The sequence below is a fragment of the Telopea speciosissima genome, unplaced genomic scaffold (assembly GCF_018873765.1).
Source record: "Telopea speciosissima isolate NSW1024214 ecotype Mountain lineage unplaced genomic scaffold, Tspe_v1 Tspe_v1.0015, whole genome shotgun sequence".
Lineage (NCBI taxonomy): Eukaryota > Viridiplantae > Streptophyta > Magnoliopsida > Proteales > Proteaceae > Telopea > Telopea speciosissima.
Genome location: NW_025317351.1, coordinates 476,247 through 620,425, shown reverse-complemented (window position 1 = coordinate 620,425; position 144,179 = coordinate 476,247). Strand labels below are relative to the sequence as shown.

At 39.5% G+C, this 144,179-nt stretch overlaps 2 long non-coding RNA genes and 2 pseudogenes across 2 annotated transcripts; all 4 read right to left on the bottom strand.

The window, feature by feature from the left end:
* Nucleotides 1–49,883: 49,883 nt before the first annotated feature.
* On the bottom strand, nucleotides 49,884–101,265 carry LOC122647253 (annotated as a pseudogene).
* On the bottom strand, nucleotides 64,516–65,378 carry LOC122647263. The gene is made up of 3 exons (XR_006330835.1): nucleotides 65,331–65,378; nucleotides 64,858–64,909; nucleotides 64,516–64,622 (listed from the first exon to the last, which is right to left on the bottom strand). It is a non-coding gene; the product is annotated as an uncharacterized LOC122647263 (long non-coding RNA).
* LOC122647262 lies at nucleotides 66,113–66,485 on the bottom strand. Its single transcript, XR_006330834.1, has 2 exons — nucleotides 66,398–66,485; nucleotides 66,113–66,219 (listed from the first exon to the last, which is right to left on the bottom strand). It is a non-coding gene; the product is annotated as an uncharacterized LOC122647262 (long non-coding RNA).
* A 2,291-nt stretch (nucleotides 101,266–103,556) lies between the features above and the next one.
* On the bottom strand, nucleotides 103,557–109,936 carry LOC122647252 (annotated as a pseudogene).
* Between the last annotated feature and the right edge of the window lie 34,243 nt (nucleotides 109,937–144,179).

Sequence of the window (144,179 nt, the reverse complement as noted above, 5' to 3'; positions counted from 1 at the left end):
CGCTTATAGTCTGGGAAGATGTCGAAAGAAAAAGTCGGCCATTATTACATAACAGTGATCCCCTCTACAACCACCGGCGACATAACCGATTTCGCTGGTGTCGTCGCTGGAAGCCTGAGTGACATGTTCCTAAGATGTAATTCGTCGCTCTGAAATTCGTCTGGTCCTTCGTCAAAATTAAGAGCGTAACTCAACGTATCGTACCTGAAATCGGCCGAGTGTCTACGGCCTCCTCTTCCCTTCCGGGAGAGGAGATTCCGGCATTTTTCTTTGAATTCTGGAAACTCGTGAGCCCTCGATCTCAGCCACCCAGACAAAGATCTGACGAGCCTTGGCTTGTCTTCGTCTACGAGTTGTTCATGGTGACCTTGCCGAAGCAACACGAGAGACAAAGGGTTGGTCGGAACTTGTGCTTCCCGATGGAGAATGTGAATGATAATCACGTTCGTCTCCCATAGAGCGAGAGAAAGGAATAAAGAGGGAAATAGTAAAGTCGGCCATAGATCGGTGGAGTTGGAGAAGTATAACCGCTTAAAAATGGCGGAGGAGAGAAGAGAGGGAGAGAAGAGAGGGAAAACGAAAAGAAGGAATTTCAAGGGCCGAAAGCGGGGTTTCTTGAAGAGAAAGACAGAGATAGAACGAGAAAGAGAGGGAAAATATGGTTGGTTTGAACGACAGGGAAAGAAATAACGGTCGAGAAGGAGAAATATTTATTACGCAGGCATATAGTGGAGGTGGCGTCAAAGATACGCGCCAGCTGTAGATTTGCGTGAATTGTGTCAATTAAGGTAAGATATTTTTTTGGTAATATCAATTATGGTAAGGCGGTGATCAGTATTTCAGTTTAATGTTGCTGTCAGCCCACAACGGCTCCAAGACTCCATGTGGGTGCCCTCGGTCTGAACTGGAATCGGATCAGGATCGGACCAGCCTTCATAAATCATTTCCAGCTAACCCATGGGGTTTTAATGAGAGCAATCGAAATCTGGTTCGATTGATTCTAATCTGATCCTGGTCATGTATCGGTCAAATTTAAAAAACCAGGATAGGGTTGGTAGCATGGTTTGAGGTATTGGATCGGCTGATTTTGGCCGGATCGAATCTGTATCGGCCAAGACCGATTCCGATACCAATCCAATCTAGCTGTATGGATAAAGGTACAAATGTAAAACAATTAGCTTTTTAATAAGAAAACAGGGACAAAAGTGTCATATTTGCCCGAGTTTGGGTGATCCCGATCCGATCCAGTCGATACCAAGATCACGAACCATGGTTGGTAGAAGAAGATAGGAACTATTATTTGTGGGATTCTAATTAATTAAGGATACCATAAGAAGACTATGACCGAATGAATGATAAGATAATAGTTGGAATAGAGAGAGTGAGTGGGTCCTAAAAGTCCCAAAATTGGTAACCATATGCATTTTAACGTATGGATCCTAAACACCCTAGAAACGAAAAGCATTTGTATAATCAACATGTGTAATTTTATCGTATTTCTTGCCTAGCAAACCAGTGATTTTAAACTCCTAGTCAGGTGTCGAATCTATACTAGAAACCCTATAATTGACCCTTTAGATCCGAAAACCCAATGATTTGGTCCTAAAACTTGATAATCAACTGGATCGGTACATCCAGAATCAGGATCAATCACAGGTTCACAATTGATACCTATCTGAATTGGTCAACTCAATCAATCTGATCCCAATTTTTGAAACAATGTCATTGATCTTTGTCAGTTAGGTTTCATGGACGACGACAATTAGTTTGTGTGGAGCCTATTGCGTCAAGAAACTGTAGGATGGGTCCTCTGGGATGAAACTTACAAAGAGGAACAAACTAGCAGGGGAGAGCCGGTCTTGTCCAGTAGGGGACTCTCCGATCCCTAAGTCAAGTCTCTTTAGCAGCAGACAATTCAAGAGAACTTGAGAGAATAAGTTAGATGATTTACGTAATCCGTAGGCCTCCTATTTATATGTCAGACTAGGCAAATTAAGGTTGTGCTTCACTAGGAGCCGATGAGTCTTATGCTTCACGCTGAGCTTATCATGGCAAGAGTCCTATTAGGAGAGTGATGGCTGAGGAGTCCACCATTAATGGGCGTTCCTATGTTACTTATCAATGGGAGATCTTGTTTCCTTATAGGATACGTTTGTTGCCTTCTCTGTGGGGATCGTGTCCTCACGTGACTATGTTTCTTGATCTAGGTCGGTCGGGTACCGAACGGGTATAACCCGATGGGTTGCCAATCGCTCTACACTGTTGTGGCCTTGCCATGATCATGTTAGTATTGGTGAGGTTTATTTAGGTATATCAGAGCCAACAAATTTTTGATAGTTATAACTCAATATCTCAACTATGTATAAATTTTCAACCCAAACAAAGATCCTTTACTCACGTGTTAAGTGGTAAAAAGTAAAGCTTTGAAAATCTAGAACCTTTGAATAAAGTGTGTTGGTTAATAAATGATTGACTGTTTTGAGAGACTAAGTGAGAATATTTTAGTTTGAAATTTATTGTAGGGAAAAAGGTAGGTGAAACATGTAGCCGACCCAAACAAAGATCCTTCTTCTACTTCTTATTACTATTTTTCTGTTTCTACTGGGATCCATGTAGCCAACCCCATTTAGTTAGGATAAGGCTGAGTTGTTGTTGTAAAAAGGTGGGCTTGTGACCATGTACATGCCCCTTCATAAGTTCTTTCTACTCTTCCTAATTTAATGATGTGGGTCTCCTCTATAGTGCGGGAATCTTGCTGTGCATTGCAATGCAAGCATGAGAGCTCGACATATGGAGTAAGCTTCATCCAACAGTGCAAGCTCGATGCAAGACAGTTTTTTTTTCTCTCAAGCTCGGCATTGTTAGATGTTGCTTCTTCCACGTGTCGAGCTCTCATGCCCACACTGCAATGCACTGCAAGATTAGGGCATTGTAGAGAATTTTTTCCCCTCCTTATCTATGAATTGAAACCTGTCGAAAGTCATCTCTAAGCATATATGATGCCAATATAAGAGAGTGTCATAACTACTCACTCCCTTTGTTATTTGGTCAAACAATATCATTCCTTAAATAACTAAAGTTGGGATAGGACATGATTTACATTAGCCACATGGCAATTTTCAAAGCTCAATTCAATTACAAGTGAGTGTTATTTGCATGCAGAGCAATAGAATTCTCTCATGGATCTAGATAAGTTTTTTTTTTTTTTTTTTCATAAAGGGGCAATCTTGCATTGTTGGAGTGATCACAAAGTGAGCATTCCCACATGCTTGCATGCAATTAGTAGTTCCCTTCAATCATGTGCATCCATAATGTATTGGTGTTTTGTTTGTATTTTCAATCATTTATTTATTTAAAAAAATTCATTTTCTTTTTTTGTGAATTGCCATAGTTCCATTTTGGTTTGGAAGAAGTTTTCCTTCACATCGCATGAAAGAAAAAGATAGACATTAGTGATTGTCAATGTAATGCCCCAGAATTCTGAAAGCCTAAAAATGTTAATGATTAATTAATTATCTATAGCAGGGGTATTTTCATAATTTACACATCAGGGGTATTTATGTAAACTTCACACCTCAGGGGCAATTCTGGAAATTTTTAAATATTATTTTCTTATACCATTATGTGCAAAATTTAAATTTTAATTATTAACCTAATGCTGAGTGACAGTGTGATATTTATGAATTAAAGAGTGCCTTATTTCTTTATTTAAATTTGTTTTGCGGATTGAATAAGAAGATGGGCATTTATTCTGGTTGTTGAGTTATTAATTGATTAGGAGGTCTTGGGTTCAACTCTTAAAGGGTGGACATCATAGTTAAATTTCTTTTTTTTATTTCAGCCTGAGGCAGCCTGAGGCTGTGGATCCTTTCCTACCAAACAAACCGTGAGAAGGGGGGATTTCAGAATCGTGAAAGAAGTAAAATTCTTACCAAAAAGGGGAGTAGAGATAAAATAGGAAAGTAGGTAAAATATATATAAATGAATATATGATAATAAATAAGAGGAAACATGAAAGAGGGAGAGAGAGAGAGAATCGAACCAACTTTTGGTCTGTGGATTTTGGCTACAATCTGGACTGCAATTGGTGAAGGAAGGCTGCTAGACTTTATTTTCTATTGCTTTTCCATCCTGTGTTTGATCCACAACGTCAGGTGAGTAAAAAACTTGTATTATTTTCTGATTATTGAACCCTTGCTGTCAAGGTTTTATTGGGCAGATCGGTTCTGCAATAACTCTTGGACCTGATGTCCTTTTCTCAAGCCCTTTAGAGGGATTACTGAGCATCATTAAGGGCTCCTTCAATTTGAGTTTCAGCCCCGTATGGTACCTACTGCCAACGGTTGGTGACCCCCTTCCTATTAAGAGAAAAACTAAAACCTACATTCTGTCTATGTATTGCTCGATATGTTTTTGATCTCCAACAGATTATCTTTGTCCAGACCTACTTAATGTGTGATTCATATTACTCATGATGATTTTTTTGCTCGGTTTTAAGGATTAAACTCTGACTTTTCTCTTCTCTAATTTTAAAGTTAACTTCTAAATTTTGCTGCATTGGAACCTTCTCTGATTTTAAAGTCAACTTCTAATTTTTGCTGCATTGGAACCTTCTCTGATTTTAAAGTCAATTACTGAATTTTTTTCTGCATTAAAAATTAGACTGATTTAAAGCTAATTTTTGAATTTTTACTGCATTGAAACTTACACTGTTTTGAAGCTAATTCCTGATTTTTACAACATTGAAACGTATACTGTTTAAAGCTGATCTCCAATTTTTATTGCATTGAAAATCATTTTGTTTTAAGGTTAAATTTCTGGTTTTTCCTACGTTGAAAACCTATTTTGTTTTAGAATTTTGGGACTATATTTGGGACCCAAATTTGCATAACCCAATGTAGGTCAAATTAGGATTAGGTTTTGGGGTTTTGTTGGCCTACCAGGGGGAGAAACTCGATTCTGATTTGGACCCATTCTGAGGTTGCTTGTTGTTATGATTGAGAAACTTCCCTATTTTATTTTGGACCGTATTTTGACTCTTGAGGTAGTAGGATGTTGGTTTGATTTGTGAATTAAGGTGATTAATAAAGAACACCTTATAATTGTAGATAGGGATCTTTTGCAAACCGGAAACTCAGAGGATGGGGATAACACATTTGCAGACTAAGGTAAGTAGATTATAGTATGGGTACATCATAGGTGTGTAGTTTCGTTGTATGATGTGATGATTGATATGGTTGTATTAATGAGAAGTGATGACATGTGTTTATTTGAACTGTGTTTAAGTGTGTGCCATATGTTTATAGGAGATAATTGAAATTTGGAGCCATATGTTACTTCGAGATTTCACCTCTGTTTTCTTTTCGCATGTGTGTTTTATTTGGAGAGAGTGATTTTGAAAGGTGATATAAAAGGAGATTTTGAGGGTAAATAGACTGCCCCAGAACAGCTCTAGAGAGGTTGTTTGTTCTGTGGAGCAGCGGAAACATACCCACTACACACGTATGAGTTGTCGGTGAGATATGATATTAACAGGAGACAAATGAAGATAATTGGAGACAATTAGAGATTGGCCGTGTCCTCTCTCGTGTTATGGGCTGTGGCAGCTTGTTTCCCTTAGTGCCGGCTAAAGAATGATAAATGGAGATGACTTTGTTTTAAAATGATGATGTTTTATTAAAAATGTTATTTTCTTGGGAAAGTAATTTTTTTTTCTTTTTTTGTTTTAACTATTGATTCTTATTGATGGTTGTTCTGTGTTGTATTTCTACTATTTTTTGGCTTACTGGACTGTTGAGCTCATCCCATTAATTTTGATATTATAGAGGACTAGAGTGGAGGTACTGCTTGCAGCGCAGCTCAAAGGCAACCTAAAGTTTTATTTTCATTGGTTTCTTTTTTTTTTTTTTTTTTTATTTTAGTAGATGGATGTAGTAGGGAGCTACTTGTAAATTCTGATAGAGTGACTTGAAGTTTAAACTAAGGATATACCTTCGATTGCCACCAGTAGGTACATTTTGGGGATTTAAGAATTTGATTTAAGTTTTGTTGAGACTTGAATTTGGTGATGTGTTTTGAATGTTTCCGTTGTCGATCGTTTGATCAACGCCCATGAGGGCTGTATCTTTACCTGTATCTGTGTTTGGGTCGTTACAGTCAATGCATGCCCTCTATTTATGAATGGTAAAAAATATCCCTATTATTGTTGATACCCTACAGACGCCATTCGAATCCCCTTGGTTAAGAGAGAATCCCTTGACCATGGCTGAAGGAAAACTTTCTTAAGGTTATAGAAGGTTTTCACCCTACCCTTTTAAGGGATACAAAACATCTATACTTTTACTCTATTTGGTTATGATAAAGGTTTGCCCTTATTTTTACCCTGTAGGGCACACATGAAAATTCTCATTACCTAACAAATAAACAAGAAAATTAATAAAACATTATCAATCATAACGTTTTATGAATGGTAATTGGGTTGAATAAACTGGGCCATGTGTATAGTCCATGAGTCTTGGCCTCATGGGTTGATTGGAGGGGATGTATATGTGTTGGCCCTTTCGAATAATGTACATATATACATGGAGGAAAGTAATGTATACTTACAAAATCACCTTGATCTGTACCATTCCAAGTGTATAGACACCAACCTAAGCCATCTCCACCGGTTGTCATTATTCCTTCTCTATTGACCTCTACACAGTCCGACTCTTGTCTAAGAATCTTTCTCTCATACCTATCGCCCTAAGGAAAGGTACTCACTCATGTACTCATAAATCCCCTTTTACTCACCCTATTGCTTAGTTTGTTTGTCACATCTTCCTTCTTCCCTTCATACCTTTATCTTGACCTTGTTTGTGCACTTTGCTCTTGATGCTTATCAAGAGGTGGTGTTTCATCCTGGGTAGAAATCAGCTATGGATGTGGAAATGGATGTACTGCATTATCGCCAGACGTGAACTCTAGTTGATTTACTTTCAAGTAAGGGGCTTGTGAGGTATCGTTGGGTGTTTACCATTAATTATAACTTTGATGGCTCTATTGAGCAACTTAAAGTTCACTTGGTTGTTAAGGGATACACTTAGACATATGGGGTTTAATACTTTGAGACATTTCCTCCTGTGATCACACAGGGATAACTGTTGATTTCAATTTCTCATCATCCACAATGCCGTAGGAAATTACCAATAATTTAACGCAATAAAAGTATACATAATTGATGCTCAAAAAGATGAAAAATATCATCTTTGATAAATAGAGAGGCATAAGTTCTTCCTATCAACTAGAAATCATCATAAACAAACTAAAAATTGGGTATAAAGTAGCTACAAAGAATCAAAACGTTTTAGACATCCATTTCAAAGAAAACATAAGAGGAAATGGAATTAAAGAATGAAGAGTCGGTAATGACGTAATTAACAGAAAACCTGATTACAAACAATGGTAGGAAACCTAATTTCAAGTAATGGTTGGTTCAAGTTGATTACAGTTTTAAAAATAACAGATGCTCGAAGGAGAGAGAAATCAAAAGAAAATCAAGGGCTTCTTATGGGGAATTGCAGAGAAGGGCAAAAGGAGAAGCAAAAGCTTAATTAGGATAAAATCCCATGATAGGACATGTATGCTTCTCATTTTAGCGATTAGGGTTTCCCGTACCATTGCCGACGGCCGAGAGACCTCTGGGGATGAGTGTTTTGGCGAATGAAACGTTCAACTTTCTACCCACGGGTAAGACCCGACCCGAGGGTGTCAATAGTGAACCGGAATCAAAGATCGAAAGGGAAACCCTTTTTTTTTTTGGGGGGGGGGAAATTACAAGATTAGACAATATTGAGTTTCCTTTTACAAAACTAACCACCTGCTGATTAGTTCAACGGAATTAGACAAAGTTGAGTTTAGATTTACAAAACTAGTCAATATAGTGTTCTTCCATCAACGGTGAATGATTCTTGACGGTTTTGACCTTTTGATCATCATGGCTGGTGCCCCTCCCTTACAAGGCTGCAACCCCTTCCAACCCTACCCGTGCTACTACCCAACCACCGTACCCCCCGTCCTACTTCCCAGCCACCTGCGACCTGCAAACCCTAGCTCCCTCTCCCTTGTTTGTTCCAACTATGGGTGCAGAGCTTCAACATGTATCTGCGGAGGTGATACATAGTCGGGAATCAACAGTGATGTGAAAGGGTTGGGCTAGAGCTCTGTTGCAGAGCCAATGGAAGGGTTGGGAAAAATGGGTTGCAGAACTTTCGTATTGTGGGGATAGGTTCGGTTGCTTGCAAATGGCTGATTGATCACTGAGATGGAAGGTAACCAGCCATTATCCAAAGCTGTCCCGTCCACCATTATTCACTCAACTCTCACCGGGAAAACTCCAACATGTGGTAGACTTCATCATCCGTGGACTGCGAATAGATGGGAATTTCTATACTTGTACCACCACCGACGGAACCTCTGCGTAGTTTTAATTCGAACGTATGTATCTCGCTTCTCATCCTTCACCTACCTCTGCAAGCTCTGCTTTTATCTTTGTTTCATCGAAACTGAGGTTTCTCTTCTTGGGATCTTCTCAACCTTGGGTTTTGTTTTAGAACTCATGTTCGTCGACAAACCATCTTTGGTTGGAACTTTGAGTGTGATGTTAGGCAACTTCAGCCGTCTGAGGAGGTTTATTCTCATGTAGCCTTTTTCTTGGGTTAACCTTCAACGAACTAAAGCGGAAAGATACCTCCAAATTTCTCCGCCCTATCAACTGGAAGTGTATCTGCCTCCCTAAATCTGAAGGTGGCCTAGGTCTCCGCCGGATCTGTCACTCTGACACGACAGGCATCCTTAAGCTCATCTGGAAAATTTCCTCCAAACAGGACTCAATCTGGGCCACTTGGGTCCAATCTCACCTCCTAAAATCCAACTCCATCTGGACCGTCCCCATCCCGGCTGACTCCTCTTGGATTTGGCGCAAGATCCTCTCTCTTCCTCCTCTCGCCCTCCATGGGATCTCCTCTTCTATTGCTGATGGTAACTCCACCACCCTCTGGCTTGACCCCTGACACCCCCTCGGGATCCTCTATAACCTTCTTGGTCCCAGAGCCATCTACTCTTCTGGTCTCCTAAAAGACGCCCCTGTCTCCTCTCTCATCTACTCGGGCTCTTGGACCCCCCACCCTCATCTCAACCCTAACATCATCTCCCAAATTTGGGTAACCCTCCCCCCCCCCCCTTACAGCCTCCCCGCCCCTATCACGCGGACAAGGTTATCTGGCTCCCCTCTCCTAATGGTCTTTTCACAGCTTCCTCAGCTTGGAACCTCTCCAGAGAACCTAGCCCTCCTGTCCCTTGGCACAATTTAGTTTGGTTCACTAGCCACATCCCCCGTCATAGCCTCACTGTTTGGAGAGCCCTAAGACTTTGCCTACCCACCCAAGCCTTCCTCATTCATCGCACCATCCCCGCCCCCCCCTCTTGTATCCTCTGTTGGATCGGCCGAGAAGACACCCCTCACCTCTTCTTTGACTGCCCCTTCACCTCCTCCATCTGGATCAAGGCAATGTCATCCATCTGGCAGAAGGGTCCTGAGTTTTGACCGTGAATGGCTCTGGTTGCTCAAATTTTTTTCAGGGAATTCCATTTGTGACATTATTAGAAAAATAGTTTTTGGCGCTGCGATTCACCATATCTAGCTGGAAAGAAACCTCAGGAGATGAACTTCCAACTCTAGATCCTTTAACGTGATTTGGAAAGCCATCTCTTTCGATGTATCTTCCAAGCTCAGCTACATCAGGCAGAGACATTCCATAGACAACCTGAAGAACAGGCATATTGTAAATTTTTGGGGTCTTGACATTGTCCTTTTGTGGCCTGCCTCCTCTGCGTAGGCTGGTTAGCCGCTTGTCTGCTCCCCCCCCTCTCTCCTTCTCCCCTTCTTCCTTTTCTTCCGTGTATTTTGGTTCTCTTTCCGTGCCCCCTTTTGGGGTTCGGTAATATATTCATTTAACAAAAAAAAAAAAAACCAAAGCGAATCACAACTGACAAAAAGCTCAATGAGGCTCCCCTGGTTTTCTTTCATACGTTGCTGTGTTAATAACCGGTGAATCGACATGGATCAACAAGTCGATTTGAAAATTTTGGGTTCTCCCAGTGTGAAACAACTATGGCATAACTAGAGTGTCGTTGTTGCTTGGTACCCCTGCTTCTTTAGGCCTGATAAGGTTAGGGCTTTCATTGGTTTGTATTTTCCCCTTCATCTTTCTAGATTCACATCAAACTACAATAACTTTCGAATCAATCTATAGAAAGGACTAGGCCTTGGAATCACCATAAAAGAGCCCCGCTAAAGAACCCCAAATAGATTGTGCAATGGGAGAGGGTGAGAAGAAGAAGAAGAGTGACTAACATAGTGACTTGCATCTCAATCGCAAAGTTTTCTATTTCACCAGCTACATAATTTGATTACCTAGAATCATGTCCAATAAATGCATGCATAAATGGGGACAAGAGCTGTCTGTAATCAATCTTCAATAAAATACTAGATCGAAATCTTTTTGAGATTTTTCATTACAGAATTGAGTGGATCAAGTTGCAGGATGAAGAAGAAGAAGCGTGGGGCGGGAGGAAGAAATGACCGCCAGTCCCTTCACTGCCCTCAAGGGTAAATTTGTCCAAAATTAGGGAGGAACACTATACTGACTTATTTTGTAAATCTAAACTCAACTTTGTCTAATTCTGTTAAACTAAAGAGTAGGTGGTTAGTTTTGTAAAAGAAAACCCAATAATGTCTAATCTTGTAATTTCCCCTTTTTTTTTTTGTTGGTCACCCAGTAAAAATTATCTCCTCCAGTTCCCTGCCTGGCCCAGTTCCCTAGTTCCTCTAATATGGGGGTGGTGGACCCCACTAGGGCAGAGTGTTTGGGTAAGGGTAGGATGGTCATTCCAGCCCCCCATGTTAGAGGAACTGGGAAACTGGAGGAGATAAAGATCCGGTCGCCCAAAGACAAGATGGGACGGGATGACTAGCCCACTCCCATCTTTTTGTACCTAGTGACGATGATTTTTTGGTACTAAAGCTACCAATATATGTTATCTCCAATAACCATTAACCTTTTCATAAAAGACAAGATAATTTAGAGTTCTTAGAGATAAAAAATACAGGTTGTTGCAGTAAAAAACTAGATCTGTTTGACGTGGCACAACATTTGCTTGCAAATACAAGATGAGAGACACAAGAGAGGATTGGAGGGGGCTTGGGGGGAGGACTTTCTGATGTCTAAGTCAGTACCTCTAGCAACAATGATATGAAAAGGTAGAGCAATAGTGTCAAAAGCCAATGAGTAGTGAATTCGATTTATACCTATACAATTACTCATGTATTTATATCTTAAGTGGCGGTGGTGAGACTCCAATTAAAGTAGATATCTCCAGAAGGAAGCCAGATCCTCGTGAAAGACTGAAATGAAATGTAAATTGCAAGGGAGAGCCCCTACTGTGAGAGGTTTCTCTAAACTATCATGCCATGGATGGAAGATCTTTGTATGGGAAGTCCTAATAGAAGGAAAAATTAGATATAATGCGAGACTTCTGTGGATCAGAGGGAAAGGTTCCAATATAACAAGGTGACTTAGTGTATCTTGTGATTCGGGGATCATCTTTATCATGTGTCGTGTATTTATTGGAGGGTAATATTTATGTGTATCACAAGCCAAGAGATAAGCTGAGGTTCTAAGGCTTCATGAGTTCACACATATCGATCACATTGCGTTTGTGGTAAATCTGAAAAGTCTTAAAATTAAGACAATGCAACAACATCATACAGTTCATCAAGACTATGAAAGAGCAAAGCTGCCCTAGTTGACATTGTGGCGGTTCTTTCGAGATATATATTGTGGTTACTGTAGCCAAGGTATAATATCTCGCAATATATCGGTATCTCGGGCCTACTGAGATACTCGAAATATTGCATTTTTTTTGCAATATTTCGGGGGTCCATGGTATTTGGCCATATCTAGGCCTGAAACTTCATGGACACCCTTATTTAAGCTAAATAAACACATTTAAACCATAAAATTGCAAAAAAATGAATTCAAATTGGTGTTTTGGGCTTGCACCCTTGATTGACCTACGGTCGCCGACCCTAATGTATAAATAGTTAAATACACATTGATTAGGCAGTTAGACATAAAAGAAATGTAAACAAACTAATTAAAAGTTTAAAACTCATAAGACATAATTCATAAATCATATTCTCATAAACTCCATAATAGTCAATAACTCAAAACTCAATAGCTCAAATGCTTAAAGCCTTAAAGGCAATACACAAAGTGTCAAAGTCACAAACTCACAACTCACAAGTTCACAAATAAGTGAAATCATAACTTACAACTTACAACTTACAAGTGCTAATAATAGTTGCTATGCCTCCCTGGATCAATCCCACTCATGCCCCGCTGGAGTCGACGTCCATTGTTCTATGTTTGAAGGACATATATGGACCACGGTATAGAATCGGAGAAAAAACGAGTGTAGTCATCCACAAGTGTCATGTAAATGGAGTCATCAACATACTGTAGGTAACCTATCCTAGGATATATGCTAGGGTTACCAATCGATCCAGTCTGTGAAGAAGATGATCCAGTATGATATGATGTCGGCGTCGGCGGAAGAGGCGTTGGCACTGGCTGCATGTATGGCTAGTGAGGTTGGTAGCTAGGCCTGCTAGGGTATGCAAAGATGTCATCTACAAAAGATGATCCAGTATGTCCCTGGGACTGGGACTGGTAGTCATAGTCCCCTACCCCACTAAACTGCCCATATGATCCATATCCATATCCACCGTAAGGTTGTGGTGCACTATAATCCGATGACAATGGAGTGGTATGTGCGTCAAAAGATGGGCACGCCAATGCCTAGTCGGTCCTCCCTCCCTATCACCCATACTCAAACCGCCAATAGAGCTAGATAGGTCATCAATGTCCATGTAATCAAATTGCAACTGTGTTTGTTGACCCCTACGCTTCCTGCTGTATAGTTGTAGGGGGCGTCCTGAGGGTGGGGGTGCGGGGGCACGTGCTCCGTGGTCCGTATCTTGTGTGGCATGATCAAATTATGTCTCTCCAGTGAATCAGAGTGGCTCTACAGGCGCCGTATCCTCGCCTACCACATAACGCTCTTGCATGCCGTCAAAATCTTCACCACCACCACCACTGCCACCACCACCACCACCACTGCCACCACCACCACCACCACCAACACCACCACCACCACCACCACCACCACCACCACCACCATCACCATCACCATCACCATCACCACCACCAGCATCACCATCACCACCATCATCATCATCTGCTGACTTAGACCAGTCTTCATCATCAGCAACATTGCCACCAGTGGGCTAGAATGGTATGGGTGAGGCTTCTCGTGCATGTATCTGACCCTCGTCAGCCATATAATCATCCACATCAGTACCAATCTCAGAAGCTATCACGGGGTCGGGCCTACCTCCCTTCTGATCCAACACCGGCTTACCTCTATCCCTCACCCAGTCCACAATAGGGTCCTCATTGTCTGAGTCAACTTGAAAGATGCCGGCGTGGTCAATAGTGCCCCTCTGTCCCTCATGTCCCATGCGTATGTGTTGCAGTTTCAGCCTCAAGTTGTAGTGCACATACACCATGTCAGATAGACGTTCAGACCCTAATCTGTTGTGCCTCTTGGAGTGGATGAGTGCAAAGGTACTCCAGTTCCTCTCACAGCCAGATGCGGAATATGTTTGGGCAAGGACTTTGATTGCTATTCTTCTTAAGTTCTCAGCCGATTCCCCATACAACACCCACCATTCAGCTGCATTACAAGTTTACAACAAAAAAAGACATGTGTCAAATGTTGTTTCAACTTTCAACTTTCAATACATATGTAATTTAGAACTTAAAAGAATTACCAGCATCACCGCGTGCTCTGCCTTGTATCGCAGCATCAGTTCCAAAACTTCCCAATGCATCCCTAAATCTCTTGATCTATACCCATGTGGAAAATTAGTAAATACTTCTTCACTACTTGTTTGAAAGCATCAATAAGTTAAGTTTCCAAATGAATTGTAAGACTCACCTCATTGTTGCAAATTGCTTGTAGTGCACCATCTGGCTCCAACTTCTTCACTACTTGTTTCACAGCATCAATAAGTTGAGTTTCCAACCCAAGCCTATTGTTATATTACTTAGGGTTCAAGTAGTTTGCTGAAATTTGACATATAGAATAGAGATATTGTCAAATGCATAGGTAATTAATAAATAATAATACTATGAATTAATTACATAAAACAAATTTACTCACCAGCCTTATGCAGTGGATGCATAAGTTGATTCTCCCAGTGAGCATTGATGATATCCAAGAAGTGTTTGCTATTGCGAGGAGCCACATTGTAGACACTATCTTTCATCAAGTCCATTGCAGCATATAGGACTGGCATGGTTGGGCCCTTGAGAGCGGAGTCAGCAATATATAGAACTTTAACTACTGGCTCCAAAACTTTCACCACTTTGCTTAGTTTTGTCCAGAAGTCCTCAGATGACATGGTTGCTTGTGCTTCCCTCCCACTTGCAGTCTTGGAACCCTTCCATCCAAACCACTCCTCAGAAGCAAACATACTTCTCAGCCCGACCTTCTTTGTCTCAATGTTTTTTAGGGCAATGTAGTTGGTGGCAAATCTTGTGATGCCAGGCCTAACCAAGTCACCCCCACATTTTTCCCTCAATAGATTGAGTGCATAGGAGTGGTTGTATACAAAGTTGGTGACTTGTCTTGCACTTTCAACCACAGTCTTCACCAACTTTAACTTTCCCATATCCTTTAGCATTAAATCAATGCAATGGGCTGCACAAGGAGTCCAGAAGAGCCGGTACTTACTGTTGTTCATCATCTTCTCACCGGCCAACTTGAAGTTGCTTCCATTGTCCGTTACAATCTGGACAACATTCTCAATGCCCACATATTTTTCAACTACTTCCTTTAACAATCTGTAAATGTATTTCGCATCCTTTATCTCTTTAGATGCATCCACAGATTTGAGAAAAACTGTCCTCCCATCACAATAAACCATGAAATTGATTATGGACTTTCTTGTAGGCTCAGTCCATCCATCTGCCATTATAGTCACCCGATATGTCTCCCACATACTCCTCATCTCCCTAATATACTCATCAATCTCAGACTTTTGTTGAGGTAGATAAACATTCATTACCTCATATGGGGTGGGGCCCTTGAATCCTAGGCCAGCCTCTGCAATGGTATCTATCATGGTATCATAATGGGGGCCTTGTGCAGTGTTTGCTGGGATGGTATGATATAGCATCCACTTAGCTATTGATTCTTTAACCAATCCCTTCATCCCCTTTCATGCTCCTTTGATTCTTGGTTGACTGCTTCCTTTCTTCTTATGCAATTTAGGATCTGATGCTGATGGTGGTACTGGTACTGATAGAGGAGTTGGGGCTGCCCTCACACTTTGTGATCTTCTAAAAGGATTGAAAGATCTAGAACCTCCAGATGTGCCAGCTCCTCCACTACCCCCTACTCTCTGTCTCTGCTGATCATCTTGAAAACTAACTCTACTCCTTGAAACAGTCCGTCTAAAATCCCTAGCCTCCTCTGTTGTTTGTATGTCATTAGGTACTGCAATGTCCTCGTCATCATCATCAGAGGAGTCATCATCATGGTATCGTCTTCCTCCTCGCATTGAACTTTCATACTGTATCCTCAAGTTGTTCTCTTATCCTCTGCTTGTCAGCCTTCCTCCTCTTCTTTCCCCTCAAACTGTCACCAATTTCTCTAGCTACTTGAGTAGGCACCATATGACAACCTACAACATCTTTAGATCCTCCTGTCAGATGTTGTTTAAGTCTACTGGACCCACCTCACAAAAACTGCATGTGACAATAATTACATTGGGATTTTCTCTTATCCTCATCAATTGGAGTGCCATGTAACCATGCAATGTCACCCCTATGCTGGCTGGCTGGTCTCTCTTGTTCCCTCTATTCTCTTTGCTCCCTCTGCCCCCTCTGTTGACTACTTTCCCCCACATTTTGCTTGCCCTTCGCACGTTGTCTATCACGATCTGCCATAATAATACTTGTTTACTGCAATGTAAGTAAAACAAATAATTAAAAACTTAATGTAGATGCACTTCAATTAACATTTTTAGATTACTAATACACTTGTATAGCTATTTAATATTTTCCCCCTAACCCTTATATTTTTTACATAATTAAAAATAATTTTTTATATATAATGTTAATATAAATATTGACCTAACACAACAAAACTGAAAATTAGTAAACATAATATATATGTAATGCATTTCAAAACATGTAGAAATTACTTTCATAATTTTTCAAACTTAAAACTCATATTTTTCATTTTTTTTTTATTTAATAAATTTTTTTATATATTTTTCTTAATTTTCAAAAATTAAAATAATTATTTATGGGCAGAAAAATAAATTCGACCCCGTGAAGCCGTAGATCGGCCATTGGTGTCTAACATATATTTAATTCATTCCCATCTAAGTCATATTACCCCTAATTATTTCCTTTTTTAGTTATAGGAAAATCAATTTTTAAAGCCAAAAAATAAAAAAAAAATACATATGGAAAAAAAATTTCGACACCGTGAGGCAAGAGATCGGTCTCTGGTGTCTAACATATATTAATATCATCACCATCCAACAAAATTTATACGTAGTAATTTCAAAAAAATAGTTTTAGAGAAATAGGATTTACCTTAAATAGTGAAATAAGGCTTGGAGGATGAGCTTAGATGAGCCTCCGACGTGTTTCCGGCGATAATGCGTCGAAAACTATGAAGATAAATGCTTGGAGAGTGGAAGAAAATCAAGGAGAAGAGAAGAAATGAGGAGAGGAGGAGGAAAAATCACTTTTGTAGAGGTCTAGGTCAATACGAGATATGGTCTTTATGTAAGAGGTCACGTGACCTCTTAAGTGAAAAATCTGTTTTTTTACAAATTTCGCCGATATATCGGTTTTAGACTGAAATGTGTCGATATTTCACGAAATTTCGACCGAAATATTGTACTTTTCCATTTCGTTTGGGCATTTCGTCTCGGCCAGGTTAAAATTACCGAAATATGGCGAAATTTCGCCGATATATCGCGAGATTTGGTTCCATGACTGTAGCAACTAATTTCTTCTTATTTATTTATTTATTTATTTTTGGGGAAGGGGGAGAGGTAGAAAATAATTTATGTATGATGGATCCCTTCACCTTATTGAATTACTTCCAAGGGTGCCCATTAATTCTTATCCTTTTATATTTTTAATGAAATATCTATCTATACACTCTTAAAGAAAAAAGAAAATTGATGGACTATGGACCTTATAAGTCATTTTTTTTTTATTAATATTTTATTGGTAAAAGTTGTGCACAATGCCAGCTCAAAAATGAAATTGCACACCCCTTCACATATAGTTGTTCATGTGAGGGGGTGATATGTCATAAATGCCTTTCCCCTTTTGTCAGAGTTCAAAGGGGGTTCCCTCATTACTCCAAAACTATACTTGGGCAGTGTCAGGAACCCTATATTTTATGGGTTAAAAATTTCCATGACATCAGTTTTTTGCTGAAACTACATACCCCCACCCAAAACATTGTAACACTCCCTCTAAAGAGTCCTAAATACCTCCTATTGGACGATGTTTCCGTAACTACCCCTTATTCACCCAAAATTGCACACAAAAATCCTCCATTTACCAAAAAAAAAAAAAAACCTTCCCCATATTTTATACATCAACTTGATCACTCACCTTTTTTCCCCCTTGATAATTTTGTTTCCTGTTAAGAGAGAGAGAGAGAGAGAGAGAGAGAGAGAGAGAGAGAGAGAGAGAGAGAGAGAGGGATATGTAGTACTAACTAACAGACACGTACTATGACTTTATTATCAAAAAATAAAAATAAACAGACAATATGACTTTATCACCAATTAAAGTCCCCTAATAAAACTGAAACTACCAAAAAATGTTAAGGACTTGATAAGATAACCGCACATTTTGAATCCTAAGGAAACTGCCTAATCCTCAACCCAATAAAATCATTTTTCCATTGCTTCCTCTACCCTAACTCATCTCATATCCCACTGCAAATCTCATCTCAGTGCTCATCTTTCCAGCCAATTTATGTAATAGGATTCTGAACAGAAAACAAATCTCATTAGACATATATCTTTCATAACCAAGATTGAAGTACATATGGAGCCTTTAGTCATTGCTACATTCACTGGGGCTGTGATTGGACAGATTGGGTTCATCATCTTACGTGTCTTTAACTGTGTCCGTAAGCTGATTGAGTGCCTCCGACATCCACGTCCACCACCACCTCAGGCAGTCACTGCACAAAGGATTATTGATGCCATAGAAGAGCGGATCCTAGCTTGATTTTGGCAAACTAAAAATTTTCTGCAGTCAATGTAGAAAAAAAACTCTTGAAGCACCTCAGTTTAGAGTATTATCAATTATTTGTCATTGGTGGGTCAGGAACAACAACAAACAACAACAACCATAACCTTATCCCAACTAAATGGGGTCGGCTACATGAATCCAAAAGATGCTATGACAATAATGGAAGTAAGAGAATTAAAAGGAGTAAAAGGGAGTTAGAATAAAATAAGGAAAGGTAGAAGTCGAAGCAGTAGTCAAAGCAACATCCTGGGAATAATCCCCTACAAGGGATTGGCTACCCGGGTCTTTGTCCTCCAAACATATATAGTCTATGCTTAACGTAATATACTTAGAAAAATAGATTTTATTGACCTGCTGAAGGGCAAAATGCATGAGACATGCCTGCTGTAAGCCTGTGACTGCCACCCGTTCACATAAAATGCCATAGTACAATGATATTTAACTCACAAGTACCCTAATGCTAATTATCCCCTCCCCCTCTCCGTTAATCTGAAAGTTGTGTTTCAGGCAGTTTGGTTCAGTCATTTATCTGGTTGGCTTAGAGCTCTATCTAGTAGTTACCGGTTTGGTTTCGGTTTTTCATTATATTTTTTCCCCATTTTTATCGGCTTTTTGGGTTCAATTTGGTTTCCATTCCAGGTTGTCCATTCGGTCGGCCAATTCAACTCCTACCTGTTTCATAAAACCCCAAACGATAAAGGTTCGGTTTCATTCAGTTCCGATTGGTTTCAATTGATCCAACTAATTCGGATCGAAATTGATACCCTATCAAGAGAAGGGGAAGGGGGGAATACAATCATGCATACAACTATACAAGAGGGTAAGAGGGAGGCATATACATGCGAGGTGAAGGGGGATCAGATCATAGGACTGCACGTGCTCATATTAGTCACCACACTGGAGCATGGCTACACGACCAAACAACGATCTCTTGCCCTTAAACTTATATTTTCAAAGGGGGATCGATGCCAGGCTGCGTGGCCCATGCAGGTCGGAGCGTGTGGAGGCATCCAACAGGGAAGACAATTTTCATTTCACAAAGGGTGAGGCGGTCATTTATGTTAAGAATAGGAGTTTAAGGGTATTCTTGTACATAACCACATTATTTTATGTTTCTTCTGTTATTTGTATAAGGCCAGGGGCCCCTGTGTAATTAGTTATTCTTTTTCAATATAAGGAAGTTTGTCTCTAGTTTGAGACATATGAGACTAAACACAACCGTATGTGCTCTTCTCTTTCCCTCTCTTTTCCTTCTTCTCCTTCCTCCTAAAATTGAACATGGTATCAGAGCCTACTCTTCCTGGAGTTTGAAGGTGTTAGAAGGGTGTTTAGTGGGCCACGAGGTGGTTTCCTCTCTTGGTTGTTGCTGGAGTTTGAGCTCCAACGTGCGGTTCTTCACAGATCTGTTTTCTCTCTCGGTTCTCATCCAAATGGAGAGCAACCAAGTGCTCTAGTTTCGTTTGGAGGTTACCTTTCTTCCCATTGTGTCATCTCAAGCCAGTTGGGAGCATCCAAGGGATAGGAGTGAATCTCGGCCAGGACTGTTCGCCTGTTTTCCTCCGCCCAGTGTGGGATTGGCAATAGCTCTTCAATAGGGCTTTGTTTGGGAGCTTTTGGACTACCCACCGGCGTTTCTTGGTAAGGCAGACTTTTCTTTTCTACTCATTCTTTGTTCTTTGTTTGTGTGAGGCTCTACAAGCTTTTTCAAGCTTTTTGGTCTAGGTTACCTCTGTTTTTTGCTGCTGTTACTTGGGAATCTATTGTTCAGCTCCTCATTGTTAAGCTTGATAGTAACAATTACTTGGATTGGTCACGGTCAATGAAGCTTATCCTTCGAAGTAGGGGGAAGTTAGGATATATATCTGGGAGCTCTAAGGCCCCTTCCTCTGATGATCCAGGTTACTCTAAATGGGAAACCAAGAACTCCCTTGTGATGACTTGGCTCATTTTTTCAATGAAGCCGGAGATTGGAAGAAGGTTTATGAGCAAGGAGACAGCCAAAGATATTTGGGATAGTGTTGCTCGTATTTTTGATAGAGTGGGGGACTCTACAAATGTTTATCAACTTCTTCAACAGATTGTTAGCCTCGCGCAGGGTGACAAAAGTATCTCCGAGTACTATAGCCTTGTTGTGGGACTTTGGGAGGAGTATGATCACTCAGAGATCTCCAACTGTGTCCTGTTGATGAGCTTAAAGTGCATCAGTTGTTTGAGAAGGAGAGGGTCCTGTTCCTTCTTGGAGGTCTTAACTCTGAGTTTGAACCCATACGGGTACAGATACTTGGCCGACCAAGTCTTCCCTCCCTAGAGGAGGTGTGTGGTTATTTACAAAGTAAGGAGACTCGTAGAAGTGTTATGGAGACCACTCCCACTGTTGAGCGCTCTGCTCTTGTTTCATCTACTCCACATGACCGTCCTCCCTTCACTAAGGGGGCTGGTAGAGGCCGATTCTCCTGTGACTATTGTGGCAAGTCTGGGCATAAGAAGGAGTTTTGTTGGGATCTTCATGGGAAACCACCCTCTACTGCATCTGAAGGACAGAAAGGACCGAAGAAGAATGGGCCTAAAGCCCATGTTGGGGTTTATGAGTCTGATTCATCCTCCCTCTCCAAAGAAGACATAGCAGCTTTTCGTCGGATTGTAGCACACTTGGATGGATCCTCCTCTACTGCACCCACTACTTCCACTGCTCTATAGGTCTCTACTTCATTTGCCACCACACCCTGGGTCATTGACTCAGGGGCCATGGATCACATAACTGATAGGTCTCAGCTTTTTAACTCCTACTCAGTTTGTTCTGGAAAAGATAAGGTAAAAATTGCTGATGGTTCCCTTTCTTCCATCTCGGGTAAGGGAGATGTCCAAGTTACTCCACTTATCCCTCTGAAGTCTGTCTTTCATGTTCCCAACTTTGCCACTAATCTTCTTTCCATTAGCCAATTGACTAAATCTTTGAACTGCTTTGTCACCTTTTTTCCTACCCATTGTCTTTTTCAGGATTTGGTGATGAAGAGGGTGATTGGCAGTGGACGTGAGACTGATGGATTATATGTTCTGGATACTTGTGCTTCCCCTGTGACGACAGCTCAATCTTATGGGTGTGGGCAACATGGCGGGCATACGCAGGAGGACATTTTGCTTTGGCACCAGCGTTTGGGACATCCTTCCTTTTCTGTTATGAGAAAAATGTTGCCACATTTATTTACCTCTTTTCCTGTCAATCATGTTTTTCATTGTGAACCTTGTCTTTTTACAAAAAGTTGTAAGACAGTTTATCCATATTTTAGCAATAGATCTATTTCACCTTTTCACATTGTTCATACTGATGTTTGGGGCCCTTCCCCTGTTACTTCTTTACGTGGCTTCCACTACTTTGTCTCCTTTATTGATGACTTCTCTCGAGTTACTTGGGTTTATCGCTTGAAACAAAAGAGTGATGTCTATGTTGCGTTTAAAAACTTTTATGAGTTGGTTTACACTCAGTTTCAAACTCGTATTCAGATTGTCCGTTCTGATAAAGGTGGAGAGTATATGTATGGTGGTTTGGAGTCCTTTTTTTCTGACCATGGCATTATCCACCAGGTGACTTGTGTTGATACCCCTCAACAAAATGGGGTTGCTGAAAGAAAAAACTGCCACCTGCTGGAAGTAGCCCGGTCTCTTTGGTTTACAATGCATGTTCCAAAACCTTTTGGTCCGATGCCTTACTCATTGCAGTCTTTCTTATCAATCATATGCCCTCCAGTGTCTTGAACTTCAAAGTACCTCTTGAGGTCTTACCCTCACTTTCTTCTTCTTTTTCACTTCCCCCACGGGTCTTTGGTTGCATCTGCTATGTCCATCTTAGCAAATCTGCCCGCACTAAATTGGATCCTAAGTCCTTGAAGTGCATCTTTCTTGGGTATTCCTCTACCTCCAAAGGCTACACATGTTATCACCCTCCTACCCGTCGGTGGCTTCTCTCCAAAGATGTTTCTTTCTTTGAACATCTCTCGTATTTTCAGTCACCTCTTCAGGGGGAGTGTCGTGGTAGGGAGGTTGAAGAGGCTCCTGAGTTTCTATCCTTTCCTTCCCCCTCTCTCGTCCCTATTTCCCCATTTCAGATTGACAAGGGAAAGAAAAGGTCCGAGGATACTATTGTTGAGGGGGAGTCTCCGAGTGCAGAGGTGAACAGAGAACAGGGGGAGCTACTTGTGTATACAAAGGACAAGAGAAATCCTCCTTCATGGCTCCCTATAAAGAAGACCTGCCAAAATCCTCCTTCGTCTCCTCATCCTGAGCCTCCATCCATTGAGACAGGTATACCTTCCTCTACTCCTACACCCTCAGACTTAGATCTTCCTATTGCTCACCGCAAAGGAACTCGAGCTTGTACTAATCCCATTGCCAAGTTTGTCTCCTATGATTCTATTTCCCCTACAGGTATTGCCTTCACTGTGGCTATCTCCTCCATCTCTATTCCTAAGAATGTAGTAGAGGTCATGGCTGATCCAAAATGGAGAGAAGCAATGAATACCGAGATGGTGGCCCTTGAGAAGAACCACACTTGGGATCTTGTTGAACTCCCAAAGGGGAGAGTTCCTGTTGGATGCAGATGGGTATTTACAGTCAAGTTCAAGTCTGATGGTATTGTAGAGAGATATAAGGCAAGACTGGTTGCTAAGGGCTATACCCAGGTGTATGGCATTGATTATCAGGAAACCTTTGCTCCAGTGGCGAAGCATAACTCCATTCGGGTACTCCTCTCAATGGCTGCAAACCTTGATTGGCCATTATACCAGCTTGATGTAAAGAATGCTTTCTTACATGGTGACTTAGAAGAAGAAGTCTACATGCACTCTCCCCCTCGGTTCAAGCATCCTAGTGGCAATGGAAAAGTGTGTCGTCTCAGGAAAGCTCTTTATGGCCTTAAATAATCTCCTAAGGCTTGGTTTGAGAGGTTTAGGCAAGCTATTCTACAGAATGGATACACCCAAAGTCAAGCTGATCACACTTTGTTTATACAAAGGAAGGGCAACACTATTACAGCTCTTATTGTATATGTTGATGACATTGTGGTCACGGGGAACAGCGAGGCTGAAATCACAAAGCTTAAACTTTACTTGGCTCGACAGTTTGAGATCAAAGATCTTGGTCCATTAAAGTATTTTCTGGGGATTGAAGTTTCAAGATCCAAGCAAGGGATTAGTGTTTGTCAGAGGAAGTTTGTCCTTGATCTACTTACAGAGACAGGGTACTTAGGGTGTAAACCACCCTTCTCTCCTATTGATCAGAATCACAAACTAGGAGAAGATTGTGGTGAGCCCCTTGTAAATGCTGAAAAATATCAGAGATTAGTAGGCAAGCTAATCTATCTTTCCCTTACCTAACTGGACATAGCCTATGCTGTTGGCGTGGTAAGTCAGTTTATGCATGCACCCAAAATGGGACATCTTGATGCAGTATATAGGATCCTCAGATACTTAAAGTCATGCCCTGGAAAAGGTCTTCTCTTCTCTAGAAATGGTCACTTGAGGATCGAAGCATACACTGATGCTGACTGGGCTGGATCTATTTCTGATCGAAGATCCACTTCAGGATACTGTACTTTTGTTGGTGGGAATTTGGTTACTTAGAGAAGTAAGAAGCAACCTGTGGTGGCTAGGTCAAGTGCTGAGGCAGAATTTAGAGCTATGGCTCACGGAGTGTGTGAAGTCTTGTGGTTGAAGAGACTTGTTCAGGAATTGGGATTTGAGACTGTCAAACCTATGAGTTTATATTGAGACAACAAGGCAGCCATAAGTATTGCCCACAACCCAGTGCAACATGATAGGACCAAGCATGTTGAGGTTGATAGACATTTTATCAAGGAAAAGATTGAGTCAAAGACCATTTACACCCCTTTTGTGAAGACGAATGAACAAGTGGCCGATATCTTCACCAAAGGACTTAGCACTCATCACTTTGACTATTTATTGAACAAGCTGGGTATGTATGGCATATACCACCCAGCTTGAGGGGGAGTGTTAAGAATAGGAGTTTAAGGGTATTCTTGTACATAACCACATGTATTTTATGTTTCTTCTGTTATTTGTATAAGGCCAGGGGCCCCTGTGTAATTAGTTATTCTTTTTCAATATAAGGAAGTTTGTCTTTAGTTTGAGACATATGAGATTAAACACAACCGTATGTGCTCTTCTCTTTCCCTCTCTTTTCCTTCTTCTCCTTCCTCTCTAAAATTGAACAATTTAGCCTTTCCGTGTTTGGGCACATGAGCCACACAGTCTAGTAGTTTTTTTTTTCGCCTTATATTTTTCTCATGGATTCTTTGAGTTGGAAATCCATGTACTTCTTGAGAAATAGGAAAGCGGTGGTTCCATATCCCAATAATTAAAATGGCGCCAAAAGAAAAACAAAGAAAGTACATGTCAACAATTTTTAAAATATCCCAATAATTAAAAGGGAAATTTTCGGTGACACCCCCTCTGATGGACTGTGAAATTAATGCCACCCCACTAAGGGCCAAAATATCAATTTGGGCCCAAAAACTAACGGAAATAGCCTTGTAACAGTTAATTAGTGATGTCAGCATGTTAGTATTTTTGTAAAGACATTTTTGCCCTTCACATTACAACAACTAAACCTATCTTCTTCTTCCTTCTCATCTGTGCTGTTTTTTCCAACTGCGGCCGCCGCCGTCGCCGTCGCCACCACCCCCTCCAGCCCTCCTTCCCTAGCTCTTACTCTCCCTCCCCTTCAACCCCGCCACCACCCTCTCCAGTCTCCTCTGCCCCACCATGTTCTTAGCAATCCAACCCCATGCATAGGTGCACTTTCCCTTTCCCTTTTCTCCTATTCTCTCCTTTTGCTTCTTCTTCTTCTTCTTCTCCCTTTAGCATACCCTGAAACCTCCCCTAATTTGTTGATCTTGTACTTTATTGAAACAGATAAAATGATCCGACCAAGGCAAATACTACTTTTTAGCTGTTCTCTTGAAATAGGGTTTATTTCCTTTTGTAATGAAATAGAAAAGAAAAAAAAATAAAATAAAATTCTGATCTCACTGTTTTTGGAGTTGAATTCGAAAGGCTTACGAAGGGAATAGGAAGGGAAAAGAGCCAGATAGGAACTTACGGTCTGATTTCTTTCTTTATTGAAAGAAGTTGCTGGGAATTACAAACCCCCGGGTAAAGTTCAAAGTTTTGAACACCCACGGTTCTCCGGTTGCAGAGGTGAAAGAAATCAGACCTCACTCCGCAGGTCTAATCAAACCTAACTGCCCAGATCTGTGTGCGTAGGTCTTCTCTCTCTCCTCTAGCTTCTCTCTCACGTATCAGGTACTTTGTCCTATTCTTCCTCAACCCATCTTCTTTTCTTTTTCTTGATTTCTTTCTCTTCTACCGTATTATTACTCTGTTTGTTGCTATTCCTGCAACTGACAACCTATCTTATGGTAAAACAAAACTGCTTTGAACTCCTTGATAGAAATCGATTGGACTTGAAATTTTGGGGTTTGTATTACTACCCTAGGGAGAGCTGAAACTCGGAATCCTAAACCCAAGAGATATCTGCGCTGAGAGATAGAACTCAGAACTGGCCTGAACTTCTGCCGCCAAATTTCTCTTCATCCCGATTTTGCTCACATATGGTATGACCTTTGAGATAAGCCTAATGGTTTACTCCGGCACTGTTCGCACATCTCTCTCCCTTGACCTATATCTACTGTACCTGACCTAGAACCAAGACTTTGTTTGAAGTTAGTTTTTTTTTTTTTTATAAAAAAAAATTGGGTTGGGGCTGGGTTTTTTGTGTTTTAGTGTAGAGGGTATTTTAGTCATTTCTATTTCACACAGTTAACACCGTTACTTTTTGGGCCAGAACTGAAATTTTGGTGGTTAGTGGGGTGGCATTAATTTCACGGTCCATCAGAGGGGGTGTCGCCGAAAATTTCCCTAATTAAAATGGGGTAGCGGAAAGAAAGAACAGACATTTGCTTGAAGTTGCCTGGGCCCTCATGTTGCATATGCAGGTGCCCAAAAATCTTTGGTGTGATGCAATCTTTACTGCTTGTTTTTTGATTAACTGAATGCCTACGTCTTTGCAAATAAATCCCCGTTTTCTATTTTATTTCCTGACTTGCCTATTTTTTTCTTGACTCCTCGGGTTTTTGGGTGCGTCTGTTTTGTTCATAATCTTCAACCAAAGGATAAGTTGGATCCTGGGTCTACCAAATGCATTTTCCTTGGTTACTCTCAGACTCATAAAGGATATAGGTGTTATGATCCTCTGACCCGGAAGCACTTTGTTAGTGCTAATGTCACCTTCTTTAAAGGAACATCTTATTTTTCTAGTCAAACCACTTCGGTCGATGACCTTCTACCTGTGTCTGAGTCTCCTCCTATTCCGGCTGCTGTCCTTATTTCTACTTCTCTGATACAGGTGTATCGATGCAAGAGGAATGTTGAGCAGCTCTGATCCACCTGCATCACTTCCTGTACCATCATCCTCCTCTGGTGAAGATCTTAGCTTGCCTGTTCTCACTGACTTACCAGTTGATCCGGATCCTGATGACTTACCCATTGCCACTCGGAAAGGTAAGCGTTCATGTACCCAAAAATCCTTGGTTGCCTATAATATTGATAATTTTTTTTCTTTGTCTCACCTTCCCTCATGCCATCATAGTCTTGCTACTTCCCTGTCTACCTATACCATTCCTCGTATCCATACTGAGGCTCTATCTATCCCTGCTTGGAAGAAAACCATGGATGTGGAAATGGATGCCTTATTGACTCGACATACATGGGAGTTGGTGGATTTACCTCCTGGTAAGGTGTCGGTGGGTGTATACTATTAAGTACACTCCGATGGTTTTGTTGAGTGGCTTAAAGCCCGTTTGGTTGTTGAGGGATACACCCAGACTTATGGAGTTGATTATTTTGAGATTTTCTCTCCTGTGGCTAGATTGAACTTGGTTCATCTCACTATTTTTATGGCTTTAAATTTTGATTGGTCTTTTACTAGTTGGATATTAAAAATGCTTTCCTTTATGGAGATTTACTTGAGGAGGTCTATATGGAGCAACCTCCAGGGTATGTTGCTCAGGGAGAATGATGGACGTGTGTGCAGGCTTCATAAAGCCATTTATGGGGTGAAACAGTCTCCTCGGACATGGTTCGAGAAGTTCAGCTCCATTGTGATTGGTTATGGTTTCTCAGTGCTTCTTAGACCATTCTGTGTTTGTCCATCGCCAAGGAGAGAAATTGGTTGTTCTTGGCATCTATGCAGATGACATTATTGTGTCAGGAAATGATGAGGTTGGGATATAGGAAGTGAAAAATTACTTACAACAACACTTTCAGACTAAAGACTTGGGCACTACTTTCTTGGGATTGAGGTCATTAGAAGCAAAAAGGGAATTAGCCTGTCCCAAAGGAAGTATGTGTTAGATCTCTTGACCGAAACTAGTATGCTTGCTACAAAACCAGTAGATAGATCCCAATCAAAAGTTTGGCACTGATGATGGTGAGTGTCTCAAGGATGTTCATTCCTACAAAAGTTTAGTTGGAAAGCTGTTGTACCTGACTATTACTAGACTGGATATATCTTATGTCGTTGGAGTTCTCAGCCAGTTCATGCAATCCCCTTGTAAGTCTCATTGGGATGCTGCTATTCGGATCCTTCATTATTTAAAGGGTTCTCCTGGAAAGGGACTTAATTTTCGTCCAAATAGACATATGGAGCTTGTTGCCTACTCAGATGCGGATTGGGAAGGATCAGCTAGTGATCATAGGTCTACCACAAGGAATTGTACTTTTGTTGGAGGAAATCTGGTTACATGGTGAAGCAAAAAGCAGACCATTGTTGCCAGATCCAGTGCTGAAGCATAATACAGAGTATGACCCATATTACTGCTGAATTAATGTGGGTTAGATCTCTCCTACTTGAGATGGGTTTTTCAGTCCCAACTCCTATGAAGATGTTTTGTGACAACTAGGCAGCCATCTATATAGCCAGTAATCCGGTCTTTCATGAGAGGACCAAGTACATTGAGGTGGATTGTCACTTTGTTTGTAGCGCCGTCTTGGATAAACTGGTTGAGACACCGTTTGTCGCCTCTTTTGATCAGCTTGCTGATGTGTTCACTAAGTCCTTGTTTGCTCCTAGTTTTCAATCTTGTTGTAACAAGCTGAGCATAGGTGATATATATGCTCCAGCTTGAGGGGGAGTGTTGGAGTTTAAGTCTAGGGGCTGATATGACTTTTTAGATAGTTTACTTACATTTATTTCAGTCTTTAGTTCTATCGGTTTAGTGTAAGGGCATTCTTGTCCTTTGTAATTATTTCATCTCTTATTAATATTGAAGGAGCAGACCTGTATGTGAACATTCTGTTCTACCGCAGGTCTCCCTCTCTCTTGGGACTTGCATGACTCTTCTTCTGATCTGATTAAGAAGTTCTTGGTATTAAAACATGTCCTTTTAGAGCCTTTGCAAATTCTGCCCTAATCTCAATTTAGGGTTGGTTTTCAGACCATGCACCAGGAGAATTATCCAAAGTGAGCATTCTTCTTAGGTTCCAACTCATACTCCACAGATTTTGGTGAATCTTCTCTACACCATCTTCTTATTAAGAGTTTACTAATCCTCCACAAACAGGCTGGTAATTAGTAGTAAAAAATATCATGTAAAAATAATTGCCATTCAAAGAAACCAATAACAATTATTGGGGTTAGATAAGAATAAAACAGAAAGAAGGTAACAGATGAGGAATGAACCAGATGTTTCAAAAGCATGGTGTACCTAGAATAAGGAATACCCACACAAGCTTTGAAAGTATATAAAGCAACAGATAAATCAAACCCCCTCATGAGTCAAAAGTTCAGAAGATATATATCAGGGATATATTTTGAAGGGCAAAAAGAATATCTGAAACATATGGAACACTTTAATTGGTAATACTAACAATATATTTTTTGCAAGTAACATAAATTTTATTAAAAGAAAGATAATATGGTATAGCAGACCTCCAAAAAAAAAAAATGGTAGGTATTCCCATAAAAGAATCTCAAAAGTAAAACGCCTTGCTTGGCCAACTCATCAGCCATCTCATTGACCACTCTTGGCTGTCATTGGAAAGAGCAATGCAGGCTCGAGGCAAGATGAGGAATGCGTCCAACTAAATGTGCAAATTTCCAAGGTTTCCTGAGTATGATCAACCAAAAAAGAGCCATCTCCTTTGATGTGTCCTCTAAGCTCAGCTGCATCCGTCAGAGACCCTCCATGGATACCACTAGGAATAGGCATATTTTGGATTTTTGGGGCCTTGATTCTGCCCTTTTGCGGTCAGTCATCTCTGCGTAGGCAGGCTGCCCGCCTCCCTTCCCCCTTTTGGTTGGCTGGTTGTCGGTCTTGTGGGCTTCCTTGTTCTTGCCCCTTTCCCCTCTTTGTATATTGTTTCTTTGTTCTCTCTTCCCTGCCCCCTCCTGGGGTTCGGTAATTTATTCATTTACCAAAAAAAGATCAACCATACAAGTAACAACATTTACACGATCTCCTTATACAAACCTTCTAACATACCATCTTAGAATAACTAGCTCCAAGCCAGTTTTCAAGGACAACAGAGTGGAATCTCCTTCTCCAGTTGGTCCGGAATAGATTCCACCAACGGCCCACTAGCTAATCTAAGAGCCCCACCCACCCCCAAAAGGTCCTGGGTTATTAAGAAAGCATCCATCAAAGTTCAGCTGCACAATACCCAATGGGGGTGGCTGTTAAGAATAGTTGTATCAGGGGTATATATTTACATAACCCCTGTTTTATGTACTCTATGTGTCATTTGTATAAGGCTAAGGGCCTGAGTGTAATTATATATTCTTTTCAATATAAGCTTGTTAGTCTCTAATTTAGAGACACAACAGATTTACCCCAAAGAATCGTGTTTGAACTCTTGGCTCTCTTGGAGCCTTTTTCTTCCTTCTTCATCTACTCTAAAACCTAACATGGTATCAGAGCTGTTTGTTCTTGGAGTTTGAAGGTGTTTGAAGGTTACTTGGAAGGCTAGGTGTCACGGCCTTAGACCTTACTAAGCAACCGCGCCGGCACTTAGCACTCACTCTAGCACTAAGACAGCCTTTCACCAACTCTAGCAAGGGACTTGGGAAGAGAACTTAGAGAACACTAGAGAGACTTTGAAAGAATGCACTTGAATTGCTTGAAAGCTTTTAGTACAAGACTTGATAGCTTGCTTGCTTGATTGGGTGGTTGGTTGGTTGTGCCTTAGCCAAATGAGGCCACCTCTATTTATAGGCACCTCAACTTACAATGTATGGTTAGGATTTGTACAAGTGTTCTCCATCCAATGGTGGAGAACTTTCTAGCCTAAGGAACTAGAATTTTCCCACCTCCTTTGTGGAGGATTCTAGCTCTTTGGAGAACTCTAGAATTGTCCTCCTTCCTTAGATATTTACAAAGCTTTTCTAGAAGCTTCTCTAGAAACTTCCTTGACCATCTTTGTTTCTAGAGGTTCTAGAACATATCTAGATTCTCTTCTAGTGTAGAGAGTTCTAGGCCATGGACTAGGTCTTAGCCCAATGTCTAAGTCCATGGGCTTGCAAGTTAGGCCCGTGGGCCTTTGTTGGGCGGGCCGTGACACTCTCCCCGCCCAAGTTGGCGACGCCCTCGTCGCAACCTTCTTGGAGAACCTCGTATATGGCCTACATGAGCACTGTATAGCCTCCTCCCGTGTGAAGTAACAACGTCCATTGTGCCACAACTTGAGTCTTCCATGTCTCTCCTCGTATGGGCCGTGTGTTGGCGAGCCTTCTCCTTAGACACCTCCTTTAGGGACTTGTCGAGCACTAACTCCCCGTCTTTGAAGCTTGTCGGTCGCCTTCTTTTGCTAACCCTCCTCTTTCTCTTCTTCTTGGTCTTATCTTTGCAAGACCGGGCCACATCCACCTTCCCCTTAGGTGGTGATTGTTTGTGGATCCACGATGGCCTGATGTCCTTACATCCATCAAGAGTCTTCTTAGTAGGCCTTGCTTATGCATTTACAAGGCCGCCTTCCTTAGCTCCAACCGATACGTCGAGAGTGGAGTCTTGGAGCTTCTTTCCCTCTTTCTCGAGTCGAATCGCGGTCAAGAGCTTGGCACCCTCCTTAGTCCCGACACCGTGGGGACCATGCATGGAGCACCTTCCTCCATGATGCACACCGTGTTGATGAATGGCATGGGTATAGCCTTAACCCTTTTAAGAAAATCCATGCCAAGCACCACTAGATAGTCGTCCATGGGCACCACCGCAGATCCAAGGTGCCGCTCCACGTCCCCATCCGCATCTCGACCCCTCGAGCTATGCCTTGTATGGGACGAGCTTGGGAGTTAACCGCCTTAAGCCATCCTCCCTCCTTGGAGACCTTTAGTCCAAGCCTCTTTGCCTCCTCCGTTGAGACAAAGTTGTGGGTAGCACTGTGTGTCGACCATGACACGTGTAGGCTTCCCGTTCATCTGCGCCTCCACGTACATCAACCCCTTCGTGGAGTAGTGACCTTGACCTCCGTCTTGGCCTTGATAGCACCAAGCTGCATTAGGGAACCCATACGAATCGGCTCTTCTTGACTCTTCTCCTCGAGTAGAGCACTTAAGGCCTTCCTCTTTGGGCAGTCCCTAGCCCAATGTGGCCCATCACACAAGAAGCACTTGTCCTTGGGCTTGAACTTATCCTTCTTGTCAAGACGAGGCTTACCCTCCTTGCCTAAAGAGGGTTTGCTACTACCTTCCTTGGGGTGATGAGCATCATAACCTTGGTCTCCCCCACCATTCTCCCCATTGCTCTTCTTGGCCTTAGCAGTATCTTCTCTCCTGAACTCCACCAATGACTCCGCTGCTGCTATGGCCGAAGCAAGATCTTGCACGCCTCGGCGTTGTAGTTCTTGCGCGGCCCAACCTTGGAGACCATCCATGAAGTTGAAGAGAAGTTATTCATCGGTCATACTAGGGACCTCAAGCATAAGTGTTGAGAATTCCTTGACATAATCCCTAATAGACCCAGTATGTTTCAGCCTTTTAAGGCTCTTTCTAGCCAAGTAAGCAGCATTTCCTGGGTAGAATTGCTTCTTTAATTCCTTCTTGAACTCATCCCAGGTGTCTATGGTGCACGTACCTCTTTCTATGTCGGCATGCCTCCTTCGCCACCATAGAGTTGCTTGTGTCGGTGAGGTAAAGTGTTGCGGTCCGCACCTTAGTCGCCTCGTCCTCGAGTGCCATCGCCTCAAGTACCTCTCCATGTGCCACACAAAGTTGTCGACTTCCCGCGCATCTCTCTTCCCATCAAATGGCTTGGGCTTTGGTACCTCCACCCTAGGTACCTCACGCTAGGTAGTGGCTCCCCGGCCGCTGCCCTCCTACACATTGCCCAATCCGCTTGTACCTCATCGATGCGAGCATCCATCTTGGCCAATGCTTCCCATACTTGAGCCTTGAAGCGGCAAACTCTTCTGTTGGGCGTGCACTATGGTGTTGAGAGTGGTTTGTAGGGACTCCTTGAGCTCCCCATTTGGCTCACTAGCTCCTCCTTGAGCTCCATCATGTGGCCTTCGAGCTCCTCCCCACTTTGCTCTACAACATCGAGGCGCTCCTTCACCTCGGCCGTTGCTAGCTCCACCCGAGCTAGGCGTGGCTCCATAGCTCCACTAACGTCCTGAGACTTGTCCTTGCCTCTTCGCCTTTCCTTGGTGGGAATGGCCTCCCTCCCACGGGCTTGCTCGCTCACCATCATGTCTAGCACTTCCGATTCGTTAGCCATGATGTCGAATCTACAAGTATCTTCCCTCGCAACCGAAGCTCTGATACCACACTTGTCACGGCCTTAGACCTTACTAAGCAACCGCGCCGGCACTTAGCACTCACTCTAGCACTAAGTCAGCCTTTCACCAACTCTAGCAAGGGACTTGGGAAGAGAACTTAGAGAACACTAGAGAGACTTTGAAAGAATGCACTTGAATTGCTTGAAAGCTTTTAGTACAAGACTTGATAGCTTGCTTGCTTGATTGGGTGGTTGGTTGGTTGTGCCTTAGCCAAATGAGGCCACCTCTATTTATAGGCACCTCAACTTACAATGTATGGTTAGGATTTGTACAAGTGTTCTCCATCCAATGGTGGAGAACTTTCTAGCCTAAGGAACTAGAATTTTCCCACCTCCTTTGTGGAGGATTCTAGCTCTTTGGAGAACTCTAGAATTGTCCTCCTTCCTTAGATATTTACAAAGCTTTTCTAGAAGCTTCTCTAGAAACTTCCTTGACCATCTTTGTTTCTAGAGGTTCTAGAACATATCTAGATTCTCTTCTAGTGTAGAGAGTTCTAGGCCATGGACTAGGTCTTAGCCCAATGTCTAAGTCCATGGGCTTGCAAGTTAGGCCCGTGGGCCTTTGTTGGGCGGGCCGTGACATAGGGCTAGCTTTCATCTCTTGGTTCTTGCTGGTATTCGAAGGTAACCTTAGGGTATCTTCACAAAGCTGTTTCCCACTTGTTTGGCATCCAAATGGAGAGCAACCAGATGCTCTAGCTTCGTTTGGAAGTCATTTTTCTTCTCATTGGATCATCTCAAGCCTATTGGAAGCATCAAAGGGTAGAATCTGAATTTCGGCCAGACCTGTTCTGCACCTTTTTCCGCCAGCTTGGGTTCTTGAAGTGACAAAGCTCATCAGTTGAGCTTTGTTGGTTGTTTTTTCTGGGCCACTTTGCATTGTTTTTTTCTGAGGAAGGTTTGCCGTTGTCACTCCGCTGCTGTTTGGTGATTGTTTGAAGTTTTACAAGCTTTTTTCAGGTTTCTTGTCTCTGTTTGCCTTTGTTTTTGACTGCTGTGTTTGAGGAGAAGTTGTTGTGGTTGAGATGCTGTTGTTTGGACCTATCAAGTGTTTGATTTGAGGTCAAAATGGATGAAAAAAATGTTGAAACAGCCTTGCCTTTATCTGCAGACCCTACTGTTGCATCAACCCCAGTCCCCTCATATGAGAACCCAAATGTGCAGCTTTCCATTGTCAAGTTGGACAATACCAATTACCTGGATTGGTCCCGATCCATGAAATTGATTCTTCGGTGTAGGGGGAAGATGGGGTACATAAATGGCAGCATCAAAGCCCCCCTTCCTACCGAGCAAGGGTACTCCAAATGGGACATTGAGAATTCTCTTATGATGGCTTGGCTTCTTTTCTCAATGAAGCCTGAGATTGCCAGGAGGTTTATGGGCAAGGAGACTGCCAAAGACATTTTGGATAGTGTGGCCCGTATCTTTGATTGAGTTGGGGACTCTACAAAGGTGTACCAACTTCTCCAACAGATTGTTAGCCTGCGCTAGGGTGATAGAAGCATCTCTGACTACTATAGTCTTGTTGTGGGCCTGTGGGAGGATTATGATCACTATAGAGATCTTCAGTTGTGTCCTGAGGATGAGGTCAAGGTGCATCGGTTTGAGAAAGAGAGGGTCCTATTTCTTCTTGGTGGCCTTAACTCTGAATTTGAACCTTTTAGGGTACAAATCCTTGGCCGACCAAGTCTTCCCTCACTGGAGGAGGTGTGTGGATATCTACAGAGTGAGGAGACTCGTAGGGGTGCCATGGGGACTGCTCCCAACCCCACTGTTGAGCGTTCTGCTCTTGTTTCTTCCACCCCTCAGGACTCCTCTAAGGAAACTGATAAGGGGGCTATTAAGGGATCTACGAAGGGCCGATTCTTTTGTGACCATTGTGGCAAATCTGGGCATACGACGGATTTTTGTTGGGATCTCCATGGGAAGCCCCCTCCTGGTTCCGCCGGGGGATTGAAGGGACAGCGGAAGAAGAGGCCTAAGGCTCATGTTGGGGTCATTGAAGCTGATTCATCATCTCTTTCCAAAGAAGACATTGCTGCCTTTCGCCGGGTTATAGCCCACCTGGATGGGTCCTCTGGTACTCCTACTTCCATGGCACTGCAGGCCTCTTCCTCCTTCGGCACCACACCTTGGGTCATTGACTCGGGTGCCCCGAATCATATGATTGGTAAGTCTCAGCTGTATAATTCCTATTTTGTTTGTTATGGGAAAGATAAGGTAAAAATTGCTGATGGTTCCTTCTCCTCCATTTCTGGTAAGGGAGATGTCCAAGTTACCCCACTTTTACCCTTGAAGTCTGTCTTTCATGTTCCAACTTTGCTACTAACCTTCTTTCAGTTAACCAATTGACTAAATCTTTGAACTGCTTTGTCACCTTCTTCCCTACCCATTGTCTTTTTCAGGATTTGGTGTCGAGGAGGGTGATTGGCAGTGGTCGTGAAACTAATGGCTTATATGTTTTGGAGACTGGTGCTTCCCCTTTTGTGCAAGCTCAATCCTATGTTTGTGGGCAAGGAGGTGGACGTACTCAGGAGGATATTTTGCTTTGGCATCGTCGTTTGGGGCACCCTTCCTTTTATGTTATGAAGAAACTGTTGCCTCATTTATTTAATTCTTTTCTTGTCACTCATGTTTTTCATTGTGAGCTTTGTCTATTTACCAAAAGTTGTAAAACAGTTTATGCATCTAATGGTAATAGATCTACTTCACCTTTTCATCTTATCCATTCTGATGTTTGGGGGCCTTCCCTTGTTACTTCTTTGCGTGGCTTCCGCTACTTTGTTTCTTTCATTGATGACTATTCTCGGGTTACTTGGGTTTACCTGTTGAAACACAAGAGTGATGTCTATGTTGCATTTAAAAATTTTTATGAGTTAGTGTATATCCAATTTCAAACTCGGATCCAAATTGTCTGTTCTGACAAAGGTGGGGAGCATATGTATAGTAGTTTGGCAACCTTTTTTTCTGACCATGGCATTATTCATCAGGTGGCCTGTGTGGATACCCCACAACAAAATGGGGTGGCTGAACGCAAAAATCGCCATCTTCTTGAAGTGGCTAGATCCCTCTGGTTTACTATGCATATTCCAAAAACTTTTTGGTCTGATGCCATACTAATTGCTGTCTTTCTTATTAATCATATGCCGTCCAGTGTCTTGAACTTCAAAGTTCCCCTTGATGTCTTACCTCCCTGTTCTTCTTCCTTCTCTCTTCCACCAAGGGTGTTTGGTTGTATTTGCTATGTACATATTAGCAAATCTGCCCGCACTAAATTGGATCCTAAGGCTCTAAAGTGTGTCTTTCTTGGGTATTCCTCCACCTCCAAAGGTTATAAGTGCTATCATCCCTCTACTCGTCAGTGGCTTCTCTCCAAAGATGTCCATTTCTTCGAAACCATTCCATATTTTCAGTTACCTCTTCAGGGGGAGTGTTCATCTCTTGGTGGTGTTGAGGGTGAAGAGGTTCCAGAGTTTGTTTCAGTTCCTCTCTCTTCTCCTGTTTCTATTTCTCCTTTTCAGATTGACAAGGGAAAAGTTCTGTGGATACTGTTGTTGATGGGGTGCCTCCTGTGGATAACGTTGTTGAGGGGGAGCCTCCTAGTGCACAGGTGAATAGAGAACAGGGGGAGCTACTGGTGTATACGAAGGACAGGAGAAATCCCTCTTCATGGCTTCCTATAAAGAAGACCTGCCAAAACCCTTCTTTGTCTCCTCATCCTGAGCCTCCATCCATCGAGACAGGTATACCTTCGTCTACTTCTATATCCTCAGACTTAGACCTTCCTATTGCCCACCGCAAGGGAACTCGGGCATGTACTAATCCCATTGCCAAGTTTGTTTCCTATGATTCTATCTCCCTTATAGCTATAGCCTTTTCTGTGGCTATCTCTTCCATATCTATTCCCAAGAATGTAGCAGAGGCTATGGCAGATCCAAAATGGAGAGAAGCAATGAACACAGAGATGTTGGCTCTTGAGAAGAATCACACTTGGGACCTTGTTGGGCTCTCTAAAGGGAGAATCCCTGTTGGATGCAGATGGGTATTCACAGTCAAGTTCAAGTCTGATGGTACTGTGGAGAGGTATAAGGCAAGACTTGTCGCCAAGGGTTATACACAGGTGTATGGCATTGACTATCAGGAAGCCTTTGCTCCAGTGGCCAAGCACAACTCCATCCGTGTACTTCTCTTAATGGTTGCAAATCTTGATTGGCCATTGTACCAGTTTGATGTGAAGAATGCATTCTTACATGGTGACCTAGAAGAAGAGGTATATATGCATCATCCTCCTGGGTTCAAGCATACTGGTGACAATGGTAAAGTATTTCGTCTTAGGAAGGCTCTTTATGGACTCAAACAGTCTCCTAAGGCTTGGTTTGTGAGGTTTAGACAAGCCCTCCTACAAAATGGGTATACTCAAAGTCAAGCTGATCACACATTGTTTATACAAAGGAAGGGCAGCACTATTATAGCTCTCATTGTTTATGTTGATGACATTGTGGTCACGGGAAACAGTGAAGCTGAAATCTCAAAGCTTAAGATTTATTTGGCTCGGCAGTTTGAGATCAAAGATCTCGGTCCATTGAAGTATTTTCTGGGGATTGAAGTTTCAAGATCCAAGCAAGGGATCAATGTTTGCCAAAGGAAGTTTGTTCTTGATCTACTTACAGAGACAGGCTACTTAGGATGCAAACCGATCTCCTCCCCTATTGAGCAGAACCACAAACTAGGGGAAGATTGTGGTGAACCTCTTGTGGATGCTGAAAAATATCAGAGATTAGTAGGCAAGCTAATCTATCTCTCCCTCACCAGACCTGACATAACCTACGCTGTTGGAGCGGTGAGTCAATTTATGCATGCACCTAAGATGGGACATCTTGATGCAGTTTACAGGATCCTCAGGTATTTGAAGTCATGTCCTAGAAAGGGCCTTCTCTTCTCTAGGAATGGTCACTTGAAAATCGAAGTTTATACAGATGCAGAATTTCATGGCTTACCTTGGTACAACAGTGAGCAAAGATGAAGACAGCCCAAGTCTTGTGTAATAAAGTCTCCTATAGAGGTTCCCAAGCTTCAATTTCAATTACCAAACCAAAGCCCCAAGTATAGAGCTCCTTCTTTTCCTTCTCTTTTCTTCTTCTCTAAGGTTCCCAAGCTGAATCATTTTCTCTCCAAGTCTTTAGAGTTGTGAATAGTGATTTTTAAGAATGGGTTTTATATATATAGTGGATTATTTAAGGGCTGTTTGTTTAGTTAAGTTAAAAATCAGATTCTAAAATAGATTTTTAAAACAGATTTTAATTAGAATTTCGTACCTATAATCTTGTTCTAATTATATAACGATGTCATATGACATCAGGGATAATCCGAATACGGGTAAATGTTAGGAATAAGATTCCCTACTGGGGACGTGGGTTCCACAGAGGTAAATTGACCAAAATACCCCTATAACTCTAATTGGTCGTACATAACACTATAAAATACATTTAAATTATACTTGCATCGAATTTAATTAAGGGAGAGGTTCTGCATAGCCTCCAGGCAGCAAATCCGACACAGGTAACTGCGGTGCGGGGTTTCACAGGGGTCCTCTGACTCCAAAAGGGCAAGTTGGGAAGAATCCCTGGAATCCTCCATAGGAGTGTCGAGAGATTCATCTGTATCCTCGACCAATGCAACCCATAGCATCGATGCCACCATAGACTCAGAGCTGGAACCTGAAATCACACAAGTTCCAAAAAGTTCAAATTTATTGCGGATTTCACAGAAATTCTCTCTTATAGCATATATTTCAGAAGAAAATCCCCAAAATTTGATGAGTTATAGAATATAATAATTTATTGGTTGCAAAAGATGCAACCAACTTGGTTCCTCAAAATATCATTAGATCTAAGTGATAATTTGCTTATAAAATATTGTTCATAAGGACTCTTGTATGTAGAAAAATTCTATCCCTTCTTAATTGACCAGGACTGTAACCTAGCAGAACAAAATGGTCCAATACCCAGTTCAGTTAAAAAAAATATTGTTATCAAAGAAATTCATTTTGAATCAGCAGAAATGAACTCACCAAACTAAGATGAAAATTAAAAAGGTGATCAAATTCATACCCGCTGTGAATGCCAGGTCATAAAGAAATTACATGAGCCAGAATCAACAATGACCCAACAGCTGCCTTCGCAACAGAACCCATAGATGGAAGCTTCTCCAGTGTCATTGCCATCAAATCAAACAGTTGTCGAGCCTCACCAATCTAGAAGAAGCCAACTCAAAAATAGATTATTTGGCACAACAAAAACCCCAGAGAGAAAAATTAGGAGTACCCACAAAAACAACATGTAATGAATATGCAACACTTACTCCTTTAGCAATTTCCAATAAGCAGTCTTCAATGAAGGTCTGGAGTGAAATGTTCAAGTTTGACTCTTGCTGTCCTACCAATTCAACTGTTGCCTGAAGAGATTTCCTCAAATGACTGCATAGAGCACTGATAATCCCAATTTCAGAGATTACGACTCGTGATCTGAGTTGTCGAGCCAAAGCGTTAGCATTCTGAACAATATCAGATTTAATTTGCGGATCATGTGTAACATTTTTGTGATCCAGGTGTCGAATGACAGCAGCTAGAATCAACTGTTCATTTCCTGTATGTAAGCAACAACCAAAATTGTTTGGAGTAAAAATAAACAAATATTATGAGATTCAGATAAGAAAGAAATATTTGGAGGGGGAATAAGTCGGATACAGAGATGTATAAACATGAAATGTGAGAATTTCAAATGAGAATAAAGATGTGGTTAAACCAAAAACTCAATGGTTAGAAATTAAAATATAAGACTCACAAGGAACCAGACCAAATAGAACCAGGAAGCCTAATGCTCAGCCCTACTGTATGATCACCGGACAACAATAAAGATAAAAATAAATAAATAAATGAGGTAAAAAACATATAAGAAATGAACAGTAGGTAGATAATTATATATTTGGGCCACATTATTTGTAAGTAATTATAACTAATAAATAAAAGAGATGGTACAGAAGTTTGGATAGGATTGTTAAAACTGTCTCACATGAGCTGCTGAAACGGTAACTCAAATAAATGGAATGCCTCCGTGTGGCCAAAAGAAAACGTTGTGGCAGTGATGAGGTCCAAAAAATATCTACATAGTGGTTAATGACTTAAAGAAAAATTTTCCATAGCAATTAAAGAGAAGATTCAAAGTTACTTTATGTTTGCATAGCTTGTCTCTCTTCTAATAAAAATTTTTTTATTTATAAAAAAAAAAAAAAGAGAATGCAGGGGAGAGAAAGAGAGAAATAAAACATCAAATTGAAGGTTAATATTGTCAATAAGCAGCTTCCTGCAGATCGTGAAGAGTTTCATTATCAGAAGCCTAATTACAAATCATCTATAAAACTCCTACATCATCCAACTGGCAAAAAAAATCAATATCTCACACCAAGTATATTGAAAAAGAAGTTTTAGCATGAGAGAATACAAAAGGCAGCAAAATACCTACAGTGTCCATAAAGTAGCACATATCAGACAGAACGACCATAGCTAACCCCTGCCGAGGAACCCAGCGCTTCCCATTATCAAAGTAAGCGAATATTGGATCTTAAACCTGGTGCATTGTCGTACTCTCCTTGACCAATTTACTACTTTCTGGACACAAATTTGAGCTCATATTTTGGGATTTTCAATCTCTTCTCTGTTGTGCAAGTAAACCAATGTATTAACCACAATCCGCTACATTATTTTTATTTTATCTTTGAAGGAAAAGTTCCATCAGAAAAATGCATAATAAATCGAGAATATGATACTGAAGGACCTCATTTTTGGAGTTAAACATGTATGGTTGCTCATTATTACCGAGTCTATAGAGGGCAATCTTTTTTTTCTTATCTTGGCCTAAGGTAGCTCAGGCTCAGATCACTGCCAACACCCACACCACACCTTGCTCCACATCTAACAACTTCATCAACCCAATTGTGATCTGGCTCCCCCCTTTCACCATCATCTACAAGATTTATATTTGGTTCATAGTCATCCAGTGTGGCATGCACAATCTGCGCAAACTATAAATCCTTCAATCAAAAGAATGATTGAGGAACCCAATTAATTTAATATAGCCAAAATTTTGACATGTACAACCAGAATCTTAAATTGGAAGTATATTCACAAGTAGAGAGACTTGATTATCAGACACGCATATATAAATGATTGCGCATGCTTTAATCAAAACTTGCTAAGGGTTTACAAACTGTTGATTCTATGTAACTACCATTACATGTGTTAGCATTAGACGTGGATAATATTAGATGGATACATATCAAACTCAATGATCTCTTAGAACTAAATGCAGTCAGTCTGCAGACACACCCAAACTATGCCAAACGTGCATCAATATGAGTAAACATGTCAAAAATCTAACAAGAGTGGGAAGTCTTGGAATGCCACCCGAGACAAGATATGAGCAAGCATGCCCCCCCCCCAACACACTCATAAATTCTATCTTATAGCATACATTTCAAAAGAAAATCCCCAAAATTTGATGAGTTATAGAATATAATAATTTATTGGTTGCAAAAGATGCAACCAACTTGGTTCGTCAAAATATCATTAGATCTAAGAGATCATTTGCTTATATAATATTGTTCATAAGGGCTCATGTATGTTGCAAAATTCTACCCCTTCTTATTTGACCAGGACTGCAAACTACCAGAACAAAATGGTCCAGCACCCAGTTCAGTTTAAAATAATATTGTTACCAAAGAGAAATTCATTTTGAGTCAGCAGAAATGAAGCACACTGTTATAGCAAACACCAACAAAATCACGAAAAGAAACAAGAACAAAGCAAAAGAACACAGAGATATAACATGGTTCACACACCAGTATGGTGTGCTACATTCACGGGTGAAGACGAAGATGATTCACTATGCAAATCGGAGAAAAATTACAATGGAACTCTCAAGAACACCCAAATCGGTGCTTCTGCTCTCTCTCAGAAACCCTAGAACGAAAACCCCAAATCTTACTCCCATTTTACAATAAAGCGGGTAAGGAACATAAATACTCCTCCCTCTGCTACCATCACAGATCTCAGAAAAAGTTCCATTCGGATCGCCACAAAAAAATGTCGGAGTGGGTCATTCTTCGAAACGGGTCCAAGAATTCGAGACATACATAACAAATCTCCACCTTGGCTTGAATTCTCCTCTAACATGCAAACACATAGCTGAAATCTTCGTCCTCTCCAATAGCCCTTCCAAAAGGGCTCAACTCAAATGTGGCAAACTCCAATCAAGTTCAAGCAATGCTCGAACTTGGTAGCACATACTGGCTTTGTCAACATATCAGCTGGATTGTCTTCAGTACCAATCTTCAACACTTGAATATTGCCTTGAGCAACTATCTCTCTTACAAAATGATACCGAACATCAATGTGCTTTGTCCTCTCATGATACATCTAATCTCTAGTCAAGTGAATAGCACTCTGGCTATCACAGTGGACAACAGTCACATCATGATCCATGCTGAGCTCTCCCAACAAACCTCTAAGCCAACTAGCTTCTTTAATTGCCTCAGTCACTGCCATATACTCTGCTTCAGTAGTAGATAATGCAACTGTAGCCTGTAAAGTAGCTTTCCAACTAACCGCACATCCTCCAAGAGTAAATACATAACCTGTGAGTGATCTCCTCTTGTCAAATCACCTGCATAATCTGAATCAACATAACCAGATAAGCTGTCACCATTCCTTCCAAACTCCAAGCAAACACCAGAGGTCCCCTTCAAATATCTAAGTATCCATTTCACTGCTTCCCAGTGAGTTTTACCTGGACATGACAGGTACCTACTCACCACACTGACTGCCTGTGAAATGTCAGGACGTGTACAAACCATAGCATACATAATGGAACCAACTGCACTAGAGTATGGAACATGTGACATGTACTTCACCTCTTCATCTGTCTGAGGTGATAGAGCAGCTGAAAGTCTAAAATGAGATGCAATAGGAGTACTTACAGGTTTGGCATCTTTCATGCCAAAATGCTCCAATACCTTCTCAATGTATTTCTGTTGAGATAGCCACAGCTTCCCTGCTTTTCTATCCCTCTTAATTTCCATACCAAGAATCTTCCTTGCTGCCCCCAAATCCTTCATCTCAAATTCAGAATTTAACTGTTGCTTCAACCTATTAATCTCATTCATATGTTTAGCTGCAATCAACATATCATCAACATATAGTAGCAAATATATGAATGAGCCATCAAAGAGTTCTTTGAAATACACACAACAGTCAGGTTGGCACCTATTGTAACCAAAACTTGCCATAACAGAATCAAACCTCCTATACCACTGTCTAGGAGACTGCTTCAAACCATAAAGAGACTTCTTCAATAAGCATACATGGTCCAGTAGTAAAACCCTCAGGTTGATGCATATAAATCTGTTCTTCCAATTCACCATGCAAGAATGTTGTTTTCACATCGAGTTGCTCCAACTCCAAATCATGCATGGCAACTAAAGCAAGCAAAACACGAATAGAGCTATGCTTAACAGGTGAGAAAACATCATTAAAATCAACACCATATACCTGACTGTAGCCCTTTGAAACCAATCTTGCCTTGTACCTAGCACCTTCAACACTTGAGGTAGATTCCTTTCTTTTGAAAACCCATTTGCAGCCAACAATTTTCTTCCCTCTTGGTGGCTTGACAAGCTCCTAAGTCTGATTTTTATGAAGAGATTCAATCTCCTCATTCATGGCAATCAACCACTTTGTGGAATCAACTGAAGAAATAGCTTTTGAATATGTTGCAGGCTCACTATTTTCAATTGTGTCTGCAACAGACAATGCATAAGCAACAATTTCAGCATGCCCATATTTTTGTGGTGGTCTAGCATTCCTTCTTGGTCTATGCTTGGCAATGCTATACCGCTCTTCTTCTTGATCCCCTTGAGCTTCATCTTCTTTAGTGAAAGTAGGCGGCTGAACTGAAGTAGATTTTGCATTTTTTGAAGATGGACCATCAATTTCAAACTCCACCTTCTCCCCAGAATTTTTCTGGCTTTCATCACACTGAATGTGAGTTTCTTTCCTAGGATGCAACATGGCAGACTCATCAAAAGTAACATCTCTGCTAATAAGAAATTTAGGAGACTTTGGATCAGGGCACCACAACCTGAATCCCTTCACTCCAGATCCATACCCAAGAAAAATACATTTCTTGGCCCTAGGTTCCAACTTCCCATCATTCACATGTGCATAAGCAGGACATCCAAAAATCTTTAAATTTGAGTAGTCTCCAGGCTTACCTGACCAGACCTCCTCTGGAGTCTTGCACTCAATAGCTGTGCAAGGAGACCTATTCACCAACCAAGCTGCTGTGTTTACTGCTTCCGCCCAAAACTCCTTGCCCAATCCTGCATTTGACAACATACACCTTGCATTTTCTAACAAGGTTCTGTTCATACGTTCTGCAACTCCATTCTGCTGGGGTGTCTTCACAACTGTGTAGTGTCTTGCAATCCCCTCATTCTTGTAGAACTCATTGAAACCACCTTCACAGAATTCTAGGCCATTGTCGGTTCTCAACCTCTTAATTTGCTTCCTGGTCTATTTCTCAAGAAAAAATTTTCACTGCTTAAAAGGAACAAATACTTCGTTTTTGTGCTTCAAGAAATAGACCCAGACCTTCCTAGAAAAAATCATCAATGAAAGTGAGTAAGTATCTAGCACCGTTCCCCTTGGAGGGAACCTTGGAGGGTCCCCAAAGATCTGAATGAATGTAGTCCAAAGTTCCCTTGGTCCTGTGAATAGCTGTACTGAAGCTGACCCTCTTCTGCTTCCCAAACACAATGTTTACAGAGCTCCATTTTACCTGTACTCTGACCACATAATAGACCTCTTTTACTCAATGATGCCATCCCTCTTTCACTCATATGACCCAATCTCATGTGCCATAAATTTGTAGTATCAGACTCAGACATAGATGATGAAGCTGCTGCAACCGAACCAGTGACGGTAGTATCCTGCAACACATACAGACTACTAATCTTCACTCCTTTCATCAACAAGAGAGCACCCTTACTGATCCTCATGACTCCACCTTCAGCTGTATATTTGCACCCATTTAAATCTAGAGTGCCTAAACTGATGAGGTTCTTCTTTAAGTCAGGAACATGCCTAACATTAGACAAGGTTCTGATAATGCCATCATGCATCTTAATTCTAACTGTCCCCTTTCCAACTGTTTTACAAGAAGCATTGTTGTCCATCAACACAACTCCACCTTGAATTGATTCATATGTGGAGAACCATTCACGGTTAGGACACATATGGTAGGAACACCCAGAATTAAGAATCCATTCATCATGTGATCTGATTCTATCATCAGTCACCAAAAGTATCTCAGAGTCATTCTCATTTGTAGCAATACTAGCCTCTGCAGAGCTTTCTTTCTTCTGTTGGTTTTGGGCACCACCACTTGCCTTTTGCTTATTTAAAAGCTTGTAGCATTCAGATTTAATCTGCCCCTTCTTCTTGCAGTAATTGCAAGACAAATTCTTATGCCTAGATTTTGATCTAGCCTTCTTCTTGTCACTGTCTGAACCTCTTTTAGAAGTTCTCCCCTTAACCACCAAACCAACACCCTCTGATTTACTTGATGTCAACTCATCATCAATTTCCTGCTTGCTTAGCAGATTCGTTTTGACATCCTCAACAGAGATGGTCTCTCTACCATAAATCATGGTGTCCCTAAAACTCTTATATGATGGAGGCAAGGAACATAACAATAACAGAGCTAAATCTTCATCATCAATATTTACATCTACTGCTTTCAAATCAGTAACAATAGAATTGAAATCAGAAATATGGGATTTAAGTGAACTACCTTAACCCATACGAAGGGTATACAAACGTTGCTTTAATCTCAACCTATTGGTGAGGGATTTGGTGAGATACAGGTTCTCTAACATCGACCACAACTCGGCAGCCGTCTTCGCTGAGAGTACTTGCAAAACGTCATTTGAAAGACATAACTGGATAGCCGAAAGGGCTTTGATATCCATCTTGTTCCACTCCTCCTCAGACATAGTTGCAGGTTTCTTTGCCTTCCCAAGTAGGGCTTCCCTCAAGTCTTGTTGTGCAAGAACAGCCATCATCCGAACTTGCCATAAGCTGAAGCTAATGCTCCCATTGAACTTGTCAATATCAAATTTCGTTGATGTAGGAGCCATGGATGCAGTGATCGAAGCAACCAAGAGCTCTAATACCAGTTTGTTATAGCAAACACCAACAAAATCACGAAAAAAAACAAGAACAAAGCAAAAGAACACAGAGATATAACGTGGTTCATACACTAGTATGGTGTGCTACATCCACGGGCGAAGACGAAGATGATTCACTATGCAAATCGGAGAAGCGGATCATTCTTCGAAACGGGTCCAAGAATTCGAGACATACATAACACACACCTAATTAAGATGAAAATAAAAAAGGTGATCGAATTCATACCTGTTGTGAATGCAAGGTCACATATGTTAAAGAAATTACATAAGCCAGAATCAACAATGATCCAACAGTTGCCTTTGCAACAGAACCCATAGATGGAAGCTTCTCCAGTGTCATTGCCATCAAATCAAACAGTGGTCGAGCATCACCATTCTAGAAGAAGCCAACTCTTATGAGCACTTTTGTTTAAGATACTTGGCAATCTACAGCAAAGAAAAGGAAACCAAAATAACATCCAAGTAGAAGCCATTGATACACAAATAACTGCTTCATCAACCCAATTATGATCTGGCTCCCCCCTTTCACCATCATCTACAAGACTTATATCTGGTTTGTAGTTATCCAGTGTGGCATGCACAATCTGCGCAAAGTATAAATCCTTAAATCAAAAGAAATTCATGATTCAGGAACCCAATTAAACTTAATATAGCCAAAATTTTGAGCTGTACAAACAGAAGCTTAAATTGGAAGTATATTCACATGTAGAGAGACTTGATTATCAGACTCGCATATACAAATGAATGTGCATGCTTTAATCATAACTTGCTACGGGTTTACAAACTGTTGATCCTATGTAACTACCATTACATGTGTTAGCGTCAGACGTAGATAATGTTAGTTGGATACATATCTAACTCAATGATCTCTTAGAACTAAATGTAGTCTGCAGACACACCCACACTATGTCAAACGCGCATCAATATGAGTAAACATGTCAAAAATCTAACAAGAGTGTGAAGTCTTGGAATGCCGCCCGAGACACAAGATATGAGCAAGCATGCCCCCCCCAACACACGCATAAATTCTCTCTTATAGCAAACATTTCAAAAGAAAATCCCCAAAATTTGATGAGTTATAGAATATAATAATTTATTGGTTGCAAAAGATGCAACCAACTTGGTTCCTCAAAATATCATTAGATCTAAGAGATCATTTGCTTATATAATATTGTTCATAAGGACTCGTGTATGTTGCAAAATTCTACCCCTTCTTATTTGACCAGGACTGCAAACTACCAGAACAAAATGGTCCAGCACCGAGTTCAGTTTTAAAAAATATTGTTATCAAAGAGAAATTCATTTTGAGTCGGCAGAAATGAAGCACACCTAATTAAGATGAAAATAAAAAAGGTGATCGAATTCATACCTGTTGTGAATGCAAGGTCACAGATGTTAAAAAAATTACATGAGTTAGAATCAACAATGATCCAACAGTTGCCTTCGCAACAGAACCCATAGATGGAAGCTTCTCCAGTGTCATTGCCATCAAATCAAACAGTGGTCGAGCATCACCAATCTAGAAGAAGCCAACTCTTTTGAGCAACTTTGTTCAAGATACTTGGTAATCTACAGCAAAAAAAAGGAGACAAAAATAACCTCCAAGTAGAAGCCATTGATACGCAAATAACGAAGGAAGGTTATATTATATTGAAAGAAGGGAGTGCCTTTGGAATTCAGAGGGGGTTCTTGGCAGCATATTCACACAATTTAACAATTTTCTGTTCATTTCGAGCACCCATGTACAAAATTACACAGCAAGACATCATTATCCTGGATGTTAAAAAGATAAGTAGGACTACTCTGTTTTTATAACACGTAACACGAAGATGGATGAGTTTATCTAAAACAAGGATACAAGACATCCAACATGACAACCCTACAAACTAGATAGGAAAACACATCCTTTCTATATTGCTTCTGATGAACAAAGAAAGAGAGGGAGAAGAGAAAATAAAGTTGATTTGAAAGGGAGCAAACCGAAAACGGTCAATGGAAAATATTTATATAGAGGAGGTGACATCAAAGATACAAGCCTATTGTAGTTTAGTATGCCTCATGTACGTAAGCTGCATAATCACCACGCACAATTTTACATACATCTTGCCAGGCCAACTAAGGACTTTAATGTTGAATTGGTTCTAAAAACCCCATCAAGTTTCACACATATAACGAAATGCGTAAAGATTAGGTTACGATCTTCACTTCAAAATAGTGCAAATTAGAATGTGCATTGCGAGGGAATGACTAAAAAATTAAGAAGAGAAAAGAGGAAGAAAGAAGAAATTCAATTGTGGAGGCCATCAAAAAACCTGATTGTCTCACCCACCAAGGGGGGGGGGGGAGCAAAACTGCAAACCCAATTGGAAGTGCCAATACCTGTAAATCCAAAGCAAAAGTTCTCAATTAGAACGTTTTCCATGTGGGTTAACAATAGAATTGAGAATGATTTCTAGACCTCTTCTAATAACAATCTGTTATCCATGTAAAATAGGTGAACTTACAGGGACATGGGAGGCTCTAGTACTTCTCTTGGGATCAGTAGCAGAGAAAACAGTGTAGACAAGGACGAAGGTGCCAATTATTTGAGCTGCCAAACCCAAACCTTTTCTGTAGCCATCGGCGATCTCGTTCACCCCACCACCATACTGCACATAGTAAGACTTCTGGAAGGCCTTTACTAGCCCTACACCATACATTGCACCCAAGCATTCTGCCACGATGTACATCACAGCACAGATTAGTGACACTTTACGGGCTAAGAAAAGCCCAAACGTCATTGCTGGGTTAATATGCCCTCCTGTAAACACAAACACACACAACTGTTTATAATCAAATTGTAAACAACAGAAAATAGAGAAAGAAGCAAAAAAATGGATTACCAACCAGAGATGACGGTGCAGTAAACGAGGATGAAGATCATGAAACAAAACCAGATATCATAGTTATGTCCTGGATGATAAGAGAAAATTTGAGCAGCGGTCATGAGGTGCCAAGCATCAAGCAGGCAATAAAAAGAATACCAAAGAATTAAAAACAAATAAGAAAATAGAGATGAGTTCGAGTTACAGTGAAGCAGTCTTGAATGAAATGAAAATGGCGGTGGCTAGGCAAAATCTCATGTGGATGATTTAGCCAAACAAAGTTATCCATAGACAGCCCTGTATAGTGGTCCTCACCCCTTGATTTAGTGGTGGGTATACTTGCATGGTTTTACTATGGCCAACATGCCCCCCATCACATCTTTTAAAATTTTCTATGCTAGTACTTTTTTGGCTTCAATTAACAAAATCCTCCTATTCCCAATATGAGAAAATTTTACTTTAGGTGTATAAGGAATGTGTTACACCATGCTCCCTGTTAAGTTATAATTATAGTAAAGCCAACCAGGACAAGAAAACTTACATGATTAGAAACCACTGGCATAAGCAAATCATTAGGATCCAGAACATTATACATCTTTGCTGCAAACATCAACATTGCCGTTGCTAACACAAAAAGTGACCTCTGGCATGAAGGCAGCAATGTTCCTGCCAATTAGATCACAGAAAGAAGTCAAAGAACATGTAAATCCAACTCTTTCAAGTTCAAGAGGTCATTCTTTCGTGTTTTACGGATTTTTCAATTACAATACCATTACAAGGATCCAGAGATATATTTATGAGAGAAATTTGAAGCTGAAAGAATCCAACAATGTTTTGATTGTTGTTCTGCAACACCACAAGTTTAAGTAAGAAAACCTGGTATAGAGGAAAGTGCTCAGTTGTAGATACTTAGAAAACATTAGAATGCAATGCAATGGTTTTCATTACAGTAATGAGTACTGAGAAAATGAATTAATCTTGTTAAATACTTCAAGACAGATTTCAGCATACATGTCGAACTTCTACATTCTATAGAGCTCTCACCTTAAAGCATGAAGCAATAAGAGTTAAGCTGAAAGAACGAGCTATAGCTTCAAAATTTGAAGGCAAGTTATCAGGAATGTTGGCTTGTATCCATAAAGCAGAAAGCAACTGGGATGTTTGGTCCTCAGTTAGTTTAGCAATTTTTGGCTCCTGCGTATTAGAAAAGTGGAAAGATATAAAGGTTATTGCTTGATATGCAAGAAAACAAGTGTGCTACATTCCAACAATCACTATGCACTCCTTGAAATTATAATTAGAAAATGCATGAATTCCAGCACTTACTGCCTCTGTTAAGCAGGCTGGTCCAGTTGTCCTGTCAATTATAGAACAACTTATTTTGTAAAAGTTAGGCGAGTTTTTACGGGCCCAGCCCTGTTTCTCATCACCAGATTCTCTATCCTTAGAATCATCTTCAGTATTATTCCCAAGCTTTTCTACTATTGCATTGCCCTTCTCCTTGCGAAGCTTTTCAAGTAGAGCAGCACTGGACGCAAACGCCGATGCTGTTTTGGACTTCAACTTCCTTGGTTCATACAGACTCCCAGATCGTGAAGATGCCAAGTCATGTCGGGGATTGTTAGATGATGGAACAAGGATCATAGCAAATATCTGGTGTGCTCCAATACAAGCTTCAACATCTGGATGCATCATTGTTTTCAAAAATTGGAGGAAAAGTAGTTCTGGGAAGATCTATAGAAACAAAAAGAAAACTTAGGAAGAGTAGATTAGTACAGTAACCTAAATATTAATTTACTGAATCATGCAATGTTTTCACAGACTACGGGGCTGGACTGTTGATGCCAAACCAAGACAGGTCTGTACTAGTCCAAGGGAAATAGTACTTGAAAAGCAGTTGCCTACTCAACTGATTATCAAGCCCAAAAGATCAGATCGCGCAAACTGTTAGGAACAGTCAGAGGACCAGTCATAAGACTTTTACTGTCATAATCATTCCCATTAAGATATTTATTATAGTTGCTAAAGGAAAAAACTTGACACAGAACCACACAGTTTGCAAGCCAGCACAAAATTACCATGTAAAATGCTGCTGCAGTTTTGATAGAACCTTCCATTATAGGACCTCCTTATATGATATAACTAATAATCATGGTGGAAAGAAAACCAATAATGGAGTATTTTTTATGAGTAATGGCTACAAAATATTTCATACCATAAATTTCTTCCATGGAATATCCATTTTCTCAACTATTTTGGGTCACCCATTAAAGAAAAAGAAGGTTAGGCCGATGCAATGAAAAAAAGCATGTGAAATTAACATACTAAAAAAGATACTTGATATGCCCTTCTCAACAATGATCGAGAAAGGGATAAGGGATGATGCAAGCATGCCCCCCCCCCAACTCTTTTGAGCACCTTTGTTCAAGATACTTGGCAATCTACAGCAAAGAAAATGAGACCAAAATAACCTCCAAGTAGAAGCCATTGATAGCAAATAACGAAAGGAGGTTAAACTATGTTGAAAGAAGGGAGTACCTTTGGAATTTGGAGGGGGTTCTTGGCAGCATATTCACACAATTTAACAATTTTCCGTTCATTTGGAGCACCCATCTACAAAATTACACATCAGGACATCATTATCCTGGATGTTAAAAAGACAAGTAGGACTACTCTGTTTTTATAACACCATGTAACAACTAACAAGAAGGTAGCGTCTATGTCAAAAAATGATACAAGACATCCAACATGACAACCCTACAAATTAGATAGGAAAACTCATCTGTATATGTACTCTCTCTCTCTCTCTCTCTCTCTCTTATCTGGGAAAGTCAGTGTTTCTATCACAAAATCATGTTGTACCTTTCAATTTAGAAGAGCTCAGAAGGAACCTTCCTCAGCCACGTACCTGCAGATATTTCAACCTTGCCTCCGCTACCTCATCAGTTGGATTAATCATCTTACTTCAAAGGAAAATGAAAGTAAAAATGTAAGAGGAAACAAAGATTCCTTTTTCTGTTGTAAAAGGATGTCAGAATCACTTTTATGTCTTGTATTAATTCAGATTCTTGGTCCATTTGGCCAAGCAAACACGAAGTCCTACAGAAGGTTCAACCCAGTTACTTGATTCACAATATGATCTACTTGGCTTCAAGCTCTGATATTTTCACAAGCAATAACTGCTCCCTTTCAGACGCAGCTGTTTCAACCTGTCAATTGAGAAAATATAGAACAATTTGCACTTAACCTGTCTTAAAATAAGACATACAAAAAGAGAACTATAACACAGAATTAATATTAGAAAGAAAGATTTGCACAGTTCCATCATGCTTCAGAGCTTATAGAGAGCATCGGAAAATAAAATTTCATATAGAGCTGCAATTGAGACCTAATATAATAGGCAAACTTATGACATATAATTCTTTTAATAAAAAAAAGAATACTGAGTAAACCAATGATTGGCTGTTCCTTTAAAATACTAGTGAGTTTATTAAAGTAGAGGAAACAGGCTGATAACAACAGTTTTCTGATAGGAATAACGATGAAAAATCGGATCATAACAATAATAATAATAATAAAAAATCCATCATTGCCGTGGGATAGGGTGTCCACCGAATCAGTAGTGTTAGTTGGGAAACCAAAGAATGATGCACTTGATGCAGCCGTCTACCCCCCTGGTTTCTCTAAAATGTCACATTTCGTCAAGGAATCTCTTACCTATGACCTCCAGGCTCCAGCCTAAAACATTGTTAGATTCACCGTAGCTTACCACATGAATAGAAGCTTCTTCATTATTCTAGCTAAATAGATGTTAATCATTGTTATACGGACACAGCTCCAGCCTTAATTTGGTCACATTTGCCTTGGAAAAGAGTAATGGCTATAAAGAACTCTCATCTTTTTTCAGCCCTTTTGACACCTTTAAAAATTATATTTCAAAAATCTGATCCTTTCTATATTGCTTCTGATGAACAAAGAAAGAGAGGGAGAAGAGAAAATAGAGTTGATTTGGAAGGGAGCAAACAAAAAACGGTCAATGGAAAATATTTATATAGAGGAGGAGGCATCAGAGATACATGCCAACTGTAGTTTCGTACGACTCCTGTACGTAAGCTGCATAATCACCACGCACAATTTTACATACATCTTGCCAGGCCAACTAAGGATTTTAATCTAGAATTGGTTCTAAAAAGTAAAAACCCTATCAAGTTTCACACATATAACGAAATGCGTAATGATTAGATTACGATCTTCACTTCAAAATAGCTCAAATTAGAATGTGCACTGTGAGGGAATGACTAAAGAAGAGAAAAGAGGAAGAAGGAAGAAATTCAATTGTGGAGGCGATCAAAAAACCTGGTTGTCCCACCCACCAAAGGGGGGGGGGAACAATACTGCAAACCCAATTGGAAGTGGTGCAAATACCTGTAAATCCAAAGCAAAAGTTCTCAATTAGTACGTTTTCCATGTGGATTAACAAGAGAATTGAGAATGATTTCTAAATCGCTTCTAATAATACTCTATTTTCCAAGTAAAACAGGTGAACTTACAGGGACATGGGAGTCTCTGGCACTTCTCTTGGGATCAGTAGAAGAGAAAACAGTGTAGACAAGGACGAAGATGCCAATAATTTGAGCTGCCAAACCCACACCTTTTCTGTAGCCATCGGAGATCTCGTTCGCCCCACCACCATACTGCACATAGTAAGACTTTTGGAAGGCCTTTACCTGCCCTACACCACACCACACATTGCACCCAAGCATTCTGCCACGATGTACATCACAGCACAGATTAGTGACACTTTTTTTTTTTTGGTGAATAAAAAATTATATTACCAAAGCCCAAGGGGGGCGAAAAGGAGAAGAGAACCGAAAAAAGGGGGGGAATGTACAAAAAGGGGAACATGGGGGGGGGGGGAGCAGATCCCATGCCCAACTAAGTGGGGGAGAGGGATCTTAAAAGAGCACTATCTAAATCCCAGGATACAACAATAAGTGTGAAACCCGGTCAAATTTCCGAATAAATTTGAACTTTTGGAACCCGAGTGATTTCAGATTTTGGTTCCATATTTCCCATGCTAACCTCAAGTTATGGGCAGCATCACATCTTTTTCCTGTGCTTGGCATGCTGGTTTGATGGCCTGCGAAGCCTCTCTCTGTCTTAGGCCGAATCCCAGGTAAGAATCCCATTTTATATGTATATATGTTGTATTTTTAATTAATTAGTGTATTAGGGGCAGAATAGTAATTTTTACCTAGTGGGACCCTGCACCAGAGCTACCTGTGTCGGGTCTGCTGGCTGGACAGGCTGCAGGACCTCCCCCTTAACTAAACTCAATGTAAGTATAATTTAAAATATATTTATATAATGTTTTGTACGACCAAATAGGATTAGAAGGGTATTTTAGTAAAATTAACTCTGTGGGACCCAGTTCCCCAGTGGGGAATGTAGTTCCGGACAGTTACCCGTATCCGGATCATCCCTAATGTCGCATGACATCATTCTGTAGCTGGAATAAGGTAATAAATACAAAAGAATCAATTTTAGAAATAATTTATGACCAAAAGACGGTTCTGCCCCTTAGTGGTTAAGTATCCTATATATATATAACTTCTCTTATACTATTTACAAAACACTTTACAAGTTAGAGAAGCTGAAAAATTCGTTCCAGCTTGGAGAAAGAAGAAAGAAAAGGAAAAAGAGAAGAGGAGAAGAGGGATTAGAGGCTGTTCTTGAAGGCTTATCTCTTCCACCTAATTTTGGGCTTAAAGCTTCCATTAGAAGGCTGCAATTACAGTTTCAGGTAAGCCTTGGTGAATCCCTTGCTGTAATTACCTTCTTTTCCTCTAAATTTCTTCTAAAACTGCTCTAAATCTACCCTAAGTTCATCCTAGTATAGCCTAGGTGCTGTCCAAGTAAATACCTGCCATTAAAGCTCTAATTTGAGCTTGACTTTTATAGATTTTACTATTTATAATGCTGTCCTGCTGCCATCTAGGTTCAGTTATGCCTGAATCTCCATGGCAGTACCTGTAATAAGCCCAATTTCTGCTCCCAATAACTAGTCCATGAACCCTAGCTAAGAAATTTAGGTTTAATTGAAGAAATTCCTAAATTAACTAACTAATTATGAAATTGGAACCCAAAATAGATTGACCCACCTTGAATTAATGTTAAAACTCCTAATTTGGACCATGCATGCAAAGATCTGGCCAATTGAAGCAAAACCCCCAAATTCGGATACACTCCCGGATGGAGTTGCAGGCCCAGAGGAGGCCGACCGGCTCCTTTGGAGTTTGCATCCGGCTGGTCATTTTTGAAGCCCTTGATACCCTGTTATGTTGGGGTTTGCCCTGACACTTCATGGACCTAATAAACACTGTTTTGTTATGATATTTAGGTCTGTTTCTCTGCTGTCTTTGTGTGCTTTGCTGATCTATTGGAGAACTCCCTAGTTGAACTAGACTCCAATACAGGTAAGGGGATTCGACCTTAATTTCCTGCGTGTTTATCACATTAATTTCAACTTTATGCTGAATGCCATGCTCATGCATCATTACCTCTATACCTGGAGCATGTAGTTTTCTAGCTTTTATTTAATGCATTAGACTGCATGTAAAATAGGTTGCACAAAGACATACTACATTGCATTTGCATTGATTATTTATATGATGTGAATTTATGATGATGGAATTCGGTAATTTCTAACTCAGATCATGCTTGCCTCATCATGTTTAGACTGCACTGGGCTAGGTTGATATTCATTACCCAGTACTGCGCCCCTTACCAACAGGGGGAAAGGTGTTGGACAACCCGTGGCAGAGACCGATGTGTTAGTTCTGGGATGCCATCTTCTGTCCCATGTTAGCGGGTCCCTAATTCCGCTGGGGGAATAAACAGGCAGGGTTGGTCATTTGGGGGTCTGTCGGGGTCCGATGTGTTAGTTCCGGAACTGGCGGGTCCTCACAGTAGTAGAATGGTTTCGCTCGGGTGACCAAGGGTTAGTTCCGGACCGAGGTTAGCATCTACCACTAGTAGTAGTACTTATACCCCATGAGACTTAGTATCTCTTAGGAACATGTTAGTTTAGCACATGCATCATGGATTTATTGTGTTTGTATGCTTGTACCCCCTTCTGGGCTCCTCGAGAGCTCACCCGGATATCCTTATTTTTCAGGTGATTTAGTTACTTCTAATGTTGGATTTACGGCCGGAGTTTGAAGTGCACGATACTTCGTCGACGTGATGATTGCGCGAACCTCCGATCTTGGCCGATAGTCCAGGCTACCTCCTCACTCTTTTATGCTTTATAAATGCTTTATATAGTTATAGTATAGTTTCTTGTATACTTTTACTCTGTGGTACCTTTGAGAACTGTATAGTTGTATCACAAGCCTTATCCTTTATATAAACGAAATATCACTTAGACTTCTCTTACTAATGATGTTATCTCTATTAATTAAATTGTTTCCGCTGCCTCTGATTACTGTGTATGTGAGCAATGATTGTGAATAGGGTACTGCACTTGTGATCCTTGGGGATTAGTTGGATGTCAGAGACATCCCGTCACACTTGGCCCTTAATAACCGGGCCGGGGTGTGACAATATGCCTGTTCCTTGGGGAGTCCAAAACAGCCTTGGTAGGAAGAAAAGTAAGCTTAGTGGAGACATCCCAGAAGATGGCTTTCCAAATCAAGTCAAAAGAGCGAGATTTGGAGGTCCATCTCCTGAGGTTCCTCTCCATCCAAATGTGGTAAAGAGAAGCGCAAAACACGAGCTTGCCAATAGTGTCACAGATCAAGTATCCAGGGTAAGTCATGACCAACCAAAGCCACTCTCGAGCGAAAGGGAGATGTCTCCTACTGCGAGGCCAGATAAACGAAAGGGCTTTTTTCCAAATGGTAGAGGTAAAGGGGCCAGCAAAAAAAAGGTGGTCAATGTCTTCTGAACCATTCCAACAGAAAATGCAAGATGTGGGGACGTGGATTCTGTGGTGGGAGAGGAAAGCTTGGGTAGGGAGGCAAAGGTTAAGGGTTCTCCAAGCAAGGAAGCTATGTCGAGGGATGTGGCCTTTGAACCAGACTAACTTATGCCATAGGACAGTAGGGGCTTGGGTTCTGACTAGATTCCAGGCGGATGTAAAGCTGAAAAGGCCATTAGTGGAGGGGAGCCAAATAACCTTGTCCGCGTGAGTATGGGGGGAGGGAGGGAGGGAGGGTGGGGAGGGAATTCCTGATCAAGGAGAGGGCGAGGGGGGTAGGGGAGGGGGGGACCAGAACCCTGAAAAATGATGGAGGAGAGGGGAGCAAACTTTGGAATGCCGGAGGAATAAATTGTTCTGACTCCAAAGAAGTTGTAGAGGACACCAAAAGGATGCCAGGAGTCAAGCCAGAGGGAGGTGGAGGATCCATCCAAGATGGAAGAGGAAATGGCTCTAAAGGCCAGGGGCGAAGAAGAAGGATCTTGCGCCAGATCCAAGAAGAATCCGCAGGGACGGATACAGTCCAAATGGAGTCATTCCTGAGGAAGTGGGAGTAGACCCAATGGACCCAAATGGAGTCATGCTTAGAGGAGATTTTCCAAATAAGCTTCAAAATACCCACGGTATTAGAATCACGGATACGGCGGATGCCCAGACCTCCTTCGGATTTTAGGAGGCAAATGGATTTCCAGCTGAGAGGGTGGAGGAATCTGTGGGATTAGTGACACTTTACGGGTTAAGAAAAACCCAAACGTCACTACTGGGTTAATATGCCCTTCTGTGAACACAAACACACACAACTATTTATAATCAAATTGTAAACAACAGAAAACAGAGAAAGCAGCAAAAAAATGGATTACCCACCAGAGATGGCGGTGCGGTAAACAAGGACGAAGATCATGAAACAAAACCAGATATAATAGTTATGTCTTGGATTATAAGAGAAAATTTGAGCAGCGGTCATGAGGTGCCAAACGTCGAGAAGGAAATAAAAAGAATACCAAAAAATTAAAAACAAATAAGAAAATAGTAGTTCGAGTTACAGTGAAGCAGTCTTGAATGAAATGAAAATGATGGCGGTGGCTAGTGATGCCAGTCTGAGTGAAGTAGAGAACCTCAACGAGAAAACCTCAGTGTTCGACGACGACGATGATGGCTTCTCCGTCTCAAAATTTTTTTATTTATAAAAAAAAAGGGAATGCATGAGAGAAAGACAGAAATAAAACATGAAATTGAAGGTTAATATTGTCAATAAGCAGCTTCTTGCAGATTGTGAAGAGTTTCATATCAGAAGCCTAATATTACAAATCATCTGTAAAACTCCTACATCATCCAACTCGCAAATAAACATCAATATCACACATCAAGTATAATAAACAGTTGTTTTAGCAAGGGAGAGAATACAAAACGCACCAAAATACCTGCAGTGTCCACAAAGTAGCACATATCAGACAGAACAACAACAGCTAACCCCAGCCGAGGAACCCAGTGCTTCCCATTATCAAAGAAAGTGAACATTGGATCTAAAACCTGGTGCATTGTCGTACTCCCCTTGGCCAATTCTACTATTTTCTGGACACAAATTTGAGCCCATATTTTTGGATTTTCAATCTCTTCTCTGTTATGCAAGTAAACCAATGTATTAACCACAGTCCACTACATTATTATTTTTTTAATCTTTGGAGGAATGCAAAGAAAAATGTTCCACCAGAAAAATGCATAATGAATCAAGAATATGATACTAACGGACCTCATTTTTGGAGTTAAACATGTGGGGTTGCTTATTAGTACTGAGTCAATAGAGAGCAATCCTTTTTTCTCGTCTTGGCCTAAGGTAGCTCAGGCTAAGATCAATACCAACACCCACACCACCCCTTGCTTCACATCTAACTACTTCATCAACCCAATTGTGATCTGGTTCATAGTTATCCAGTGGGGCATGTACAATCTGCGTCAAGTATAAATCCTTAAATCAAAAGAAATTCATGATTCAGGAACCCAATTAAACTTAATATAGCCAAAATTATGAGATATACAAACAGAAGCTTAAATTGGAAGTATATTCACAAGTAGAGAGACTTGATTATCAGACTCACATATATACAAGAATGTGCATGCTTTAATCATAACTTGTTACGGGTTTACAAACTGTTGATCCTATGTAACTACCATTACATGTGTTAGCGTCAGACGCAGATAATGTTAGATGGATACATATCAAACTCAATGATCTTCTAGAACTAAATGCAGTCTGCAGACACACCCAGACTATGTCAAACGTGCATCAATATGAGTAAACATGTCAAAAATCTAACAAGAGTGTGAAGTCTGGGAATGCCAGCCCTAGACACAAGATATGAGCTACACCTAAAGTTATTTCAGAAGAAACTACTCTTGTTGTGGAAAGTACCTACCACAGCCCCTAATCATTCCTCTATTAAAACATTTCCACATTGTTGCTTCTAACTTTAACCTGTTTTCCTTGTGCAGCTACTAGCTCCAAAGCTCAATTTCTTCATATTGTGCCAGGAAACAAGTCATAAAACACTGGGTCCAATTGCCAACACATACTAAAGCAATGAAAACCACTCACCTCATCAAAACCATGAAGAACATGTGAAAAAACTGCCACAAACCACACCTGAAATGTGAAAAATCAATTTGACTCAATGAGGAATTAGATGGAGGTAAATTTCAAAAATGATTGTGCCCATGTTGCACTAACAAGAAAAATTACAAACCAAAAAACAAAATCAACCAACTACCATAGCTGAAAAGCATTGCAAACTTGATGCCCTCAAACAGCACTTGCTATATTCTTCCCCAGGCTCACGTGCAAGCATGCATACTCTAGGAACCAATTTCTCAATATTGTGAGCACAACTTCCATCTGCCTGTCCATGCACAGTAAGAACAGAACCAGCATAAAACATATGGAGAAGAAGTAACTGTAAAAGTAAAGATGAGAGTAAAATCATAAAAGAATCCTGTTCATTGTTTATTTATTAGTAAAAAGTAAGCATGAAAGGTGGAATCAACACTCAAAAAATGAGACATAAAATACTAAAATAAAGTTCATTGTTGGGGAAAAAAAGAGGAAAGCATGCCAAATACACATCAAATGAGAAATGTAAAACAAAATTCAGAAACTTTGTTAAGGACAAAAACCAAATCCATAACTTGATGGCATCTGGTCCAAGTAAGCAAGCACTTCACAAACTATTGGCACAAATCCACAATCCAAGCTTCATCCCAAATCTAATCAGATGCTCAAATGAATGATCCACTTTCAAATCAAGTGATTGAAGAGGATCCTTCTATAATAATTGTAAACTTTCAGATCAAGAGCCTCCTTTTCCATTCAGGTTACGTTGTCCATGACAAGGAAAAACCTATCACTAGTTCCAATATTTTGGAGGATAAGCTCAATAACCTTTCAACCTTTACACTTTTGCCTTAAATTTCTGATTAAGTTTCCAGTTACAAAAATTCAAAGAATGGAAGAAAAAGAAAAATAAATATGTGCATCTATAAGTGCAGAATGCCTATCAAGCTGTTAAATGTTCAAAGTTTATATCTTTTTCTTCCAATTGCTTGATCTTTGCACTTCCCTTCAATACGAGGAAACTCTATGTTTTCCACCACAACCAATAAGAACAAGAAAGAAGTAAACACAGTCAACCAACAATGGGGGAAAAATGTAAATTAAGATCAGTTTCTCCACTGAATGGATGTTTCACCAAGCAGAAAAATCTCCTGATTTCTCAACAACAGATTATTAAGAGCAAACACAACACTTACATTGAAGTCTTGAAGGGATTAACCAGTTTGTATAATGCAAAGAAAAAGTAGCAAGCCATATAAGCAATTTATTAGAAAACGATGCCAATTACATCCCAAAATCACCTGACTATGAATGAATCTGGTCAGGGTTTTGCATCCTAGAATACGAACAGTGTCTTGCTTTGTGGAGTCCAAGAGTTCAATTACAACAATCAGTAGACTGCAAGCGAAGTATGCCCTATAGAACAAAATGCATAAATGAGAAATATATTTGAGATAATGTCAAAGAACTACCACCTATAGCCTAGCAGCAAAAGAATGCAAACAGGCCCACCTTCCGGCTACTAAAATAGATACAGTATCAAGAATTTATGGACAAAATCTTCCCAAAATAAAGTAGTAAGAACAAAAAGGAAAGAAAAAAAAAATCTTGAAAACTACTCCATAAGTCCAAATGAGGGGAATATTTAAATGACACCAAATCCGGGTCAAGCAAATGAGACATAATTCACTTCTTGAGTTGCCTTGAGCCAGAAACGGAATTAACAGTAGCTGGAAGTTCTAAGAAAATAGGAAATGAAACTAGTTTCATAAGAACATTAAGTCCTAAATAAACTTATTTTCTTTTTCTTTTTTTTTAATTAAACAAAAAAAAACTGTAGTCCACAACTAAAATTAAAGTAAAAAATCAAGAAAGATAAGAGGGGAAAAGAAAACCATTACACTTACATCTGCTCCTTGCATATGCAAAGCAGTTTATGGTATGCCTCTGTAATAATACTGATATATTTGGAATGCTCAGACCTCAATTCTTTTGAGCACCTTTGCTCAAGATACTTGGCAATCTACAGCAAAGAAAAGGAGACCAAAATAACCACAAAGTAGAAGCCATTGATACGCAAATAACAAAAGGAGGTAAAATTATGTTGAAAGAAGGGAGTACCTTTGGAATTCGAAGGGGGTTCTTGGCAGCATATTCACACAATTTAACAATTTTCCGTTCATTTGGAGCACCCTTCTACAAAATTACACAGCAAGACATCATTATCCTGGATGTTAAAAAGATAAGCAGGACTACTCTGTTTTTATAACACCAGTAACAAGAAGATAGATGTGTCTATCTCATACAAGGATACAAGACATCCAACATGACAACCCTACAAACTAGATAGGAAAACACATCTGTATATGTACTCCCTCTCTCTCTCTCTCTCTCTTACCTTCGAAATTCAGTGTTTCTATACAAAATCATGTGGTACCTTTCAATTCAAAAGAGCTCAGAAGGATCCTTCCTCAGAGACTTGCCTGCAGATATTTCAACCTTGCCTCAGCTACCTCATCAGTTGGATTTATCATCCTACATCAAAGGAAAAGGAAAGTCAAAATATAAGAGGAAACAGAGATTCCTTTTTCTTTTGTAAAAGGATGTCAGAATCATTTTTATGTCTTGTATTAATTCAGATTCTTGGTCCATTTGGCCAAGCAAACACGAAGTCCTACAGAAGGTTCAACCCAATTACTTGATTCACAATATGATCTACCAGGCATCATGCTCTGAAATTTTCACAACCAATAACTGCACCCTTTCAGACGCAGCTGTTTCAACCTGTCAATTGAGAAAATATAGAACAATTTGCACTTAACTTGCCCTCAAATGAGAGACATACATAAAGAGAACTATAACACAGAATTAATATTAGAAAGAAAGAATTGAACAGTTCCATCATACTTCAGAGCTCTAAGAGAGCATTGGAAAATAAAATTTCACATAGAGCTGCTATTGAGACCTAATATAATAGGCCAACATATAGCATTTAATTCTTTTAATAAGAAAAAGAATACTGAGTAAACCAGTGATCGGCTGTTGCTTTAAAGTACTAGTGAGTTTATTAAAGAAGAGGAAACAGGCAGATAATTTCTGACAGGAATAACGATGAAAACTCGGATCATAACAATAATAATAATAATTAAAAAATCCACCCTTGCCTAGGGATAGCGAGTCCACTGAATCTTTAGTGGAAGTTGGGAAACCCAAGAATGATGCACTTGATGCAGCCGTCTACCCCCCTGGTTTCTCTAAAATGTCACATATTGTCAAGGAATCTCTCTTACCCATGACCTCCAGCCTAAAACATTGTAGAATCACCCTAGCTTACCACATGAATAGAATTAAGCTTCTTCATTATTCTAGCTAAATGGATATTAATCATTGTTATACGGACACAGCTCCAGCCTTATTTTGGTCACATTTGCCTTTGAAAAAAGTAATGGCTATAAAGAACTCTCAATCTTTTTTCAGCCCTTTCAACACCTTCAAACATGATTACCAAAATCTGGTCCTTTCTATATTGCTTCTGATGAACAAAGAAAGAGAGGGAGAAGAGAAAATAGAGTTGATTTGAAAGGGAGCAAACCAAAATGGGTCAATGGAAAAAATTTATATAGAGAAGGTGACATCAGACATACCTGCCAACTGTAGTTTTGTACGACTTATGTAAGCTGCATAATCACCACGCACAATTTTACATACATCTTGCCAGGCCAACTAAGGATTTTAATCCTGAATTGGTTCTAAAAACCCCATATAAAAATATCATATAAAAATAATTGCCATTCAATGAAACCAACAACAACCATTGGGGTTAGATAAGAATAAAACAGAAAGAAGGTAACCAAACCTTAAGTCTCTGTTTATTGTCCTTGTCCCAAAAATTGAAAGCACCATCAGAACCTGATGTTGCAAAAGTATGGTGTACATGAATAAGGGATACCCACACAAGCTCTGAAAGTATATCAAGCAACAGATAAATCAAACCTCCTCATGAGTCAAAAGTTCAGAAGATATCTATGAGGGATATGATTTGAAGGGAAAAAAGAATATCTGAAACACATGGAACACTTTAATTGGTAACACTAACAATATTTTTTTTTTTAATTAACATAAATTTTATAAAAAGAAAGGTAATATGGTATAACAGGCCTCCAAGGAGGCAAGAGCACAGATAATATACAACAACAAAGAACTACACCCCCGCCCCCTATAAAAGCCCACACCTCATAATGGAATGGTATTCCCATAACAGAATCTCAAAAGTAAAACACCTTGCTTGGCCAACTCATCAGCCATCTCATTGACCACTCTAGAGTCTAGGCTGTCATTGAAATTAGCAATGCAGGCTAGAGGCAAGATGAGGAATGCATCCAACTAAATATGCAAATCTCCAAGGTTTCCTGAGTATGATCAACCATACAAGTAACAACATTTACATGATCTCCTTATAAATATGCACGAAACGAAATACCTGAAACAACCAGAACCATGACAAAATGGAGTAATAGGATTAGAGATGAAGAACTTACTGGAATTCCATAAACTTAGCAACTATGTCCTAGAAAAACCAAAAAGCATTGTTATACACCACAGAATGAAGAGACAACACTAAACCTATGTTTCCTATCAGGAAAAACATGAAAAAGTTACCAAAAAGCATTGTTATACACCACAGAATGAAGAGACAACACTAAACCTATGTTTCCTATCAGGTATCAGGAAACACATGAAAAAGTTAAAACTCATGGATCATGTTAAAGAAAAGAAAATTAAAATCGGATGCAACTACTAACCAATTTGAACATTAACTGCAACACTGCAACCTCTCATCGCCAGTGCAAAAGCCTCCAGAACCACCAAACCTAGATCAGATGTAATGCAGTTTAAAGGTTTCTAATCATAATTTAGCCACTACCAGAATATAAACTATGATTATTCACCTTAATAATCTATTTTTTTTCTTTTTTTTTTTGTTACTTGTAGGAGGGTGTACCAATAAAAATTAAAATATTCCATATTACAGAAATTGAACCTCTATTTCTACACATACACGCACGCACACAATGCAGGAACATGTACATGCAAACAGGCATGAGAGATCTGATAGGCAAGGAAGAAATAGACCATTCAACTTCAGGTTGTAAAATTCTTCTGGTTAATTCCACCAAGTCTGAAGACCATTCAGGAGCCCAATTTTATAGTTAAGAGCATGCAAAGTAGTTTCAAGGGTTTCACAATAAGCTGCCTAAAAAACAAACCAGGGTACCTTCTTTTGGTTGCCTTCTAAGAATGTAAAGCATTGATTGGTTGCGTCATTGCCCTGGATGAAACCCTGAATGAAAAATAGAATTAGACTCCAGGACCCAAGTGATTTGGATAAATGAAAAAAATGTAGACAACCAAAAAAATGCAATATCCAAGTATCACTAAATATTGGAAAGATGAAATCCAATGTAAGACGGAAGCTATCTGAAAAGGAAAAGATTCTGTCAAGTCTATCTTTTCCAAAAGCCATAGGAACACTTTTCACAACCTCATTGAGTTTAATTTAGTAACTAGCATTGGTGTGAATTTTCTAATGCACTAAAGGCTGCAAAAGGTTGCAGCTCACTGTTTTCAAACTTCAAACAAAAATTTCAAGGGGGGGATAAATGTGATAAATCTTCTCAAAGCCCATCATTAAGAATGATTACAAGAGATGTAAACGCCTTTGGCGAGTTGTCTTACAATAGAAATAGAAGCCAATCCACTAAAAGAACCGCCATGTAGGAAGGTCTTCAGACCAAACATCATCTTCTTCGCATTTTATCCACACCAATAACACTGTGTCAATCCTCTTAGGCAATCACAGAAAGATAAAGACAGAGAAATGCCCAATGATTAGAGAGCAAAAAATAAATTGAGATCATAATGTACATGTATCTAGCTCAACAGCATTTCTGGGGTCATAAAATCAGCATCTTTGGTCACTTGCCTGTGATGAAAGAATGCCTTAATGCTTGAGATACTGTCATTCTCTTCTCTGGATCAAAGACAAATATTTTTTCTAGAAGATCTTAGAAATTCGCCAACATCTTCGGATCCTCACCAGGGGAGCTTGTAATTAAGGAACCAATGTCTTTTTGCTTAATATTGAGAAGCAGCCTCTTCGCAGTCTGCAGACATAGTTTACAAGGCTAAATTAAAATGGGGGCAATGATGCTTCCCCTTTTTTTTTTCTTTTTTTTTTTGGGGGGGGGGGGGGGAAGAGGGTGGTTGCAGTAGTAGGAAAAACAATAGAAACGGTCACTGAAACATAATCACTACAGATTTCATTGACAAGTAACTTCTAACCTTCTTTGTAACAGGATCTTCTTCAGTAGCATGAAAATTCAAATCCTGGTCAAAATGCTGATCGGTAAATCCACCCTGTAGAAAAAGCAAGAGATGTTGAAATCAGCACAATCAATAAAAATAAGAATCATAACATAGTATTTCCATTCAATAACCTAAAATAATAAGCTAAAGATATTGATGACCATGGAAACAAAGATGCAAAAAATAAAGGGTTTAAACACCCCTCGTAAGGGTTGCAGGGAATCTGAAGAAAACAGATAAATGAAGTATAATACAAGTGGGAGTAAAATAACTCCACTACCACATTATAATACAAGTGGGAGTAAAATAACTCCTACCACATTATTATGCATTTTATAGCAAAAACCAAAAAAATGACAACCCACCCAGGGATAAATAACAAGAAATTTTATAAAGAACCAACAAGAACAAAGCAGAATAACCCTAAAAAATTAAAAGAAAAAAGATAAAACAACAAAGGAATAGCAATTCCATAGACATCTCAGTCCTAGATATTCCATTTTCTGTTCAGTAAATCATTGCAGCTTTACCAACCCACACCCTTCTAAGGATCAGAAGATGAAATTTTGCAAGAGTCAAGAGGGGAAAAAAGGGCAGAATGGTCAATTTCTGGACATTCCAGATCATTTTTTCTTTAAGGCAGTACACATGGCTTTTCCATAGGTCCAAGTGTCCAACAGACTACGTCAGGTCAAAGAGGTTTTCTTATAGGGCAATTGAAGTAGATACTTGATTGAGTTTACTTTTGATCTACAAAATCACCGTACTATAATACTCAGCTTTTTTTTATTTACATAAGTTGCAATACCAAGCAACTTTTTAGAAGTTTAGCATAAGTATGCAATTCCCTTTAAAATTAGCATAGTATGTTCATTTGCAATCAAATTTAAGTTTCATCAAGTTTAATTTGCTCGATGCAATAGTGTCGGGTTGTTTAATGGTTCAGATGTTAAATTGGAATCAGATTTTAGTTTCATCCACTTTAATTTGTTATTCATATTAAAGTGTTGGGTTGTCTAAGTGTTAATTGTTGTATTTGACTCCTAAATCCAGAGTTGCACTCAATTTTTTAACACGATAAAACTCCCAAACAAGGCAACTTCCTAAGAGGTCTTTACCTATTTTCTTTCGCTAGTTACTAAAAAATACTATTGCTTTATTGATGGATTCTGTGTTCTATCAATATCTTCGTGAAGATGTGATCACATTGAACCAACTGTAGATAAAGTACTAGAAGTCTCTAGATATGGTTCACCAGTGAAACCTTTTTCAATCTCACAAAGTCAAAATAAATAACAAATTTATAAGAAAAATAGAGGATAACATATAAAAAAAAAATTCTGTCAATCGCTGGACTACAATACATCGCCATGGAAAGCATCCATGAATGCCAAAACACATTTCTCTAATCGCAATCCCAGGCCATCGCTAAAAACCCATAACATACTGCTCATGTGGTGCATGTACAAATTACAAAAAAAAGGAGAGAACATGGGATTATCAGCAGGTCCAAAGTGGCCTCAATTGAACATGCTATCTCAGGCAGGACAAACCATATACTTCATTTGGGTATTCAAATCAGTTTTTGATTATACACGATTTTCCAGAAACCTAGTTCAGCTTTCTATTATCTACATTAAATGTTCAGCAAACAAAGAAGAAAACCAACACTTGTGAGAATGCAAGAGCTTAATGCAATTAGAGGGGAGCGGAAATAGAACGACATCTACAGTTTTACGAACTCCAGCAGGTCTCTCTCCGAAAATATCATCACAGAACATATCTGCTGATCTCTCACTCTACACAAATTGGTGAAATTGTGACTATGAACTTATGAAGCAGTAGAAATTAACATCTTAAAGTAATCGCAGTTATTATATCCAGGCTCAAAAAATTAAAAATAAACCATCCAAGGTCACATAAGGAATCAAAAGAAGTTCTGTAAAGGATAAGAAAGGTTAGTTTTGATCAATGAAGAAAAGAAAGACCTCACTATTCCCGGATTTGGAGTCCTCAAAGATGTTTCTGTAGATATCAAATGCGATAAAGGCGATTGGAGGCGGTGTCAATATGATGTTCTTGGATTCAACCAGCCACCAGGGGTCTTCTCTGATTTCTCCCTTAATTCTCACTTCGAGCTGAAAGATTTAAGCTTTCTTCCTTATAGTTCCTGAATCAATTTCCCCAATGATTCATAGATGAATGGAGATTCTTCATTCCCATGAGAACAATTATATAATTGTGATTGGCCCTTTGAGCTTGCAACCAGGTTTTTCCACCCATCCGGTCAATGTCAATCCTTCCACCCATCCAAACTCGATCCAATCATCCGAAGAACCATACCTTTTCAGATCTGTGGTTGCCTTCAAGATACCCTGCAGAAAGAATTAATAGACACATTAATGGACAAATTCAATCTGTATGAGAAGAAAGGAAAGTAAAGAAATGAAGAAACGAGAGGATAACCTGCATCTGAACGGTAATGGAATCAATGGTCTTGCAGGGACAACCGAATTTAATGGGACCGAGTAAGAAAGTCCCTTTTGGTATGAAAAGCTTCACAGAACCTGAAGATCCACATGCTGCTTTCCATGCCGCTGTGAAGGCATGCGTAAGTTAGAATGAAATTTAGGGTTAAAAATCTCTAAAACTTATCAAGATAAAAAAGAAGAATAAATTATTTATAGAGGAAAAAAGAATGGGAATTAAGCATAATTACTTTGCTATCGTCGTTTCGTCCATTGCCTTTAGCGCCGAAGCTCTTGACGTTGAAAGTGCCAAAGCCCTACTTCGTCGCTGCAATTCCTTTTTGTCCACCAGTTTTTCTTCCTCCTTCTGTGCCCGCTCTTCATCCGGTAACAATCCAGGTAAAGGAAGTGAAGCAAAGCAAGAAGATGGGGTTGCAAAGGGTGGGGGCAGATGAGTTTGCAGGAGGAGGAATAAGATGAAGAAGAATGAGAGAAGAAAAAGAAGCAGAGACGATCGTGTGAATTTCAGGCTGCCCTATGGGAAAAATGGTAAGCTCACACCCCATTAGGGGTATATTTGTCATTTTAAGGCATCAATCACCAACACGTCAGCAACTAACACGAATGGTCTAACAGACTGGGGATGAGTGTAACAAGTAACCTAATCTCAGGGGGTCACAGTGTATATATTAGAAACACAGGGGATCGTACTGTATTTAGGGCAAACCTCAGGGGGTCGCCGTGTAATTTACCCTAATAAAAAAACCAATCCTTGTCAAGGAATCTCTTACCCAAGACCTCCAGCCTAAAACATTGTTAGAATCAACCTAGCCTACCACATGAATAGAATTGAGCTTCTTCATTATATTAGCTAAATAGATGTTAATCATTGTTATACGGACACAACTCCAGCCTTATATTGGTCACATGTGCAAACCAGAAATGGTAAATGGAAAATATTTATATAGAGGAGGTGGCATCAGAGATACGTGCCACCTGTAGCTTCGTATGACTCATGTGCTTAAGCTGAATAATCACCACGCGCAATTTTACATACATCTTCCAGGCCAACTAAGGATTTTAAACTCAAATAGGCTCTAAAAACCCTATCAAGTTTCACACAAAAAAAATGCATAAAGATTAGCTTAAATGCTTCACTTCAAAATAGCACAAATTAAAATGTGCACTGCGAGGGAATGACTAAAAAATAAAGAAGAGAAAAGAGGAAGAAGGTAGAAATTCAATTGTGGCGACGATAAAAAAACCTGGTTGTCCCACCCACCAAGATGAACTTACAGGGACATGGGAGTCTCTGGCACTTCTCTTGGGATCAGTAGCAAAGAAAACAGTGTAGACAAGGATGAAAGTATCAATACATTCAGCTGCCAAACCCACACCTTTGCTGTAGCCATCGGCGATCTCGTTCGCCTCACCACCATACTGCACATAGTAAGACTTTTGGAAGGCCATTACTAGCCCTACACCACACATTGCACCCAAGAATTGTGCCACCATGTACATCACAGCATGGATTAGTGACAATTTATGGGCTAAGAAAAGCCCAAACGTCACTGCTGGGTTATTATGCCCTCCTGTACACAAACACAACTGTATAAAGGGAAAAAAGAGAGAGACGAGAGTTATTAATCATTACTTGAAAAAATTCCTTTCTCTTTAATGACTATCATTCATTTTAAATATAAGAAGGAAAATCAAATGAACCCAGTAGAACAAAGTGAAGCAAGGCATTGAAATTGAACAACAACCATCAATGAAAATGCCAACAGATAATAGTGGGCCACGCTGTATTGGACTGGGACTTTTATTGAGGTTTCGCCTGATGGAGCATCTTACCCCTCTATTGTTGTTGTATCATAATTTTCTTCTCTTTCCTAAAGGAACAAGGTTATCATTCACCCACGGTGAGTTGAGTGGAGCAAAAGTTCTCTAATAGAACATTTTTCCATGGGGATTAACAAGAGAATTGAGAATGCTTTCTATATCGCTTCTAATAATACTCTGTTTTCCAAGTAAAACAGGTGAACTTACGGGGACATGGGAGTCTCTAGCACTTTTCTTGGGATCAGTAGCAGAGAAAACATTGTAGACAAGGACGAAGGTACCAATAATTCCAGCTGCCAAACCCACACCTTTGCTGTAGCAATCGGAGATCTCGTTCACCCCACCACCATACTGCACATAGTAAGACTTTTGGAAGGCCTTTACAAGCCCTACACCACACCTCGCTCCCAAGCATTGTGCCACCATGTACATCACAGCACGGATTAGTGACACTTTAAGGGCTAAAAAAAGCCCAAACGTCACCGCTGGGCCAATATGCCCTCCTGTACACACACACACAATTGTTTATAATCAAATTGTAAACACCAGAAAACAGAGAAAGAAGCAAAAAAAATGGAATACCCACCAGAGATACCCGCGGTGCAGTAAACGAGGATGAAGATCATGAAACAAAACCAGAGGTGGATTATTCTTGGCAGCGGCAATGGTAGTATAGGCGCCTTCCATGTGGGGAGGGGTATTTAGGTAATAAAAAGGCGTTGTGAGAAGAAAAGGCTCCACAGAGGTGGATTGTTCTTGGCGACTTTGGAATTGGCTTCTGCAACTGCAAAGCATAGATGATTTTCAATAACGGCTTAGAAAATGGATTCTGATGAATATGGAACCGGTCCTTAATATGCTTGCTTTTGGAGCTCAATGAAGATAAAGGAGAGAAAAGAGGAAGAAGGCAATGCGAACAGAGTAGATTATAATCTTCAATTCGAAATAGCACAAATTAGAATGACTAAAAAATATGGAAGAGAAAAAGAGGAAGAAGGAAGAAATTCAATTGAGGCAGCGATCAAAAAACCCAGTTGTCCCAAGAAGTAGCGACGAGGTAATTTCCCTCGGGAATGAAACAAGAATTATGAACTCTGAACCATAGAAAAGAACAGAGATTATAAAATTGCAAGCAATTACACATAGAAGAAGCCACTGTGATGGCTACTATAGTAAGGGAGGGGTTGGGGGTACAAGAAGATGCATAGCACAGGCCTATTTTCCTGAATCAATTTCTTCTACCTTCGGTTTTGATGTTTTCAAAATTGAGCGGAACTTCTTTCTTCTTCTGTGGTTGGGTTAACCTGGTCTCGGGAACAGGAGAAGGGATTTCATTGATGGATGAGAAGAACCACCCCCTCAGCTTCGAAGAAAGAGTTGAAGTGACATTGATGATGGAAGAAGAAAAAGGGTTTGGTCTTCTGCAATTCGGAGGGGAGAGCAGATTGCAGCGAGTATAGAGGGGAGCGAATCTTAACTGATTTCATCTCATGACTCTATGGATTTTTCCCAGTCAGATTTATCAGTTCAGAATTTGAAGATGAGGCTTCTTCCTCCTCCTCATCCTCAACGGCTTCTTCTTCTTCCACGTCCACTACCTCCCTTATGTTTTTTTTTTTTCATCTCCTAACATTGAGATCCGAAAAACAGTGCTGATCTTAAATCCATAGAAGTTCACTTTCAGCTTGAACGGAATACAGCCATCAAATAATACTCCCAAAGTTCCAAGTTCCTCCTCTGCTCCTGCCCAATTCAAATTCCAATTGAAAACACCATCACCCATCTCTCTCTCTCCTTCTCTCACTCATGTTGTTTATGACTGATGAACCATTACAGAAAAATGGGTATTAAGTCCAGCAATACACTTTATCTGGGGAAGTCAGTGTTTCTTCCTCCCTCCTCCTCACGTTATTTGTTTATGACTGAATCAATATAGCAAATTGGGTATTCGATCAAATTATTTCAACTTAAAATGCACTTTATCTGGGAAAATCATGTTTCTATCACAAAATCATGCGGTACCTTTCAATTCAGAAGAGCTCAGAAGGAACCTTTGTGAAACCCGGTCAAATTTCCGAATAAATTTGAACTTTTGAAATCTGTGATTTCAGGTTCTGGTTCAATATTTGGCCATGCTAACCTCAAGTTGAGGGCCATCTTGACTAAGAAATTCAGACCTATCTCATGACTCGTCTGTAAAGGCATTCCGATCGAGCCAACTACGTGGCCTTAAATGAGTCGGAGGTGTCTAGCGGAAGACAACACATAAGCTTGCATCTTTGGATTGATGGCCTGCGAAGCCTCTCTCTGTCTTAGGCGAATCCCGGTAAGAATCCCATTTTATATGTATGTATGTTGTATTTTTAATTAATTAGTGTATTAGGGGCAGAATAGTAATTTTGACCTTATGGGACCCCGCACTGCAGCTACGTATGCAGTCGCTGGGCCAGGAAGCGGGGACCTCCCCTTAATTAAACTCAATGTAAGTATAATTTAAAATATATTTATATAACGTTTTGTACGACGAAATAGGGTTAGAAGGGTACTTTAGTAAAATTATCGCTTGTGGGACCCGGTTCCCAGTGGGGAATGCTGTTCCGACAATTACCCGTATTCGGATAACCTTTAATGTCGCCCGGCATCAAGTTATGGATAGAATAGACCAACAAATACGAATTCAAGTTTATAAACTATTTTAGAAATTAGTTTAAATCTAATTTCTGTCCAAAAGACAGATTTACCCCTTAGTGCTTAAGTTTCTATAAATATAACCCTCTTTACACTATTCATTATTCACCAACAAAGAGAAGAGGAACCAGAATCGTTCCAGCCTTGGAGAATAAGAAAGAAAGAAGAAAAAGAGAAGAAGAAGAAGGAAATAAGAAGCATACCTTGGAAATTCATCTCGGACTTGAGTTGGAAGCTTAGAGACCTCCATTAGAGACCTTGGAGCATAAAGGCAAGGCTGCCATCGTCCCTTCTTGCTGCTGATTTCAGGTAAGCTCTGAGAATCCCTGCTGTTTCCATCTCCTCCTCTAAATTTGATCTAATTTCAGCCTAGACTATGCCTAAATAGATTTCTGCCATTAAAGCTTTTAATCCAAGCTTAAACAGTGGAAGTTCCACCTAATTTCTTACTGTTTAGTGCTGTTTAGGTTCAGCTATGCCTGAATCTTCATGGCTGTACCTCTAATCAGCCCAGTTGCTGTTTCTAATGGCAAACCATAAACCCTAAGTCAACTAATTTGGGTTTAAATTATGAAATCCCTAAATTAGGAAGCCAAATATGAAATTAGAAACCCAATTCTCTGCTGATTTACTCAATTAACAAACCCTTGATAATCAATTTGGGTTAATTTGTTAAACCCCTCAAATTGATTTTTCAATTTTGGAATTAATCATGAAATTGGACCCTCAATTAAATGGACCCACCTTAGAATTAGGTGAAACCATGAAATTAAGCCCATGCATGTCAAGATCTGACCATTAGGAACAAGATCCCAATTCTGCCCTCTCGAATCCGGTTCAATATTTTTGGACAGAAATGCCCCTAGACCCTTGGTTAGACCTTAGGCTGCCTTCGACCCTAACACTTGATCTTTTCTAATGTTTTAGGACTGTGTTGGGCTGTATACTCTATTCTTGCCTGTATTGCTGGGATCTTTGAAGGGTAACTGAATTAGTCTAGTCTGCAACTTGGTAAGGGAATTCGACTTTAATTTTGGAGTGTTTACCATTTTAATTTGTTATTGTTCTGATTTCCATGTCATGCATCATCAAAATTATCCTGTTCATATAGTTTATTAGCTTTTATTTACTGCATTAGAATCTGCATGTGAATTAGGTTGCATTGGCATCTTGCATTTGACGATATTTACTTATTCTGATGATTATTCTGGAGAAATACTGTTCTATTTAAATTCAGCTATTCATACATGTGCTATCATGCATAGTTTGCACTTGGGCTAGGCTGTTATATCATAACCCAAGATTACGCCCCTTACCAACGGGGTAAGGTGTTGGACAACCCGTGGTACAGCCGAAGGGTATGCCGGGTACCATTCACATCCCATGTTAGCGTGTGTACTCGCCGTGGGAATAAACAGATAGGGTTGGTCATTGAGGGTCATTGGGTTAGGCGCCTGGTGATATGCTTTCTGGCGGGTCCTCACCGTGGTAGAATGGTTTCGCTCGGGTGACCGACGTTTGGAGCTGCGGTGTCATGCTTTCCGATTGGTCATTGGGGTCTGTTGGGTTAGCCGCCTTGTGTCATGCTTTCTGGCGGGTTCTCTTCGAGGTTAGCATCTACCACAGTAGTACTTATACCACATAAGACTTAGTATCCATGTTAGGAGCATGCTAGATTAACACATTCATCATGAATTATTGTGTTGTGTTTTGCATGCATTTCCTTACTGGGCTCGATTGAGCTCACCCCGTGGATATCCCTATTTTTCGAGTGATTTAATTACTTTTAATGATGGATTTGCGGCGCTGGGTTTGAAGTGCACGATACTTCGTGCGCATGTGATGATTGCGAATCTTCGATCTTGCTAACAATCAGGGGCTATCTCCCCACTCTTTTATGCTTATAAATATTTCTATATTGATATAATATAGTTTTTGTATAGTTTTACCCTGTAGTACCTTTGAGAACTGTATAGTAGTATCACAAGCTTTGTCCTTTATATAAATGAAATATCACATGTACTTCTCTTACTACGATGTTACCTTTATTATTTAATTGTTTCAGCTGCCTGACATCGTATTTGTGAGCAATGATTGTAAATAGGGTACTGCGCTTGTGATCCTTGGGGATTGGTTGGATGTCGAGATATCCCGACACTTGGCCCTTATTAACCGGGCGGGTGTGACATTTAAGTGGTATCGAGCCTTTGTGCTCTACTCCTATTTACAATCAAGTTCACAGTACAACAGCTCTTAGACTCATTGATCTGAAGGTGAGTCTACTTAGGATGAATAAAAGCTTCAACTAAAAGCTACAACTAAAGTAACATTTTTTTTTATTATTTTATTTGATTGTATAACACAAGAGATTAAATAGAAAAAAATAAAAACTTTATAAGTAAATTGTGTCATTATCTGATAGTTACAACTTTTTACGGACTTTAAGGAAGTACAAATTCCTACAGGAACAATCAAGGAAGTAAAATAAAAGCTAGACTAGGATGCATAAGTCATCACTATCAGGTGGTGGTGGGCCCATAACCCACCGGTCCCAGGGATCTCCACCGCTGAATACAATTAACCCGAGCGAAGTCCCTCCTCACGCCAAAGAGACCTTGTCTCATGGATCTCTAAGCTCTCAAACCGGCTAAAGAGCTGTCCCCAGGAGTACCATCTGCAGGAACAGCCGCAATGCAGACGAGGAAGAAGCATACGCACGACCACGTGAAGGGTGTCGAGGAGGAGGAAGTAGATCTCTGCGTGCCTCGTATGTCCTCTCTCGTAGCATCCTCAACATCGAGTAGTCTGTCCCACGTGTCGGTGCAATGGGATGACCAAGTTCTGGAGAAAAAGGTCAAGTTCTATACCCATCTTCACTAGGGTAATCCGGTTGATCTTCAAGACTTCACCCCGAAGCCTCCTCATTCAATAGGTTTACACCAAACGGGAAATACCTTGGTGTGTAGCCTCCCCAGAATGATTTCCACGCCCAGGTTATCATGCAAGTGTGCTACTGCATGCATGATGGCGTCAAGAAGGCAAATCTGGTATCCTCGTATAGAGACAAGATGTGGCAAGGATCTCAGATTGTGGACAACTCAGTCCGGTGAGCACTCTTCTGGACTACATTGTGTCCACAAATTCTAGATAAGACACGGGCCGATGGAAGCAAGTCCAACTCGATTTCATCCTCTCATAGAACTTGCCATTAGTGAATATACCCATTCCCTGTTCTTCATCGCCCAGGGAACTCGGATGCATCAAAGACTGGAGGCGTACCTCCACTCCCCTTCATAAGATATCTTTTGAATATTAGCTAATCGGGCTGTGCTGAAAGAGATGGGCATGTCTTTCACATAAGAGTTGATGTTGAACTCTTCTCCTTCATACCGGTAAGATTGATTGCTCAAAAGAGTCGCACCAGTCGAGGGTAGCAATGTCTCTCCGGTTGTAGCATAGATAACCACCCTAGTTTCTCAAATCTTTCCTCAATTTTGAATGGGATATGGTCAACCAAGACTACATTCCTTTCTTCTTCCACTTTCAGGAAGATCCTTAGGTTGAATTCAGCTGGAACTGTAGCTGCACCTCTACCTCTCCCTCCACGGCCTTGAGTTGCAGTAATTTATGGTAAATGCTGCAAATTTAAGAAGAAAATTATTTAGGTAAAGTCTAGGACAATAACAAAATTTGAGGTAAGATTGTTAAATATATTAGGTACTAAGGTAGGAAGCCTATCAATATGTCTAGGTAAACTAATTTTGTAGGAATACATTTGGAATATATAAAATCTGTTTAGATTCCAATATAAGTATAAATAGATGCAACCACAAAAAAAAAAAAAAAAGGGTAGTATAAGGAGAGAAAGTAATTATATAAGAATCATAGTACATTAATATAGCATTAGATAGAACACGTGCAAAACATGTAGTAAACTTTAAAAAACTTAATAAGAAAATATTAAGAACTAGGTAATCTTATGATTAACACTGTACTATGTTTAAAATGAACAAAAATAATACCTAATATTAAGACCTAACACATTCACAATGATAGATAAGAATCAACAATGTACCTTAGCTAAAACCTAAGATGAAAGGAAGAAAATATAAGAAATGCATAAAGTTCAACAAAGAATAAAAGAAATACATGTTAATGGAGTAAAAGAGTAAATACTTACCTAAAATCTAGGAAAAATGTGAGCCATAGTTAGGTTTTGAGAAGAAGAACAAAAATGTATAAAAGTTCTAAGTTTAGAACACTTACTTTAGATGTGGAGGAGTGGATCTTATAATTTAAGCTCTTATTAGTGTTATAGGAACCCTAGACTAACCTTAGGAGAAGTTAGAAAGTGTTAGTGAAGAGAAAGAAATGAAGTTTGATGTGTTTTGAGTGGGTTTTACAAAGCCTGTTTTGCTGCGGACGATCCTTGGATTGGTGTCAATCCGGATAGTATAGGTCTGAATCCGGGACACCCAAATTCCTTATTGAGCTGCGACTCCACTCCGGATGCATCCGACTCATTTTCTGCGCATCCGCCCCAATTAGACTTTGCATCCGCCCACCCAAATGGTTTTAAAAATAAAATAAATAAATAGAACTGTGTTACATCAAAATAATGAAATATATAGAAAATAAAATAAGATTAAACATGCATATTGTATATACATTTGTATATATATATATATGTATTAAAAGTATATATATTAATGTACTAAGTGTGAATAGAGAAAGAAACTAAATACATTATGACACTAAGATGTGCATTCTTGTGTTATCATAATTATTAATAATGAATATAGTGTATGATTTGGTTTCTTATGTAATTGTAATATATGTAAAGTACTATATGATGCTAATGTTTCTTTTTAGGAACTCGCCACGATAGTCATTACCTTTGCATCTCAATAACGAGTTATATATTGAGTATCTAGGGTAAGTAAGCAAAAATAAAAGACCTAGGAATGCTAGTTTAGGCATCCATCAAACGCCTTATAGGCATTAAAATAACAAGCCCTTCTTAAAATTTTTGAATTCCTTCACTTTTAAACATAATGCAATAAAAGCCAAGAACAATTGAAAACAAAAAAAAAGTTGGAATTGAAGGATGTGGCAAAACTTTGCTCAACAATAGGTATGGGTGGAGTAATGGGTCCCCGAATGTCCCCTCCGTTATTGGGAGTGAGCAATAGGGATTCCATCAATATTCCAATTCATCCTACAATTGAGTTAGGTATTGCATAACCAGAAGAGAAAGTCTTCATAATGGAAAACCCTATAAGCAAGAATTATATATACCTATACACTACAACCTAAACCCTAAAAAAAAAAATATTGATAAAATATAATAATCGAATTATATGAAAATATAATGAACATTATAGAATTTAGATAAAAGAAGAACAGAAATGAACACTAAAGAATAAGAAGAACAAAAATAATGACGATAATAATAATAATAATAATGAGAATATTTTCCTTGTACTTTTAGGTTTAGGTACTTTGTCGATATGGTGGACCGAGCCTTGTGATGAATTGTTCCCAAGTTACCTTAGATACTCTAGACCCCTCCTCTCAGTATATTCTTGTGTGTTTAGGAAAAAATAGGAGAGTTTTGGAAAAGAGGATAATGTCTTTGGTCGGTTTAGATATCGTTCCGACCAAACAGTCAACAAAAGCCATCGACACAGTAGATTTATACGATAACCAAAACAGAAACGACTTAAGGATGTAAGTCGCTGATGTTTTGAAGTAACCTCAACTGTTCGGATTGCTAGGTGCATCAATTTCGAGGACGAAATTCTTATAAGGTTGGAGAATGTGAAACCCGGTCAAATTTCCGAATAAATTTGAACTTTTGAAATCTGTGATTTCGTGTTCGTTCAATATTTGGCCATGCTAACCTCAAGTTGAGGCCATCTTGACTAAGAAATTCAGACCTATCTCATGACTCGTCAGAAGGCATTCGATCGCCCAACTACCGTGGCCTTAAATGAGTCGGAGGTGTCAGCGGAAGACAACACATAAGCTTGGCATGCTTGGATTGATGGCCTGCGAAGCCTCTCTCCGTCTTAGGCCGAATCCCGTAAGAATCCCATTTTATATGTATGTATGTTGTATTTTTAATTAATTAGTGTATTAGGGGCAGAATAGTAATTTTGACCTTATGGGATCCCGCACTGTAGCTACTCGTGTGCAGTGCTCGCTAGCCGGACAGGCGGGACCTCCCCTTAATTAAACTCAATGTAAGTATAATTTAAAATATATTTATATAACGTTTTGTACGACCAAATAGGGTTAGAAGGGTACTTTAGTAAAATTATCATTGTGGGACCCAGTTCCCGATGGGGAATGCTGTTCCGCACAATTACCCGTATTCGGATAACCTTTAATGTCGCCCGCATCAAGTTATGGATAGAATAGACCAACAAATACGAATTCAAGTTTATAAACTATTTTAGAAATTAGTTTAAATCTAATTTCTGTCCAAAAGACAGATTTACCCCTTAGTGCTTAAGTTTCTATAAATATAACCCTCTTTACACTATTCATTATTCACCAACAAAGAGAAGAGGAACCAGAATCGTTCCAGCCTTGGAGAATAAGAAAGAAAGAAGAAAAAGAGAAGAAGAAGAAGGGAAATAAGAAGCATACCTTGGAAATTCATCTCAGACTTGAGTTGGAAGCTTAGAGACCTCCATTAGAGACCTTGGAGCATAAAGGCAAGGCTGCCATCGTCCCTTCTTGCTGCTGATTTCAGGTAAGCTCTGAGAATCCCTGCTGTTTCCATCTCCTCCTCTAAATTTGATCTAATTTCAGCCTAGACTATGCCTAAATAGATTTCTGCCATTAAAGCTTTTAATCCAAGCTTAAACAGTGGAAGTTCCACCTAATTTCTTACTGTTTAGTGCTGTTTAGGTTCAGCTATGCCTGAATCTTCATGGCTGTACCTCTAATCAGCCCAGTTGCTGTTTCTAATGGCAAACCATAAACCCTAAGTCAACTAATTTGGGTTTAAATTATGAAATCCCTAAATTAGGAAGCCAAATATGAAATTAGAAACCCAATTCTCTGCTGATTTACTCAATTAACAAACCCTTGATAATCAATTTGGGTTAATTTGTTAAACCCCTCAAATTGATTTTTCAATTTTGGAATTAATCATGAAATTGGACCCTCAATTAAATGGACCCACCTTAGAATTAGGTGAAACCATGAAATTAAGCCCATGCATGTCAAGATCTGACCATTAGGAACAAGATCCCAATTCTGCCCTCTGAATCCGGTTCAATATTTTTGGACAGAAATGCCCCTAGACCCTTGGTTAGACCTTAGGCTGCCTTCTGACCCTAACACTTGATCTTTTCTAATGTTTTAGGACTGTGTTGGGCTGTATACTCTATTCTTGCCTGTATTGCTGGGATCTTTGAAGGGTAACTGAATTAGTCTAGTCTGCAACTTCAGGTAAGGGAATTCTGACTTTAATTTTGGAGTGTTTACCATTTTAATTTGTTATTGTTCTGATTGCCATGTCATGCATCATCAAAATTATCCTGTTCATATAGTTTATTAGCTTTTATTTACTGCATTAGAATCTGCATGTGAATTAGGTTGCATTGGCATCTTGCATTTGCACCGATATTTACTTATTAATGCGATGATTATTCTGGAGAAATACTTGTTCTATTTAAATTCAGCTATTCATACATGTGCTATCATGCATAGTTTGCATGGCTAAGGTGTTATATCATAACCCAAGACTACGCCCCTTACCAACGGGGGTAAGGTGTTGGACAACCCGTGGTACAGCCGAAGGGTATGCCGGGGTACCATTCACATCCCATGTTAGCGTGTGTACTCATTGTGGGAATAAACATGAGGGTTGGTCATTGAGGGTCATTGGGTTAGCCGCTGGTGATATGCTTTCTGGCGGGTCCTCACCGTGGTAGAATGGTTTCGCTCGGGTACCGACGCGTTGGAGCCGCCTGTGTCATGCTTTCCGAGTTGGTCATTGGGAGTCCGTGGGTTAGCGCCGCCTTGTGTCATGCTTTCTGGCGGGTTCTCTTCGAGGTTAGCATCTACCACAGTAGTACTTATACCACATAAGACTTAGTATCCATGTTAGGAGCATGCTAGATTAACACATTCATCATGAATTATTGTGTTGTGTTTTGCATGCATTTCCTTATGGGCTCGATTGAGAGCTCACCCCGTGGATATCCCTATTTTTCGGTGATTTAATTACTTTTAATGATGGATTTGGCGCTGGAGTTTGAAGTGCACGATACTTCCGTGCGCATGTGATGATTGCGCAATCTTCCGATCTTGGCCTAACAGTCCAGGCTATCTCCCCACTCTTTTATGCTTATAAATATTTCTATATTGATATAATATAGTTTTTGTATAGTTTTACCCTGTAGTACCTTTGAGAACCGTATAGTAGTATCACAAGCTTTGTCCTTTATATAAATGAAATATCACATAGACTTCTCTTACTACTGATGTTACCTTTATTATTTAATTGTTTCCGCTGCCTCTGATTACTGTATTTGTGAGCAATGATTGTAAATAGGGTACTGCACTTGTGATCCTTGGGGATTGGTTGGATGTCAGAGATATCCCGCCACACTTGGCCCTTATTAACTGGGCCGGGGTGTGACAACCTTCCTCAGCCACTTACCTGCAGATGATCAATTAGATTAATCATCCTACATCAAAGGAAAAGGAAAGTAAATATGTAAGAGGAAAGAGAGATTCCTTTTTCTTTTGTGAAAGGATGTCAGAATCACTTTTATGTCTTGTTTGTAATTTAGATTCTTGTTCCATTTGGCCAAGCAAACACGAAGTCCAACAGAAAGAGATAATGTGCACATATGAAGGTTCAACCCAGTTACTTGATTCACAATATGATCTACCTGGGTTCAAGCTCGGAGATTTTCACAAGCAATAACTGCTCCCTTTCAGAAGCAGTTGTGTCGACCTGTCAATTGAGAAAATAAAGAACAATTTACACTTAACTTGCCATCACATGAGACATACATAAAGAGAACTATAACAAAGAATTAATATCAAAAAGAAAGAATTGAACAGTAACATCATGCTTCAGAGCTTATAGAGAGCATTGGAAAATAACATTTCACATAGAGATGCTATTGAGACCTAGTAGAATAGGCAAACATATGGCATACAATTCTTTTAATAAGAAAAAAAATACTGAGTAAACCAGTGAACGGCTGTTTCTTTAAAGTACTGGTGAGTTTATTAAAGAAGAGAAACAGGCTGACAACAGCAATTTTTCTGATAGGAATAACGATGAAAACTCGGATCATAACAAAAATAATAATAATAATAAAACCCATCCTTGCCTAGGGAGTCCACCGAATCATTAGTGGAAGTTGGGATACCCAAAAATGATGCAATTGATGCAGCCGTCTACCCCCCTAGTTTCTCTAAAATGTCAAATATTGTCAAGGAATCTCTTACCCATGACCTCCAGCCTAAAACATTGTTAGAAACAACCTAGCTTACCACATGAATAGAATTAAGCCTCTTGATTAATATCAGCTAAATAGATGTTAATCATTGTTATACGGACACAGCACCAGCCTTATATTGGTCACATGTGCAAACCAAAAAGGTCAATGGAAGATATTTATATAGAGGAGGTGGCATCAGAGATACGTGCCAGCTGTAGTTTCATACGACTCATGTGCGTAAGATGAATAATCACCACGTGCAATTTTACATACATCTTGCATGGCCAACTAAGGATTTTAAACTCAAATCGGTTCTTAAAACCCTATCAAGTTTCACACATAAAAAGAAATGAATAAAGATTAGATTACAAGCTTCAATTCAAAATAGCGCATATTAGAATGTGCACTACGAAGGAATGACTAAAAAATCAAGAAGAGAAAAGAGGAAGAAGGAAGAAATTCAATTGTGGCGGCGATAAAAAAAACCTGGTTGTCCCACCCACCAAGGTGAACTTATAGGGACATGGGAGTCTGTGGCGCTTCTCTTGGGATCAGTAGCAAAGAAAACAGTCTAGACAAGGATGAAAGTATCAAAAAATTCTGCTGCCAAACCCACACCTTTGCTGTAGCCATCGGCGATCTCGTTCACCCCACCACCATACTGCACATAGTAAGACTTTGGAAGGCCTTTACTAGCCCTACACCATACATTGCACCCAAGCATTGTGCCACCATGTACATCACAGCACGGATTAGTGACACTTTATGGGCTAAGAAAAGCCCAAACGTCACTTCTGGTTTATTATGCCCTCCTGCATACGCATACAATCGCTTTAGAGGGAAAAAAGAGAGAGACGAGAGTTATTAATCATTATTGAAAAAATTCCTCTCTTCAATGACTATCTTTCTTTTTTAAATATAAGAAAGAAGGGATACAGAGAATAACCTAAGCATAGCAATTGAAACAAAAACAAAATAAGGAAAATAAAATGAACCCAATAGAACAAAGTGAAGCGAGGCATTGAAATTGAAAAAAATCACCAATGAAAATGCCGACAGATAATAGTGGGCCTCGCTGTATTGTACTAGGACTTTTATCGAGGTTTTGCCTGATGGAGCACCTATGTCCTAGAAAAACCAAAAAGCATTGTTATACACCACAGAATGAAGAGACAACACTAAACCTATGTTTCCTATCTGGAAAACATGAAAAAGTTAAAACGACTAACCAATTCGAACATTAACTGCAACACTGCAACCTCTCATCGCCAGTGCAAAAGCCTCCAGAACCACCAAACCATAGATCATATGTAATGCAGTTTCACAAAAAATAATGAGGGCAAACAGAACAAAGGTTTCTAATCATAATTAATCCCCCCTTGTTCTCTGTTGATTCTGATCTTCTAACACTGCTTTAACACCTGCTGTTACTTCTTTCCACCCCTGCTCTGTTTCTGTTAGTTCCCATATCAGCCCTGATCACACCCTGCTATTATTAGCGAGAAATATCTGCCCTGTTTTAACCACTGATAAGTTTGATCTAAAGGGTCACGCAAACCAAGTTTCTCCTCCAACTTCTCAAGGGTACTTCTGGAATTCTATTTGGGATAGATTTATTTTGAAAGATATTCTCTCACCTATGGAAGTTGAAAAGTCAAAGATGCTTTGATTTTATTGCTTGGAGAAGATATCTACAAAGAAAAGGAAGCACTTGTTAGAATTGGAAGTTTACTTTTCTAGAAATAGAAGGTCTATGTAAACAATATTCTCTTCTTCTTCTTTCTATTTTTTTCTTTTTTCTTAGGATTCAAGGCATTGTAAAAGAGGAATGAGAAGAGAATATTCTCTTTTCTTAGGGAATATTTCTCCTACACTTTCCTCTTCTCTCTTCTCCTCTCTTCCCCCTATAAATACCCCTTGCCCTTTGGGTTGTAAGAAGTTAGTTTTTTAGTTAAGTTTTTAGTTAGTTTCTAGTTCAATTTTAATTCAGTTTTTTAGTATAATTTTTACTTCATTCACTTAGTGAAATTTTCTCTTCTTTTCCTATTTTTGGCTTAAGTTCTTAGTTTTGATTTCATAAGTCTAGTTTAATGGTTGTAATAGTTTTAGTTTTAAACTTCCTAGTCTAAGTTCCTATGTTGATGACAAGACATGGAGATTTAGAAGAGGAAGCCATGGTGAGTTTATTTAAGTATTCAAGCACATCAAGGTATCTCATTCTTTAAACCCTTAATCTCATTCTCCCTCTCCTCTATCTCTCTCTATCTTCTTCTTCTTCTCCCTCTATTTCTTTTATTTTTATTTTTTTTTTATATGGCTGTGGTTTGTGGATGCACTTTTATTCCCTTATTCCTTTTTATGTGGTTGTTATGTGTGGTTGCATTTTTATTCCTTTCAATTTGCGTTAGTCTGATAGGTTAGATGCTCATGTGTTAGGACGTCAATTTAATCCCTTAATTTTGTTAGATGCTTATGAGTTAGGATGCATTAATTTTTATTAATTTAATTAGTTTAATTTAACACTTTAATTTGGTTCACTTTGTATTACTTTTAAGTTAGTTAAATAGAGTGGCGTATATCTCCTCGTGTTCGACCCGTAGCTACGATTGACCCGTACGCTTGCGGTATTATTTTAACTCAAACAGTGTCATTATTGCGTTATAGCCACCTCTTCAGGATCACCCTTCCCAGCCTTGAGGTCCTTTGCACGAACTACTGTCGAAAAAACACATTTCCCATGGGCTGCAGTAACTTCATACCTACCGTCAAATATTTCTCCAAATAGATAGCCTGCACAGAGAATATGTGAATACCATGAAGAGAAAATAACAAAGTACAATTCCTGCAAAAGATAGGTCAACCCGAAATCCAGTTGATACCAAAGAGACATAATAGTTCTTTTGCTTGCATATGACAAAAGAAAATAACGAAAGGTTTGATGAAGGACTTACTGTCATAACCCTCTGCATCGTCCCAGTTGTCAGGAAGACCACTTCTTTCAAGATGCAAACCATCTCTTTTCCCTGCAAAAATTACTAAGCATGAGGATAACTGTTCAAGACAAAATCAGTGAAGAATAGAAGTCATTTGCGAGGGGTGGGGGAAGAGAGAGAGAGAGAGCAACCACTGTATCTGATAAATGAAGTATAATACAAGTGGGAGTAAAATAACTCCACTACCACATTATTATGCATCTATAGCAAAAACCAAAAACATGACAACCCACCCAGGGATAAATAACAAGAAATTTTATAAAGAGCCAACAAGAGCAAAGCAGAATAACACTAAAAAATTAAAATAAAAAAGATAAAGCAACAAAGGAATAGCAATTCCATAGACATCTCAGTCCAAGATATTCCATTTTCAGTTCAGTAAATCATTGCAGCTTCACCAACTCACACCCTTGTAAGGATCAGAAGATGTAATTTTGCAAGAGCCTAGAGGGAAAAAAGGGCAGAGTGGTCAATTTCCGGACATTCCAGATCATTTTTTCTTTAACGCAGTACACATGGCTTTTCCATAGGTCCAACAGACTACGTCAGGTCAAAGAGGTTTTCTTATAGGGAAACTGAACTAGATACCTGAAAGAGTTTATACTTTTGATCTACAAAATCACTGTACTATAATATCCAGCTTTTTTTTATTTAAAAAAGTTGCAATACCAAGCAACTTTTTAGAAGTTCAGAACAAGTATGCAATTCCCTTTAAAATTAGCATAGTATGTTCATTTGCAATCAAATTTAAGTTTCATCAAGTTTAATTTGCGAGATGTAATAGTGTCGGATTGTTTAATGGGTCACATGTTAATTTGGAATCAGATTTAAGTTTCATCCACTTTAATTTGTTATTCATATTAAAGTGCTGGGTTGTCTAAGTGTTAACTGTTGTATTTGACTCCTAAATCCAGAGTTGCACTCAATTTTTTAACACAATAAAACTCCCAAACTAGGCAACTCCCTAAGAGGTCTTTACCTATTTTCTTTCGCCAGGTACTAAAAAATACTATTGCTTTATTGATGGATTTTGTGTTCTATCAATATCTTCATGAAGATGTGATCACATTCAACCAACTATAGATAAAATCCTAGAAGTCTCTAGCTATGGTTCACCAGTGAAACCTTTTTCAATCTCACAAAGTCACAATAAATAACAAATTTATAAGAAAAATAGAGGAGAACATATAAAAGAAATATTCAGTCAATCGCTGGATTACAATACATCGCTATGGAAAGCATCCATGAATGCCAAAACACATTTCTCTAACCGCAATCGAAGGCCATCACTAAAAACCCATAACATACTACTCATGTGGTGCATGTACAAATTACAAAAAAAAGGAGAGAACAGTGGATTATCAGCAAGTCCAAAGTGGCCTCAGTTGAACATGCTATCTCAGGTAGGACAAACCATATACTTCATTTGGTTATTCAAATCAGATTTCTATATACACGATTTTCCAGAAACCTAGTTCAGCTTTCTATTATCTACAATAAATGTTCAACAAACAAAGAATAAAACCAACACTTTGAATGTGAGACTGCAAGAGCTTAATGCAATTAGAGGGGAGAGGAAATAGAATGACATCTACAGCTTTACGAACTCCAGCACGTCTCTCTCCGAAAATATCATCACAGAACATATCAGCTGATCTCTCACTCTGCACAAATTGGTGAAACTGTGACTATGAAGCAGTGCAAATTAACATCTTAAAGTAATCGCAGTTATTATATCCAGGCTCAAAAAATTAAAAAATATACCATCCAAGGTCACATAAGTAATAAAAAATATACCATCCAGCTAACCTAGGGACAGGCTTTTTATTTTTCTTTCCTCCCCTCGGGGCCCCTTGTTTTCTCTTCTCTTTTGGTAATGAAATTCTTATTCATCCAAAAAAAAAAGAAGTAATCAAAAGAACCATGGTAGACAAGCTTGGGGTTGATTCATGCAAATCATGCTTACCCACGAATGCAAGAAATTTAAAAAATATCTAATTGTTAATTTGTCATCTACAAACCTTCGGAGTCCCATCCCTTAAGCTCCCAGCACCAGAAGTGCTCTCATGTGCCAAAGTTCCATTATGTGAAGGTAATTTTCATACAGAAAATGTAGGCTCAGGGACATCAACCTCGGGACTGTCATTCCTACCCTCAGAAGCGACAGATGTAGAATTAACCGCTTTTGGAGGAAGTATCTGTTCTGCTGCCTTGTCGACATTGAGAGAACCATTCTCTGATCCAAAGCATTTATGGTTTAGTATGAACAATGAATAAAGGCCACAAAGAAAGCAGTCATAAACTATAAATGAAACTCCGAAACATCAAAATACAGAAAATACAATTAGCATGGAAGTGGACGACACCTTTAGTTGAGGCTTGACCATGAGGTACAACCTGCTTTTGTGACTGTTGTTGCTGTTGTTTATATTTTTCTAGTATGGCTTGCCTTCTTTTCCTGTTCTCCTCCTTAATTCTGTCAACATCCTCCTCTTCTTGTTCCACTAGTTGTAATGAAACCCTATCTTCATAATCTTCTTCTATCTCTTCATCTCTAAAAGCAGAGAGCAGAATACAAGAAAATTTTGAAGTAAGCTAGGATACATCCAATGTTTAAATGAAATTGTATACCTTAGGGGTTTCTTTTCACGCCTTTCCAGTTCATCATCCATGATACTGGGCACCTTCACTGGTTCTTTTTTTCCTTTCCTGTAGTGGTGATCTGGTTCATCTTTCAAATGCCTGGAATCTTTCGACCTATCTTGACCACCATATGCATCATTATGATAATCATATAGATGTCTGCCCACCCAACCACTCTCAGCCTCCCTACCTCTATCTTTATCCTGAATTCTTTCCCTCTCCCCCATCCCCCTCCCTATTCCTTTACCTATCTCTCTCCCTGTCCCAGACCTTCTCCCTGTCCTTGTCTTGATCCTTCTCCTTCTCTCTCTCCCTCTCTTCTAAAAATAATTATGAAAAACTCAGTCTAAGAACTGAACTAAGATTCAAAACCCAAAATCCAAAGCCAAACTAGAAGATTGAGCCCGACATACCAAAATTACATTTTCCGCCACCAAATACAATAATAATAAAAAATAAATAAATGAAAACCCAAACTTATCCACCTTCCATATTTTCTGTAACCTTCTATCCCATGGAGGTTTCATGCTCTAAAGGAACATTTATTTTGGCCTCAAAAGAAATTGATTCATTCCTATTTATCCTGCTCCACACAACCATCTTAAAACAAAACAATCACCTAGTATGCTTTAAAATAGTATGCTAGAGCAAAAAAGTATGCCTAGTAAGAATAGCTTGTAAAATAATATTCTTAATTCTCTCTCTAAGATTCCTGTGATATTTATGATTACTTCCAAAAACAGGGGTGTGCCCCCAAACACCCCCTCTCCCTCCCCCCCCCCCCCCAAAAAAAGAGAGAATAATCTAGTCAATAAAGGAATGGGGAAAATGTTAACCAAATCAACTGCTGAAAACCGTTATCCATATTTCATGTTAGCGTTCATTGAAGACACAGAGAGGGAAAAGTGAACAATTCAGTCAAAACAAAGGGGGAAGTTTATCATCCTCACCTCATTCAAACGAAAAGAAGGTTGCATGGAGTTTGGATTTTGACATAGAATCTCTTCCAAGGATTTTTGATACTTTGATAAGGCAAAGAAGAAGTTGTCCTCCTTTTGTATGCAAGGCTTTAGGTGCATGAGGCGACAGCTGTTTTCAAGTAATTCCTTCTCATCCTGCATTTTTAACCAGAGCAAAATACAGGAAATTTTGTGTTTAAAAAATGTAAACAAGACTATTCATCAAATTATCCAACGGAATATTTGGAAGAATTAAGTCTTTAAAAGGTAGTAATGTCATATTCCAGCAAATGTCGAAAGTAGTTATTCTTTATACTCAATTCAATCACACAATCAATGCCAATAGAAAAGACATACAGTGGACACAATATTCAACCTCCCTGAGATCTAGGAATGAAATAAAATAACATAAATAACAGTATATGCAAATAGAAATAATAGTTAACAGTTAGACAATGAGGACAGCCTATACATAAAAGCATATCAATACATATGGTACAAATGCAGGGGAAAGGGCCAATAATTGATTGGCTTCCACCAGGGAACGATCCTCTACCGAAAATATTATTATAGCCTCCCCAACCATTATATTCTTAATGATGGCCATAAACCTATACGGCACAATATGTATCAAAAGAAATCAATTCTATGACAGACATTTATATCTGTCATATCTACACATATAATTGTGTGATCAACATTACTCATTCTATAGGGTCAAATTTTTTGTTCTTTGAAAGAATTGTTGGTTGGTTGAATGGTGAATCTCATCTCTACATGTGCTTGGGCACAGCTGGCAGAGCCTCTGCATGTGTCTATCTCGGAGTTTTTACACTTCATACATAGCACATATTGGTAAAAGAGTTGATAAAGCAACAAAGATTTCCTAAAATCCAAGATGGGTACCACCTTATACTCCTCGCAGTTGATACAATAAAGGCCTTCACAATTAGCCCGGTAAATGTTACCATTTGCAAGAACTCAAGTAAAATTCCTGATCATTTTTTCTTTAAGGCAGTACACATGGCTTTTCCATAGGTCCAATAGATTACGTCAGGTTAAAGAGGTTCTCTTATAGGGCTGCTGAACTAGATACATTGAGTTTACTTTGGATCTACAAAATCACCGTACTATAATACCCAGCTTTTTTTTATTTAAATAAGCTGCAATACCAAGCAACTTTTTAAAAGTTCAGCATAAGTATGCAATTCCCTTTAAAATTAGCATAGTATGTTCATTTGCAATCAAATTTAAGTTTCATCAAGTTTAATTTGCTCGATGTGATAGTGTCGGATTGTTTAATGGTTCAGATGTTAATTTGGAACGACACTTAAGTTTCATCCACTTTAATTTGTTATTCATATTAAAGTGATGGGTTGTCTAAGTGTTAACTGTTGTATTTGACTCCTAAATCCAGAGTTGCACTCAACTTTTTAATCCGATAAAACTCCCCAACTAGGTAACTCCCTAAGAAGTCATTACCTATTTTCTTTCGCTACTTACTAAAAAATACTATTGCTTTATTGATGGATTTTGTGTTCAACCAACTATAGATAAAGTCCTAGAAGTCTCTAGCTATGGTTCACCAGTGAAACCTTTTTCAATCTCACAAAGTCACAATAAATAACAAATTTAGAAGAAAATTAGAGGATAACATATAAAAGAAATAATCTGTCAGTCGCTGGATTACAATACATCGCTATGGAAAGCATCCATGAATGCCAAAACACATTTCTCTAACCGCAATCACAGGCCATCACTAAAAACCCATAACATACTGCTCATGTGGTGCATGTATAAATTACAAGGAAAAGGAGAGAACATGGGATTATCAGCAGGTCCAAAGTGACCTCAGTTGAACATGCTATCTCAGGCAGGACAAACCATATACTTCATTTGGTTATTCAAATCAGTTTTCTATTATACACGATTTTCCAGAAACCTAGTTCAGCTTTCTAGTTTCTACATTAAATGTTCAGCAAACAAAGAATAAAACCAACACTTTGAATGTGAGACTGCAAGTGCTTAATGCAATTACATGGGAGAGGAAATAGAACGACATCTAAAGTTTTACGAACTCCAGCAGGTCTCTCTCTGAAAATATCATCACAGAACATACATGTTGATCTCTCACTCTGCACAAATTGGTGAAATTGTGACTATGAAACAGTGGAAATTAACATCTTAAAGTAATCGCAGTTATTATATCCAGGCTCAAAGCATAAAAAAATAAACCACCAAGGTCACATAAGGAATCAAAAGAACCATGGTAGACAAGCTTGGGGTTGATTCATGCAAATCATGCTTACCCGCATATGCAAGAAATTTAAAAAATATCTAATTGTTAATTGGTCATCTACAAACCTTTGGAGTCCCATCCCCTAAACCCCCAACACCAGAAGTGCTCTCATGTGCCAAAGTTCCATTACGTGAAGGTGATTTCCATACAGAAAATGTAGGCTCGGGGACATCAGCCTCGGGACTATTATTTCTACCCTCAGAAGCGACAGATGTAGAATTAACCGCTTTTAGAGGACGTATCTGTTCTGCTGCCTTGTCGACATTGAGAGAACCAGTCTCTGATCCAAAGCATTTATGGTTTAGTATGAACAATGAATAAAGGCCAGAAAGAAAGCAGTCATAAACTAAAAATAAAACTCCGAAACATCAAAATATAGACACAATTAGCTTGGAAGTGGACAACACCTTTAGTTGAGGCTTGACCATGAGGTCCAACCTGCTTTTGTGACTGCTGTTGCTGTTGTTTATATTTTTCTAGTATGGCTTGCCTTCTTTTCCTGCTCTCCTCCTTAATTCTGTCAACATCCTCCTCTTCTTGTTCTGCTAGTTGTAATTAAACCCTATCTTCATAATCTTCTTCTACATCTTTATCTCTAAAAGCAGAGTGCAGCATATAAGATAAATTTGAAGTAAGCTAGGATACATCCAACGATTAAACGACATTGTACACCTCAGTGGTTTCTTTTCACGCCTTTCCAGATCATCATCCATGATGCTGGGCACCTTTACTGGATCCTTTTTTCCTTTCCTGTAGTGGTAATCTGGTTCGTCTTTCAAATGCCTGGAATCTTTCGACCTATCTCGACCACCATATGCATCATTATGACCATCATATAGATGTCTGCCCACCCAACAACTCTCAGTCTCCCTACCTCTATCTTTATCCCAAACTCATTCCCTCTCCCTTTCCCTCTCTCCCTCCCCCTCCCTATTCCTGTACCTATCTCTCTCCCTGTCCCAGACCTTCTCCCTGTCCCTGTCCCGATCCTTCTTCTTCTTCTCTCTCTCTCTCTCTCTCTCTTCTAAAAATAATTATGAAAAACTCAGACTAAGAACTGGCCTAAGATTTAAAACCCAAAATCCAAAGCCAAAGTGGAAGAAGGAAATGCAAACAGAGTAGATTACGATCTTCACTTCAAAATAGCACAAATTAGAATGACTAAAAAATAATGAAGAAGGAAAAAATTCAAGGCTTTGATCAGCCAAGATGCTGGGGGAGTAAAGCCAGCTAAGTAGCCTAAATGAAGTATAGTTTATGGTTAAGTCTCTAAAATAACAAAATCCCCCAAATAAAAAAAATTGATCTCCTTCAAAAACACCAGAGGAAACATGCTGCATGGAACTGCCAATAAGAAAGCAGGATCTTTCCTACTTATCCCACAAATAGAGAGAGAGATCCTTCTTTCCATATCTGCACAACCAATACGAAATCCTATCTGTTTGGCCTGACAGTTTGTCAAACATGTGTCTGGTAGTGAAACTGACAATTAGTCCATAAGCATGAGTTCCAACTTAAGAAACAGCCTCGAACATGCTTCAGAAATACAATCAAGTATCAAGTTTGCTTTCTCAGAAGAGATTTTTTATTCTGAGAAGGGTCGAATGAAGGATAGTTATGTCTACTTTCACCTCATCTTGTAGATTTTGATGTGAAGTGATGGCCATCCAATGTTGGAGTTGCATATTTGTGGTATTTGGGTCTAAAGGTGTCTCAAGATATGGAGGGCTATGGCCTTTGTGAAAAGAGTTCAGTGAAGGAAATTTTCTCAGAATTTATAGATAGTTTTGTTTGCAGATTTTGTTTTCGTAGTGTACAGCTTGAGTTGTTTGTGTTATTGCTGGCTCTTCGTTGTAAAATTTCATTCTTCCTTTTTCTTATAAATAAAATTCTTCATTAGGCTTCACTGATCCCCAAAAAAATTTAGGTGCTGAAGTTTTCAAACGCAGATCAAGATCTAGTTAGGACTTAGGAAATAGATAGCATTTATACAAATTTCTATAGGGTTAATAGAATCCAGAAATTTAGCATTTACAGAATTATGGATTGGAGTTAGCTTATTCTAGAGAAAATAGAGAGATAAACCTCAAAATGCATACCAGAAAGGAAGACCTACTGATTTACAAAAAGGATGTGAAACAATATATATCCAACTGAAACTTAAGAATTTAAGAAATATCATACACAAGGACCATAACTTAGTAACTAGTTACCACAGGGTTGATGGACCAGCAGATGACTCTGAAATTACTGTCGAACAGCAGGGCTGGGGTGTTGATTTGAACCTCAAAAGTTGGCCAGCAACCGATGGGTGGCTTGGGGCTCAAATTTTTTTATTGTAGGAGAGAACTCAGTCCAGTGAGCCGCAAGGTATGTTCAGTCTTCTCCAACCAGCAACTATAATCCCAAGCACTCCTGTAACATTCAACATAGAATTCCAGCAGTAACACAACACTCACGATAGAATCTCAGTTGAACAAAAGATCTCAGAACAGTAACCACAACACAGGATATCGAATGGAAAGAAAAAGAAGATAGAAAAGGTAGAAGGGGTTAGGGTGGATCGAGCCTCTCACTCTCTCCTAGGTATCTCACCTATAAGGTCTCTCACCTCACTGTATCACACAACCATTAGCACAAACCCAAATTCAATCTCATTTATAAATTGTGGAGGAAAGACTCTATGGTCTCGAATACATATATCTTCAGCTGCCTACTTCAAAAATAGAAAGTCTCTTGCAAGGTAATATTGAGACTTGTACACGAAGCTAATCAAATCTTGAGCTATGAAACAAAATATAGAAAGTATTTAAAGTTGAATTGAAAGCGAGGAAACGAAATAACGGTCGAGAAAAGATATTTATGGAGGTTGCGTCAAAGATATGTGCCAGCTGTAGAGACATGCGTGTAATCATGTCAATGATATTTATCGAGTCTCTTACTACAAAAAAAAATATCGATCGAGTCAATTATTAATTGAAAGCCACTGATGGGTCCCACTAACTGTAATAATAATATTATAATAAAATATTCTCCTTGCAAATCTCCTAGGTCCCGCCATAACTATCAAAAATCAAAATCATCTGCTAATCAGCCTAATCACCACGTGGATTTTAAACTGGAAATCGGTGTCTTTGAATTATTGAATGGGTGCTTAATTTTACCAGAAAAACAAAAAAAAAAAAGGGTCCTAAAAGCCCTAGAATTGGTAGTAGGGATGTAAACGGATGGGATTTGGCTCGGATAGTGTTACATCCGCATCCGCATCCAATTAGCTTTCGGACAGATTTGGATAGTGCTACACAGATACGAATCGGATATTTTATCCGTTTACATGTAAATATAGCTTTTCGGATAGTTATAGCCTATCTGTATCCGCATCCGTATAGCTTTCGGATGGATTTAGATAGTGCTAAACAGATACGAACACGGATTCAGAAATGAATTTCGGCTATTCATTTACACCCCTAATTGGTAGGTATCTACTTTTCAGCTGATGGATCCTAAACACCCAAGGAACAAAAAGCATTTGCGTAATACAGACAATTTTATCGTATTTTTTGCGAGACGGTTTTATCGTATTTCTTGCGAGAGGGACCAATGATTTTAAATTCGGAATCAAGTATCGAACCTATACTAGAAACCCAAGAATTGATCCCTTAGATCCTAAAACTTAATGATTTGGTAGATTGGTGTTTTGGAATTAGTTTGATCGATTGAAAAAGGTTGAAGATTATTGTGTTGCATTGTTTGTGTCCATGGTTCATTATCCCATTGCTCTTTTCACTTCACCATCTCCCAAAACAATACCTTTGGCATATACCCATAACCCCTTTGGAAGTTAATAATGGTATTCTCTAATTTGCCCTTTCTTCCTTTTCCATTACCATTAGCACCTCTTGAAAAAATCTAGAATATTATGTTTTTGCCCTATCTCTTACATCATCTCTGTTATGTCCACGCGTACTACACGTGAGGGGGGATTATGTACAGTACACCTACAGACATTGTAGAAGCAAAACTTGCAGGAACACTTGGTGCAAAACATAGAAGATCAGAGTTTTCACCATTGCCAATGGGTATCTACTTTGTTATTGGGTTGAGTTTGCCGTAAGGGGGAGATTGAAGTATTAAAGGATTGAAGATGTTTGGTTATTGCCTACCTATTTGAGGTTCTACAGTTGGGTTGATTTTTTATGCTACTTAATCTTTTCTGCTGCTTGATTCATCTGCTTGCTGCCCTAGTTGCTTATCTTCAAGATTATCAGTCAGAGATTCATCACTGGACAGCTATTAAAGATTGGTGAAAGTTTGCTGCTCAAGTCTGCCCAGGTTTTGAAGACCTATTTTTTTCAAGTTCTTGAAGGTTTATTTGGAAGCTGCAGATTCTGCTACAACTTAGTTTTTTCCCTAAGTTGGGCATTAGTACCTTGTATGCGCCAACTTGAGGGGGAGTGTTAGCATTATTAGGAGTTATTTTTTCTTTACTTCAAGCTGGATCTTCCTTCTTTACTTATTTGTATAATCCAACTTGAGGGGGAGTGTTGGAATATGTAATCCAGAATACCGTGGGGGTATTCTGGTCCTTTTGGGGTAGTTTTATTCTTCTTATGTTATTAAGTGTAAGTGGGTTATGTGGGTTTTAGTCCCACATCGCCTAGTTTAGTCTCTTTGTAATTTTCCCTCTATTATAAATAGAGAGGCTTACCTATCAATGAAAACAACACATTCTTTTCTCTCACTCTCTTTCTAACCCACAATTCTGCCAACAAAAATCAATATCACACATCAAGTATAAGGAAAAAGAAGTTTTAGCGAGAGAGAGAGAGTAGAAAAGGCACCAAAATACCTGCAGTGTCCATAAAGTAGCACATATCAGACAGAACAACCATAGCTAACCCCTACCAAGGAACCCAGTGCTTCCCATTATCAAAGTAAGCGAAACATTAGATCTAAAACCAGGTGCATCACTGCATTGTCGTACTCTCCTTGGTCAATTCTACTATTTTTTTTACACAAATTTGAGCCCATATTTTTAGATTTTCAATCTCTTCTTTGTTGTGCAAGTAAACCAATGTATTAACCAGTCCACTATATTATTTTTTTTTATCTTTGGAGGAATGGAAAGAAAGAAGTTCCATCAGAAAAATGCATAAGGAATCAATAATATGATACTGAAGGACCTCATTTTTGGAGTTAAACATGTGGGGTTGCTCATAATTACCGAGTCAATAGAGTGCAATCTTTTTTTTTTCGTCTTGGCCTAAGGTAGCTCAGGCTGAGATCACTACCAACACCCACACCACCCCTTGCTTCACATCTAACTACTTCATCAACCCAATTGTGATCTGGCTCCCCCCTTTCACCATCATCTACAATATTTATATCTGGTTCGTAGTTATCCAGTGTGGCATGCACAATCTGCGCAAAGTATAAATCTTTAAATTAAAAGAAATTCAAGATTGAGGAACCCAATTAAACTTAATATAGCCAAAATTTTGAGATGTACAAATAGAAGCTTATATTGGAAGTATATTCACAAGTAGAGAGACTTGATTATCAGACACGCATATATACATGAATACGCATGCTTTAATCATTACTTGCTACGGGCTTACAAACTGTTGATCCTATGTAACAACCATTACATGTGTTAGCGTCAGACGCAGATAATGTTAGATGGATACATATCAAACTCAACGTTCTCCTAGAACCAATGCAGTCTGTAGACACAACCATACAATGTCAAATGTGCATCAATATGATTAAACATGTAAAAAAACTAACAAGAGTGTGAAATCTTGGAATGCCAGCCCTAGACACAAGATATGAGCTACACCTATAGTCATTTCAGAAGAAACTACTCTTGTTGTGGAAAGTACCTACCACAGCCCCTAATCATTCCTCTATTAGAACATTTCCACATTGTTGCTTCTAACTTTAACCTGTTTTCCTTGTGCAGCTACTAGCTTCAAAGCTCAATTTCTTTTAATTGTGCGAGGAAACAAGTCATAAAACACATACTAAAGTATTAGAAAACCACTCACCTCATCAAAACCATCGGAAAAATCTGCCATAAACCTCACCTGAAATGTGAAAAATCAATTTGACTCAATGAGGAATTAGACGGAAGTAAATTTCAAAAATGATTGTGCTCATGTTGAGCTAAAAAGAAAACACTACGACCTTAAAAAAAAAAAAATCCACCAGCTACCACGGCTGAAAGGCATTGCAAACTTGATGCCCTCAAACAGCACTTGCTATATTCGTCCCCAGGTTCACGTGCAAGCATGCATACTCTAGGAACCAATTTCTCAATATTTGGAGTATAACTTCCATCTACCTGTTCATGCACAAAGGTAAGAACAGAACCAGCATAAAACATATGGAGAAGTAACTGTAAAGGTAAAGATGAGAGTAAAATCATAAAAGAAGCCTGTTTATTGTTCATTTATTAGAAAAAAGTAAGCATGAAAGGTGGAATCAACACTCAAAAAATGAGACATAAAATACTAAAATAAAGTTCATTGTTGGGGAAAAAAAGAGGAAAACAATGCCAAATACATAACTTGATGGCATCTGGTCCAAGTAAGCAAGCACTTCACAAACTGTTGGCACAAATCCACAATCCAAGCATCATCCCAAATCTAATCAGATGCTCAAATGAATGCTCCACTTTCAGATCAAGTGATTGAAGAGGATCCCTTTATAACAATTGTAAACCAATCTAAACCCCCCCCCCCCCCAATATATATTATATATATATATATATAGGGATCAAAAGCCTCCTTTTCCATTCAGGTTACGTTGCCCATGACAAGGAAAAACCTATCATTAGTTCCAATATTTTGGAGAATAAGCTCAATAACCTTTCAACCTTTACACTTTTGCCTTAAATTTCTGATTTAAGTTTCCAGTTATAAAAACTCAAAGACTGGATGAAAAATAAAAATAAAATATGTGCTTCTATAAGTGCAGAATGCCTATCAAGCTGTTAAATGTTCAAAGTTTATATCTTTTTCTTCCAATTGCTTGATCTTTGCACTTCCCTTCAATACGAGGAAACTCTATGTTTTCCACCACAACCAATAAGAACAAGGAGAAAGTCAACACAGTCTACCGACAATGGGGGAAAAATGTAATTTAAGATCAGTTTCTCCACTGAATGGATGTTTCACCAAGTAGAAAAATCTCCTGATTTCTCAACAACAGATTTTAAGAGCAAACACAATACTTACATTGAAGTCTTGAAGGGATTAACCAGTTTGTATAATTCAAAGAAAAAGTAGCAAGATATATAAGTAACTTATTAGAAAACGATGCCAATTACATCCAAAAATCATCTGACTATGAATGATTCTGGCCAAGGTTTTACAAACACTGTCTTGGTTTATGGAGTGCCAAAGTCCAAGAGTTCAATTACAACAATCAGTAGACTGAGAGTGAAGTATGCCCTATAGAACAAAATGCATACATGAGAAATATATTTGAGATAACACCAAAGAACTACCACCTATGGCCAAGCAACAAAAGAATGCAAACAGACCCACCTTTCGACTACTAAAATAGATAAAGTATCAAGAATTTATGGACAAAATCTTCCCTAAATAAAGTAGTAAAAACAAAAAGGAAAGAAAAAAAAAATCTAGAAAACTACTCCACAAGTCCAAATGAGGGGAATATTTAAATGACACCAAGTCCGGGTCAAGCAAATGAGACTGAATTCACTTCTTGAGTTGCCTTGAGCCAGAAACGGAACTAACAGTAGTTGGAAGTTCTAAGAAAATAGGAAATGAGAATAGTTTCATAAGAACATTAAGTCCTAAATAAACTTATTTTCTTTTTCTTTTTTTAATTAAAAAAAACAGTATTCCACAACTAAACTTAAAGTAAAAAAACAAGAAAGATAAGGGGGGAAAAGAAAACCATTACACTTACATCTGCTCCTTTCATATGCAAAGCAGTTTATGGAATGCCTCTATAATAATACTGACATATTTGATATGCTCAGACCTCAATTCTTTTGAGCACCTTTGTTCAAGATACTTGGCAAACTACATCTACATCAAAGAAAAGGAGAACAAAATAACCTCCAAGTAGAAGCAATTGATACGCAAATAACGAAAGGAGGTTAAATTATGTTGAAAGAGGGGGGTACCTTTCAAATTCGGTGGGGGTTCTTGGCAGCATATTCACACAATTTAACAATTTTCCGTTCATTTGGAGCACCCTTCTACAAAATTAAACAGCAAGACATCATTATCCTGGATGTTAAAAAGATAAGTAGGACTACTCTTTTTTTTTTGGATGAATAGACTACTTTGTTTTTATAACACCATGAAACAAGAAAATAGATGCGTCTATCTCAAACAAGGATACAAGACATCCAACATGACAACCTTACAAACTAGATAGGAAAACACATCTGTATATGTACTCTCTCTCTCTCTCTCTCTCTCTTATCTGGGAAAGTCAGTGTTTCTATCACAAAATCATGTGGTACCTTTCAATTCAGAAGAGCTCAGAAGGAACCTTCCTCAGCCACTTACCTGCAGATATTTCAACCTTGCCTCAGCTACCTCATCAGTTGGATTAATCATCCTACATGATTAAAATATAAGAGGAAATTGAGATTCCTTTTTCTTTTGTAAAGGGATGTCAGATACTTGGCAATCAAAAGCAAAGAAAAGGAGAACAAAATAACCTCCAAATCGAAGCCATTGAAACGCAAATAACGAAAGGAGGGTAAATTATGTCGAAAGAAAGGAGTACCTTTGGAATTCGGAGGGGGTTCTTGGCAGCATATTCACACAATTTAACAATTTTCCGTTCATTTGGAGCACCCTTCTACAAAATTACAGAGCAAGACATCATTATCCTGGAAGTTAAAAAGATAAGTAGGACTACTCTGTTTTTATAACACCATGTAACAAGAATATAGATGCGTCTATCTCAAACAAGGATACAAGACATCCAACATGACAAACGTACAAACTAGATAGGAAAACACATCTGTATATGTACCCCCTCCCTCTCTCTTTGAAAGTCAGTGTTTCTACCACAAAATCATGTGGTACCTTTCAATTCGGAGGAGCTCAGAAGGAACCTTCCTCAGCCACTTACCTGCAGATATTTCAACCTTGCCTCAGCTACCTCATCAGTTGGATTAATCATCCTGCATCAAAGGAAAAGGAAAGTCAAAATATAAGAGGAAACAGAGATTCCTTTTTCTTTTGTAAAAGGATGTCAAAATCACTTTTATGTCTTGTATTAATTCAGATTCTTAGTCCATTTGGCCAAAGCGAACACGAAGTCCTACAGAAGGTTCAACCCAGTTACTTGATTCACAATATGAACTACCTGGCTTCAAGCTCTGAAATTTTCACAAACAATAACTGCTCCCTTTCGAGCATGTTGTTCAACTCAATTGAGAAAATATAGAACAATTTGCACTTAACTGCCCTTAAATGAGACATACATAAAGAGAACTATAACACGTGAATTAAGATTAGAAAGAAAGAATTGAACAGTTCCATCATGCTTCAGAGCTTATAGGGAGTATTGGAAAATAAAATTTCACATAGAGCTGCTATTGAAACCTAATATAATAGGCAACATATGGCATATAATTCTTTTAATAAGAAAAAGAATTCTGAGTAAATCAGTGATCGGTTGTTGCTTTAAAATACAAGATTTATATCTGGTTCGTAGTTATCCAGTGTGGCAGGCACAATCTGCGCAAAGTATAGATTCTTAAATCAAAAGAAATTCATGATTAAGGAACCCAATTAAAATTTAGAGCAAATTACATGTACCCCCCCTGTAGTTTGAACCAATATCAAAACACCCCCTAGTTTCATTATTTATGTGCACCCCCTGGATTTGTGGACGATTTACAAATAAGCCCCTACCGTCAAGTGTAAACCGTTAGTTGTAGTTAAACTGTTAAAAACCCTATTTTACCCTTAAATTTTTTTCATGGACCATTTTAACATTATTCTTGGATCAAACCTTTCTGCTCCTATTACGTTTACAAAAAAGAAATTAATTTCATGGGCTGCCATGGCCGCCCAGCCATAGAGGAACAGCGTGTTCATCCGCTGCATCTCTCTCCCTTTTATTCTTGGATCAAACCCTACAATACTACCTACCTGCAAGGCAGTTTGACCATTTAACTCTCAGGCACGTTGGGCAAAAGGACGTTTTCCTCTTCAGGCATAAAATGTGCAAACCGGGAAGCACAGATTTCTGCTTTCAGTCAATCCCTTCTCAATTTCCCAGTCTAGTTCAATTATAAGATGTAAAACAAATTTTCTCTCAAACGCCACTTAATCAAGCTGATGGAATACAAACATCTAAGCTATTTAATGGTGAAGTGAAACATTTTGAAAATCTCCTCGTCCAGTTTCTCACTTTAGGAAATTGAAGATGCATCACTAACTAAATGTCCCTCCATGTATATTTGAAGTCAAGAATCAATGCTATATTAGCCATTTATGCATAACAAGTTAACAACAGTAACAATGACAACAACGGTGGCAGAAATTAATAAAGCCCATCTTGTGAATTCATCTGTGGCATGAGCCATTTTTCCTTTTTCTCCGGAGATTTTCTGTTATTTTGAGGAAGGGATCAACTGCACCCATACCTGAAAACTTCAAATCACAAGAGAAACCCTGCAATTCAGTTTTCTCCACCCACCCCTTGTCTGCTTTAAATCGGTTCACCCTAGTTTGAAGAATTTGACAGTTCTCAAGCGTAGATTCTTCACCTGCAGAGAACCAATTCTAAGAAAAATATCAACAACCCTATACCGAATACTTTCAAGTAAATTTCCAGAACATGCTCCAGCAGAAGTTAGGGGATGAAATGTAGCTGGAAAATCCAAAAAAAAAAAAATGGAGGAATTGAGGTGGATTTACCTTTAGAGTAGGGAATGATGTGATCATATTCGAAACAGAGACATCCATGGCAATTGCAAAAGCGCAAGAACCCACTGTCATTTCCATATTCCGACACTAGGTCCACAGCAGGCGAGTTAAGGTCAAGGTCTAGTGCTGAAGCTGAGTTTCGTGCTATGGCACAAGGTATTTGTGAGATGTTATGGCTCAAAGGTTTATTACAAGATATTGGTACTCCTGTTCATCTTCCCATGATGTTATATTGTGACAACAAGACTGCTATTAGAGTTGCTCACAACCCTGTTCAGCATGATCGTACCAAGCACGTGGAGGTTGACAGGCATTTTATTAAAGAAAAGTTGAAAGGAGGGCTGGTGCGTGTTCCTTTTGTGCAATCTGCTGACCAGCTTGCTGATGTGTTCACTAAAGGCCTAAGTGGAAAGGTTTTTCACCCTATTCTGGTCAAGTTGGGCATGGTTGATATTTATGCTCCAACTTGAGGGGGAGTGTTGAAATAGGCAACTTTACCTGATAGGGGTAATTAGTCCTAGTTATATTGTGTTTTATCCTTTTTTGTTTTCTCTTTTTTTCTGTTTTTTCCCCTCAGCCGATCTCTATTTTGGCATTCCTAGTGGGAATAGAAATTCCTAATAGGATTAGGCTGAGGTGCATTCCTACTTCTACTTTGACTAATTGTAATTCAGTTTATTATAAATAAAGGACCTGGATGATCGATTTTGATCAGTCAAGCATTCATTCTCAAGGCTGTTTACAAAATTCAACAAAAAAAAAATCAGAAAACAACCTAAAAGAGTAAGCAATGAAGAGAAAAGGGGAAAAAGGAAGAAATTCAATTGAGGCGGCGATCAAAAAACCCGGTTGTCCAAAGAAGTAGCGACGAAGTAATTTCCCTCGGGGCTGAAACAAGAATTTGAACTCTGAACCATAGGAAAGAACAGAGATTACTAAATTGCAAGCAATTAAACATAGAAGAAACCATTGTGATGGCTGCTATAGTAAGGGAGGGATTGGGGGTAGAAGAAGATGTGCAGGACAGGCCTGTTTTCCTGAATCAATTTCTTCTATCTTTGGTTCTGATGTTTTCGAAATTTAGCGGAACTTCTTTCGTCTTCTGTGGTTGGGTTAACCTGGTCTCAGAAACAGGAGGAGGGCTTTCGTTGGTGGATGAGAAGAACCACCTCCTCAGCTTCGAAGGAGGAGTTGGACTGACATTGATGATGGAACAGAAAATGGTTTGGTCTTCTGCAATTCGGAGGGGCGAGCCGGTTCCGGTTAGTATAGAGGGAAGCGAATCTTAACAGAGTTTTGTCTCATGACTCTAGGATTTTTTCCGGTCAAGGTTTTAGCAGTTCAGAATTTGTTCAAGCACAGAGTGCTTACCGGCGAGTGAGAGAGAGAAAATAGAAAGTATTTAGAGTTAATTTGAAAGAAAGGGAATGAAATAACGGTAGAGACTGGCGCGTATCTTCGGCGCCACACCTTCTCTATTTAATAATAAATATCTCCCCTCGAGACATGCGTGCTTTCGTGTCAATTAGGGTTAGCAGTAAGGTGGTTCATAGTATGCTACTAACCACCACGTGGATTTTAACTTTACCCCCCAAAATAATTATTTATTACATAGAGGAGGTGGCACCAGCTGTATTTCCGTACGATTTACTTGGCATTTTTTTTAGCGTGATGGTCTGTTATTCATGATAATATTTGGCACCATGCTTCTGCTACTCTTCCCCTTATCTTTTCTTTTTTTTTCTTCTTTTTTTTTTTTGGGTAAATCCTTATCTTTTCTTTTCTCCTATTATGTTATCTAGTCTTTTTATCAACTTCCTATCATCAAAACAATCATAAAAACAATCAAGCTGGCAGATTGGGGACAGAACAAAGGATCGAGAATTCGGTGCCAACACTGGTTTCGACCATATCTCGGTCGAAACCTGGTACTTTCTCCAAGCTAACTCAAACCTTGGTTTCGAGGCTCAGAAGTTTTTTTTTTTTGCCTTGATTCTTGTTGTGCTGCCTATTTTTTACATTTTGAACCTAATCCATGCATTAGTCTCACACAGAAAACACTCAAAATAACACTTTTGGTTTTGACCCAAGTTTGATAGTGCATATTGTTCTTGGACAGTGTATCGAATAAGGTTTGACCGGAACATAACTCTTTCAATATAAATCAGATTTCCAACAAATCCAAGATTGTTTATTCACAACTGTTCAATAATTGTCTCATGGAACATTTTTAACGAAGTCTGACGCCTAGGCAAAATCTCATGTGGCTGATTCAGCCAAACAAAGTTATCCATAGACAGCCCTGTATAGAGGTCCTCACCCTTTGATTTAGTGGGTATACTTGCATGGTTTTACTGTGGTCAACATGCCCCCCAACACATCTTTTACATTTTGCTACACTAGTAATTTTTTGGCTTCAATTAATAAAATCCTTCTATTCCCAAATCCCAATGAGAAAATTTTACTTTAACTGTATAAGGAATGTGTTACATCTTGCTCCCTGTTAAGTTATATTTATAGTAAAGCCAACCAGGACAAGAAAACTTACATGATTAGAAACCACAGACATAAGCAAATCATTAGGATCCAGACCATTATACATCTTTGCTGCAAACATCAATATTGCCGTTGCTAACACAAAAAGTGACCTCTGGCATGAAGGCAGCAACATTCCTGTCAATTAGACCACAGAAAGACGTCAAAGAACATGTAAATCCAACTCTTTCAAGTTCAAGAGGTAATTCTTTCGTGTTTTACGGATTTTGCAATTACAATACTATTAAAAGGATCTAGAGATATATTTCTGAGAGAAATTTGAAGCTGAAAGAATCCAACAATGTTTTGATTGGTGTCTGCAACATCACAAGTTTAAGGAAGAAAACCTGGTATAGAGGAAAGTGCTTAGTTGTAGATACTTAGAAAACATTAGAATGCAATGCAATGGTTTTCATTACAGTAATGAGTACTGAAAAAATGAATTAATCTTGTTAAATACTTCAAGACGGATTTCAGCACACATGTCACACTTCTACATTCTAGTGAGCTCTCACCTTAAAGCGTGAAGCAATAAGAGTTACGCTGAAAGAATGGGCTATAAATTCAAAATTTGAAGGCAAGTTATCAGGAATATTGGCTTGTATCCATAAAGCAGAAAGCAACTGGGATGTTTGGTCCTCACTTAGTTTAATAATTTTTGGCTCCTGCATATTGGAAAAGTGGAAAGAGATAAATGGTTATTGCTTGATATGCAAGAAAACAAGTGCGCTACATCCCAATTATCACTATGCACTCCTTGAAAATATATAATTAGAAAATGCATGAATTCCAGCACTTACCGCCACTGTTAAGCAGGCTGGTCCAGTTGTCCTGTCAATTATAGAACAACTTATTTATTAAAAGTTAGGCGAGTTTTTGCGGGCCCAGCCCTGTTTCTCATCACCAGATTCTCTATCCTTAGAATCATCTTCAGTATTATTCCCATGCTTTTCTACTATTGCATTGCCCTTCTCCCTGCGAAGCTTTTCAAATAGAGCAGCAGTGGAAGCAAACGCCGATGCAGTTTTGGACTTCAACTTCCTTGGTTCATACAGACTCCCAGATTGTGAAGATGCTAAGTTATGTCAGGGATTGTTAGATGATGGAACAAGGATCATAGAAAATATCTGGTGTGCTGCAATGCGAGCTTCAACATCTGGATGCATCATTGTTTTCAAAAGGGAAACAGTACTTGAAAAACAGTTGAGACTTTTACTGTCATAATCATGCCCATTAAGATATTTATTATAGTGGCTGAAGGAAAAACTTGACACAGAACCACGCAGCTTGCAAGCCAGCATCAAAATTACCATGTCAAATGCTGCTGCAGTTTTGCTAGAACCTTCCATTATAGGGCCTCCTTATATGTTATAACTAATATTCATGGTGGAAAGAAAATCAATAATGGAGTATTTTTATAAATAATGGCTACAAAATACTTCATACCATAAATTCCTTCAAGAAAAAGAAGGTTAGGCCCATGCAATGAACAAAAGCATGCCAAATTAACATACTAAAAAAGATACTTGCTATGGCCTTTTTAACAATACAAGACAATCGAGAAAGGGATAAGGGATGATGCAAGCATGCCGCCCCCTCCAACACACCTAGAAATTCTCTCTTATAGCATATATTTCAGAAGAAAATCCCCAAAATTTGATGAGTTATAGAATATAATAATTTATTGGTTGAAAAGATGCAACCAACTTGGTTCCCCAACATAAGATCTAAGAGATAATTTGCTTACAAAATATTATTCATAACGACTCTTGTATGTAGCAAAATTCTATCCCTTCTTAATTGACCAGGACTGCAAACTACCAGAACAAAATGGTCCAGCCCCCAGTTCAGTTTAAAAAGATATTGTTATCAAAGACAAATTTTGAGTCAGCAGAAATGAAGCACACCAAATTAAGATAAAAATCAAAAAGGTGATCAAATTCATACCTGCTGTGAATGCGAGGTCAAAGATGCTAAAGAAATTACATGAGCCAGAATCAACAATGACCCAACAGTTGCCTTCGCAACAGAACCCATGGATGGAAGCTTCTCCAGTGTCATTGCCATCGAATCAAACAGTGGTTGAGCATCACCAATCTAGAAGATGCCAACTCAAAAATAGATTATTTGGCACAACAAAAACCCCAGAGAGAAAAATTAAGAGTACCCACAAAAACAACATCATGCAATGATTATGCATAGCACTTACTCCTTTAGCAATTTCCAAAAAGCAGTCTTCAATGAAGGTTGGGAATGAGATGCTCAAGTTTGACTCTTGCTTTCCAACCAATTCAACTGTTGCCTGAAGAGACTTCCTCAAACGACTACATAGATCACTGAAAATCCCAATTTCAGAGACTACGGCTCGTGTTCTGAGTTGTCGAGCCAAAGCGTTGGCGATAATTGTTGAGAAGCATGATTTTGAAACTACCGTATCAGTACAGGGAAAAGGGGTAAAATAGTCAAAAAAAAATCCCTTTTTTTTTATACTATTGTACTTACTTCTCAACAGCAGTGCAAAAATACTGGAGGACCTTATTTTTATTGTTGAAAAGCATGATTTTGAAACTACCGTGTTTGCCTCTGCTGCTCTCCACAGGTGCTGCTAATGAACAATAGCCACATGTCAATAGAAAGAAATGTTTCTGTAAGAAAAAGTTTGACAGGAATGTACTATGTTACCTCAGTACATGAAACTTTCTCTCTTTTTTTACAATTCTGATTTTTCCTTTTTTTAAGCTGTCCCTTTCCCCCACTGTGCTCCTTTCTTCTTCCCGGCCATATGCAACATTTAGCTGCTGTTGCAACTGGAAGTGGTCTATACAAATCATCCATAAAAGTAAGGGTAAATTACATGTAAGGTGCCCAATATTTGATTAAAGTACCTATGAGGTACCTCAAGTTTTAAAAGGGATGTTTGGGGTTCTTTGCCCAAATTGAATATTTCCCCAAATTTGCGTTTTTAACATTTCACCCACTCCCATCTCTACCCTCTGCACTCCCACCCCTCTGTTTTGAATAGATCTCACTGTCCTTCTTCCTTGCCCTCTCTCACTCTGCAACTTGGAACGGTGGTGGATATCAGGACTGCAACTAACACACTAACCCCTCTCTTCTCCATGACATGTTGAGAGTAAAGGAAGGCCATAGAGATCTTCAAATGGGGATATAGTAAAACAAAACAGTAAGCAGAACATCCCTCTAAGGTTTATTTGACAGAAAAACCGGAGGTGCATGCTTTGGCTTGACATCACAAACGATGGCATGGTACTATGTTGACGACCAAGACGCCTAACTCCAACACGTACTTAATTCTGCATTCATCCCCTACATTATCAGTCAGTAAAATACGAAGTATAACTACTCAAAATCCTGAAAATTGGAAAGCGGAGAGAAGATGTGATCATATTAGCCCTCTGCTCAAATACCTCAGGAAAACAAAAGCATCCCCTGCAACCAATCTCTTAGAAGTGACAAACATACTCCATCCCATTGTAAACAAATGCCTGCGGGGTTGACCTGGTACATTCAATTTGAAAGAGGTAGAACTCCCCAGTCATTTACATGTCCGCATACCACCATGTTTAATACTATTTGGAATGGAAAGTTTAGCTTTGATTTCTTTGACAATGTATCTGAAATAACTTGGACATCAATAACTACAACCAACCAAAATGTAATTTTGCCATAAAAGAAAACAGAAAAATAAAACCGCAGGTACCTCTGAAGATGTGCTTAAATCACCACTCGTAACTATGAAGATCCTTTGCAGTCAATTCCTGGGTTGGAGTTGACTGGTTCATATCCTTCAAGAAAGAAAACCACTAAAGGAAGTGAAGTACAAAGAAACAACAAAATAGAATGAGAAATACCAATGGAGGAAGGCATTCGTTAGCATGTTTCTGAAGAACAGAGAAGCCGCCATGAGTACTTGTATCAGATGTAGTTAAATTCTTGCAGAAAGACTGAACGGTAGGTCGCGGAGGTTCAGGAGTGCTTGGATCAGGACTCCCTGGGCTCACTTTGCTGTACAAATTATATCAGAAAACTTTAAATTAAATTTTCTCCACTTGCAACTTCACTATTGAACGGGTTGAAATTTGAAAAGTAAGTCTTACATCTGCTTCAGGTTGTAATGCAATTTGCGCATAAACTTCATTTGTTTCTGGTTCAGCCTGGAAATAGTAGAAATCAACAAAACTACAAAGCACCCAAAGAGAGAAAGAGAAGCGAATTTACAAAGAGGAATGCCAGCAACTCAATGTGTATAACACGACAAAGGATCTTCGAAGGAAAATTAAACATAGAAATTTGCTGATTCAATTCCTGGTTCGTCGATGCTTCTAGCTGTAAAATTTCAAACGGGAACAAATATAGGGAAAAAAAATTCATGTCAGATAGGAAGAAAGATTGAGGAAGAAAAAAAAAGTTTGATTCCAGAAACGAGAAACAGAAAAAAAGAGCTCACATATAAAAGAAATAGAGAATCACTCACTTGTTCCCACCATTACAATCTGTTTTTCTCCTTCAAAGTGGTCTTGGGATAACACCGGTTCCGATGTGAGTCAGCTCCGGTAGACATCAATTCCACACCTGAATCCAGTGACTTCTCCCACAAAGGAACTGAGGATGCTTCAGCCAATGGATTGTGCCCTTCGTTTTCTCCTAACCGTGACTTCATCGATTTCAACCAGACTTCCACATGAATTCTGGGTTGAAAATAGTGAGAAGCGACGGCTTAAAGAGATGGGTGGTTCTGATAGATAGAAGGACTTTTTATACTACGTAAATCCAACACTAGTTTATACAAGGGGATGGAGGAGGGGCGGTGGTCTAAGGGGAAGGAGCGGGTGGTTGCAGCAGGGTGGAAGCGGTGGCTGAGGTGGAGGAGGTTTGTCTTCGTCTACGAGTTGTTCATGGTGACCGTTGTCGAAGCAACACGAGAGACAAAGGGTTGATCGGAACTTGTGCTTCAGCGATGGAGAATGTTAATGATAATCACGTTCGTCTCCCATAGAGCGAGAGAGAGCGAGAGAGAGCAAGAGAGAGAAAGGAATAAAGAGGGAAATAGGAAAGTCGGTGGAGTTGGAGAAGTAGAACCGCTTAAAAATGGCGGAGGAGAGAAGAGAGGGAAAACGAAAAAAAGGAATTTCAAGGGCCGAAACCGGGGTTTCTTGAAGAGGAAGACGGAGAGATAGAACGAGAATGAGAGGGAAAATAGAGTTGGTTTGAACGACAGGGAACGAAATAACGGTCGAGAAGGGGAAATATTTATTATACAGGCATATAGTGGAGGTGGCGTCAAAGATACGCGCCAGCTGTAGATTTGCGTGTATTGTGTCAATTAAGGTAAGATTTTATTTTGGTAATATGGTAAGGCGGTGATCAGTATTTCAGTTTAATGTTGCTGTCAGCACACAACGGCTCCAAGACTCCATGTGGTGTTCACTGTCTGAACTGGAATCGGATCAGGATCAGGATCAGGATCGGACTAGCCTTAATAAATCATTTCTAGCTAAGCCATGGGGTTTAATGAGTGCAATCGAAATCTGGTTCGATTGATTCTAATCTGATTCTGGTAATGTATCGGTCAAATTTAGTCAGAATCAGTGAGATTTTATCCCAAATCTAAAAATGCAATACGGATTGGTGGCTCCGAAATGGCTGAAATTGAGATTGATCATTGATCACGACCAATTCAGAACCAAATCTGTTGATCCTCAGTTTTAAAAACCAGAATAGGGTTGGTAGCATGGTTTGAGGTATCGGATCAGATAGGCCGATTTTGGCCAGATCGGATCGTTATTGGCCGAGACCGATCCCGATACCATTCCAATCCAGCTATACGGACGAGGGTAAAAATGTACAAAAAAAAAAAGGGTTTTTAATAAGAAAACAGGGACAAGAGTGCCATATTTGCCCGAGTTTACGTGATCCCGATCCAATCCAATCCAGCCAATAACGAGATCACGAACCATGGTTGGTAGAGGAAGATAGGAGCTATTATTTTGGGATTCTAATTAATTAAGGATACCATAAGAAGACTATGACAGAATGAATGATAAGATAGTAGTTGGAATAGAGAGAGTGAGTGAACCTCAAGGGGTTAGCGCAGTTGGCTTGGAGGGGACATGAGACTCCGCCTCAGGAAGCGAGGTCTCGTGATCAAACCTTCGTCGTTGCATAATTTCTTGGGGCCATCCGCCTGAGGCTCACTAGGGCCCAGAAGCTCCCGGTTTGTGCGTGGCGCGGGGGTCATGTATGAGCCCAGGGGGGATTTAGTCGGCCTAAAGTCAGATACCCCTCCTGTCTCCCAAAAAAAAATAAAAAAAAATAGAGAGAGTGAGTGGGTCCTAAAAGTCCTAGAATTGGTAAGCATTTGCTTTTTAGCATATGGATCCTAAACACCCTAGAAACGAAAAGCATTTGTATAACCACCACGCGTAATTTTATCGTATTTCTTGCCTAGCAAACCAATGATTTTAAACTCCTAGTCAAGTGCCACCCGCCTGACGCTTACTAGGGCCCAGAAGCTCCCGGTTCGTGCGTGGCGCAGGGGTCATGTACGAGCCCAGGGGGGATTTAGTCGGCCTAAAGTCGGATACCCCTCCTATCTCCCAAAAAAAAATAAAAAAAAATAGAGAGAGTGAGTGGGTCCTAAAAGTCCTAGAATTGGTAACCATATGCTTTTTAGCATATGGATCCTAAACACCCTAGAAACGAAAAGCATTTGTATAACCACCACGCGTAATTTTATCATATTTCTTGCCTAGCAGACCAATGATTTTAAACTCCTAGTCAAGTGTCGAATCCATACTAGAAACCCTAGAATTGACCCCTCAGATCCGAAAACCCAATGATTTGGTCCTAAAACCCAATAATCAACTGGATCGGTACATCCAGCAGGATCAATCACAAGTTCATAATTGATACCTATCTGAATTGGTCAATTCAATCTGATCCCAATTTTTGAAACAAAGTCCTTGATCTTTTGTCAGTTGTTTTCATGGACGATGACAACTAGTTTGTGCGGAGCCTATTGCGTCAAGAAACTATTGGAGGGGTCCTCTGCAATGAAACTTACAAAGAGGAACAAACAAGTAAGGGAGAGCCGGTCTTTTCCAGCGGGAGACTCTCCGATGCCTAAGTCAAGTCTCTTTAGTAGCAGACAATTAAAGAGAACTTGAGAGAACAAGTTAGATGATTTACCTAACCCGTAGGCCTCCTATTTATATGCCAGACTAAACAGAGGTTGTGCTTCACTAGGAGACGATGAGTCTTATGCTCCACGCTGAGCTTATCATGGCAAGAGTCCTATTAGGAGAGTGATGGCCAGAGAGTCCACCATTAATGGGAGTTCCTATGTTACTGATCATTGGGAGGTCTTGTTTCCTTATAGGATACGTTTGTTGCCTTCTCTGTGGGGATTGTGTCCTCACGTGACTATATTTTTTTATCTGGGTGGGTCAGGTACCGCACGGGTATAACCCGACGGGTTGAGAATCGCTCTACATGGTTGTGGCCTGGCCACGATCATGTTAGTATTGGCGAGGCTTATTTAGGTATATCAGAGCCAAAAAAAAAAATTAGACAGTTATAACTCAATATCCCAACTATGTATAAATTTCAACCGAAACAAAGATCCTTTACTCACATGTGAAGTGGTAAAAAGTAAAGCTTTGAAAATCTAGAACCTTTGAATAAAGTGTGTTGGTTAATAAATGATTGATTGTTTTGAGAGACTAAGTGAGAATATTTGAGTTTGAAATTTACTGTGGGGAAAAAGGTGGGCGAAACCTATAGTCGACGCAAACAAAGATCCTTCAGCATCGTTTGACAATGTTACTAGTGTTTCTGTGCCGTTTCTGACTAAAAACGTATTTAGTGTTACTGATACCAGAATAACGTTACTGGCTTCCTGAAAGGTGTTTTAAACTTATTCCAGAAACGTATCCAGAACACTATTAATACTGAAAGGTATTTGATAAAACCTGTTTCTGCAACAATTTTGTAATGGTTACTATAAATTACAGAAATGTCATTAATATTATAATCCATATAAAGTCAATGATGTTAGGACATTAAAAATTATTAAAAACCCATATAAACTGTATATTAAAAAAAGAGAGACAGAGATGTACTAATAGGTTACTATAAATTATAGAAATGCCATTAACACTATAAATTACAAAAGTTTATGGATCGAGTAGACATACAAAAGTTTTAAAGAATATGAATAGGAAATGTCTCATTCATTTTTGCATCTTCAAAACCAGAGAAGCAACAAAATTCATTCAAACTATCAACAAAAAAAAGAAAGGGAAAAAAAAAAAAAAAAAAAACACAGAGAAACAGACATTGTATGATGCTCATGATTGTCTTCCATGAACAGTTTAAAAAGGGTCTTGGTGGATTCGAACCACCATCCCCTTGGAACATGCTTGAGACATCCTCATGTTCCAAGTGCTCTACCAATTTGAGCTAAAGACCCAACACGTAAAGTTTGAAATTTACAAGTAACCATGAGACCATGCCACAAACCATGGTTCAATGATAATACCCAATGGGGGCCTTGCCACAACCCTTCCTAATTTTCTCACATGTATTGAACAAAACAGGAGATCATGTAACAAAACAAGAAAAAAATTATTGAAGAGGAAGATCAAAATCAATTGTTTCTTCATTAGATAACAAGTCACTGATGAGCAACAAGTACACCATCCAAAACCCAGCTAATCTAACCCTGTCTAGCACCTTATTTAGTGTCAGATTTTCATTAAATCATAAGCACAATGTGTATGTGAAGTGTTCCAATACCACATTCTTTTCCACTCAGGTTCATCTTGTATCGCTTATCTACTTAGCAAAAGAACAGCAAAAGAAAGCAACAAGCGCATACCGGGTTCTTGATTTAGTAAAAGGCACATGCCACAAGGAGAAATCAATTCAAGAGAGGAGAAGAGAGGAAGACAGAAAGGAGTACAGTGGCACCACACCACATCCAGTGAAGTCTAATAAAACTCAAAATTCATTCATTTTGAATCCAAATCTATCCCTACTTGGTGCAATGCTTACATATATAAAGAAAAGAGAAACTAAAGTACATAAAAACAGTATCAGCTTCAATTCCCTATCTGTCTATGTGCCAAGAGAAAAAAGGGGCGAGATTGGGGAGTAAAAAGAGAATATTCAGGAGCTTTAACAGTTGGAGGTAGTGGCAAGAAATTCAGTACCATATGAAGCAGGAAGAAAGGAATTCTTTTCAGGTTAGATCCTTCTCACCCCAACCCTCCTTCGTAAAACATATTTATGGGAAGATTCCAAGGAAGAATTACTCACTGTAAATACTTTTCTAAAAAAGAAAGCCCCAAATTACAAGTTGAACTCAAATGCATGAAATGATGATGCTCAAGTGTGAAGGCAATTTATTGGAATTCCCATCTAACCCTGTTATTACAACTCTCTTGTACCATGTTAAATATAGTAGGGTAAATGGAGACATCTGGGCTGGTTTCTTTCTACAACTGTGTGATAAAATCATTCAGTGTGATAAAACCATTCATGTGTGATGCAGTGAGGTTTCTCAATCTATTTCTTCTTTGATGGAAGGGACTTGAGGAACATCTAATATGCACCAATGTAGTGTACAGGCCCCTAAAATAGTCCAAATTAGTTATTTTCGTGAACAAGACTACCGTAGTCCTCAATGACAATCCATAATTATGTGAACTCTATACAAAGAAATGATTAGATGGGCCATGGATCCTTGCCAATTGGATCAAAAAAATATTTTGAATCAGGTATTCTACTCCAAGAATGAATCCAAAAAGAAATATATAATTTTGCTCTTACTGTGTTGAGGAGATGCCTTAAAGTGAATCCCTCTTCTCCCTTGCTGTTTCATTCTTTATAGGAAGAAGATCAGTCAAAGCTTCTATTTCCTTCTCATGTTCACCTCATCACCTTTTACATCCTAGGTTTCTCTCATAACCTTATGGACATAACTCTCTCTCTCTCTCTCTCTCATCTATAAGAAAGAACTCAGTCAAAGAAAAAGAAAGTTGACCAGACAAAAATTATTAGCATGTACAGAATTAGCAAAGAGAGAGAGAGAGTTGGAGGTTAAGGTTTTCAAGGGTTTGGACTAAGCAATGCCCATCTTCTAGCAAGCAACTCTGACATAAAGGATTTACCACAATGCTTTGGTTTAGGAATGTCCTGGTGGTAAAAGAGAACTTTTATCAACATATGTTGGACTGTAGGTCCTTTCCAAAGAAATAGAGAAAATTATAAGTCGAGAGAGGTCGATGCAAGATATAGTGGTCTAGCAGCATGTTTAAAAAAAGCACAATACTTTAGGACATAGAGTTGAAACATATTAAAATGTAAAAACAGAACGATAGTCAGGACTGGACTTTGAAGTGTGAACACCAGCACTAAAGTTTGCAGTATATGGAAAAAATGTAATCCAATGGTCAGATTTAGGAATAACTATTCAAAAAGCCTACTAGATTGATCACCCACCTGAGAAACCCCAAACGGTCATGAATAGAGCAATAAACCCCTAGACTTCATCAAACCAGAACCTACCAAAATAAACCACAGACAGTTGGATAGTAGGTGCAACACTTGGGAAATTAAGGATGACTTAAATCCAACAGTAAAGCACAGCTTTCTTAGGTTTCTACAATTGTGTGCAACCATAAGGCAAAGAGCCCCTTACCTCTTGCACAAATATTTCACTCCATCCAATACCATCGAGAACATACATTGGCATGGTTAGCATAACATCAGGTTTTCAGAGCTACTTTACAGATCTGCAGATCCCTGTTAGGAGAGGGTCTGAACCTAATGCCAACTTCTAGGCACTGAATTAATTTTTTACAAAACAATCACTTTAGGCTGATCCTTGTGCACAAGCCACATCTCCTAGACACACAACAGCACTGTTGACACACCATGAATAACGATTTAACTTTGAAGTACCTAACAGGGATACAGCATCCATCTTGAAGCAGCTTAGCTGGTCTTTTTGAATGATCAGCCACACTGGGACTGAAACACAGCCCAGACTCCCGCAGGGAGCATGAGTGACAGAGGGCACAATGGCCTAGAGTGTTTTGAGTACATTGATATCAGGCAACTAGAAAGAGTTACATGTCAGCCAACCCGCAGGAAAGTTAGTTCAAAAAATAAACCTCTTGGCCTGAGTTTCAATGCAGCTTCCATTCCCCAAAAGATCCCATATATCTCTTTTGCTGTTGTGCTTTAAATTATTTTCAGCTTCTTGGGAGGGGGGAGGAGTCGTGCTGCCATTTTGTGTCACTAAATCTGCACTTTTCGGTAAAAAGAGGTAGCTTTTAGAACTTACCTTGATTCCTAACCATCAAGGCAAGCTGACAAGCCCACATATAAACGGATACAAACTCTGATAAGGGAAACAAGAACAGGATTCTTAAATCCCCCAAGTCCAGCACTTCTATAGGGATGAACTTATATATTGTCAAAAGCACATCAAAATTAAGACACAAAAAAAACCCGAAAATATTCAATGCAACAATTAAGCCACTCCAAAGTCCAAATAACTTCCAATCTATTGTTCTCATAATTATTTCTTGATACAATTTTCCTTGTTCCTTTTAGTTTGATATATTCGAATTGTGTATTTGATAGGTGATGGCTTTGACAGACAAAATGTTTATTTCATGAATAAGTGAATTCTATAGACTCTTGAAGACCTGCACAGAGCTAGACATCTTCCCTCTGAGTTAGCTAGAGCCTCGTAACCCCTTATAGGTCTATACCATGCATATACCATTCTAAAGTCGCATATAGTCAATCTCATGAGTCTCCTAGAGACGGCTGGAGACTCCTAGCCCTTCAGCAACAGGGTTCTAGCTCAATTTTTACCAAAAAAAAAAAAGGGTCTAGCTCAGTGGATTCAAACCCTTGACTCGATTTGACGCTGCCTTATATCTAATTTTAGGGTTGCAGATTCTATTACAAATTGACCCATACAGATTTCAACTGAGGACTCAATCTTAACAATGGATTATTCAGGATCAATCAAATCAGTATCTTCCTCTAGTTAACGAACACTACGAAACGTCCAGCTTTACATCTGAAACAATCATTTGTAGAGACTGCACAATCTCTAAAACATCTGGAATAATGGAACCAGCAACCTGATCCTTGAGTTTAACCAATTAAAACCAAGTTCAGTTTCACCCATATAATTAGGTTTTCAAATAAATCATTCTTTGACATTTGAGTATTTTGACCACCAAACAATATAAACCACTCTTGTAATGGAGGGGATAAAAGTACCCGGGAACTGTTCGAAAATGCCCTGGAACGAAGCTCATCCTTCGTAGCGGACACTGCAGAATTTCTTGGTAACTGTTGGAGTCTCATCGTGTCTTGGCAAAGCTGAACGTTGAAATTGACTGTGTCTCCCGCGGCCAAGCCCAACCAGGATTTTGGTTGGAACGGATTACAGATGCAATGATAGAGACCTTAGTTATCCAAGATTAGAGACTGATGGAGAGAGACCTTACTTCCCTCTTGTGTGACCCATCATGGAGAGAGACCTTAATTCCCTCTTGCGTGCGCCAAAGAGAGAGATGAGTGAGAGAGAGAGAGAGAGAGAGAGAGATGGAGGTTAGGGTTTTCGAGGGTTGGGACCTTAGGTTGAGCGAGAAAGATGGAGATAGCAAACAACTCGTTTGGGAAGTAGGAGCCCGCTTGATAACCTTACGAGAAACAGTTTCTGGTGTTTTTCCATTCTGAGAAACGGAAAAACACTCAAAAACCGCTTGATAACGAAGTGTTTTTCGTGACTGTTTTTGGAAACAAAAATCAAAGAGCCCGCTTGATAACCTTATGAGAAACAGTTTCTGCTGTTTTTCCATTCTGAGAAATGGAGAAACACCCAAAAACCGCTTGATAATGAAGTGTTTTTCGTGACTGTTTTTGGAAACAAAAATCAAAATTTATGCTCCCAAGAAGACTTTTGACAGAACATGTCCAACATGTTCTGTCGTTTCTCAGCACAAAATTGCAAAGTTGTTCCCAATAAAATTGAAATCCATACCTAACCACTTACCCAGCTCTCCCAAGGTTGTCCTCTTCACAGGGTCTGAGAAGAAAACCCTAATGGCGGCAAGCTTGGTAGATCGATTGACGACCTCAGGGACCCTCTATCTCTCCTGTCTCTCGCTCTCTCTTTCTCTCTCGCTCTCTCGCATAGAATTAGATGACACAAGCACAAAGAAGCCCCACAAATTTACAGAGTAGACATTGAAGTTAAGAGGAGGAATTAAATGAGCTTTTTTTTAAGGGAACAACAGGAAATGGGATCGATACATTGTGTTTGAATGAGGTTTAGATGATTGGTCCTGCCCATGAAAAACCAGAGACAGAATTCAAGGAAGAAGTCGAATAGGTACAGCCCCAGGAAGGGGCCATGGGATCTCCCATAGTCCACAAATTGGATTATGTTGATTATACTTTGGCATATGGGAATACAGGATAAATAGCTCCAAAGATCAGAAGTGAAAGGAGGTGTCGTTGCAGAACATATGACCATGCTTGCCTCCCTAAACAGCAAAGAACCGGTTTCTATTATACCTGTTGCTGCTAGTGGCAATGGATGAATCAAATGCTTGCAAGATATTAGAAGAGATGAAGTATCTATGGGGAGTGATCTGTACAGACTGTATGTCACACCCCGTCCCTGTTATTAAGGGCCAAGTGTGGCGGGATATCTCTGACATCCAACCAATCCCCAAGGATCACAAGTGCAGTACCCTATTCACAATCATTGCTCACAGATACAGTAATCAGAGGCAGCGGAAACAATTTAATTAATAGAGATAACATCATTAGTAAGAGAAGTCTAAATGATATTTCATTTATATAAATGATAAGGCTTGTGATACAACTATACAGTTCTCAAAGGTAGCACAGAGTAAAAGTATACAAGAAACTATTCTATAACTATATAAAGCATTTATAAAGCATAAAAGAGTGGGGAGGTAGCCTGGACTATCAGGCCAAGATCAGGAGGTTGCCCAATCATCACGTGCGCATGAAGTATCGTGCACTTCAAACTCCAGCGCCGCAAATCCAACATTAGAAGTAACTAAATCAACTGGAAAATAAGGATATCCACAGGGGTGAGCTCTCAACTGAGCCCAGTAAGGGGGGTACAAGCATACAAACACAATAAATCCATGATGCATGTGCTAAACTAACATGTTCTAGCAGATACTAAGTCTCATGGGGTATAAGTACTACTACTAGTGGTAGATACTAACCTCGGTCCTGAACTAACCCTTCGGTCACCCGAGCGAAACCATTCTACCACGGTGAGGACCCGCCGTTCCGGAACTAACACACCGGACCAGACAGGACCCCCAAATGACTACCCCTGCCTTTATTCCCACAGCGGAATTAGGGACCCGCTAACATGGGGCGAAGATGGCATCCCAACTAACACATCGGTCTGCCACGGGTTGTCAACACCTTTCCCCTATTGGTAAGGGGCACGGTAATGAATATCACCTACCCGGTCATCTAACTGATGAGGACATGATCAGTTATAATTATCGAATTCCATCATCATAAATTCACATCTATAAATAATCAATGCAAATGCGATGCGTATGTCTTGCACCTATTTTACATGATCTAATCATTAAATAAAAGCTAGAAAACTACATGCTCCAGGTATAGAGGTAATGATGCGTAGCGTGGCATTCAAGATAAAGTTGAAATTAATGTGATAAACACGCAGAAATTAAGGTCGAATCCCACCTGTAGTTGTAGCTAGCCTAGGTGAATAAACTCCAATAAGGGCAAAACGGACAAGACATCCTAAATATGAGACAAGAATATTATAGATTAGTTATAGAAGGAATTCTAGGTCGATTACCCACCAACAATCCAACAAACCGACTAGAAAACAGTAGAAAGCATTACTAAACAACATACCAAACACCATGTAATAGGTTCGGATGGTCCAAGTCAAGTCCCAAGGGTCTAGGTCATAAGGGCACAAAAATGGGGAGCCGGATGCCGACTTCCGAGGAGCTGGTCAACCGCCCGGCCTCGCAACAAGATCCGGTCGTCCGAATTTGGGGGTTTTGCTCCACTGCATGGATCCTTGCATGCAAGGCCCTAATTTGATGATTTAGCACCAATTCAGGTGGGTCACTCTATTTGGGGCTCCAATTTCATATTTGGCTTCCTAATTTAGGGATTTCATAATTTAAACCTAAATTAGTTGACTTAGGGTTTATGGTTTGCCATTAGAAATAGCAACTGGGCTGATTAGAGGTACAACCATGAAGATTCAGGCATAGCTGAACCTAAACAGCACTAAACAGTAAGAAATTAGGTGGAACTTCCACTGTTTAAGCTTGGATTAAAAGCTTTAATGGCAGAAATCTATTTAGGCATAGTCTAGGCTGAAATTAGATCAAATTTAGAGGAGGAGGAGATGGAAACAGCAGGGATTCTCAGAGCTTACCTGAAATCAGCAGCAAGAAGGGATGATGGCAGCCTTGCAATGGAGGTTTCTAGTCCAAAATCGGATGAGGGAGCTAAGCTTTCAAGAGCAGCCCCAATTTCTCTCCTCTTCTCTTCTCTTTTCCTCTTTCTTTCTTTCTCTCCTAAGCTGGAACGAATTTTCAGTTTTCTCTAACTTTGTAAAGTGATTTGTAAATAGTATAAGAGAAGTTATATATATATATATACATATATAGGATACTTAACCACTAAGGGGCAGAACCGTCTTTTGGTCATAAATTATTTCTAAAATTGATTCTTTTGTATTTATTCCCTTATTCTAGCCATAGAATGATATCATGCGACATTAAAGGTCATCTGAACACGGGTAATTGTCTGGAACAGCATTCCCCACTGGGGAACTGGGTCCCACAGAGTCAATTTTACTAAAATACCCTTCGAACCCTATTTGGTCATACAAAACGTTATATAAATATATTTTAAATTATACTTACATTGAGTTTAATTAAGGGGGAGGTCCTGCAGCCTGTCCAGCCAGCAGACCCGATACAAGTAGCTCTGGTGCGGGGTCCCACAAGGTAAAAATTACTATTCTGCCCCTAATACACTAATTAATTAAAAATACAACATACATACATATAAAATGGGATTCTTACCTGGGATTCGGCCTAAGACAGAGAGAGGCTTCGCAGGCCATCAACCCAGCATGCCAAGCTTATGTGTTGTCTTCCGCTAGACACCTCAGACTCATTTAAGGCCACGGTAGTTGGTTGATCGGAATGCCTTTACAGACGAGTCATGAGATAGGTCTGAATTTCTTAATCAAGACGGCCCACAACTTAGAGGCTAGCATGGCCAAATATTGAACCAGAACCTGAAATCACACAGATTTCAAAAGTTCAAATTTATTATGAAATTTGGCCGGGTTTCACATTCTCCCAACCTTATAAGAATTTCGTCCTCGAAATTGATGCACCTAGCAATCCGAACAGTTGAAGTTACTTCAACAGCATCATGACTTACATCTTTAAGTCGTTTCCTGTTTTGGGTATCGTACAATCTACAGGTCGATGGCTTTTGTTGACCTGTTTCGGGTCCGACCAAAGACATTATCCTCTTTTCCAAAGCTCTCCTATTCTTTCCCTAAACACACAAGAATATACAAAAGGAAGGGTCCCAGAGTATCTAAGGTAACTTGGGAACAATTCATTACAAGACTCAGTCACCGTATCGACAAAGTACCTAAACCTAAAAATACAAGGAAAATATTCTCATTATTATTATTATTATTATTATTGTCGTCATTATTTTTGTTCTTCTTATTCTTTAGTGTTCATTTCTGTTCTTCTTTTATCTAAATTCTATTATGTTCATTATATTTTCATATAATTCGATTATTATATTTTATCAATATTTTTAGGGTTTAGGTTGTAGGGTGTAAGTATGTATAATTCTTGCTTATAGGATTTTCTATTATGAAGACTTTCACTTTTGGTTATGCAATACCTAACTCAATTGTAGGATGAATTGGAATATTGATGGAATCCCTATTGCTCACTCCCAACAACGGAGGGGGCATTCGGGGACCCATTACTCTACTCATACCTATTGTTGAGCAAAGTTTTGCCACATCCTTTAATTCCAACTTCTTTTTTTGTTTTCAATTGTTCTTGGCTTTTATTGCATTATGTTTAAAAGTGAAGGAATTCAAAAATTTTAGGAAGAGCTTATTATTCTAATGCCTATAAGGTGTTTGACTGGCTGCCTAAACTAGCATTCCTAGGTCTTTTATTTTTGCTTACTTACCCTAGATACTCAATATATAACTCGTTATTGAGATCTGCAGAAAACTATCATAATGAGTGCCTAAAAAGAAACATGAGCATCATATAGTACTTTACATATATTACAATTACATAAGCAACCAAATCATATACTAGATTCATTATTAATAATTATGATAACACAAGAATGCACATCTTAGTGTCATAATGTATTTAGTTTCTTTCTCAATTCACACTTACTACATTAATATATATACTTTTAATACATATATATATACAAATTTATATATAATATGCATGTTTAATCTTATTTTATTTTCTATATATTTCATTATTTTGATGTAACACAGGTTCTATTTATTTATTTTATTTTTAAAACCATTTGGATGGGCCGGATGCAAAGTCTAATTGGGGCGGATGCGTAGGAAAATGAGCCGGATGCATCCAGGAGTGGAGTCAGTAGCTCAATAAGGAATTTGGGTGTCCCGGATTCAGACCTAAATTGTCCCGGATTTAGACACCAATCCAGCCGGATCGTCCGCCAGGCAAAACAGGTTTTATAAAACCCACTCAAAACACATCAAACTTCATTTCTTTCTCTTCACTAACACTTTCTAACTTCTCCTAAGGTTGTTCTAGGGTTCCTATAACACTAATAAGAGCTTAAATCATAAGATCCATTCCTCCACATCTAAAGTAAGTGTTCTAAACTTAGAACTTTTGTACATTTTTTTGTTCTTCTTCTCAAAACCTAACTATGGCTCAGCATATTTCCTAGATTTTAGGTAAGTATTTACTCTTTTACTCCATTAACACGTATTTCTTTTATTCTTTGTTAAACTTTATGCATTTCTTATATTTTCTTCCTTTCATCTTAGGTTTTAGCTAAGGTACATTGTTGATTCTTATCTATCATTGTGAATGTGTTAGGTCTTAATATTAGGTATTATTTTTGTTCATTTTAAACATAGTACAGTGTTAATCATAAGATTACCTAGTTCTTAATATTTTCTTATTAAGTTCGTGCAAGTGCTATATTAATGTACTATGATTCTTATATAATTACCTTCTCTCCTTATACTACCCTATTTTTTTTTTTGTGGTTGCATCTATTTATACTTATATTGGAATCTAAACAGATTTTATATATTCCAAATGTATTCCTACAAAATTAGTTTACCTAGACATATTGATAGGCTTCCTACCTTAGTACCTAATAGATTTAACAATCTTACCTCAAATTTTGTTGTTGTCCTAGACTTTACCTAAATAATTTTCTTCTTAAATTTGCAGCATTTACCATAAATGACTGCAACTCAAGGCCGTGGAGGGAGAGGTAGAGGTGCAGCTACAGTTCCAGCTGAATTCAACCCAAGGATCTTCCTGAAAGTAGAAGAAGAAAGGAATGTAGTCTTGGTTGACCATATCCCATTCAAGGTTCGGGAAAGATTTGAGAAACTAGGGTGGTTATCTATGCTACAACCGGAGAGACATTGCCACCCTCGACTGATGCGACTCTTTTGAGCAATCAATCTTACCGGTATGAAGGAAAAGAGTTCATCGTCAACTCTTATGTGAAAGACATGCCCATCTCTTTCAGCACAGCCCGATTAGCTAATCTTCAGAAGATATCTTATGAAGGGGAGTGGAGGTACTGCCCTCCAAGTGCTGATGCATCTGAGTTCCTGGCTGATGAAGAACAGGAATGGTTATATTCAGTAATGGCAAGTCCTATGAGAGGATGAAATCTGAGTTGGACTTGCTTCCATCAGCCCGTGTCTTATCTAGGATTTGTGGACACAATGTAGTCCAAAAGAGTGCTCACCGGACTAAGTTGTCCACAATACAGATCCTTGCCACATACTGTCTCTATACAGGATACCAGATCTGCCTTCTTGATGCCATCATGCGTACCATGGCACACCTGCATGATAACCCTGGGCGTGGAAATCTGTTACTGGGGAGGCTACTCACCAAGGTATTTCCCAGATTTAGTGTCAACCTATTGAATGAGGAGGCTTCGGGGGTGAAGTCTTCGAAGATCAACCGGATTACCCCAGTGAAGATGGGTATAGAACTTCCACCTTTTTCTCCAGAGCTTGGTCATCCTGACTGCACCGACATGGTACAGACTATTGATGCTGAGGATGCTACAGAGCGAGGACATACAGAGGCACGCAGAGAGCCACCTCCTCCTCCTCAACACCCTTCACATGGTCATGCGAGTGCTTCTTCCTCATCTGTTGCGGCTGTTCCTGCAGATGGTACTCCCTGGGGACAGCTCTTTAGCCGGTTTGAGGGCTTAGAGAGATCCATGGCATAGGGATTTGATGGCATGAGGAAAGACTTCACTCATGTTAGCAGCCGTGTCTAGGTATGAAATTTGACCGGGTTTCACACTGTACTTGGACACAATGATGCTATTGGAAGACCCAGCTCCCAAGAGACTCTTTGTGAAAATAAACCCTTCTGTGCATTTTCCTTGGTGGCAAGTTACTTCATCTAAAAGGCAAGACTCAATTGCCTTAGTTGGCAATGCATGGGCATTCAATCTTTTTTTTTTTCTTCTTCTTCTTCTTCTTTTCCCCTGAAAAAAAAAAACACTTTTTTTTTGTAAATTGATGACAATCGCTGAGGAAAGTTTGAATGTTTTATCAGCCTATTACATTGTCACCTTCATCTCCCATTGGCAATGAGCAGGATTGGTAAAAATAAAAATCCAACTAGTTGATGATTCTTGCAAACTATTACAAAAGGGTAGTTATACTTTTCTCCTTTTTTGGTGTCATGGGTAGCTGTATTTTCATTTCATAAGCAATGGTTTATTTTTGGGACAGTTTTGTTATGAGAAGAATGATTGTTCAAGTGGAGGCTTCTGGCACCAACACCAACAATGGCAGAGAATTCCTCATTGTTGCTTATGTTTGCTGATAGGCAGTATATAGTTTTCAAGCAAACATAGTTAACTTTTTGTTGAGAGATTTTTTACAACATTCTGTACTAGTGTGAAATTTAGGTTGAGCAGTACTTTTGCCATCTTTAAAGGAGTAATGACTGAAGAAACAAGAGGAAGAATTGCATATATGGTGGGTCATGACAATATGACATAGACCCCTTAAACAGGTGATGAAAGCCACCCACCATACCCATACATAAATGAATTTGTCTCAGGGGGTCTCAGGGAGAAAGTTTCTTTACTCAAGTACTATAGCCCCACCAGAAGGAACATAACGGATAAATAGTAGAGAAACGTGTAAAAAGCTTTGCATTTTCTGGTTTGTGGTAGACAGGTGCAAATTGTGGTAAATAACATAGTGGATAAGAGAGAGAGGCTAGGGGGGTGTGCTCAGTTGTAGGGCAGCAAGGGGGGTGTGTGTGCTAAGGTTTGGGCAGCAAGGAGGGGTTGTGTGCTCAGGTGTAGGGCAGCAAGGGGGTGTGTGTGCTCAGGTATTGGGCAGCAAGGGGGTATGTGTGTGCTCAGTTATTGGGCAGCAAGGGGGGTGTGTGCTCAGGTATTGGGCAGCAAGGGGTGGGGGATGTGTGCTCACGTATAGGGCAGCAAGGGAGGGGTGTGCTCAGTTGTAGGGCAGCAAGGGGGGTGTGTGTGCTCAGGTGTAGGGCAGCAAGGGGGGGTGTGAGTGCTCAGTTGTAGGGCGGCAAGGGGGGGTGTGTGTGTTCAGGTATTGGGCAGCAAAGGGGTGTGTGTGCTCAGGTGTAGGGCAGAAAGGGGGGGGGGGGGTGTGCTCAGTTGTAGGGCAGCAAGGGTGTGTGTGTGTGCTCAGGTATTGGGTAGCAAGAGGGGGTGTGTGCTCAGGTGTAGGGCAGCAAGGGGGGTGTGTGTGCTCAGGTATTGGGCAGCAAGGGGGGGTATGTGCTCAGGTGTAGGGCAGCAAGGGGAGGGGTGTGTGTGTTCTCAGGTATTGGGCAGCAAGGGGGGTGTGTGCTCAGGTATTGGGCAGCAAGGGGAGGGGGCTTCCTGTGAAACCCGCAATAAATTTGAACTTTTGGAACCTGTGTGATTTCAGGTTCTGGTTCAATATTGCCCAAGCTAGCCTCTAAGTTGTGGGCTGTCTCGATTAAGAAATTCAGACCAATATCATGACTCGTCTATAAAGGCATCTCGAACAACCAACTACCTTGGCCTTAAATGAGTCTAAGGTGTCTAGCGGAAGACCACAGTACCACACATAAGCTTGGCATGCTGGATTGATGGCCTGTGGAGCCTCTCTCTGTCCTTGGCCGAGTGCCAGGTAAGGATCCCATCTTGCTAGTATATATTATATATTTACTTAAAATAAATTATAGGGGCAGGATAGTCATTTCCACCTGTGGGACCCACATCCCCAGTGGGGAATCCTATTTCCAGTAATTACCCGTACCCGGATTACCCTTGATGTCATATGACATCATTATATAATTAGAATAAGCTAAATAAGTACGAATTTCTAATTAGAATCACTTTTAGGAATTAAGTTAGAAAATCAGATTTCTTTCCTAATAAAACAAACAGCCCCTAACTTAACCACTACCTACAAATATACCATAATAAGTTTTAAGAAACCAATTTACAAAACAGATTTTTGGCTTATTAAAAACAAACAGCCCTTAGTCATCATATCTATATAAACAAAAGCCATTTCACTATTCATTAATCTAAAGACTTGAAGAAAACGATTCAGCCTTAAGAGAAGAAGCTAGAAGGAAGGGGGAAGGAGAAGAAGTAGAAGTAAAGAGAGGAATTCCTTTGGGGCTGGTTCCTTTCACCTGAAATTGGCAAATTGGACTGCAATTAGTCACCTTGCTGCCTCCCATCAAGCTGCCTGCAACTGAAATCAGAACTGAATTCAGGTAAGCCCTAATTTCATCCCTACCCATCTTCTCTTCTTCTCTAATTTCAGCCTAATCTCAGCCTAAATTCATTTCTGCCATTAAAGCTTAGGAACCAAGCTTTATTAACTAAATTACGCTCAATTAAATTCTGTTTTGAACCAATTAGTGGTTCAGAAGTGGCTGTGACCTGAATTCCCCATCTTAGGAACCCAATTCTTGGCTGAATTGCCTAATTCATGAACCCTAAATGTGTAATTGGAATTAATTAACAAAAATCCCCAAATTGGAACCAAAATTCTGAAATTGATCCCCTAATTGGATGACCCACCTTAGAAATTGTCCAAAAAGTGAAATTGGACCCATGCATGTCAAGATCCAGGGCCTACAAACAAAACCCCCAATTCTGCCCTCTGAATCCAATCCAATATTTTTGGACCAAAATGCCCCTCAATGCTTGGGCTTGACCTGAGCTTACTTCTGACCCTAATATGTGACATTTTGTTCTATTTTAGGACTGTTCTAGCCTGTCTTTGACTGTTTCTGACTGGATTGCTGGAGTTTTACTATCCTAGGCTAGTCAATCATACCAGGTAAGGGGATTTTGACTTTAATTTCGGAGTGTTTGTGATATTTAATTTTGGTTTGTTATGGTTGCCATGTCATGCATCATCTTAATAATACTGATCATGTATTTTTGTTAGCTTTAACTTCTTTGCATTAGATGTGCATGATTTTAGGTTGCATTTCCATATTGCATTGCATTTATTACTTGATTCTTGGAATTTATTATGATGATGATGTTGGACAGAATTGCTGTATTATTTATTATGATTTATATGATATCATGATTGTATGCATATGGTTAGGATTGGCATGAACCCAGTGCTACGACCCTTACCAACAGGGGTTGAGGTGTTAAATAACCCGTGGCAGGTCTGAAGGGTTAATACCGGAATGTCATTCACTGTCCCAGGTTTGATGAGTACATACCGGAATGAGAACAACAGTAGGGTTATCACTGGGGGTTCGTCGGGGTTTGATGTGTATATTCCGGAACTGGCGGGTCCCCACCGTAGTAGAGTGGTATTCTTGGGAAGACCGATGAGTTCATTCCGTGACTGGGAATATCATACCTACTACAGTAGTATTTATACCTCATGAGACCTAGACATTGATGTTAGTAGCATTCTTAGTTCTAGGTCATTCATCATGGACTATTTGCACTTGCTTGTGTGTTTCCCTTACTGGGCTCGGTGGAGCTCACCCTTGTGGATATCCTTATTTTTCAAATGACTCGATCACTTTTGGTGGTGGATTTGCGGCGCTGGAGTATGAAGTGCACGATGCTTCGTGCGCACGTGACGATTGCACATTCTCTTGATCTTGGCCTGACAGTCCAGGCTATCTGCCCTCTCTTTTGTGTTTATAACACTTTTGTGTAGTTATAATATAGTTCTTGTATAGCTTTTTTTTTTGATGAATAATAATTTAATTGCAAGGAAAAAGGGGGGAAGGGATATATAAGCCCAAAGGCCAAGAAGCCCAAAGCTAAGTAGGGCGCAAAATAGTGGAAGGGAGACCCCAGGAGACAACAATAAGTCTGTTCTTTGGGGTATCTATCACACTAGTAAGGGGGAGGGAGTTAGCTTTAGATGAAACATCAAAGAAGATGGCCTTCCAAATCTTATCTTGAGAGCGGGAGTTGGACGTCCATCTTCTAAGGTTTCGATCCATCCAAATGTGGGAAATAGTAGCACAAAAGGCAAGCTTTCCAACCGTGTCACAAATCGAGTTTCGACCAAAAGTTATATGAATCCAAACCCATTCCCAAGAGAGCGGAAAAGGTCTTCTACGAGCAGGCCAGCAGTGGCGGAGAACCCGATTCCAGATGGAGGCAGCAAAGGGGCAAGTGAAGAAAAGATGATCTATGTCTTCATGGCCATTCCAACAAAGACAGCATCTAGGAGAGACTTGCATGTGGAGGTGGATGAGGAAGGCCTGAGTTGGGAGACAGTTTGCTAGGGCTCGCCAAGTAGTGAAGCTCTGCCTAGGGATGTGGCCTTTGTACCAAACCACTTTTTGCCAAGGACAGGGGGTCCCTCTATGTCTAACCATATCCCAAGCGGAGTGGGAGCTGAATGTGCCCATGGTGGAGGGAAGCCATAAGATGGTGTCCCCTCTGCCTCTATGACCAGGGGGAATAGGGGGGAAGGAACTCTAGAGGTCGGTAAGGGGGGGGAGAGGTGGGAGGGGACCAAGAGCCATTGGTGATGATGGAGGCTACACGGGTGAGTTTGTCCAAGCAGAATCATAGATGGCACGGGGGCTGACTATAGATGCCAGGACACCTGAAGGATGCCAATTGTCAAGCCAAAGATAGGTTTGCAGCCCATCGTCTATCCTGCAAGAAATAGCAGCCTTGGCGATGTGCTTCACTTGGAGAATTCTGCGCCAAATCCAGGAAGAGTATTCTTGTATAGCTTTACTTTGTGGTACTTTTGAGAACTGTATAGTTGTATCACAAGCTTTATCTTTTATATAAATGAAATATCACTTAGACTTCTCTTATTACTGATGTTACCTCTATTATTTAAATTGTTTCCGCTGCCTATGATTACTGTATTTGTGAGATATGTTTGTAATGGAGTACTGCACTTGCAATCCTGGGGGATTGGTTGGATGTCAGAGACATCCAGTCACACATGGCCCTTATAAACCGGGCCGGGGTGTGACACTTCCTCCACCCTAACTCATCTCATATCCTACTGCAAATGTCATCTCAGTGCTCATCTTTCCAGCAAATTTATGTAATAGGATTCTGAATAGAAAACAAATCTCATTAGACATATATCTTTCATAACCAAGATTGAAGTATATATGGAGCCTTTAGTCATTGCTACATTCACTGGGGCTGTGATTGGACAGATTGGATTCATCATCTTACGCTGCCGTCTTGTCTTTAACTGTGTCCGTAAGCTGATTGAGTGCCTCCGACATCCACGTCCACCACCACCTCAGGCAGTCACTGCACAAAGGATTATTGATGCCATAGAAGAGGGGATCCTAGCTTGATTTTGGCAAACTAAAAATTTTCTGCAGTTAATGTAGAAAAAAAAACTCTTGATGCACCTCAATTTGAGTATTATCAATTATTTGTCATTGGATCCAAAAGATGCTATGACAATAATGGAAGTAAGAGAAATAAAAGGAGTAAAAGGGAGTTAGAATAAAATAAGAAAAGGTAGAAGTCGAAGTAGTAATCAAAGCAACATCATGGGAACAATCCCCTACAAGGGGTCGGCTACCCGGGTCTTTGTCCTCCAAACATATATAGTCTATGCTTAATGTAATATACTTAGAAAAATAGATTTTATTGACCTGATGAAGGGCAAAATGCATGAGACATGGCTGCTGTAAGCCTGCAACTGCCACCCATTCACATAAAATGCCATAGTACAATGATATTTAACTCACAAGTACCCTAATGCTGATTATCCCCTTCCCCTCTCCAATTTGGTTTCTGTCCTGACGAATCGGTTTGGGCTGGTAATGGGCTAAAACTGAAACCAAACCGTTAATCTGAAAGTTGTGTTTCAGGCAGTTTGGTTCAATCATTTATCGGGTTGGCTTAGAGCTCTATCCAGTAGTTACCGGTTTGGTTTCGGTTTTTCATTATTTTTTTTTCCCATTTTTTATCACCTTTTTTTTGGGCTCAATTTAGTTTCCATTTCAGGTTGTCCATTCGGTCGGCCAATTCAACTCCTACCAGTTTCATAAAACCCCAAACGATAAAGGTTCGGTTTCATTCAGTTCCGGCTGAACTGATTGGTTTCAATTGATCCAACTAATTCAGACTGGAAATTGATACCCTACTGAAGAGAAGGGGAAGGGGGGTGGAATACAATCATGCATACAAGAGGGTAAGAGGGGAGGCATATACATGCGAGGTGAAGGGGGGGATCAGATCATAGGACTGCACGTGCTCATATTAGTCAAATGCTCTTGCACGTGCTCATATTAGTCCCCACACTGGAGCATGGCTACACGACCAAACAACAATCTCTTGCCCTTCAACTTATATTTTCAAAGGGGGATCGATGCCAGGCTGCGTGGCCCATGCAGAGGTCAGAGAGCGTGTGGAGGCATCCAACAGGGAAGACAATTTTCATTTCACAAAGGGTGAGGCGGTCATTTACCCTTTCCGTGTTTGGGCACATGAGCCACACAGTCTAGTAGGTTTTTTTTTCACCTTATATTTTTCTCATGGATTCTTTGAGTTGGAAATGCATGTACTTCCTGAGAAATAGGAAAGCGGTAGTTCCATATCCCAATAATTAAAATGGCGCCAAAAGAAAAACAAAGAAAGTACATGTCAGCAATTTCTAAAATATCCCAATAATTAAAAGAGAAATTTTCGGTGCACCCCCTCCGATGGACCGTGAAATTAATGCCACCCCACTAAACGCCAACATATCAATTTGGGCCAAAAAACTAACGGAAATAGCCTTGTAACAGTTAATTAGTGATGTCAGTATGTTAGTATTTTTGTAAACACATTTTTGCCCTTCTCATTACAACAACTAAACCTATCTTCTTCTTCCTTCTCATCTGTGCTGTTTTTTCCGACTGCGGCGGCCTCCGCCGCCGCCGCCACCACCCTCTCCAGCCCTCCTTCCCTAGATCTTACTCTCCCTCCCCTGCAACCCCGCCACCACCCTCTCCAGTCTCCTCTGCCCCACCATGCTCTCAGCAATCCAAACCCATACATAGGTGCACTTTCCCTTTCCCTTTTCTCCTATTCTTTCCTTGTTTCTTCTTCTTCTTCTTCTTCTCCCTTTAACATACCCTGAAACCTCCCCTATTTTGTTGATCTTGTACTTTATTGAAACAGATAAAATGAATCAACCAAAACAAATACTACTTTTTAGCTGTTCTCTTGAAATAGGGTTTATTTCCTTTTGTAATGAAATAGAAAAGAAAGAAAAAAATGAAATTTCTGATCTCACTCTTTTTGGAGTTGAATTCGAAAGGTTTACGAAGGGAATAGGAAGGGAAAAGAGCCAGATAGGAACTTACGGACTTATGGTCTGATTTCTTTCTTTATTGAAAGAAGTTGCTGAGAATTGCAAGCCCCTGGGTCAAGTTCTGAGTTTCGAACACCCACGATTCTCCGGTTGCAGAGGTGAAAGAAATCAGACCTCACTCCGCAGGTCTAATCAAACCTAACTGCCCAGATCTGTGTGCGCAGGTCTTCTCTCTCTCCTCTAGCTTCTCTCACGTATCAGGTACTCTGTCCTATTCTTCCTCAACCCCTCTTCTTTTTTTTTTCTTGATTTCTTCCTCTTCTACCATATTATTACTCTGTTTGTTGCTATTCCTGCAACTGACAACCTATCTTATGGTAAAACAAAACTGCTTTGAACTCCTTGATAGAAATCGATTGGACTTGAAATTTTGGGGTTTGTAATACTACCCTAGGGAGAGCTGAAACTTGGAATCCAAACCCAAAAGATATCTGCGCTGAGAGATAGAACTCAGAACTGGCCTGAACTTCTGCTGCCAAATTTCTCTTCAACCCGATTTTACTCACATATGGTATGACCTTTGAGATAAGCCTAATGGTTTTCTCCAGCACCGCTCTCACATCCCTCTCCCTTGACCTAGATCTACTATACTCTATACTTGACCTAGAACCAAGACTTTGTTTGAAGTTAGTTTTATTTATTTTTTAAAAAAAATTGGGTTGGGGCTGGGTTTTTTGTGTTTAGTGTAGAGGGTATTTTAGTCATTTGTATTTCACACAGTTAACACCGTTACTTTTTGGGCCAGAATTGAAATTTTGGTGGTTAGTGGGGTGGCATTAATTTCACGGTCCATCAGAAGGGATCCAGATCTTCTACTGCCGAGCTGCCCGGCAGGACCGTGCTGCCAAGAAACGGCGAGGCGCACTCTGACTGCCTTACCCCTGCCCAAGCACCTTGCCCTAATGGGGGTAAGGCGGTCATTGCACACCTCACCGTGTCTTCGCAGCACGGTCCTGCGGACAGCTCGGTAGTAGAAGATCCAAATTGCATCAGTGGGGGTGTTGCCAAAAATTTCCCTAATTAAAATGGTGCCAAATACATGTCCAACTTTTTTTTCAGTTGCCAAAATCGAATGCCAGCATTGTAGCGGAGCTCTGTGTCGAATCACTTCTCTGGGGGCCGAGGAGTTACTGGCGAACAATCAGAGCATTCTAGCACAGATTCTCCAGTGATTTGGCGATGGCATTGCAGAGATATCTCTTGAAGCCAAGCCATGGAGCTGGGGAGAAGCTTCAACCCTTGTTGTTCTGTAGCTTTTCCTCCATATCTACACCTATGCTCCTTCCCTTCGATTACGAACTGAAGGCTTACAAAAGACCTCTAGAAGACGAAATTCTTCAAAAACGAAAGAAGTATCTTCGTCCCCCTCTGTTCCATTACTATCAGAAGCCCGTAAGTCCTGCTTGCTTGCTTCGTCCATGTAAATCACTGGAAGAGTGGAAGTGAAAAAAGCTGGTTTTAAGGAGTGACATTCTCTCATGTCTCTTATAAGACCGATAAACGAATATATACCAATTAAAAGTGTTGGAATCACTTTTCATGAGGGACTAAAGAATTACAAGAACATTTGTTTCAGACAGAAAATTTGGGTGGGTAAATCCTTCAAGACAACAAAATAAGGAAATAATTTTGAAAAGGATTTTTGAAACTACCTTTTTCAATAAAACAAAAACAACAATTATTTGTGTGTGTATCGAGTGTTGAATGAAGCTTACGATTCTCTTAGTGATCAGTGATCCTGAATGGACTCTAAAGAGGGTGGGTAGCCTATAGGTTATTTTTAAGTTAAAAAATATATATATTAATATGCTGATTTTAAATTGAGTCCAATATTGTCATATGGCATAACAGTACTGTTGGTATAGATTCCCTACGGGTGTATCCAATTATTCAAAAGTGACTTGAAGCCCTTTTTTATATTGAGAGGGGCAAGGTTTCCTATGTTCACTGCCAACAAGATATATTTAGATAGGCATCTTGAGAGACTTCTGATAAAAATTTGTTGAAGTCGAATGATTGTCCTTCTCCTTACTTTTGCAAGGTAGGAGATTGGATTAGAGTAAGTGGTTGAATTCTAAGAGCCAAACTCCAATTATCAACGGGTGGATTTTAATGAATTGTATAATTAATGGAATGTTATTATTTGGTGATTTTTCCTGACTATATTGAAGATAGGGTTGTTTCAAGTTTTAATTATATATTTAAGGGTCTATCTTGTTGTATAAAAATAGTAAAGTGAGAAGTTCTAACTTTCTCTTGATTGCCCCTTGCCTTATTCCTGCAAGTTATTTAATATATGGGTTAAAAGGGATTTACAAAATAATTTGAAAGTGACTTATCATTATGTCATCACTAAAAATTGCATAACAAATTACAGGCACCTCCCCTTGTGTTTGAACCATTAACAGATGACTCCCCATTTTTGAACAGTTACATCCGTACCCATGAAGGTTGACGGTGTTAGTGAGATGTTAGTTTTGAAATGTAAAAAACATATTTACCCTTATTATATCATGAACTAAAATGATAAAATTTTAATACAATTTTTACTCTTAACAGAAGAACACCCCCCCCATTTTTTGCCCATTAAAATTTTTTCATTTTAGTTCATGATATAATAAGGGTAAATGATCACATGACAGGGGGGGATCGTCCATCTGAGCCTTTGCAGCCCCTCCTATGACTTTCGTCGCCCCCTTTCTCCCACCATAATGCACCCAATCCACGTCTACTTGATCAATAATCCAGACTGAGCATTCTTGCATGGATAACAATTGCAGGGACTGATATCATGTTCTAGTGTTGTCATATTAACAACTCTATCCCACCTTCATCACCCCCCTCCTCTTCCTTGCAGCTTACCCTCCATACATCACACACAAACTGCTCAGAGCAACCTACTAGCCTACTTTCGTTCCCCATAATAAACCTAGCCATGGGATTGAGTTCTCAGTGTACCTCACATTTTCAGCCAGTCATAACAGATTAACAGAATCAAATTCAGTCCTATTTTCAACCTGTCATAACAGAATCATATTCAGCCCTAACTTTCCACTGCTTTCATCACAAAATCCTCAACTTATCGTCCAATCCACAGCACCCATTAAACCTAATTTGAACTTCACCAAAAGCATTGGAATGATTATTATACACTTTTTCCTGTCAATTCATGGCAGAAAGCTGTTACAACTTACAACTTACAATCCACTAGCCCACAATTCAATATCCCATTATACATTCAAAACCCTCACCCTAATTTTATCATAGCACTCTAATTTCATTTCCTTGTATTTCCATCTAGACCCTAATAGCAAGCGGGGTTTTATATCTTGTCTGATCTTTAAGGCATGATCAATTGGAGCTGTAGGAGTTTGTCCCACACTTCTAAAACTGAGACTAATTGTGGAGCCCTACAGACTGCATTTGATAGCTCCAGAGTATCAATCACCACCAAGCTGCAGGTAAAGGAGAGTATATATGATACAGAATGGTTGTCACAAAACCCTAGAATTGTGGACTATAGGCCCAAGCTGTCACAAACAATATAATGTTCCCACCTTACAAGGACGGGATTACCCCAGGCAATTAGTAGGACCATCCAAGAAATAAGGGTTAAATTAATCTAGTTAGCCTCCATAATGCCCATCATCTATTTCCAAGTCAGGGAGAGTTTATGCTGCAGCCAAGGGGTAAAGGGCTAGAAAACCCTAGGCAGGGTTCGCTTCTAGATGCCCTTCTAGTTTTCAGCCACCAGCAGCACCAGTTTCAATTTTCCTATTTCCTTTGGTTTCTGTTTCTGATTTTCTATTTTATCAACTAGAGAACCTCAACTCCAGAACCTTATACTTAGTTTCTATTTCCTGCTCTCTTAGGATTTAAGTAGTTTCTAATTTTTTTTTTTGGTGAATAAAAGAACTCATTACCAAAACCCCAAGGGAGGGGAGAGAGGAACAAGAGGGGGGGGGGGATTTCAGAATATAGAAAGTTTAAATGTTTCATAATTCAGCCTAAATCTGGAACCCCACCTTATATAGAGGTCAATATAAGCTGTAAAACAAAAACTTTTATGTATGACTTGAAAGCTAACTGTTGTTCTCTGCAAAATCATGTGGACCCATGGTATGTTAAATTGGATTTCATTGTTGCTTCTGCAACTCCTTGTTTTTCCTATTCTAATTCATTATACCACCGTATCAGGTCAGTTATTTCACCCTAACACATACCAGTGACAGCTTTGTTTTCAGGCCATCGTTCAGCTAGTTCGTTTTGATCTTCTCTCTTTCTTCAGTGATCAGTTTTACTTCATAATTCATATATAGCATTCTGATATCATTCTCTATTGATTCTGATCTTCGAACACTACTTTAACACCTGTTGTTACCACTTTCCACACTCCTGCTCTGTTTCTGTAAGTTCCCATATCAGACCTGATCACGCCCTGCTATTATTAACCAGAGATATCTGTCCTGTTTTAACCACTGATAGGTTTGATCTAAAGGGTTACTCAATCCAAGTTTCAGGCCCAACAGCTCTGCAGTTTTGAGTAACAAAATATCCCCTATTCTATTAATGAGCTTTCGATTTCCTTCATTTCTGCTTTAATCTTCTAATCATATATGCTGTTTCTGTGGCCTACCCAGTTCCTGTAGTCAGTGTTTCTTGTTTCCTAATTAGCCTATTCTGTCCAGTTGGAGTTTAAGTCTAGGGGCAGATATGACTTTTTGATAGTTTACTTACGTTATTATTTCATCTCTTATTAATATTAAAGGATCAGACCTGCGTGTGAACATTCTGTTCTACCGCAGGTCTCCCTCTCTCTTGGGACTTGCGTGACTCTTCTCTTCTTTCTTCTCCCTCTTCTTCTTCTGATCTGATTAAGAAGTTCTTGGTATTATAACATGGTATCAGGCCTTCGCTAACTTTTACAATGCCTGCACGAACTGTATTGCTGAACTTCGTGCATTGAGAGATGGCTTAAAGTTATGCTGTGACTTAGGCCTATCCGGTGTTGTGGTTAACTCTGATTCAGTCACCACCGTGAACATGGTTGGGCTAAAGCGATGTAATCTATGGAGGGGCTGGTACTGGTTCCAGGAAGCACTGGAGTTGATTGGGTTGGTCAGCCCTTGTATTTCTTTTGCTTTTAGGGAGAGTAATAGTGTGAAACCTGGTCAAATTTCATAATAAATTTGAACTTTTGGAATCTGTGTGATTTCAAGTTCTGGTTCAACTTTGCCCATACTAGCCTCTAATTTGTGGGCCGTCTTGATTAAGAAATTCAGACCTATCTGTAAAGGCATTTCGATCAGCCAACTACCGTGGCCTTAAATGAGTCTGAGGTGTCTAGCGGAAGACAACACATAAGCGTGGCATGCTGGATTGATGGCCTACGAAGCCTCTCTCTGTCTTAAGCCGAATCTCAGGTAAGAATCCCATTTTATATGTATATATGTTGTATTTTTAATTAATTAGTGTATTAGGGGCAGAATAGTAATTTTTACCTTGTGGGACCCCGCACCAGAGCTACCTGTGTCTGGTCTGCTGGCTGGACAGGCTGCAGGACCTCCTCCTTAATTAAACTCAATGCAAATATAATTTAAAATATATTTATATACCGTTTTGTACGACCAAATAGGGTTAGAAGGGTATTTTAGTAAAATTGACCCCGTGGGACCCAGTTCCCCAGTGGGGAATGTGGTTCCAGGACGATTACCGTATCTGGATCATCCGATGTCGCATGACATCATTCAGAGCTGGAATAAGGTAATAAATACAAAAGAATCAATTTTAGAAATAATTTATAACCAAATGACCATTCGCCCCTTAGTGGTTAAGTATCCTATATATATATATATAACTTCTCTTATACTATTTACAAAACACATTACAAGTTAGTGAAGCTGAAAAATTCGTTCCAGCTTGGAGAAGGAAGAAAGAAAAGGGAAAAGAGAAGAGAAGAAGAGAGAACACAGGTCTTGAAGGCTTACCTCCCACAACCGAACTCGAACTTGAATCTCCATTAGAAGTGCTTCAGACTGCATTACGCCTCTAATTTTTGGTAAGCCCGAGAACCCTTGTGTATCCTTCTCCTTCTCCTCTAAGTTTAGTTTATGTTTAGTCTAAATACACCTAAGATGGTGAACTCCATTAAAGCTTCAAAGTTAAGCTTGAATAATTAGATTTTGTTGTGAGATTGGGCTGTTCTAACTAATTCCAGCCCAATCAGACCTGAAATTGAGTGTTAAACTCTAATCAAACCTTCAATGTTTAAGCTATTACTTGTATAGTAAACCCTAACCTAGCTAATTTAGGTTTAATTGAAGAAATTCCTAAATTAACTAACTATTTATGAAATTGAACACCCAAAATAGATTGACCCACCTGAATTAATGTTAAAACTCCTAATTTGGGCCATACATGCAAAGATCTGGCCAATTGAAGCAAAACCCCCAAATTCGGACACGACCGGATCTTGTTGCGGGCAGGGGCGGTTGACCGCTCCCTGAAGTCTGCATCCGGCTCTCCTATTTTTGTGCCCTTATGACCTATACCCCTTGGGACTTGACCTTGGACCATCCCAGAACCTATTGCGTGGTGTTTGGTATGTTGGTTAGGGCTTTTACTTTTTTCTAGTCGATTTGTTGGATTGTTGGTGGGTAACGACTGGGATTCCTTCATAACTAATCTATAATATTCTTGTCTCATATTTAGGGTTTTGTACATTTTGCCGCTTTATTGGAGTTTATTCACTAGGCTAGCTACATTACGTGGGGATTCGACCTTAATTTCTGCGTGTTTATCACATTAATTTCAACTTTATCTTGAATGCCACTCAGCATCATTACCTCTATACTGGAGCATATAGTTTTCTAGCTTTTATTTAATGCATTAGATGCATGTGAAATAGGTTGCCTGAAAGACATCTTGCATTGCATTTGCATTGATTATTTATATGATGTGAATTTATGATGATGGAATTGGTAATTTATAACTCGGATCATGCTTGCCTCATCATGTTTAGATCGATGGCTAGGATGATATTCATTACCCAGATCTTGCGCCCCTTACCAACAGGGGGAAAGGTGTTGCAACCCGTGGCGAGACCGATGTGTTAGTTCCGGGATGCCATCTTACATCCCGTGTTAGCGGGTCCCTAATTTTTGTGGGAATAAGCAGGTAGGGTTGGTCATTTGGGGGTCTGTCGGGTCCGATGTGTTAGTTCCGGGCGGCGGGTCCTTACCGTGGTAGAATGGTTTCGCTCGGGTGACCAAGGGTTAGTTCCGGGACCGAGGTTAGCATCTACCACTAGTAGTAGTACTTATACCCGTGAGACTTAGTATCTGTCTTTGAGAACATCTTAGTTTAGCAACGTCATCATGGATTTATTGTGTTTGTATGCTTGTACCCCCTTACGGGCTCAGTTGAGCTCACTTGTGGATATCCTTATTTTTCAGGTGATTTAGTTACTTCAATGTTGGATTTGCGGCCTGAGTTTGAAGTTCACGATACTTCGTGCGTGCGTGATGATTCGCGACCTCGATCTTGGCACGATAGTCCAGGCTACCTCCCACTCTTTTATGCTTTATAAATGCTTTATATAGTTATAGACTAGTTTCTTGTATACTTTTACTCTGTGTTACCTTTGAGAACTGTATAGTTGTATCACAAACCTTATCATTTATATAAATGAAATATCATTTAGATTTCTCTTCTAATGATGTTATCTCTATTAATTAAATTGTTTTCGCTGCCTCTGATTACTGTATCTGTGAGTAATGATTGTGAATAGGGTATTGCACTTGTGATCCTTGGGGATTGGTTGGATGTCAGAGACATCCAGCCACACTTGGCCCTTAATGACCGGGCCGGGGTGTGACAAATAGGGCTGCCGATTGGCTGGCTAACCACGCCTGCGATATAAGGTCTACCACCACTTTTAAGCAGGACAATTTGCCTCTAGGTGAATTCCAACGTATCATTCGGGAGGACAGGTCTGGTTTGCAAGTTCTCAGATTGTAACTCCCAGGTTAGTGTGTTTATACCTTGCTTTTTGGGCTAGGGGTAAGGTGGCATGTCCCCCCCCCTTGTATTCGTTCATTCTTTTTGGAAATCAATAAAATCCTAGGGGCTGGCCCGGGTCCCAATTAATATTCGGGTTAAAAAAAAAATAACATGGTATCAGGGAATCTTTAATCAGATTAGAGTATTCCATCGATCCTCTTCTGATCTCCTCTTCTCAATTTCTCCTTGTGGTGTGCAGCCACCTATAGCTGCCTTTACTATGGTTTAAATCCACTCCTTTCATAAATTAATGGAGTGTTTTTTATTACTACTTATCTACTTCAAGTGCTGATTAGATGTCTACATCAACTACTATCAAGGCTGCCATTATTGATCTCAAGAGAAAACACTGACACCTATCGATCTCTTCTGGGAAGCTGTTTTTTTGAAGTTCTGTGATTGGTTCTGAAATTATATGATGGTTGCATTCCTCTGGTGATCGATTACTACAACTTGGTGTTTTTTTTGCTGCATGTTTGAAGGCCCAAATATTTTTCCCAGAAGTTCTTCCCAGGAACCTTGACATCGATTGCCTTTGTCTAGCTTCTGTAAAAGTGGATAGCTGCTGTTGGGCTGTAATTTCTGCACCTTATTGAAGCCTCTTATCCTGCTGGAGTCGGTGTGTGGTTCTGCTCCTTTTTCACATTCTCAAGACCCTAGACTGCTGCCTTTTAGATGTTTGAAAATTTCCTGAACCATGGATGATACAAAGAATACCACAGATAATGTTAATCTGCAGATTACATCCATTAAACTGAAGGGGAATTCCAATTATCTTCTCTGGGCACAAGCTGTCCAGGTCTGCATTATAGCTAAGGACAGACTTAGCTATATTACTTCTGATCCTTCGGCTCCTGACTCAAAGGACTACAGTACCTGGCCGAAGGAGAATGCTATTGTTCAAATTTGGTCATGGAACAGCATGGAACAGGATATTGCTGCTAATGTCATGTTCCACTTCCACACCACTGCAAGGGAGTGTGGGATGACCTAAAGGAGACATACTCTCAAGAGAAGAGTATGACACGTATTTTTGAACTCTATGTGAAGTTGTTCCAGTTTCAACAATCGGATAAATCTCGCCAAGAGTATTACAGTGCTTTTAAGGGCATGGTTGAAGAATTAAATGTGTTTCAGCCACTTACTACTGATATTGAGAAGTTGAAGGCCCACAGAAATGAATTTTTTGTCTCCAAATTTCTGGCTGGTTTGAATCCTAGCTTGAAGAGTGTTAAAGGGCATCTACTTGCTGGTGAATCGGTGCCTAGTTTGAATGATATCTATTCTAGGCTGCAGCGCATTTGTTCCCCTAACTCCATGCCTGACACCAACCCCAAGGAAAATTCTGCTTTTACTTCTACTAGAGGCTGTGGTAGAGGCTGTGGTTCAAGGGGAGGCCGTGGCTTTGGTGGTCGTGGTTCAGGTGGACAACACATTGACAAAGCTGCCCGGCTGTGTTCTTACTGTGGGAAGACAAATCATACTGTTGAGACATGCTGGTCCAAGCATGGGAAACCAGAATGGGCTCAAAACTTGGCCAATCATGCAGTTCCTGAGGATGGTTCTGATTCAGTTGCACCTAGTGATACCAAATCTGGTCCAACCGTGGGAGATTCGCCTTCCAACCTTCGTCATGAGGTTCATCAACTGATGCGCCGAATAAAGAGTCTTGAGTCATCCTCTTCCATTACCAGGTCATCTACTTCCGCTGCTACTTTGGTTCATGCAGGTACACCTGCCTGGATTATTGATTCTGGGGCTTCTGCCCACATGACTAGTAAGTCATCTACTTCTCATACCCCTCCTGTTAGCTTCGCTAATGGATCCTCCACTCCTGTTACTGGACATGGCAAGGTTTGCCATGGTTCTAATTTTTCTCTCTCTTCTGTATTGCATATTCCTCAATTTTCATTAAGCCTTCTCTCGGTTAGTCAACTTACAAAAAATCTGAATTGCTCCGTAACATTCTTTCCCTCTCATTGTGTTTTTCAGGATGTCCACACGAGGAAGAAGATTGGTGGAGGGTGTGAGAAATATGGATTATATTATTTGTATGGCACTGCTCCGTCTGCTTTGGCTGCAGCTACTACTGTTGGTGGACAATCCCTTTTTCAATAGCATTGTCGGCTAGGACATTTGTCTTTATCCAGATTGAAGATTTTATTTCCGCAGTTTAAATCTTTAGATAGGTTAGAGTGTGAGGGCTACGAGTTGGGTAAGAACCATCATGCTACTTATCCATCTCGTTCTATGCCCCGTAGTATGTCTTTATTTTCCTTAGTACATTCAGATGTGTGGGTTCCTTGTTGTGTAAGTAATAGACATGGTTTTTGGTATTTTGTCACTTTTGTGGATGACCATTCCAAAACTACTTGGTTGTATCTCTTAAAGGATCGGTCAGAAAGGATATAGGTGTCACACCCCGGACCGGTTATTAAGGGCCAAGTGTGGCGGGATGTCTCTGACATGCAACCAATCCCCAAGGATCACAAGTGCAGTACCCTATTCACAATCATTGCTCACAGATATAGTAATCAGAGGCAGCGGAAACAATTTAATTAATAGAGATAACATCATTAGTAAGAGAAGTCTAAGTGATATTTCATTTATATAAAGGATAAGGCTTGTGATACAACTATACAGTTCTCAAAGGTACCACGGAGTAAAAGTATACAAGAAACTATACTATAACTATATAAAGCATTTATAAAGCATAAAAGAGTGGGAGGTAGCACTTTACTATCGGCCAGATCGAGGTTCGAATCATCACGTCTTGCGCAGTATCGTGCACTTCAAACTCGGTATGCGCATCCAACATTAGAAGTAACTAAATCACTTGAAAAATAAGGATATCCATTGGGGTGAGCTCTCAATGAGCCGTAAGGGGGGTACAAGCATACAAACACAATAAATCCATAATGTGCTAAACTAACATATTCTTAGACAGAGATACTAAGTCTCATGGGGTATAAGTACTACTACTAGTGGTAGATGCTAACCTCGGTCCGAACTAACCCTTCGGTCACCCGAGCGAAACCATTCTACCACGGTGAGGACCCGCCGTTCGGAACTAACACATCGGACCCCGATAGACCCCCAAATGATCAACCCGCTGTTTATTCCCACAGGAATTAGGGACCCGCTAACGTGGGATGGAAGATGGCATCCGGCTAACACATCGGCCTCTGCCACGGGTTGTCCAACCCTTTCCCCTGTTGGTAAGGGCGCGATCTTGGGTAATGAATATCAACCTGGCCAGTCACAGTCTAAACATGATGAGGCAATACATGATCGAGTTATAAATTACCGAATTCCATTATCATAAATTCACATCATAGAAATAATCAATGCAAATGCAATACAGTATGTCTTTGTGCAACCTATTTTACATGCAGTCTAGAAAAGCTAGAAAACTACATGCTCAGGGAGGTAATGATGCGTGAGCGTGGCATTGCAAGATAAAGTTGAAATTAATGTGATAAACATGCAGGAAATTAAGGTCGAATCCCCTTACCTGAGATAGTCGATAAACCTAGTCGGTTAGAAACCCAAAAGGCAAGTAATCCTCATAAAAATGGAGTAAAACAGTCCTAAATAAACATCAAAACATCATATATCAGTGAGGGTAATAGTC